Source organism: Parasteatoda tepidariorum, chromosome 5, assembly GCF_982258835.1.
Source record: "Parasteatoda tepidariorum strain Cologne lab strain chromosome 5, Ptep-v5.0, whole genome shotgun sequence".
Lineage (NCBI taxonomy): Eukaryota > Metazoa > Arthropoda > Arachnida > Araneae > Theridiidae > Parasteatoda > Parasteatoda tepidariorum.
The window spans coordinates 111,230,951-111,375,129 of record NC_141759.1 but is presented as its reverse complement, the minus strand read 5'-3'; the positions used below and the strand labels follow the sequence as shown (position 1 = coordinate 111,375,129).

General features: G+C 29.5%; 3 protein-coding genes across 5 annotated transcripts in view; 1 reads left to right on the top strand and 2 right to left on the bottom strand.

Moving 5' to 3' along the window:
• Positions 1-39,708: 39,708 nt before the first annotated feature.
• On the bottom strand, positions 39,709-76,338 carry LOC107449329 (WD repeat domain phosphoinositide-interacting protein 2). Of its 2 annotated transcripts, XM_043054053.3 has the most exons (11): positions 76,117-76,338; positions 73,464-73,546; positions 70,528-70,715; positions 66,187-66,387; positions 59,621-59,713; positions 56,779-56,849; positions 55,493-55,603; positions 52,498-52,665; positions 49,368-49,475; positions 44,366-44,481; positions 39,709-40,248 (listed from the first exon to the last, which is right to left on the bottom strand). In XM_043054053.3, the coding sequence occupies exons 1-11, from the start codon at positions 76,179-76,181 to the stop codon at positions 40,022-40,024; spliced, it is 1,431 nt and encodes a 476-aa protein (XP_042909987.2). In that variant the 5' UTR covers positions 76,182-76,338; the 3' UTR covers positions 39,709-40,021. The 2 variants fall into 2 exon arrangements, with proteins under 2 accessions (XP_042909987.2, XP_042909988.2); XM_043054054.3 differs by lacking the exon at positions 55,493-55,603 and having other exon boundaries at positions 39,873-40,248.
• A 78-nt stretch (positions 76,339-76,416) lies between these two features.
• On the top strand, positions 76,417-124,324 carry Cul5 (cullin 5). Its single transcript, XM_087164806.1, has 18 exons — positions 76,417-76,592; positions 81,198-81,307; positions 83,283-83,382; positions 85,048-85,227; positions 88,367-88,508; positions 93,746-93,966; positions 99,101-99,194; positions 101,476-101,606; positions 103,610-103,717; positions 103,797-103,861; positions 106,973-107,105; positions 108,320-108,451; positions 112,231-112,351; positions 113,389-113,561; positions 115,759-115,920; positions 117,465-117,595; positions 119,033-119,156; positions 123,914-124,324. Exons 1-18 carry the CDS (start codon positions 76,575-76,577, stop codon positions 124,106-124,108), a joined length of 2,340 nt encoding a protein of 779 aa, XP_087020932.1. The 5' UTR covers positions 76,417-76,574; the 3' UTR covers positions 124,109-124,324.
• Positions 124,325-140,106: 15,782 nt separating this feature from the next.
• Positions 140,107-144,179, bottom strand: part of LOC147810000 (uncharacterized) — an 11,047-nt gene continuing 6,974 nt past the window's right edge. The window contains exons 5-7 of one of the 2 annotated variants that reach the window (XM_087164790.1): positions 142,878-142,926; positions 141,050-141,123; positions 140,107-140,958 (exon numbers count right to left, since the gene is read on the bottom strand). In XM_087164790.1, coding sequence (XP_087020916.1) covers positions 140,908-140,958; positions 141,050-141,123; positions 142,878-142,926 — 174 coding nt within the window. In that variant the 3' untranslated portion in view covers positions 140,107-140,907. Of the gene's footprint in view, positions 140,959-141,049; positions 141,124-142,877; positions 142,927-144,179 lie in introns of those variants that run through there. The other variant, XR_015434025.1, reaches the window with a different exon arrangement.

Genomic DNA, 144,179 nt, shown 5'->3' with positions numbered 1-144,179 from the left:
CTACAAATAATTTGTATTAATCGAGCATTCAAATTAAATAACTAACCGTCAAGAACATTTCATTTCGAGTTCAAAAAAATCTAAATCAATTAAGCAAATGAATCTATTTTGAAAGAATAAACTTTCGTAATTTGTATTTCCTGTTATTCATTTTTAATCAATTAAGAAGTTAAAGAAAATCCTGTCCTGTTCTGTATTGCAATTTAAATTTTTAATACCTCTTAAAAATTTAATGTTATATATTTACTTAATTAATTAGAAAATTTCACAAATAAAACATAAATTATTTTAGATCAAAAATGATTTTAAAAAAAATATATGATTAATTATAAAGTTAAAAAAAAGTTTAATCCCCGGGTAACGTTCACACTTCATTCACACACTACACACATACATCATTAAACTGCCCTTTCATTCAGACTTGCGGGCCTTTAGAGGCCGCGCCAGCGGTCTAGATTCAGTCGACTTACGGGCCTTTCGGCCGCGCCAGCGGCGCCATTCAATCATTGATGGGTCTTTTCGAAACAATAAAAAAAATCCATATGAAAAAAAAAAATATTTTTATGTTTAGAAATCTAAAAAAAAGTTTTTTTTTAAAAAAATAGAAAAAACTAAATACATATATGGAGCGTTTAGAGTGATATTAGATCTTAATTTTAATAGAAAATAGTTAATGTTTAATTTATCTTAGCAATAAAAATGTAAATAATTTATGAAATCGAATCTATTTTTCTTGATTAATATTCCCTTATAAATTAAAGCTATCGGATAGCTATTTTTTTTTTTTGTGCAGGTTATTGAAATTTTACTATTTTTCAATATTTTTAAAGAGTAATTCTCAAACACGCAACTGGAAAAATTTTGGGAGTGAAACATACTGTTTAACAACTAGATAACTTTCTTCATATACTTTCGAAATTATTTCCGTAATTTTTAGATCTCTATAAAAAAAAAAAAAAAAAGCTTTATTTTGCATGAAAAGGAAGATGGACGGTAAGTTGTCTTTTTAAGGCAAAGTAAGATAAAAAATTTTGTTAAGTTAAATTTTATTAAGAAAAAATTGGATTACAAAAAATGACAGTCGCATTCCTGAAAGTAACTGGGCAATTCTATGAAAAAGGGGAAAAGCATTGGAAAATTAAAATAAGAATAATGTTATTATTTAGGATGTTTTCTCAATTAAAAAGTTTTGAAGTTTGATAATTTATAAAAATTTTTTTTGAGAATTTAGATTTTTAGTGTTGGTAACAAATTGAACATTGGCATTTGCTTGTTCTGATTTGAGTGAAGAACATGATCAGATTTTGAAAATCAGTAAGTTAACATTATTTTCATTTCAAAATGTTCTAAAGAATAAATATTGTTTATTACACTTAATAGAAATATTGTGCAGTGTTAAAACAAGTTTTTGCTGTTAAATTTCTTAATTACATAAATTTCAACTAAACATTAATGCATGTAACGTAAATTACCAAAAACTAGGAAAAGTTTTTATGTGTAAAAAATAACAAGTGATACAAAAGTAAGAATAATATTTTTCTTTCTTAGAGGCTAATACTAAATAAGCAGCAATAGTTTTTTTTTCAAATATTACTTATTTATTGTTTTGTGCACTATTCAATAGGTGTAACGTAAGTTACTGATATGCATGCAATGTAAGTTACCAATGTGAAATGAGTCTATTTCTCTTGAAAATTGGGATATAAACTAAATAAGATTTATCCAGTTACAATACCAAAGTTTAAATAAATTATCACTGGCTTAAGATTTTAATTTTAATGAAAATCTTTGCATTAAGTTATTAATTTGGGTGTTGGCATTCATATGTTTTAAAAATTGGACTAAATCTCTCTACAAGCACCGGGAGTTTAGCATCTCTAATTATAACTACATCCTTATGGTAGCAAAAAAAAAAAAAAAAAAATACAAGAACGGCATTTTCTACATTCAGTTCGAGAAATGCGCCAAATGTTTATGGAAGAAAATCTAGAATGCAAAATTGGAAAAACTAAATTCTTTGAGCTCCGTCCAAAGCATGTCTTGCTTGCTTAGTAGCAAAGTTCCAAGAAATGCTTATCTTTGTAAGTGTCATGAAAAGTTCGGACTGACTAAGGAAACCTTCAGCAAAATTCATCATGGTCCATCTTTTGAAATTCTTTAGAAATTTATTTTATGTTTAGAAGAAACAGATGAGTGCGAATCTCTAGAACAGATGAGGGGAGTGTCTAGTCTATTCTCAAAAGCTTCACAGATTAAAAACGTTAAGCAGATCCACACCATTTAAGAGTACAAGAAGGCATACCAGAAGAGTATTTTTAGTGAAAGATGTTGAAAAATAAAATGATGAATCCAAGATAAAAGCTGAGGGTTGATATATGGTTAGAAACGAGGACACGTTATATCCTGGTGTGGTAATGTCTGTTGAAGAGCAAGAATTTAAAGTTAATGTAATGGCTGCTGTGGGAATCTATTGTAAATGGTCAGAAAAACGTGATGAAATATTCTACCAGAAGGAAAACATGGTGAAAAGAAATGAGCCACCTGTACTAGTTTATAACAGAGGAGACCAACTGCATCAATTAAATGGAAAAAAAATTGTTATACAACTGTTGTATTGTTATTAAAATAAGGGTATGGAAAAGATTTAAAAATTGAACTGAGCTATTGGGAAAAAATAAGTGAAAAAACTCACCTCCTACCCCGCCGGGGACGGAGTCGGGCCTCTCGGTAGCACAAATTGGGGTTTACAGCCCGTAGCCGTTTTGCGATCGGTTCTGGATCATTTATTTCGCTATCAGTCAGTTTGGCAGCAAAGGATGCGTCGACCAGCATCTCCAGTCTTGTACTCCTTTGCTTCCCTACAAAAAAAAAATTTTATGTTTTTTTTTAGAAACAAATGTATACAAATAATATTAAACGTGGAAAATATAAATTAAAAGCCATAATATATTCTCTCTCCTCCTTTTTTTTTAAATTTGGATTTTTGACTAACAAAATATGGGTGTAGCCACAATTTGAAAAATATAATCCCGTTAAATTAGTCAGGAAAGCGCTCGAAAGTTTCGATTATGAATTTTATTTAAACGGTATTTTGTAAAAATTCGTGAATTTTTTAAGCGAATCAAAAACTATTTAATCACAATTATAAATTGTAGAAAATCATTTTTAAAAGCTTTTTGCTATTTTTTATTTTATTTGTGTCGAAAAATGTTTTTAGTTTCAGGTAAGAAAAAATGTAAATTATTTTGATTTATTAAATTTTAAATGACCAAATACGGAAATGGAACGACTTTGATCAAATACTTCGTAAATAATAGATTTTTCATAACTCAAAACTATTCAACCGATTTGACTCAAATTTTGTTCAGTTTAAATGAATAGTTTAGAAGGTTGTAAGCATTTGTATATCTTACAATTTTGTATTTTTTTTAAACATTAAATAGAATGATGAACAAATGACGGCCGTCGACCCGGAGAACGCTACGAACCAGCCCATTATGCCGAGCGTCACAACGGTCTTACACCGGGCATCATGGTTTGGGGTGGTATAATGTTTGATCGCGGAACGCCCCTGGTACACATTCACGGCAGTTTGACAGCGGACCGCTACGTCACACAAGTTGTGTATCCCGTTGTTTTGCCCTTGTTGCAGGGCGCACCCAACACGGTATTCCAGCAAGACAATGCCAGGTCGCATGTCGCACGGCGAACTCTTAACAGCCTGTCTGGATTTGACATCTTTCCCTGGCCGGCAGCCTCTCCAGATCAGAATCCCATAGAACACCTCTGGGATCTCATTGAACGTGGCATGAACAGAGGACCAATGGCGCAAACCATCGATGATCTGCGCACAGCAGTGGATGTGGCTTGGCAAAGGTTAGCTCAGGCAACCATCAATGGAGTCATTGATAACATGCCTCGCCGGATTGAGGCCTGTATAGCTGCCCGAGGTGGCCACATTAGATATTGAATAAATTGCTTTATAATGATTTTATTAGTCTGTTTTTTTTTAATCATTTGCATATCAATCTCACTACTATCGCTCCTGAAATTTGCATGACGCTGCGTGCATTATTTCTTGGTGTTGCAATTTCACTTTTGAGGAGTGTATATATATTAAAACATAATTAATGAGATAAAATAAAAAAAGAAAGAAAGAATTTGCTTTTCTATGCTACAGAAGAATACCTTATAAAATTTATAAACTATTTTATTGTAAAGACGCTCTTACATTTAGTTGAACACTGAATAGTGGTGAAAGTAATGGCTTAAAATTGAAAAATAGAAATTAAACAAACTTGTGAAAACAGTTTTTAAAAAAAAATTGGAATGAGAGAATGTCTTAGAAATAAATAAATATCTTACTTTTGCGAGCAGCACCTTGAGGTTGAACTACCACGGCAGCTGGGGCAACAGCTTGGACAGCCGGAATGATGGCAGGAGCCACTGGTATGACTGCAGGAGCCACTGGTATGACGGGAGCCGGAACGATGTCAGGTGTTGAATCATCATCACTGCTTAACAACTGTAAACACAGAGAGAGAAACTATTTAGCAGACTTACTATGGGTTGTTTTTCTGGTTGTTACGTATGAAAACAATACATGTTTTCAGCATATGTACAATAATGTAAAAAATAACTATGTTGTTAGAGACTTACATCAATAAGTGGAGGGGCGTTGTTATCAGGCTCTTCCTCATCAACCTGTAGTAAAAAACGAGAATATGTAACTACAAAATATAAAAGTTTTCCAGAAGTCATGAGAGATAAATTTGAGGTACGTATGAGGTATGTACATAACATAAATTAAATTACAAAGGGGAATGAATGTAATGGGCTTATCAGATTATATTATATATATATATATATATACAGGGTGTTTATAAAGTCCCGGACCCATTTTGATGTTTAATAACTCATAAAATAAAGATAGATTAAAATTAATATCATAAATGGTTAGATAAACTCAAAAAGTTTCATGACCCTAGACAATGAACTTCCACGTGTGCCCCCTTCGTCGCACGGAGAATATCAAGTCGATAGTCAATTTCACGCCAGGTAGCGGCAAGCATGTCGGCATCCACAAAGGCTATTCCGGTTGTAATTCTGGCTTTTAGGTCATCAATGTTCGACACGATCCTCCTGTAAACATTGTCCTTTATAAATCCCCAAAGAAAAAAGTCCATCGGCGTCATATCAGGTGATCTGGGTGGCCAAGGAATTGGAACTCCTTGCCCAATCCATCTTCCTATAAAATGGTCATTCAAAGAACTAAGAACGATGATACCCCAATGAGGTGGTGCACCATCTTGTTGCAAAAAGACATGTGGCTGAAGATCTTCTAGTTGTGGAAATACGAAGTTTTCCAACATGTCTAAGTATACGACTGATGAGACCGTCTTTTCGGTAAAAAAGAAAGGCCCAATGACTCAGTCGTGCATTAGTCCACACCACACATTAACCTTTGGGGAATCCCTTTGTGTCTCACGGTATTCATGGGGATTTTCAAATCCCCATATGTGCACATTATGGCGATTCACAATGTCAGAAACATGAAAGGATGCTTCATCGGAGAGCATTATGAGCTTCAGAAAATCAGCATCATCTTCTATCCTTCCTATCATATCTGTTGCAAACGCCATCCTCCTAGGCCCATCGCCCGGTTCCAAACCATGAACAATTTGAACTTAGTATGCATGCAGTCTTAATAACCTTGTACACCGTCGAAATTGGCATATCCAATTCTCTTGCCGCTGATCTCACAGATCTTCTAGGATTGTCTAAAAATGTCTGTCTGACACGCTCAACGTCAAAATCACTTGTACAGGGACGTCCGGGTCAAGGGTCATGAAACTTTTTGAGTGTATCTAACCATTTATGTTACTAATTTAAATCTATCTTTATTATTTTATGAGTTATTAAACATCAAAAGGGGTCCGGGACTTTATAAACACCCTGTATATATATGCACTCATTTTTCAACTTTGAGCAATGTGCAATTCAATAATCTTTTCACATGGGGACTCAAACCGGAAAATAATATTTTTCATCGCTATTGAATTTCATCTTTGTTCTAAATTGAGCATGGTTAGTAGCACATTCTTGCTCCTTGGATTACTTTCTACAAATCAAATAGGACATTTTATTTCTAAAATGTTCAAAGCAAAAAAAGGAAGAGCTTTTAAAATTTGCTACTGAACTGAATATTCAAGAGTCGAAAAATGTTACTCTCATGGAAAGTGAAACTGATAGAAAATTCCGATGCATATAAGAATAATTTTAAATTTGTGCTGGAAAAGTTAGAATATGAAGGGAAATTAGCACCGGAGGGAACAAAAACAATTGAACTTAAGAGAAATTAAAAATTACCAGATTAGAAAAAGAATTGCAACTCAAACAAATACAAATTCAAAATTTAGAGGATCTCAGCTTAGTAGAGGACTACAACCCATCGTGAATCAAGATTCAGAAAGTGCAATACGTAGTGTGAAAACATTACCAGTTCCCACCAAAGCTGAAAACATTTTCTCAATCCCTAGAAAGATCTTTTAAGGCTAAAAATGTAACTGAAAATTTAAAATCGGAATTCAGGGTTCTGTCCAGACATTTTGTGAAAGGTCCGTTTTTGTAAAAAAATGACTCGTAATTTGTAAATATAAAATAAACGTTAAGTCTCATTCTTTCAACCAGGGTCCTGTCTTTGTTAATGTGTGCAAATAGGGTCCGTTATTGCAAAAAAACTTTTTCAAGGAGCTTTTAAATTGTAAAAACATACAAGATTATGCTCAACACTGTAAAATTATAATTAAAAAAATTAAATTTTAAGAAATAAACAGCAATTGCTGCTACTAAATTAGAGATGCAACATACAAATATTTGGTATTTAGCCTATATTGCTAAACGCAGAATATTCATTTCGTACGAATAAAGGAAGAAGCTTCTGCCGAAGGGAAAATTTAGTTCGTTTGCATTTGTCTTTCTCCCCCCCCCCACTCCTTCCTGGGAAGGGTTTACTCGATTAAAAAAGCAATAACAAAGATAAACAAAATTTTGAAGGTTCCGTTTTTATGAAAAGATATTTTGTGAAGGGTCCGTTAACGGACCCAAATTTCTTCTAAACAGACCCCTGTAATTGTTCTACTCAAAGAAAAAGCAGATAATTCTCTTTTATACATCGCCGAGGAAGAATTAAAAGATTATGTTAAATTGAAATATTTAATTCAAAGAGAAAATCTCCCTCGACCACAAAATTTTTAAAATAATTTTCGCCCCACTCGAACAAATTCTGATGAAATTCACATTCAATATTCCACAAGACAGAGATCTATTTTTTAGTATTATCTACGAATGAGTTAGGTTAATGACTTTAAACCATTGTGCGATTTAATTATAAGTTTCATAAATCTTTAAATAAAGCGTTAATCATATGGATGGGTAAACCTCCCAGAACTTGCATTTCAGATAAGCAATTCAATGATATTCAGATTATTTAAATTCTACAGAATTACAAATATAGTTTTACACACCCTATAAAGGCACATCAGAAAAAAATAACGCACACCAAATTGCAAAAATTATAAACCAATTGGAAATCGTAATTGCCTATATATGAGGATCTCATTTCACGCGTAACTGTAGAATGCATTTTAAAATAGATAATCTAAATTCTCAGAATCAGATAGATTAAATTCTCTAATCTGATAAATTAAATTGCAAGTAAAAATAATCATTTAGAGAAGAAATATGTTAAGGAATATATAGATTTGAATATTGATGGTCGTAAAATTAAATGCCTGATAGATAACAGATCAAAGATATAAAAGATTCTTTCATAAATTTTAAAAATAAATTACCATTTTCAATTAGCCAGTTGTTTTGGGGGAAAAAAATAAATGCGAAAGTGTTTCCGAAATCTTTGATTGACTCTTCTCTTGAACTGCAAATACCATTTGCCATGTGCAGCAATCAATTAACTTCAACCGCAACTATCAATATTAAGCGATATCTTCTTGAAGGTGTGGTTTCAAACGAAAATGAATTCTCGAGGTTCAGGAAGTTAACAAAAATGACTTCTTTTTTTGTCAAAGCATAACAATTTTGAGAGCGAAAATAAACCTAGGTCAAAGTTGGGATATCAATTGACTTATCGTTAGTCAAAGATGGCACAAAAGACAAGCATCCAAGCAAAAGAAACTAATTGAAAATTGAGTAAAAAACGAAGCTTGCAGTAGAAGTAAAAATCATTGACTAAGCTGTATGATTTGCTGTTGTTACCATTTCAGTTGAAAAATATAGTAATATAATATGGTTAACTTAAATATTCAGCAAAAACTAATATGTTATAGTTTATTTAAAAAAAAAATCCATGCTATCAATTAATGGGGATAAAGGAGGATTTTAACTACTCATAAAATAGAAATATTTTAAATAGAGTACAAAAAATATAATTTTTCTTCAATCTATGATTAAATCTATTAAAGTTGCGCATTAATAACACTGAAGTCAAAAATATTTATTCGATTGAGTGAGGGAAAAGATACTCATTACCAGAGAAAAAAATAAAAAACTATAAAAAGATTCATTCCGATATACACAAGGTAAAGATCTTAAAGAGGTTAAGGATCGCATTTTTTTTGTACCACGTTTATATCAAATTGCTTTCGTGTATGTCTGTTCAGGTGGAATTTTGTAATCGATTTTAAACTAACTTCCCGACTAGCTACAGACTTCAAATTTGGCACATAGTTCAGAATTGGGTGACAATACATGAAAATGAAGAGAAAAAAGACATAAAGTGAAATAAAATTAAAATTAAAGAAAAATTAATATTTTCGCGATTGTCTTTTGTTGTCGATTCGATTATTTCAAATGAGTGTCGCATGTCAGTTGAAAAGTTTTGTGTACAGTGAGGGAAAAAATTTAGATTTTGGAAGTGAGTACAAAAAAAAAAAGAATCAAAATAATATTTTTAAAAACCACGTTTTTGTTGTGGAGAATAATAATTAAAAAACAAAAATTTAAAAAATTAAAAACGTGGGGCGCATGAAATACATAACAGTACATATACACATTTTCTTACTCATACACATGCACAACCACATCCACATACAATTACAGTTACAATTACATGCACATATTCTCATGAGCACACATACTGTTACTGTTATGTATTTCCTGCTCCCCACGTTTTTCGTTTTTCAAATTTTTCGTTTTTTAATTATTATTTTCCACTACAAAAACGTGGTTTTTAAAAATATTATTTTGATTTTTTTTAAATGCTATATATTTGTTATCATGTTTAAATAGTGTTAAAACAGAGGTGAACTTACTTGGTTAGCAGGATTCCTTCCCGCATCTAGAGCTTCCAACATTTCCTCGGCTTCGGCCCTGCGTTCTTGGTGCAGGGCGACAAGGTCCTCCATCTCTTCATTTTGTTGAACAAGCCGATCATTTTCTTGATGGGCATTGTTCAACCTCTCCACAAGGTGTTGCTATATGACATAAGAAGAGAAAACAATTAAATTAGAATAAAAATGAGTAGTAAGCAATTTTAAAAATTACAACAAGAGATGCTGTATCGTGTTCACTAGCAAGCAAATTATTTAACAGCGAGGATAAGTAGTCGAACCTGTTTATCTCGAATCTCACTGGAGAGGCGAAAAATTCGAGTTAAAGAGGTTTCGAGTCATACAGGCAGTATAAAAAAAATTAAATTTAATTAAGAAATTTTATTAAAAGTGCTTTGTTTTTAGTAGAAAAATATAGACATTTCTTTAAATTAATTACACATAACAGTTTTTTAACATGCATTTAACACTGAAAATAATTCTTCCAAGATTTTTGAATGATGACTTTATTTGTTTGGATTATTCTTTTGAGGTTAGAAAGATCGTAAGTTCTTCATAGATCGTTTTCTATAGTTCACTTTAAAACTCTTAATTATCCTTTGATCTATTGGCTGCAATTTTGAGGTCAAAATGAATTTCTATTCTTAGCTTTCTTATCAATGTTGAAAAGCTAACCCTTGATGGTCACTACTCATTAACCCCTCACTTACTGCCAGTGTATTCCTTTCTAGTTAAGGAAGTACAGGGGTAGTAGTTGAAATTCCAAGAAACACCCCCAACCTGTCAATCCTGTGGATTCACGAAATTCATCTCTGTCTACGAATTCTACTGAAAAGGAAAGTTTTGACATTTGTGCTCTATTATTAGAAATTCGAGAAACGGAGGTTTTGAGGAGAAAAAAATTAATTTCGACATAAGCATGGAAAATGCATTGATTTCAGGCAGTAAATGTAGGGAATTTTAAAAATTTCTAGATATAGAGGTTTTCGAGTGGTTCAACTGATATTCCGCATTTAGTTCAATAGTGTATGATATGGGACAGTATGTTGTAATAGTTGACAGGCAAGATGGTCGGTGTAAACACATATCAGGCACATATATAGTTTGTCTAAAAACTCCCCTAGCCATTCGTCTGGACCAGTGGTGGTGACTATGGTAACGAGGTACAGTCAAACCCCGCTATAGTGAACACTGTTTAATAGTGAACTCTCGGATATAATGAACGAAATGTTTGGTCCCGTGCCTTGCTATACAGGTATAATATTATTTCTTGTGGATATATGAACTAAAAAAAAGTGATAAAGTTGGATATTATGAATTTTTTTCTGTCTTCGACTGATTTTTTTTTCATTTTTTTTGAATAATTTTGAAATGTCTGCTTCAAAATAAATATTTATACTGATTTTTAAAACCATCTATAGATAAGCATTTTTTCTTGTTTGCTTCTTTTATCACACTTTTCATCCCTAAACAAAGGCTTACACACGCAGATGTATGGACAAATTTTTCTCTGCATCAGCTAAAGATAACTAATTTTTTTTCTTTTTTTTTTGTACACAAGACGAAGAGTAATAAAAAAAAAGCAAGTTCACACTATTTTTGTTACACTATGTGTTATTTTTCATTCATTTTTGTATTTCATTTTGTGGGTCATTTATTTAAATAGTGTATAATGAAAAGGAGTTCAGAATCATTAGATAAAATTGTTTGCGGAACGGATATAGTGAATCAAAATTTCGGTCCCTTGAATGTTCAATATAGCGGGGTTTGACTGTATAACTATTTCAAGTAGGGGTGTGTGGGTCACTATTTAGAGCAGATTTTGGCCTGTGCCGGTCAGAGAAAGGGAATCTTTTTCTTCGGTCTGACATGTTAACTTTAGAGTAAAGAAAAACTACCCTCACTGAAATGTGCTATTCTTGTTTCCATGGCAGCAAACGGCTTCGGACTTTGTGGCGGGGGAGGGAGTTATTACCGTTGACTAACTATAGTAACTAATCCAAAATCTCGAATTCGATGGTAGAAGCTACCAAGATGGATAGGAAAGCAGTCAACAGAAGTCATTTGAAATATGGGTAATAATAAAAATGTAGAATTTTTTTCTTTCTTTCGTATTCACAAAGAATAACTTAACTGGAGGCTGCCGATAAATGTTTGCTTTATAAGTAGAAATATTTTAAGAAGAAAATTAGAATTAGTAATGTTCGCAATTCAATTTTCTGTAATACTAGTTCTGTGAGCCGTGATATAGCTCAGCGGATAGAGCGTTCGCCATCCAATGCGGCGAACCGGGCTCGAATCCCAGTCGATACGAATCCCGCATTCGGCTTGCACCGACCACAGTGCTAACGTGAAATATCCGCAGTGGTAGACTGATCATGGGTTAGAGTCCCCTTGCCGTCAGGCTAACCGTGGTAGGTTCTCGTGGTCTTCCTCTCCATGTGACACAAATGCCTGGCTAGTTCCATCAAAAAGTCCTCCACGAAGGCAAATTTCTCCCAATCCAGGAGTTCCCTTGTGTTTTGGATTGGTTTCAAAATGACAAGGCTACGGAGTTGAACATTAAACCCAAAAATTGTGTCGGCTGTTCAACGACGGTTATAAAATATAAAATACAAGTTCTGTATTATTAACAGACTTAAAGAAAATTAACATTCTTTGTTTAATATTGCTAATTAAAAGGGCTTAAATATTAACTTTCCTCAAAAGAATTTCCCAATGGGGGGGGGGAGAAGCAGTTTTTTTTTCACGTTAGATTTTTGTATCTTTCATATCAGCCTTTTGATGGTGTTTTGAAAAGTTTGTCATAATAACGGAAATTTTAGCAATATGCCGTTACACAAAGTTTTTATAAATGCATTTTGTTTTGTGTCTAATCAATTTGTAAATCTTATTACATAGCAAATACAAAATGTAAAATATTAAAATTATTCCGATGGCTAAGAGGTAGGGAATATTATTTAAATAAAATTTATCATTCTAATTTTTACAAGTTACTCAAGGCAAATCGTTCTTAAAGCAATGAACGAGAAAACGGTTCGCAAATCGATTTCCCCAAATTTTTGTGGCGGCAGGAATTATGAGTAATAAAACAGGTCACAATGTTTAAATAGTACATTATAAGTGAGTAATTTTAGCTTTTAAAGTTTTACAAAAAGTAATTTTTTAAAGAACTGTAACTGATTTCATTTAAATTTCGGATCTTGTTATTCAAGAGAAAATTATACCTTACCTTTTTTTAATACAAATAAAGTAACAAATGCGTATAATTTCACATTGCATGGAATTATTTTTAAATAAAAAGTTTTCATAGCTATAGGTTTATTTGATTCACTCTTAATTGTTTTAGTGACAAAGATTAAAGAATTTTTGACCCTTTTCTCTACAGGAACTCTCACATTTTGCGGAATAAAGTGTTCATTCAAATAAAATGAGTTTTTGTGTCTTAAAATAGAGAGCAATGCTTTTTCACCGCATCTAAACTAGGTATTTAAAAATAAACTTTGAGGTTAAAAAACATAAGTGTCACGAAATCCATGACAGTGGCTAAGATAGTTACAAATAAATTATGGAAAAAATGTTTTTAAAATTTTCCTTAATAATTTAATAGATAAATTGCTGTTAGCTAGAAGTGTATTATAATATGAAGCTGTGAGTGATTACCTTAAGGGACACAACACAGCGATTGAAAATTTCCTCATAATGACAAAAAAAAATTTAATAGATCACTTCAAAAAAAAACTTTTTCAAAACAATATATCTTTCAAGATATTATAAGAAATAAATGGCTTTTTTTAAATATGTCGGGCCAAAAGTATCCAAACAATCTAAGACAGTTAGTCAAACAGAAAACAATTTTTGAACACCCATTCCGTTAAACCGTAAGTTTTGATGTGGAAGAGCCTAACATTGTGCTGGAAAAGATCGTTCACGCACATTTAGACGTCCCAAGAGAAGGCAACCACGAAATCGTCTACCACTAATAATAGCCTTGTTGGTAGGGCGTTGGACACATGCCGAAGAAATCAAGAGTTCGAACACAGCCGGTCGAAGATTCCTGTGGAGTAAATTATGACTGGTGCACGTTAAATCTGTTGGGTCACAAGGACCTCCGAGTTAATGAGTACGACTGGGGGTACTGAATTGATAATTTTTCTAATTCAGGTAAAAATTACGATCTGTGAGTGAATAAACGGATGTATGTACGGGTTCGCCTTCTAACCCGGGCTGTGACGTGTGTGTCTGTAAGCGTATTCTTGACCGGCGACACTGAAAAACAAGAAGCGTCCCCCCCTGCTTTAAATTCGCTTGCTTTCAACAAGTAGGTTTGCTTGTATTGGCATGAGAAACCACGTCTTAGGGTGTCCGAATACTTTTGTCCTCATTATTTTAACAAAAGTTTCAAGAAATATAATAAAAAATTCTTACGTTGTGGAGTTGCAAGCGAGTCAGCGCATCTTCCAGGCCTGCCACTTGCTGCCTCAATGACTGAAAGAGAAAACAAAATAAAATATATTTACTTACAGGAAGTCATGTGTACAATTCGCGCGCATAAAAAAAAAATACTATAATTTTTTTGTACCTTTGGCAAATAAAGTCATATTTGTTATTCTAAGTGTAATTGAATTTTGATCTAAGATAATGCGAAAATGATTTGTAATAGAGGTAAGCACATCAAAGGGTTCCATAAACTGTCTGAAAAACTGATTCAGTGACAAGTTTTGTGAAAATTTTCGCGTGTTATTTAGGAATTAGACAACTCACTTCTTTCTCTCGGTTTTTTCAGTCATTCGCCTTTTTCTATTGCCTCGATTGTTATAAATCTACTTGACTAACCCATTTCCATTTAAGTTCCTAATAAGTTAATTAAGCTAAGTTTTAATTAAGTTAATTTCTTTTCTAATTTTAAGATTTTTGCATATTTTTTTCAAAATTAGACAATTTTAAGTTAATGAAAAATATCTGCTACGTATCTATTTTGTATGTTGTAATAATGAGAACAGTTTACTGAAACTTTGGTATAAGGATCTTTTAAAAAAAAAAATGATATAAAAATTGGAGCAGCATTTTATCTAGATTAGAGACATTATCATCCCGCTACGATATTTTTCCGGAAAAATGGTTAAACACAAACAAAATAACCGCATCTGATTTCCTCGTACTTTTTCAAAAAAATAAATAAACATTCATCGTTTCTACTGAGATGAATTCTTTGTTTCCTTGATTAGACTCCCTTTCATCTATTGCCAGGGTGGGGGTTTGAACCTAACACGTTTTGAAACCAGGGGTCTGTCCAGACATTTTGCGAAAGGTCCGTTTTTCGTGAAATTGTGAAAAAATTACTCTCATTCTTTCAACCAGGGTCCGCTTTTATGCATTTGTGCAAATAGGGTCCGTTATTGCAAAAAAAAACTTTTTCAAGGAGTTTTTAAATTGTAAAGACATACAAGATTATGCTCAACACTGTAAAATTATAATTAAAAAAATTAAATTTTAAAAAATAAACAGCAATTGCTTCTTCTAAATTAGAGATGCAACATACAATTATTTGGTATTTAGCCTATACTGCTGAACGCAGAATATTAATTTCGGACGAATAATGGAAGAATCGTCTGCCGAAGACAAAACTTAATTCGTTTACATCAATCTTTCTTGTTTTCTGCCCTGGAAAGGGTTTATTCGATTAACAAACTAATAATGAAGATAAACAAATTTGTGAAGGGTCCGATTAAAAGAAAAATCCTTTTGAGAAGGGTCCGTTTTTAAGTTAAAATATTTTGTGAAGGGTCCGTTTTTAAGTTAAAATATTTTGTGAAGGGTCCGTTTTTATGAAAAGATATTTTGTGAAGGGTCCGTTAACGGACCCAAATTTCTTCTAAACAGACCCCTGGAAACGCTTTATATGATGTGCAGCAGATAACATTTATTGAATTTCTTTGAAATAAATAACAGTTCAGAATTCAGTGCTTCAAAAAATATTGGGTGCTAGTAAAATTTAATCTTAAACTTGCTGCACCCTTTAACATGGTTATTCGAAGCACCGAAAGGAAAGCCACAGTTTCAGTTATTTGAAGTAAAGCTATGCATTCCATCTAGCTGTGAAGAATTATCTGGGCACTGAAAAATAACTTAAATATTCTTTTAAAAAATTCAACTTTGCTTAAAAGAAATCGCCAATTTGACGACATTCTTCCACGAAGATGAAAATTATCGAAATCGATGCCTTTTTTTATGTTTTTTAAAAAACATTTATGAGCCTAGATAAGGCAGATTTTTAATAAGTTTTCAAATATAACGAAATTAGATTACAAACGCTTATCATTTTATGAAAACAGTGGTTCTGCTCGCAACTGTGATTTCGCACGATTTACAGAACGAGGTTAAAAGCTAAAGAAAGGCCAAACATTCATGAGTTACAAAATCGCAAGAGTTATAAAAATTATTCGCAAAAATGTATCATTTCATGCGACAAAACCTTTTATTCTTTCTTCAACTTTAAGTAAAAAGGTTTTTAAAAAAATTATAATAAAATTATATTAATAACTTAATATTATAATAACTCTAATGTTAGATAACTCATTCTCATATTACTTTTGTTTACAATTTTTGAAGGGAATCTGAAAACGAGAAAGTGTCAAACTTTTTAAATTAAGAAAAACTATTTTAAGCTGACAGTCGAAGTATAAAAATTTCTTTCCCGTTCCATTTCATTAAAAACTAAACTGTAAAGACAGATTTGAGTTCTGAAATATTTTGAAAAATTTTGCATCGAATTAATGCTTACTGTATGCCTGTAAATGTTGATGCGACTGTAAGAAATTTATCTGTGAATGTTTTTTTTTCAACATTTGATTAACTTTGTGAGGGAAAAACATTTATTAAAACATTACATATTGTGAGGGAAAACACGTATTTAAATTTGTCATAAACTGCTTTTGAATTATTTCAAAAGTAGCATAGTTCTGCTAGCAGATAGTTCAGTTTAATCAAAAATTAGTTTTAATTAGAGTTTACGCACACTTTTTATAATTTAAAATATTTGATTGCTAATGTCAGGTGAGCAAAAAAAGGACCACAATGAATAACTTTTGTTCTAATTATCAGATTTTAAAGTTTTGGGACTCAATCTTGATGGTTCGATTCTTATGGGTGATTTCAGATATGCTAATTAATTATTGATATTTTGAAGTACGAAATCAGACAAAAAATCGCACTTTCTCTGAATAAATTTGAAGGTATCGGGAATCCTTTGAAGGAATCGGATTTTTGATCCCCAAAGTTTTGGGGCAGACGCCATTTGAGAAATATAGTCTCAATAGTTTGGTCAAGAGAATTGTCGAACGTTTGGTCTCCTTAATGTTAGTTTTACTTTCTGATAACTTTTTTAACTGAATTGAAACTTCTTTGCAAGCAAGTATAAAATCAATCCAATATCCGCAGTGTTCGGTCGATAATCTCTGCTTTCAGGGTAAGACTGAGTAATAACTGGCCCACGAAAGCTGCAGTGCAGCGGAGTAAGCATGTAAGTACATACAAGAAAACAACTATACGAATTTTACGGGAATACGTTTAGACACTGATTTTCACAGAAGTTTACCTTACAGTGTAGTATAATAAGAAATAATCATAGAATTAAGTAATAATTGAGAAACTCTTTCAGTTTTAAACAGATTTTAAAAGGAAATCAAAATTGAAAACGTAATAACAACATAGTAGAATAAGAAAAAATAAATGTTACAAGTAAATTTGTAACGCGAACACATTATACAGGAAAGCTTTTTGACTTTCATTAATTTTACGCTTATGCCAATGAAAACAATATTGAAATTAATGAGTAAAAACTGATTTATACTATAGCTCGCAAAAAATTAAAAACAAAAATCCTAAAAATTTAATTAAAAACGAAACACTTCTGAAATTTTTTAGACAGCGAAACAAAATAGAATGAATTATTGAAGGTACCTCGCGTTAATCTTTGATAAAAATTATTATTTAAGATTACATATTATTCTATTATTTAATAAAATATACAATAATGTATGATAATTGTTTAATCATTTTTCGGCCGGTAAAAATGTACCAAGATCAATGGAAAACTGGGAATATCATTTATTGATTTTTGTATATGGTTAAATAAAATAGATACAATGTTTTTAAAGGACTTTGATTGTATAACATGAAATATAATAAATGTTGAAGCGCTCAGTTTTTTTCAGGAAAGGGGATAATGGCATGATAAGAAGTATAACAAGACAGTTATAACAGCATTACATTTACTCTTATCAAGGCTTGATGACTTTTATATATATATATAAGTTCAAAATGAAGAATAAAACAAAGAAAAATTATAGACATATGAAAAAAAAGGGGGGGGGAATAATAAGTAAAAAATAACAAACAGTTTATATATATATATATATATATATATATATATATATATATATATATATATATATATATATATATATATATATATGTATATATATATATATATATATATATATATATATATATATATATATATATATATATATATATATATATATATATATATATATATATATAAAATGAATGAAATTTTATTTAAAAAAGCGGAAAAAAAAGCCGGAAAAAAAAGATATTATCTTTTCTTCAGCCCACACGATTATATCCGCAAAACAACAAAACAATTGTTAACTGAAACTTATTGTTTTTCTTAACTTTCTTCGTGTTTTCTTGTATTTATTTATATATATATATATATATATATATATATATATATATATATATATATATATATATATATATATATATATATATATATATATATATATATATATACAGTCAAACCCCGCTATAGTGAACCTTCAAGGGACCGAAATTTTGGTTCACAATAACCGGGAGTTCACTATATCCGTTATGCGGGCAATTTAACTAATGGTTCCCAAATTCTTCTCTTTTCTTACACGTTATTCAAATAATGACTGAAAAATATTACGTAGTAGCAAAAGAAATTTTTTTTTTACTCTTCGTTCTGCGTACAAAAAAAAAAAAAAAATAGTAATCTTTAGCTGTTGAGCAGTCCTCAACATCAGATATGGAAACATTTCCCGACTCTCAGATAATTTTTCCTGAATTTCAGTTAGCCCACTTTTTAAACTTGTCTAACCTGCCATTCGAGCACATAAAAGTAATCTCATAAAATCGCTTAGCAAATTCATCGACATTTGTCCAGATATTGGAAGATTGCGGCTTCTTTGAATGCTGAACCACTTAAGTAATGCTTCTTTAATATTCTTGTGATCTGCTTTTCTCTACTTTTTCCTGCCATTTAAATTTTTTTCATGAGCAGAAATTGTTAATTGCCTATTTTTCCATATGTTACAAACTGTAGATTTGGATAGTTTAAATTCCCTGAAAATATCAGCTTGACACCTTACAGGTGCATTATCTGCCTGTGTTGGAAGCATCTACTTGATTTGTTTAGGGATGGGAAAGTAAGAAAAAAGAAGCAAATAAGAAAAAAATGCTTATCGCTGCCTTCTCCACTATAGATGGTTTTAAAAATCGGTATATGTATTTATTTTGAAATAGAAATTTCAAAATTATTACAAAAAAAATGAAGAAAAAAATCAGTCGAAGACAGAAAAAAGTTCATTATATCCAACTTCATCACTTTTTTGGTTCACTATATCCACAAAAAATAACATTGTACGGGTATAGCAAGGCACGGGACCGAACATTTCGTTCACTATATCCGGGAGTTCACTATAAACCGTGTTCACTATAGCGGGGTTTGACTGTATATATATATTTCTATTTAGCGAACTTTTCTTTGAGATGCACTTTTCCTATATCCCAAAATATATCAGAACATTGAAAACTTATCAACGCATTTTATGGGGGAAATGATTTTCAAAGCCTATTAACTTTTAGCGAAAGCAGTAAAATCCTTTTTTGTTTGAATTTCAAACGAAAAACTCAGTCCAAATTTACGGATAGCAACTTCAGATCGCATGTATGTTTAAAATTACTTTTATAATAAATGCAGCTATAATCTATATTATATAAAACGCTAATGCGTATGTATCAATAAAACCGATGATATTTCTTTTCTCGCGTTGGCAACAGTTTTCATTTTTAATTGATGGGCTTCGGCGCACAAGAGCACGTAGTGAGCATCATATGGCTAATATTTTTTTATCAAACGCTAATACGTTTTAATTGATAGGCTTCGGCGCGCAAGAGCACGTAGTGAGCATCATATGTCTAATCGGGTGAATTCTCACCGAATTATCAAAAAAAATTCTCACAAAATAATCTTCATAAAAGCCGATGCTTTACATCCGGCTTTCAGTACTATTTCATATTGTTTTACAACACATGGTTTTAGCCCTCTGGTGGGAAAGACTTTAAAACAAAACTTACAACAGTTACTTTTCTCAACAACTGAAATTTAGAATAGTGTGATTAAGAAAAATATGTGAACTGTTTGCAATTTCAAATTAATATTGAAATGCACAGGTTTAGAATTTTCCACAGTGAAAAGTTTTCGGAACTTCAGTGTTCAAAAAAGTATACGAAAGCTAGACGTTAAGAACGTATCCAATGAGCGAGCAAAGCGAGCATCGGATTGCGAAGCAATCCGAAATGAACTGCGAAAGCATTTCCGGGGGTTGGCGAGCGAGCAGGGGGCGAAGCCTCCTAGTTTTATACATAAATTTGGTTTTTTTTTTTTTTTAGTTGTGTGTATCATGTCCGGGATAATGTTTTGCTCTATTCTTGCTTTCGATGGAGATTTCTTTTATGGTTAAGATTTATAAAATAAATAGTTGATACTAGTTTACAATTGCTATTTTAATTATGCGTAGTGTTTATTAATTTAAAACCTGTTTTGTGTTGTTTAGATATTTTCTTTTAAACGAATTTTTCCTATAACGAACTTATTATCGGGATTTAACGACTTCGTTAAATAGAGGTCAGACTTAAACATACACACACAGAGTGGAAACCTAATTTTACGTTTTCCGTCGGACTAGTGTAATGTAAAATCGACTTAAAAATTAAATATAATTTTTGACTGAGAAAAGAAAAACAGGCATAAATTGAGGAATTAAAATAGACATAGATTGATAAGAAATGGATAAAAAAAATATAACAAGAGAGTTAAAACACTTACTCTTATGAGGGCAAGGTTGGGATCTGCCTGAGCTGGTTGAGCTGGTCTTCGTGCTCCAACCTGAGCATCCCTCGCTCGCCGCTGCCGTCTTTCTCTGTAAGAGAGTCAATAACAAATGATTTTTATTACAGATAAATTATAGAATGTGTCTCAATTTAACTTGAAACCAAACTCAAATGAGAAAAAAATAAATAAAACAGTGTCATGGAGTGATGACGTCACCGCTCAAAACTAGATATGCTGAGAATTAAATGAATTAATAACTTACTTTAATGCTTAATAACAAATAACTATTTATAAAAGAAATAAATATTGATCAGTATTTAACTTATTAATCAGTAATTTATTATTCAGTAATTAACTAGTAGTTAATTATGTGCTCATTATTTAATTAATAATTATAAACTTATTAACGACTCGTTTATGAACTGTTCATTATTTTTCAATGAAACATTTATAACTAAATGACTAATTAAAAATAATTATTAATCGAAAATGATTATTACCAAAAGATTGACCATTTAAAAATTATCCAATCTCTAAATTTGAATTTAATTATTAATCAAATATTTATTTATAGATACTTTTTTGTCGGTTTTGCCCAAGTGGAAAAAAATTTATTGTTTAACTTATTTTGTGAAAATTTTATATGAAACTAAATTACAGATAAGCATCAATGCAGTGAGATTATTATTATAGCTCGTTCACCAGTCTTCATCACGTGGTATATACAATGATACTATTTCGCTATTTTTGGGAGAAGGTTGTGAGCAAATCCTGAATAAGGTTGTTATTTGGCGATCGTATGGCAAATATATATATATATATATTTCTTTTTTCTTAACGGCAGGCACTGAACTTTCGTTCTTCGCCAAGGAAGATGCCGGAGTTGTTACTCATTTAACGTTACCCAGTGGGCACCTGTGAACCTAAGTCACGGAGGCGAGCAACGTTACCCACGCCACACTGCCACATACCCGTTTATAGGGTGGGCCACATTCACACAATAGAGAACACACACAGAGAGAAACATCCATGCCCTGAGCGGGATTCGAACCCGCAACCATTGGCTTCTCAGTCAGGTACGCTGACCGCTCGGCCACCTGGCCGGCATGGCAAAAATATTTACTTCACAAATTTTATCTGCATTCTTTTAACATTAAATATTTCCTAAATTTGATGATATTTCGTGAAATTTTTTACTATAGTTCCCTCTTTTGAGTGAGTTTGTCTTTTTTGAGACATTTTACTGGGAAAACAGCAGTTTCTAAATTTAAGATATGTTTCATTAGCTAGAGAAACGAAAGGTATAATAGCAGATGATAAAGCAAAGTAAGTGGCTGAAAAATAATTAACTGTTTGTGTTTGGCGTGCATTAAGGGTTGTATCCATTTCAAGCTCGGAGATGTTTCCCTTCTTACTCCCGAGCTGAAATGAACTCTGCGTCCAAGGAGGTGGACCCAAGTCCCAACTCCTGGTGAATGAACTGTAAGAAGATTGTCAGATGCAAATCAAATAAATAATATTCCTGGGCTCAAATGCAACTAATAATGGGACCATTCACCATAATTAAATTATATTTGTTTGACCATTTTTTTTTTCAAAATGAATAATAAAAAAATCTACTAACCTCTCGGCACGTACATCTCTTCTTCTATCATCACCATCGTTTCGTTGACGGTCCATACTTAATATCAAAATTCTTAAAAATAAGAGAAGTAAAACAATTAGCAACTGTTCTTAATAAAATCGTCAAATAGCATTGATTATATACATACTAATTTACATTGAAACAGTATCTAATATAATTTTATAAATTGAGCACTGAACAACTCATAATAGATTAAGTAAATGCAGTCGGATCTCTATTAAAGAAAGTCGTTAAATCCCGATAATAAGTTCGTTATTTGGAAAATTCGTTAAATAGAAAATCACATTTTTAAATACTTAAACAACGCAAAACAGGTTTAAAATTCATAAACACTAGACATAATTAAAATAGCAAATAATACACATTTATCTTGTAAGCTAGTATCTATTTTATAAATCTTAACCATAACAGAAATCTCCATCGAAAGCAAGAATAGAGCAAAACGTTATCCAGTGTTACACTATCATGCTACATACATTTTCAACTAAAAAAAATCTCAATTTATGTATTAAATTACAGCCGCATTTATTATGAAAGTAATTTTAAACATACATTACCACACGCGTTCTCAAGTTTAATTGCTATTGATAAAATCCGTTATTAATTTTGTCTGAGTTTTTCGTTTGAAATGCAAACAAAAAAGGAAAGAAATTTTACTGCTTACTGGGAAATAGGGAAAATGGATCTCAAAGAAAAGTTTGTTAAATAGAAAATTCACTTCGCTATTTGAAATTTCCAAAATGTTCTTAGTTCCTAGAAAAAAATCGCAAAATGGCGCAATTCGCAAAATGGAAGTTCGTTGAATAGAAGTCCGATAAAATATACTTGATTTGAAAATAAAAAATAAAACTTCATTACCTTCAAAAATATGCAGATATAAAAATCGACATGACATATTTATTAGGCCAATGAATATATTCAATTGTTATTTGCTCATATTCAAACAAAATAGTCAAATAACCATAACTAAGATAGTATTCAAACTGTTAATAGTGTGAAAAACAGTTTATTAACTGCTTTCACCCAAATGCGGTTTAACGACCAGAATTTTATCACTCAAACTAGATCCCCCAAATGAAGTCCAACAGCTGGTTTTATAGCTGGAAGGACAAATATGTCAATCTCTCGACCGACAGGAAGTTCTACTTTACACTACAATATTTGTTCTTGATAAAACACAATTGAACCTCAACCTAATTCCAATGCCCATCACCTAACGAAAAGCCTAGCTCCAATGTCCTAATAAATTTTTCTTTTTTTTTTTTTTGGTTTTGAAACCATGCTAGTTGTAAATGGCTAAAGAAACCGTATAGTTTTGTATTCATGGTTTTGTTAACCGTACTAGCTGTAGATGATTTCAAAACCGTAAAGGTAGAAAATGTCCTTTGCGTGAACTCCACGATTAATTGGGTGGATATGCTGCTGCCAGTTATTTTACCGTAACTTTAGAATGGAAATTCTAACAGTGTTCAAAGTATAGCTGAAGGTGTTTTTTTTTTTTAAAATGTAGACGAAGTTCGAAAAGAAGGTTTACGAAAATGGACAGCTGAAAATACGTTACTTTGAAAATGGATGAAGTTAAAAATTCGAGATTTCGAAAATGGACGAAGTTGAAAATTTGTGTTTAAGAAAATGGACCCTAACATCATAAACAAAGGAAATCATAATTAAATATTTTAAATCGAAATAATCAAGAAAGAAGGTGAAATTACTAATGACGATGGTTTCTATAAAAATTATTTTATTTAAATTTAAGATTATATTATAAAAATATTTTTATTTGTAAATTGAAAACTTTAAACCCCTATGGGTTAAAAAATGAAGGGTTTTTGGTTTACACTGTTTCCTTATTTATTTAAAACTAAAAAAAAAAAAAAAAAAAAGAAAGAACGATATTGTCACGAATTTGAAATAATTATTCCATTAAAGATATTTCAGATAAATATATTTTAATTATTAATTAATGTTTTCACTAAAGAGTACAAAGTATTCACTTTCCTTGAATAAAATTGTTATCAAAGTACTAAAAAAGAAGAATCGAATTATGAGTATTTACAGTTTATTATAGTCTTTTATTTCTACCTTGAGTATCAATGATTGTATGGGGCCGCTCAAAAAATGCGTACATCCCAAAGGGGGGGGGGGGGATTTGCTATTTTGTACGGTTTTGTACGATGGGGAGGGGGGAGGTATTATACAAAGTACGTACATGATAAGCATACACCAATTTTAAATTTGACTTTTTCCTACACATGTATTATACATATGTAGCTCAGTTATCCTCCAGCTCAGTTTAGAATCAAAAACGGTTCCGAGAATCAAAGTGAAGGAATCAACATTTTCAAGTGTAGTGCCAGAAAAAGAGAGATTTGGTATAATTAGGTCGATGCATTAGTGAGAAAGTTTGAGTGGCACATCTATTCAGATTTACTACCATATTAGTTTCCTTACACCAACGACTGAGGGATTCCAGTGCAAAATTGAGTGTAGTCTCAACAATTGATTTAGAGACATTTAATAGTTAATTTACCTCCATATGTTACAAAAGAAGTCGAAAAAGAGCATAAAAACTGATTTTCCTGGATTTTCCCAGTTTTTTCCCATTTTCCCAATAAAAAAAAATTAATTCCTACATGCAGGACCCTCCAGAATATCGAAAAACACATAAAAAAATAATATGATTTTAAATAAATAAAAAAAAAAAACACACAGAGGGCCCTCTGTGACTGAGTGTGGGGGCCACAGAGGGCCCCTAAAGGTATATAGCGAAGATGAGAGGAGAGAGCTTTTGAAGCGAAACTGTGGTAACCTTAACGTATCACCGTGGACTGGAAGGTTGGCTACCAGACAAGAAAGTTCACTGCTGGAGGGAGGGGTCCTGAGTTCGAATCCCAGGGACGGTCGAATTTTAAAAAAATTTTCTTTTTTTTTTCTTTGTTTAATTTAAATTATATTATTTTTTTTATGTGTTTTTCAATATTCTGGAGGTTCCAGCATGTAGGGGAAAAAAATTTATCGGGAAAATGGGAAAAATTCAGGAGAATCAGTTTATTTGCTCTTTTTCGACTTCTATTGTAACATTTTGGATATTCTAGCATGCATGGGGTGTTTTCTGTGTGTGAAGTTCAGCAAAGAAAGCGCAATGGAATAATAAAAAAAAGAATTAAAAAATAAAATGGCTCATGAAAGGTTCATAATTTATCCAGGCGACTGCATACTATATTTCTTGTAAATCTGTATTTCTATAATTTCAGTTAAATGTTTCGTCGCAAAAAAAAAACAGGTGGTTCTATTTATTATTTGCTGAATATACGTTCTGGCTGAATAATAATCAATTAATAAATATTTATACAAAACTGAAACGAATCTATTTTAACAACCGTAGACAAGTTAACCAAAGAAATCTTTCAAACAAAAGAGAAAGATTATCCCATGAATTAAGTCGATCCAATGTTTATTATCAACAGATTTTATTTCAAATTAAATAAAACAAAAATTCAAAACTTAAGTGAATGAACAATCATTCGAAACTACGAGTTATTGTTGAAAGGGAGTGGCAAGTTCTCGAAAAATTGCTGATAAGGAAATAACGGATCAACTTAAAGCATTGCGTGTGTTTGACTTTTTCGATTTTATTAGACCTTGAGATTATTTTGGGATTGAGTTTTCGAACGCAAAAAATATATATATATATATATATATATATATATATATATATATATATATGTGTGTGTGTTTTTAGACCAAAATGGATTGTCGTTGGATAAATTGTGAAAACGTTGAATAGAAAAATTTGAAAAACACCGCTTTTGCATAATACTAGGAGAAAATCGACATGGTAAGGAAAAAATCTTTATTTCGAAAAGGGAACATCAAGCATTTTTTTAAAAACACCCACAATAAAAAAAAAGCACCTTTGCGCAAATGTGATCGATGATTTCGTGAAACTTTTAAACCTTGGAAAAAGCGAAAAATTTGGAAACCCGGATTTTTTCCCGAGCACAATCATCTCTGAACTCATTCCAGAAACCAACTGTAATTATAAAGTTCCAAAATGGCGCTTTTATTCCTTAGAAAATAAATTAAATAAAAAATACCGAAATTTTAGATCAGTATAAACGAATTGTTTCATAACAAATAAAATGTAACATTTTATACTATAACAGTGATCGCCAAATATTTCAATAAGCACAAAAAATATTTTCAAGCACTACATACATTATCAAAATGTAAAATAATTTTCAAAGACACTACAAGATCATGATAAAATAACTAGTTTCTGAACTCTTTTTCGTGATTATATTATAGCCATTATAAAAAGATTTTTGGGATATCGGAGGTATGGAAAATGAAGCCCGACAAGTAATCTCACGGAATGCACGAGTATTTCATCAAACATATATAAAATGATTGGCACTTTCATACGCCAACGGTACCCCTAAATGGATTGTGGTTGAATGAATTGTGAATAGAACAATGAATAGAACAATGCGAAAAACACCGCTTTTGCATAATACGTCTCGAAAATAGACATGGTAAAGAAAAAAATAAAAGGAAAAAAAAATCGAAAAGGGAAAACGAAGCACTTTTTAAAACACCCAATGAAAAAAGCAACTTTAAAGGCTGTTAAAACACGAAAATTGAAAATAAGCACCTTTAAGCACTTTTTAAAAACGCTACGCACCACGTGTAACCCTCATTGAACAGCTGACCCATTTAAAATTGATTAATATTGTTCAACTCCGTAGTTTTGAACTCAATTCAAAAGGCAATGAACTCCCGTATTAAGTATTGGGAAAATTTGCCTTCATGGAGGACTTTTGATGGAACTCTCATGCATTTAAGTTACATGGAGAGGAAAACCGCGAAAATCTCCCACGGTTAGTTTGACGGTAAGGGGACTCAAACCGTCTACCACTGAGATTTCACGTCAACACTGTGGTCTATGCGAGCCGGATGCGGAATTTGGTTCGAGCAGCCATCCCAATTTACGTCATTGGGACGCGAGAGTTCTATCTCCTGAGCCACCATGACTAAAAAGTGTAATCAGGGGTCTGTCCCAAAATTTTGTGAAAGGTCTTGTTTTTGTAAAATTGCGAAAAAACTACTCATAATTTGTAAATATAAATAAGCGTTAAGTCACATTCTTTCAACCAAGGTCCTGCTTTTGTGAATTTGTGCAAATAGGGTTATTGCTGAAAACCTTTTAAAGAAGTTTTAAAAAAATTGCAAACAGATACAAGATTCTGCTCAACAATTGCTGCTACTAAATTAGATATGCAACATACAAATATTTGGTATTTAGCCTATACTGCTCAATGCAGAATATTCATTTCGGACAAATAATGGAAACAAGTCATTCATATTTTGAATAATTACAATTGATATATTTTAAGGAACACAACTTAGTCATGTATCACTTCTAATGTGTTACGCATTAAGTAAGCTTAAACAATTCTTAAATTTATAAAATTTTATTTAAAAAATTGCCAGAAATTAATTTTTATTTACATAATATTCTATTCATTAATTTCATGAATAAATATAAATTCATCAATTATTTATTTACAAAAAAGCAAAATAATCATTTAATATCAATAAGATTGAGCACACGATGTTTGTAAAAGTAGAAATATTTTCTTAGAATACTACATTTGGAATTTAAACTTAGGGAAACTTGGAAAACTTTTCCCGGGAAGGGTTTATTCTATTAACAAAACAATAATTAAGATTAACAAACTTGTGAAGGGTCCGTTAACGGACCCAAATTTCTTCTAAACAGACCCCTGATTAATATATAAAAATTAAGAACAATAAGATAAATAATATTAATACACTAATTAGCATAAATTCGAATGTGAAACCAAGACTTAATGTCTTTTCAAATCTGAAATGAAAATTATGAGAAATAAATACAGTTGGACCTCTATTTAAAAATTTCTCTTATACAATCCTTCAATTTTTTCTAAATTTTTCATTTGAAATGCACACAAAAAGTCAAAGGGATTTTACTGCTTTCGTTCGAAAATCAATTATATTTCATTTCCCTCATAAAATGCATTAACAAGTTCTATGATATTTTGGGAAAGTGGACCCGAAGGAAAAGTTTGTTAAGTAGAAAATTCACTTCGCTATTAGGAAGTTATTTTACGAAGAAATTTCTTTAATTTTCTTGGTTCTTCGATAAAAAAATCGCAAAACAGTGAAATAAGCAAAATGGAAGTTCGTTTAATAGAAGTCCGACTGATATCAATAATTAAATTAAAATTAGTATAAATGCAGAGATTTAATTACTTGAATGAAAATTTTTCTTTACTTACCAAAATTTTAGATAAGGTTTGGATAAAGCTTAAATGCTGAAAGGTTTGTATAAAACTTCAATGCTGAAAGGTTTGGATGAAATCGAGTAATACTCTAGTGATCCACAAACTATAAAATAGTGAGAAGAAATCGAATATAAAAATATTATTATATTCAATATTGGCGATCGTTTGGCGACGAATTAATAGACAATTTTCTTATAACCAATCAAAAGATAAAATGACTTGAAGGCGCGAAATCGGAGTTTCAGCTGTCTTTAATGATGTAACCTGATTAGTTGATTACTAAAACAGTAAAACACAAGGCTTAATTACACCTGCAAAGAAATTTCATCAGCGGGCAGAAAAAAATATGCATAGCTAAAAACGAAAATAAAATTTACTTATATTCTTTTATAGTTAATTCGAATTAATTATTAATTTCTAGTTAATAATATATTAGTTAATTTCTTTTAGAAGGTTTAGTTCGATGATTTTATAGCAGATGTTACAAAAATGGTTGCAATCTTTTCATGGCCTATAAAAAAATGAATAATTTAATAAAAAAAGTTAAAAATAATTTTTGCACAAAATTGTTTTTTTTTTCCATACATAATATTATATTCACAAGCTAAACTAATCTTGATTAAAAATCATTATTTTTCATATCGTAACGAATGAAATTAGATAAATTTTTTTACCAAATTTTCAAAACCTTATTTGTTTCTAAAATTAGCAAATTGAACTAATTTAGCTGGTTAACTTGTGAAAAATATTGCAGGAAAGAACAGATCTAGCAGCAAACAACATAAACATCTTTATTATCAGGTATTTATATCAGCTTTATTACAGCTTTACTGTTTTTGCGCGATTAAAACCAGTTAGCACTTGTTTGCGTTCGTGTATCAATTGGTTAAATTATAGACACTTATATATAATATAAATTATAGAATATATAATATAAATTCGACGATAATGTGACGATAATCGTCTAGTAATGTGGACAGGGACTAAATATGATGTTAAAACCAACAAAACGTTTCATCAATATCGATTGAAATGCAGTTGCCTATCCTTTATACAGAGCCGGGATGGTTCAGGGGATAGAGCGATCACCATCCACGGAGGTGAACCGGATTCGAATCCTAGTCTGGTCGATTCAAATTCCGCATCCGGCTTGCACCGACCACAGTGCTGACGTGAAATATCCTCAGTGGTAGACGGATCATGGGTTGTAGTCCCCTTGCCGTCAGGCTAACCACGGGAGGTTCTCGTGGTCTCCTCTCCATGTAACGCAAATGCGAGTAAGTTCCATCAAAAAGTCCTCCACGAAAACAAATTTCTCCCACTACTTGATCCAGGAGTTCCCTTGTCTTCTGGATTGGGTTTAAAATGACAAGGATACGGACATTGGTAGACGTAAACTGAAATTTCGGTCAGCTGTTCAACGACGGTAATAAACATTATCCTTTATAAAGTGAAATTTAAGATTTGAAAAAATTAAGTATTTAAAAATAAATGGGGCTTTACTTGATATAATGATGTCCATCCACTTAGTATAATAGTGATACTTTTCAATGCTACGAAAAGGTACTATACTATTATTATTTATAATTATAATTAGTATTAAAGCTATTATTAATAATAAGGTGAATACGCCAAGTGGCTCGTTTTTCTATATTCACCCTATTATTAAGATTTTTCACTGATAACGTGGCTTAAAAGACTAATATTTTCAGAATCGTCGTATAAGAAATTAATTAATTTTTAAGGAATTTAAAACAAAAATGATACATTACTTTTCTTTTAAAAAAAAAAAAGTAGCACTCTACACTGCAGACTACGAAAAAGTAACGACTACAGTACTTTCATTACTTCCGACCACTAAGTTCGACGTTCAAAGGATGATTTTTTTGCAGGCTATTATTTAAGTTAATATATTGTTCGCGTTGGATTGAGGAGGGAGCAGCGTTCGAACTTGTTTCGCTACTAAAGTTTTACAAGTAAGATTTACGATAAAAATTGTAATCGTATCTACGTATAAGTCAGAATATCATATTAATTTTATTATATGTTCGGGGTTGAAAAGCCGACCCATGTATGGGTTTACTGCTATCAATGTTCAATTCTTGGTTTTGTACGATCGAAATCAGCACAGAAGACTAGGAGACTCCCAGATTTAGCATTGGGGTAAACGAGAAGAAATTTTAGATAAAGAAAGTTAACATTTGCGTTATATGGAGAGGGAAACCATGAAGATCCCCCATGGAGTCTAAGGACAAATTAATTCTTTTGATCATTTGATTTAATTATAATAGCAGGTGATAATATTTATTTTTTTATAACCATCGTCGAACAGCCGACCCAAATTTTGGGTGAACTACTACTACTACTTGGTTCAACTCCGTAGCCTTGTCTTTTGAACCCAATCCAGAAGACGAGAGAACTCCTGGATCCAGGGACTGTATATGGACCTTTTATGGAGCTAACCCTCATTTGTGTTGCGTGGAGAGACCACGAGAACCTCCCACGGTTAGCTTAACGACGAGGGGACTCTAACCCATGACCCGTCTACCACTGAGGATATTTCACGTCAGCATTGTGGTTGGTGCAAGCCGGATGCGCAATTTGTATTGACCAGCCATCGCCGGGATCGAACCCCGGATCACTTCATTGGAAGGCGAACGCTCTATCCCAGGGGTTTCCAACTGCCTGCCCGCGAAGCCTTTTTTTGTGGCCCGCGAATTAAAATATATTAGTTGTCATTTTTTTGCGGACAATTTTCGTAAAAAATCTATATGCGTTTAAAATACTTTTCTTTCGTTAAAAAAATCCTAATCTCTCCGTTTCTGTGAAGTTTAACATACCAACGGTGCTAAAAATTATACTCAGAAAAATTATTTATGATGCATTTTATTTCGTTTCTAATGCAACAAAAATTCTATTTAAAAGCAGCCAGTGCAGCTTGAGTGTACAGGCGCTAATGTTTCTGAAAATTTGTCTTTCTTTCGTGGCGAATGAAGCAAATTTTTCCATTGTTATTTTTTGGTAGAAAATATATTTTTCTTAAAATAAGTTTTCTAATTATTTTTATTTTATGCTAAATAATTGTAGGAAAGATTTGTTTGTTGTTAATTTACGTCGCACTAGAGCTGCACAATGGGCTATTGGCGACGGTCTCCCGGAGGATGATCCGAAGACATGCCATCACAATTTTGATTCTCTGCGTAGGGGATGGCCCCCCCGCTTCGGTAGCCCGACGACCTGCGCGCGAAGTCGAGCCCTTTACGGTAGCACAGTTTAACGAGGACCAACACCGCACACCCTCGGTCCCTATGCAGACTGATCCAAGTGGTCACCCACCCGCACACTGACCGCAACCAGTGATGCTTGACTTCGGTAATCTGCTGGGAACCGTGTCTTAACGATCAGTCCGCTGCGGGACTATAGGAAAGAAACGCAAGATTGAAAATCGAGCTTTCAATGATCGTTGGGAAAGGGGTTATTTAATGGGTCAAAATAACGTTTCAATGCTGCATGCAAATGATATCAGTGCCTAAAGACATGAAGAGACATTATTTCACGCTGCATGAAAAAAAAAAGTATCAAAACTGTAGAGGAGAATCCAGAAGTATTTTGATCAATGCTTTAAAGAAGAAACAGCAAACAGGAATTTTTACCAAATTTTCCCATGATCAATCATCTTCTCTGCATATGCCGTTTCTCTTGCGCTTGCTAAAGCATAAAATTTTGATAAAGTTGTGGCCCGCCATTTGACTGGTGTTTTTAATTGTGGCCCCTGGCCTCATGTAAGTTGGTAAGTTCAGTAAAGAAAGCGTATTGGAATAATAAAAAAAAAGAATACAAAAATAAAATGGCTCGAGAAAGGTTCAAATTTCAAGACCCCCTAGCTCCCTTTAATATCAAGGTATAATTTTCAAACTCGGACCCTAGGGGTAGGGGTCTATGGTCCAAACAAGGCTGCTGAAGAGAATTTTTATAGGCCAATTAGGGGGGTCACAGTGGGCCCCTGAAGGTATATTGCGAAGATGAGAGGAGAGAGCCTTTGAAGCGAAACTGTGGTAGGCTTTACGTATCACCGTGGACTGGAAGGTAGGCCACCAGACAAGCAAGCTCACTGCAGGAGGGAGAGGTCCTGGGTTCGAATCCCAGGGAGGGTCAAATTTTCAAAAAATTTTCTTTTTTTTGTTTTGTTTATTTTAAATTGTAATATTTTTTTTATGTGTTTTTCGATATTCTGGAGGTTCCTGCATGTAGGAAAAAAAAATTTTATTGGGAAAATGGGAAAAAACTGGAAAAATTCAGGAAAATCAGTTTATTTGCTCTTTTTCGACTTCTATTGTAACATTTTGGATATTCTAGCATGCATGGGGTGTTTTCTGTGTGTGAAGTTCAGCAAAGAAAGCGTAATTGAATAATAAAAAGAAAGAATAAAAAAATGAAATGGCTCGAGAAAGGTTCAAATTTCAAGACCCCTAGCTCCCTTCAATATCAAGGTATAATTTTTAAACTCTGACCCAAAGTAAGGGTTTATTGTCCAAACAAGGCTGCCGAAGAGAATTTTTTTAGGCCAATTAGGGGGGTCACAGTGGGTCCCTAAAGGTATATTGCGAAGATGAGAGGAGAGAGCTTTAGAAGCGAAACTGTGGTAGGCTTCACGTATCACCGTGGACTGGAAGGTAGGCCACCAGACAAGCAGGTTCATTGCTGGAGGGAGGGGTCCTGGGTTCGAATCCCAGGGACGGACAAATTTTCAAAATTTTCCTTTTTTTTTTGTTGTTTATTTTAAATTATATTATTTTTTTCCTCATTTTAAAGCTTTTCGTAATTCTATTTTAGATATACATACATAGTAAACCAGGTTCACGTTGTGTACCTCCTATCGGGTCTATAATTATTTCCTCTGGTAGGGTACACTACACCTAGGTAATATAATAAGTGGCCCAATTAAAATATTATAGGTTAATGTTAAGGGCATATGTAGTGCCGTTTGTTAACATTGAAAAGTGTCTTCGAATTTCCTTGTTTTAATGCACTATTTTAAATATACATAGTGTACCTCCTAGTGCAGGGGTGGCGAACCTTTATACACCAACGTGTCATTTTTTCTAAAAAATTGTTTAATGAGATCATAGACGTGCCGTTAAATAATTTTGACCTCGTGATTATAGGGAAAATAATAATACTAAACACTATCAACTCAAAATTCATTATTTACATTGGAAAACAAAACATTATGCCATGTCTTAAAACAACTTAAAGTAACATCAGTGTGACTTCTGTTGTTGCAGATTAGATAACAAACAATTTATATTAGGTTGTAAGATGTTAGTTCAAGCAGGACTGTTAATTTTTTTGCTACTTATTTCATGTTAGCTGGGTTTTTTATGGTTATTAGTTGTTTTTTATCATTAATTGTTAATTTTTTTTATTACTAATTGTTTATTATTTTGTTTCTTTTTTGTGAATTTTAATTTAATTGTTACATATGATTCATAATGCGATAACATTTGTGTAATAACAATTCATAGCGCAATAACAATTGTGATCGGTGGCGTGCTCAAAATATTGCGACTCGTGCCTTAAATGGCACGCGTGCCATTGGTTCGCCATCCCTGTCCTAGTGGGTCTATAATTATTTGCTTTGGTAGGGTACACTATTCTTAAGTAATATAATACGTGACCTAATTAAAATATTATAGTTTAATATTAAGGGCCGATATCGGGCCGTTTGTTAACATTGAAAAGTGTCTTCGAATTTCCTTGTTTTAATGCATTATTTTAAATATACATAGTGTACCCCCTATTAAGTTAACATTGAAAAATTCAATTTCCGGCATTAAGTTAACATTGAAAAATGACTTCGTGCTTCCTAATTTTAAAGGGTTTTAGATGGCGAATTTCTTCGTTTTAAAGCTTTACGAAACTCTATTTTAGATATACATACATAGTAAACTTTAGGTTCACGTTGTTTACCTTTTTATGAATCGTAAAATTACGCGTTAATTTTACAATTTTCAATAATAAAACTTCCATGAAGTCATCGGAAGTTTTCTTCACGTTTTAGGAAGCTTCTTATTGTTTACATTCATGCACCCATCCATAGTATTGAAACAAGCCTCATTTTTCTTCTTCTTTTGAAAAACATTTTTTTATTCCTTAAAACGAACAGCTTAATCTTTTTTTTCCTTCGAGTTTTTATCATTGCTTCATTTTTATATTTTATCTACATTACAAAAGTGGCTCATAATCATTCACAGATATTTTTTTAAAAAAATTCTTATTTATACATTCAGGGGTCTGTTTAGAAGAAATTTGGTTCCGTTAACAAAATATTTTAACTTAAAAACGGACCCTTCACAAAGTAATTTATCTTTTAATCTGACACTTCACAAATTTGTTTATCTTCATTATTGTTTTCTTTATCGAATAAACCCTTCCCAGGAAGGGGGGGGGGAGAAAGACAGATGTAAACGAACTAAGTTTTGTCTTTGGCAGACGTTTCTTCCTGTATTCGTCCGAAATTAATATCCTGCGTTCAGCAGTATAGGCTAAATACCAAATATTTGTATGTTGCATCTCTAATTTAATAGCAGCAATTGCTGTTTATTTTTTAAATTTAATTTTTTTTAATTATAATTTTACAGTGTTTAGTATAATCTTGTATGTCTTTATAATTTAAAAACTCATTGAAAAAGATTTTTGCAATAACAAGATCCTATTTGCACAATTTCACAAAAACAGGACCCTGGTTGAAAGAATGTGACTTAACGTTTACTTTATATTCACAAATTACGAGTCATTTGTCCACAATTTTACAAAAAACGGACCTTTCACAAAATGGCTGGACAGATCCCTGACATTATAATCCGACAATTTTGATATAAAAAAAAATTTCTCAGTTAAAGCCGGATTTTTGATGCAAGATTCTTATATAATTCTGCAATTTCGATACAAATTTTTTTTTTCTCAGTTCAGGCCGAATTTTTGATGCAGGATTCAATAGTAAAAAAGCTGAAAAAAAAGTGACGAAAAGCAAAAAAGTTAAAATGCAAGATGTAGTTAAAAATTTCATCCTTTATTTGGGCACAAAATATTTTACAAAATTGGAAAAAAAAGTGATCTGTGAATAAACAGAATAGCAACACAATCAGATAAAACAAATTGAAAAAGAAATCATATATTCAAAGCATTAGCACCTTTGCAAATAAAAACATCGAGAAAAAAAAAAACAGTTCCAACACAAAATACATATGGATTTCAATCACTCTACCAAGTAGCTTGAATTATTTACTTTTGAATGCTATCTGTTTTTATTTATCTGTATTCATAGAATAATTAATTTTAATAATAATTTATATAAATAGCAAGTCATGTAATTAATTAATGATAAATCATAATAATAATTCATAGAAATAATAAAAATAATTCATGTAATAATATGTATAATAATTCATATAATTGGTGAGAAAAAATTAATTTTTAATATTGTAAATTTATTTGAAACATAAATAAAAAACAGAACCTCTTTGCTGTATAATTATTATTATTTCTTTTGTAAAGATAGTTTCTAAAATTATGCATTTTTTAATGACATATTTCAAATCTACTCATGCTTCTGAGTTAAAATATAAAACAAACAAAAAATTTACATGTACTTTTTTTCCCATAATAAAATAAAAAAAGTTGTCAGAAACTTAAAATTGAAAAACAATCATAAAAAAGAAAAATTTTGAAAATTAATCTTCGTTAATTAAGATTTATTTTGCAAAAGGCAAATCGTATGTATTAATAAAAATATGGAAAATACTAAGGAATCTGAGATCATTGGTTTCAATCTACAGTCAAACCCCGCTATAGTGAACAAAATGTATACTCCTGTGCCTTGCTACACACGTATAATTTTATTTTTTGCAGATATAGTGAACCAAAAAAAGCGAGATAGTTGGATATTGTTAACTTTATTCTGTCTTCGACTGATTTATTTTCTTCATATTTTGAAATTTCTACTTCAAAATAAATACATAAACCGATTTTTAAAACTATTTATAGCATGGAATGTAGCAATAAGCATTTTTTCTTGTTTGCTTCATTATTGAATGGGTTCAGCATTCAAAGAAGCCGCCCTCTTCCAATGTCTGGCCACAAGTGATTCAAGTCAAAGTCGATGAATTTGCTAAGCGATTGGGTGAGACTACTTTTATGTGCTCGAATGGCTGGTTAGACAGGTTTAAAAAAAGCGGAATAACATAAATTCAGGAAAAATTATCGGAGAGTAGGGAAGTGTTTCCCTATCTGATGTTGAGGACTGCTCATCAGCTAGAAATTATTAGATTTTTTTAAAAATAAAATATACAAGAATTTTTATACATAAATGTGATTAATGATTTCTTGAAACTTCAGAACCGTGGTTAGCGAAAAATCCAGATGTTTTCCGGAGCACAATCATCTCTGACTATAGTGATACTGAAAAATTAAGGACTTTTAAAAACCTTGCACCAAAACTAAGTACATTTTCTCATTTTTCAAAAAAAAAAAAAAAAAAAAAAAAAAAATAGAAGTTTTTAACGATTGTGGGAACCCTGTCAAATTTCATCCAATGATAAATGTTGTTTTATTGAAATAGTCAATTGAAAATTAAATATGAGCCGTTAAAAATAACAATTATTTTTGAACAGATTTTATTTTGCAACTTGGGTTAGACACAACACATTATTGAAAAGTAGGCACTGCAATCTGTTTTAAAAAATTCAATTATTCAGAAGAATTGAGATTCAAGAGATTCAGATTTATAAAAAATGTGAACAACCACCACAACCTCAAAAATATAACACATTTATTTAAAAAAAAATTTAAAATAGAAATTGCAATTTTATAGATTCTGGGATCTGAGACTAAACAAAAAACAGAAGCATTTTAAACAACTAAAATCAACTCATATTTTGTTACAAAAGAATATAATTTTGCATAATATAGTTTTACAATATAGTCCCTAGCCAAATTATTAGACGCATTGTATAGTATCGCCTGATAATTAAGATTTTACATAGAATCTTATAGTGCGTCTAATAATTTGTCAAGGGACTGTAGATATAATTTATTTTGTTATTAAAGAAAAATAGTCATAAATTTCATCTTTATTTGACATTAAAATAAATTTCCCTTCAATCATTGCATACTATACTCAGTTGTTAATATTTTAAGTTCATCCAAAAATATCTGAGTTCTGAATAGAATACAAAATACTATACTTTAAATAATAATTAAATAATCGAAAAAAAACAAACAAACAAATAAGTAATGAAAGAACAAATGGCTTATAGTCTAAGCATTGGGTGACAGAGAATACAGTGAATGAAAACAATCAGCAATTATTACAACACTCAATTAAAAAAAGAAACATAGACATAAGAGTGTATCATGAAAAACATTTTTTTTTTTTCGATATTCAAAAATTTGAGACCAAAAAAAGTTTTCACTGTAGTTACATACTCTCAAAAAATATTTAGGTCTTTTAGAATGAAACTAAATTTAAATTCTTTTTTAAGCTCAAAAACATAGATTAAAAATTTTTTCCCCTTCAAATCACAATACGAATTTTAGTTTTTAAGTTAACAAATGTACACAGGGGTGATTGTGAGCGCAATTAAAAAATCCTGAACACTTCTTGAGTAAAATCAATAATGATGCATTTCAAAAAATTATTGTCTTTTTTAAATTTAAACCATTGATATTTTCACAACATAAAATTCTAAATAAATTACATGCAGCGTAATTTAAATTAATAATTATGTTTATTTTTATTTCTTATCACTTTTATTATTCTACCAGAAAAAATAGTTTCAAACATAAATTCCAGTTCTAATATTTTTAAATAAAATATATTTTTATACATAAATGTGATCAATAATTTCTTGAAACTTTTGGATTTCTGGAAAATTCTGGATTGCGGTTAGTGAAAAGTCCAGATTTTTTCTGGAGCACAATCATCTCTGTGTACAGTAAGAGTCAGGCATGAGATCAGAAAATACTTATCAACCCAAATCATGAAAAATAAAAAAGCATGTGAAACTATTTTGCCCAAAATGTAACCATTTAAATTATTTACATATTTATTTAAAGTTTTTTTTTTTACTGCATAAGTATTGTTCGTTTACCAGGAATCAGCACTTGGTTCCCTTTTTGTCACCTGACTTTATTACGCCACTTTTGGGAGAAGGATGGGAACAATTCTGAGAAAGGTTGCCAATTGGCGATCATATGACGAAAATACCGATATTAAATATGTAATAAATTCGATGGAGTCAAGTTTTACTTATTATATTTTAAACTTATTATTGTGAGTATTTATAGTAATAATTAGGCTATGTAACAACATTATGCATAATGATTCTTTTTATATGACCATAAACACCTGCTATTGAAGAACTTCTTCCCAGTTTCATTATAAATTCACTATTCCAAATAGGGGGAAGCAGTTAAGAAAAAAAAAATACTCAATACAGCATTTTCTTTCATTACATTAAAGTTTAGGAAATAAGTAAGAAGAGTCTCATGTAAAAATATTATATTTAAACCCTCTGTAATCTACTTAAATATCTGGAATCTGCATAGTAACCTAACCTATAGATGGAGTTGAAAATTGAAAATACAGTTAAACCTGAAAAACAATTATTTCTAATTTAGATTCCAGGTGACCTAAATAATAAATTTCATACATAACTTTTTAAAAAAATTAATTTTCTTTCTAAATCTTAAATTTTTTAACTTAAAAACTAAAAATTTGTATCATGCTTTTGCTTGGAAAAAATATTTAAATTTTAAACTAGGGGTGCACAAGCTTTTTAAGTGAAGGGTCACTTGCACAGCAGGTAGATTAACAAAGGGCCGCACTCATATTTATTCATGTTCGCGGCAAATATGATAATTTTTAGAAAAACATTAACATTCTAAGCATTAGATATTTTTGTCAGGGAACTTAATAACACATTTCAGAAAATTAAATACTTTTAATTATTTTAAAACTAAAACAACCAATACTTTTTTAAAAAAAAAACTTTTCCCATCTTTCTCAATAATTAGTTTATTTACTAATATATATAGGGGAGATATAAATTCTTACAGAATGAAAGTGCAAAAAATATACAAATTTATAGAGTAATATAAATTTGAATTAAATATTTTAATTAAATAAAATTCATAATATTTAAAAGAAACTAAATTAAAAGGAAATTTTTTATACATTCAGAAGCTCCTACGGGCCGCAGAACATGTGCATTCCTATTTTAACCAAACTTTTTCACCTAAATAAAAAAAAACTTTTCACCTAATAATAAATAAAATTTTAGGCCCGTTGTACATAATCAAAATACTTTTTTTAATAAGACTAAATTTTTTTCTCCAAATAGTGAGAACTATTACATTGTCAATGAAAACTTTTTACAGTCTTGAAATTTTTATATGATTACATAACATATATTTTCCATTTTTGTACACAAATGATGAGCTGATACATAGATGATATCTGATGAAAAATATACATATTTCATTCAACAGATGAGAATGTCTGTTCTGTATCACAAGAAGATATTTCATATCTAACAGGAACATCATTAGTACACAACTGGTTTCCGTTACTTACACCCAAATTAGGATGATTTTCCTGTTCAGTGTATTTTTCATTCAATTTCAGGCCAAGGTAAGGAGGATTCAGTTCAACTTCAGGCCAGGCATAGCCCAGTTTAAGATTATGGACAGGACTGGACTTGATATCTGTGAAAACAATTCAGAACAATTAATCTAAAATCTTATTCAGGGTGTGTAGTCGAATTTTTCAACAACAACAAAAACACCTTTTAAGCACTATATACATTAACAACTTTACATGATTATGATAAAATAACTAGTTTCTGACAAATAACTCTTTTCTTGATTCTATTAGCCACCATAAAAAGATTTCGGTTTGATGTCAGAGGGTGGAAAATGAAGCTTGAAATTAAGAATATCTTGCACAATGCAGCAGAATTGCCCAGGAGATCGCAATAATATCACTGATCCCAGCTCACATGCGGACTTCCAAGTATTCATTAAACATGTAAAAACAGGGTTCCCACTCTTTTAACAAAGCAAAAATTAAGCACTTTTAAGTACTTTTTTGAAAATTAAGAACTTTAAAAATAGTATAATTGTTTATCATCAAATATACATATGCCACCAGTGACAGTGCAAAAGTATTACCTTTTCTAAAACAAATCAATAAATAAAAAAAAATAATAACAATTTTATTATAATATAAGCACTGATATAATTGTACTAATTAACAGGGCTCGCCAACGAAGTACCAAGTAATTTTAGAAAATCCGGGTCAGATTTTTTAAAAACATTTTCAGATTATTAAAAGTTAACGCCATTCAGATTGTAAAAGTTAACGTATGAAACTAATCTGTATTCCATTTTCAATGATTTCATTGAAATTGAATTGTAAAATTAAGCGCAGAAATTAAGATTTGCTATTTTTTAATGCATATTAAAATTGAAAAAAATTAAAAACAGTATATTAAAATGCAATGTTAACTGCATAAAATGATTATTAAAATCTAAGGATCTTCTAGTTGAGTAGATTTAAATTTTTATGTGACAATCTGGTCATCCTTAGGAAATAAAAATAATAGAGTAACAATCTATAACTTTAAAAAAAAAAATTGCATTGCAATAAAACAAATTATAAATGGATACCAAATATTTCCAAATACTTAACTTTCTTGTTAGAAGCAAATTATGCTTTCTCATATTAGTATTTTTGAAGGAAAAAAATTGAGGTTTTATCAAAAACCTAATAAACCCAAGGTTTTTTTAAAAAAAAAACCTAGGTTGGCTTGGATTTTTCAAACCCTGTTTCTTACAGATCTGCTTAATTTTTAGTACAATCATGAATTTTAAAAAATGATATGCTTTCTATAAATTTTCAGTTACTTATTACACATCGAAATATTATACAAATTTATTGAATTCTTCAAGATTTTAGGAAATATTTTTTGTTTCAGATTGTCAAATATAAGATATAGATAAATATATTAATGAAAGGACATGCTTTCTTCCTCTTGCCAGTAAAGCGCCCCCCCCCCAAAAAAAAAAAACACACATTAATTGTTGTTTCTCTAGAATGCTTTACCCCCAATGCATGGTCTAATTCTGAGTGATAAAAGAGCAATATTTCGTTTTAAAAAATTGGGCTGAAAAATTGTTCCTATCAACTAAAGCGATGCTAAAAAATTAAGGACTTTTAAAAACCTTGTAACAAAATTAAGTACTTTTAAGGGCCCTTATTTTCTAAAATGAAAATAAAGCAGTTTTTAAGGTCTTTTAATGGGAACCCTGAAAAAGATTGGAGCTTTCATACCCTATGAAATTACGGTTTGCCGAAGTAGCCTGTGGTTGAATAAATTGTGAAAACGTTAAATAGAACAATGTGAAAAGTGCGCTTTTGCATAATTTGTGTCGAGAATTAGCATGGTAAAGAAAAAAAACTCCATTTTCAAAAATGGAAAATTAAGCACTTTTTAAAAGCACTCAATGAAAAAAGCACCTTTAAGGGCTCTTAAAAAATGAAAATCGAAAATAAGCAATTTTTAAAAACGCTACGCATGATGTGAATGATACTTATTTAAAAAGAATCGAAAACAAAAAACATATTTTTAACAACAAACCATCTTAAAAAGAAACTAACAAACATATAAATAATCCATATCTTGTTAAATTTATTCCATATTTGTTAAGTTAAATCAAATAGAATAAATATCCAAAAAAATATAGCTTCTAATTAAACAACATAAATAAATAAATGAAAAATATATAACATTTCATTAAAAATAAATAAGTAAATTATCCTAAAATAAGAAGTAATGCTGCGGGAAAAAGAAAAATAAAGGAAGAACTTATTAATCAATAAAATAGAAGATCAAACTTTTAACAACTAAGTCACACTAAAAAAAAAAAAAAAAAAATACATCACCCTAAATTAATAAAATATTATACAAAAATATGTTAATTAATTGAAATTAAATCATATTTAATCAATTTCAAAGTTTTTAAGAACAGAAGAAAAATTTAAAAAAATTCAATATGCTAAAATTTTCTATTTTAAAAACAAATGAATTGAATAAAGATGGAACCAAATCAACGGGTTGAAAAGGCTCAGAAGTTGAACTGGGCAATATATCGATGAATAGCGAAATATTGATAAAGCACATATATCAGCAGGCCGATATAATGACTTTCGTTTCAGAAGATGCATCAGAAACCCGATTTATGACACCGGTATAAAACAACATACGCGGTTTAACCTGCGGGGATCCTTATGTACGCTAACGCTGTCACTGAGCTGACGAAGACGATTTTTATTTTGTCTAACTGCGACGATGTTGTAGTGTCTAGCTACAAAACAATGTTAGTCTTGTGATATTAAACGACAAAGAGTGAATTGAATCAGAAATATAGAACGCTATGCATAGTTTCTTTATGAACTATGCATAGCGTTACTTGAAGATTATTTTCAGCAGGACTTAAGTTATTTTACAATCGCTGCACATTTTATTACGCTGGGGTTAAACGTTTCTTGTAAATTATTTTCAGTCACACTTTAGCTATTTAGCCACTGTTTTGTTGTGCATTATTTCGTCACTTTTTTTCCTTTGTCTGTTGGGATTTAAGGATTCTTGTCAATTACTATTACTTTGCGATCCTTGTGCAATCGCTAATATCTTAAATTTTCATTCTGAACTCAATTTACTGATGATAAGAAAATATTAATAAAAAAATATTCTTTATTGATTTTTTTAATTATTATTTTTCATTTTAAGCAAAATAATAAAATCAGGGTATTTTATATTTAACTTGCAATGAAAAATAAATTTTTTTAAATTTATTTAATGCACGTAAGTATAATAATCTGATTATTTTTAAACCAATAAATTTTCAGTCATATTTAATTATGAAAAAATTAAAACAAAGCCTACATTTATTTAATTTGCATTTAGTTTTGAAAAAATTAAAGCAAATTGTATGTTTTTTTTAAATTTTTTATTTTCTTTTCTTATTTTATAAGAATTTGGGCATTAGTTAAAATAAATAATTTTTTTTGTTGATTAAATTAGAAGTTAAGAAACTTTTTGACGCTTTTTAATAATTTAACAATACTTGTTTGTTTCATAATTTGTTAGATAGTATCATTTTATAAATCTCTAGCCAATTATAAATCTCTAATCAATTTTATTTTCAAAAAAAGAAAACATTTATTTAAAAGAATTTATTTTTACATTTTTTAAGTATAGAATTTGACCATTAGTTAATACACCTAAATAATAAGTACTTTGAATAAACAAATAAAAAAAGGTCTACCAATGTTTCAAAAGCAAATTTTTTTTCCAACAAATAATTTAAAAAATATTTTTACTGAAGTGAACATTTCTTGGTTTGTTTCTTACTTTCATTTTTCTTCCTTTTAATTTTTAATGCATGTATGTAAAATATTTTGTTACAGTTTTTTTATTATTTTTAAACACATAAATCTTAAGTCATTTTTAATTTAAAAAAAATTAAAATAAAAGCTTGGGTTTGTTTTTACTTTAAGACATCTTTATTATTTTAATTGAAAAAATTAAGCAATGCTCTTGATGTTATAGAATCACTTTTTAAGAATTAACATTTTCCTTTGTAATAGATTTATTCTTTTTATTTATTTTTAATGGATTTAAAGATTTATGATAGATAATTTTTGAACATAAGCTATATCGTGATGTCTAACAGACAATGTATCACAATATAAAATTTCTTACATCGTGCAATAATACTCAGGAGAAAACATCAAGAATAAACAATAAGAAAGAATTACTTGAGATAGGTGACTCTTTTTCCACAGATTCAACAGGATGACTCGTTGAATGAGGTTCAAATTTCGACAAAGCAGGATTTGAATTTTTTGTAGTAGGTTTAACTGGTCCTTCCAACCTAAAATCATGTACATTTTGTTATTTTGCGAGCATTTAAGGATTTTTTTAAAAACAAAATATAACTTATTCCAAGCAAAAAAAAAAAAAAAAAAAAAAAAAAAAAAAAAAGCTTACAAAAAGTGGGTATTAAATGAAAAGATATAAAAAGTTAATTTCACCTGAGTCGGTGACCTACCAATATCGGTCAATGACACATTATGTTTGAGGAATAAGTGGTCACTAAGTTATTTGACACTACTGGCCACTAACATTTATGACAATTACAGGGTATCTGCTACATTTTAGATTTTCAAATTCATTAATTTTTATGACTTTCCATGACTAATTCCAAAATTTTTCATGCCTTAACAAAGTAGCTATTTTCTCTGACAAAAACACAACAATAAATTAAAAAAGTACTATAATAACATTAATTGAAATGATTGGCATAACCAAAACTGTTATACTCTGCCTCTTCATATTTATAGATTTTAAATTTAAAAAACAGAGTAAAGAAAGAGTTGAAGCAATAAAATAGCTGAAAAAAATACAAAAGCAAATAATTTTCTTGTTTTGTTCAGCTAGAATTTTAAATTGATAAAATAAAAAAATAACAAAATTTCTGAAATCACAGAAGTTTAAAAGATAATTAGCTCTAGAAATGATGTTTTTATTCTTATTTTTTAAAAGAACACCATAATTTTTAAAGAAAATGATGAAAAAAATTTTATTTTAATAAAATATGACTATGAGTGGGGATTTTGTTACAAATTAAGATATTCGAAACACCGTGAAATTGGGGGAGGGAGTCCATTTTAAAAATGAGATTTTTCAGCGACCAACTGAGTTATAAATGTTAAAATATGGCATGTTTGCTGTATATTTCACTTGAGAGGAAGAGAATTAAAAATTTCAATCACTTAAAAAAAAAATCAATAAGGGACAGTTTTGTTGTTTACTAAAGATATCTAAAAAGTCGTAACATCTTTTGTTGCTGAAATTTCAATTAAAAAAATGGTTATCAGCTTAATTAATAGAAGCTAATTTTTAATTTCAGCTTAAATTTCCAATTTCTTAAATTTTCAACCAAAGTAGAAGAAACCCTTTTTCAAAAAGAAATATCAAATATCTAAACAGTTTAAAATAGCAATCTAGTTTAAAAAATAATATAAATTTTTTAGCTATTTAATGTCATTCTCAAATAAGAGAAAACAAGAAAAAAAATTATGAATTTCTTAAAAAAATTAAAATAAGTCATTTTTCAATATTTTATGTAAAGAATTTAGGCTATGATTTCAATATTTTATGTAAAACTTTATTTTAAGTTACTTAAAAGTACATGATCAGTTTATCAATACCACTAAATAAACAAATCACATATTAAACATAGATACTACGAAAATCATATATTGAATTCACAATTACAAATACAGTGGAAAGTCGCGTATCCGGAATCGGCGGGACTTTCCGAAGTCCGGATAATCGATTTTTCCGTATAATAGACCCCCAAGGTAAACAGAGATTAAAATGATCTGAATCTAAGAAGCAGAAATTAAATAACATTATTTTTCGGGCAATAATGTTTTAGTATTAGAATGATATCTAATCAATCAAAAACAAAATAATTAAAAAAAAATAATTATTGCTATTATAAAAATAAATATAGGAAACTAAAAAAATTTACAGTTATGAAAATATTAATTGCTCTCTCCGCCATTTTGAACTAGAACGTTTCAAGCAAGAAGGGGAAATTCCTGTCATTCATTCATTAAGGTGGGTAGGTGAAGAAGCAAAATTCATTTCCTTCTTACTTGTCATTTAAGTTGAAGGGGGGGGGGGGGAAATGACAAGTTCTAATTTTCTCTCCTGTCATTGGCTATCAATCAAGCATAAAGGCGTGGCATGCTGATTGGGTTCTCTTTATTTTTTCTTGTGTGACTAAAGGGGATTCCCCCTCCACTTTAACGTTTGCTGTGTTTACCCTTTTTCACAGTACTTCTTTCCCTAACACTTTATCAAAAAGGTTCCAGGAAATGCCTCTTTTACTAGCCAGCTGCACAGGAAAGAAGGGGGGAGGGGACTCAATTGTGCTCTTTTGAAAACAAATCCCCCCCCTTTCCTGCATTCCAGAGGAGGCATTCCTCTTTTCTGTTGATTTATGGGTTTAATGCATAGATCACTAGAAGCTAAGAAAGGAAGAAACCTGTCAAAATATTTTTTTTTTTTTTTTAAGAGAGTGGGGAAGATGAAGAAATGTTTGTTTATTTTGATTGTTAAAAAGTGTCCCGGAAATTGACCCTTCCGGAAAAGGGACGTCCGGATATGGGACGTTACACTGTACTATAATAATTTGCATTATCAAATAATATTAAGTATGAATACTATGATACAGTAAAACCTCACTACAACAATATTTTGGGGACCCAATAAATATATTGTTGTAGAGGGATGTTATATCGAGGGTCTACATACTTTAGGGACACAATAAGAATTTTTTTTTAATGTTATGTATGTAATAACTATAAATGTATTTATATATTAAGCAAGAAATTAATTTACAGAGTGTTAATTATAGTTAAATATAAAAAACAATTGAAATAAATTCGAAAAATAAGATAGTAAACAAATTAGTAACAAATAGATAGTAAACAAATTAATAAAATTGCTAGAAAATTTTATTAAAAAAAGTATCATTTATGAATGAATCACTCACTGCCTTATTTTGGAAACAAGACATCAATGAATGCATCAGCTCATAAATTAAATAAAATAGTGTGACTCTATCTTTACCACACCTCAATATTAAACACTTAGACATGCGAACTATTTATATTAGCTGCTAAAAAACATTGCTCTATATAGTTTGTCTAAAGCAAGAATTCCCCTAGCCATTTGTCTGGGCCCGTGGAACTGACTATGGCAACGAGGTCTAATCAAATAATGAAAATAATTTACAAATTCATAAAAAGACAAAATAAGTGAGTAGCATTTAAAATAATACATCAAAATAGAAAAGTGCTTAAAGCAGCTAAATCCAAATTTGTTTCATTTTAATTTATTAAGTCAGAAGTACAATTCCAGCAGAAAACAACAAAAATTTTAGGATATGTGTGTCAGCAGGACAGCACTTCATCAGGGGACACACTGCCTGCTAACACACAGGAGTCTTTCTGTTGTCAGTGGTGAAAGCAAAAACTGACAGTGCCCTCGAGGCCCCATAATGGAAAATCAGATAAGAAAAAGCAATTAGAAAAATTGAAATGTAACTGCAAAAAAAAAAAAAAATTAATGACAAACAATCAGAATTTAAAAGTTCACAGAGTAAGTCTTAATAATGATTTAAAAATACATAGACTATGATCCAATAAAGAGACGGCCATATATAAGAAAAATAAATAAAGATAAAGCTAGCATTAGAAAAGCCACATCAAAATAAAATAGGAATTGTCAAATCATTAAGAAAAATTTAGAAATAAATCAAGTGTTGACCCCTTTTTTGAAAATCTTGAAAAAATAAAACAGAAAAACATTCAAAGAGTAAAAATTGAAAAAAATTGCTGCCTTCCATATGGTAAAGAAGTATAACTATTTCAAGTAAGGGTTTGGGGGCGTTGTTCAGGAAAGGTTTTGGCTCAAGTTGACGAAACAAAGGGAATCTTTTCCTTCGCCCTAGAATGAAGAAGATTCTTGGTTCCATAGCAGCAAACGGCCTCACACTTTGTAGCGGGAGGAGTTCTTACCGTAGACAAACTATACCCATGCTTATTGTATTAACCAATGTTCATAACAAGTACAAACTGGTTTTACAATTAAAACTTATTTAAAATAAAGTTTAAAATAATGGCCACTTATTTATCCAAACAATTCAACATATTATAAAATAAAATAATGAACATGTCGCATTAACTTTTATAACAAAAAATTAAATCTTTAACAACTAGTATGAATGAGAATTAGAAATGTGATAGGACACACTAAACATCAAGAACACTTATTGTACTCAAAAAATTTAAAAACTAAATAAATAAATATCTAACTATACTTTTCACACACAATTTAAAATATTTGCTCAATACCAATTGAAATCCTGAAATTTTAAGATTATTTTAATAAGTTTTAAAATGCATGAGCAAATAGAAAATGAATTGCATAAACTCAAAGAATAACTTCATCCTTAAATCTCACAACAGTTTTGAGTAATTTGTAAAAAGCAGCTATTTCTTTTAAATATATCTTAGAAAATTCCAGAAATTACAGCTTGATTAACTGCCATTGTCTTAGTTGTTTAACACAAAACTACCTTGCAATGCCTAGTTTTAGACTAACTAAAACAGAAAGGATAAAACCAACAATTTTTAAAAACTTCGATCAGCATTTAATAACAATTTAAATAATGCATGGTTAATTTTGAGTTACAGTTTATTGCTACTCAATAATTATGTAATGCTTAACTTTTATAAAGTCCAACTATGAGGCTGGGATAGCCTGGTTGGTAGGGCACTGGGCCCATGCCTAAGAGTTTCGCTGGTCGAAGACTCCCCGTGTAGTAAATGGTGACTGATGTGCGTTAAATCTGTCGAGTCGAAAAGTTCTCCATGCTCCCATAACAAATCAATACCTCTGGGGGTACTGGAGTTTTCCCTGTCTTCTTGATTAGTTCAAAATTAAAAGGCTATGGAGCTGAACATAAGTAGTCATAAATCCAAAGTTGGGTCAGCTGTTCAACAATGGTTAGGAAAGTCTAACTATGAACAAAAGAATTTTGAGACAGTATTGATGTTTTTAAATCCAAGAAACCACAGGTTTTATGGCAAATTTTACTATCCAAAAAATTCCAAACTCTAAAGATAATAATACACAATTCATACTTATTGTTATCATTTTTAAGAAGCAAATATTTTCTACCTGTGCTGTTTTATTAAAACACAAGCTCCTCCCATTTCAACGTTCAGTTCATAGATATAAAGAAACCCTTCTAAAGAAGCAACCATCACATACGGAACATTTTGTATCCTGAAATAATTCAATAAAATTAAATAATGCAATATGTAATACAAAACTGAACAGTCACAATATTTATTTCAAATTTTGAAAGTTTTATTACTTTATTAAGCAGAAAAATGTTAAAACAAATGTTGAGTACAAAATGTTTAAAGAAAGAAAAAAAAACCAAAAAAAAAACCAAGAGCTTTATTTATTTCCAAAAAAGTAAGAAGAAAAAAAAATATGTAAAATTAAAATTTGTAGATATCTATTTTACTCCCAGACGACAGCCTCAAAGTCGTAAAAAACTTGTTTTTTATGATTATTTCATGGCAGTAAGTTTTAAAAAAATAAAATAGCAAGAGATTTGTACAGTTCTCATTTTTCAAGCGCTCACTTTCAGTGACATAAGTGATTTTAATATATCATCAAATATTAGTCTTTTACCCAGCAGTATTTTTCTTTTCACTTAAGACTTTTCTTTCCGCACTTTAGTGTTTTGAAAATAAAAACTCATCACACCCTCATCAAAGAGAGATTGTGATACAAGACTGAAAAACAATGAAAATTTCATGAGTAAAAACTCGTTAGATAACATTTTATATACTATTCATAGTTAATCTAATTTTTTATAATGAAAAAACTTAGTTCTTACAAGAGTCGTGATATTGGATTTAATATTGGATTTTAAGAACGCAGAAATATAAATATCAAACATGTAAAATGATTGACGCATTCCTACGCTCCGGACAGATGGTCCGCCGAAATAGATTGTGGTTGAATGAATTAGGAAAACGTTGAATAGAACAATGTAAAAAGCATGCTTTTGCATAATAAAACGCGAAAATCGACACGGTAAAGTGTCTCATTTTCGAAACGGGAAAATTAAGCACTTTTTAAAAACACCCAGTGAACAAAAACACCTTTAAGGTTTTTTAAAAAACGAAAATAAGCACCTTTAAAAAATGCGATGCAACATGTTTATTCATTTGACTCAGTTAAGGTTGGAATTCTTATGAAATAAATATATGGTAGAAATACTGGCAAGTAATTTGTTCACACTTACAAAAGTTTACTTCTTAAGATATAAATGGCCCTACCACCAGTTATTATTAGGAATGGCAAAAATCCCAATTCTTTTTTTGTTTTTTTTAATACAAAAAAAAAAAAAAAAAAAACTCGGATTTATTTTATTTAAATCAAATTCCTTTAGATCTAATTCAGATTTTTTTAAATAAAAATTTACTCGTTCAAAACCACCTATAAAATGCATTATAAAACTTAATATAATTTTTCAAAAATAGCTTCTAATAAAAAATATACTGAAACATTTAAAACTCTTATTTAATTTATTTATAACCAAAAGAATTTAATAAATGTGATGGCAATTCGCTAGAATAAATGAATAAATAAAATAATGAACATGTCATATTAAATTTTATAACAAAAAATTAAATCTTTAACAACTAGTATGAATAAGAATTAGAATTGTGATAGGACACACTAAAAACTAAGTGTTTTAACACTTATTGCACTCAAATTTAAAAACTAAATAAATAAATATCTAACTATACTTTTCACTCACATTTAATTTAAAATATTTGCTCAATACCAATTGAAATCCTGAAATTTTAAGATTATTTTAATAAGTTTTAAAATGCATGGATTAATGCATGAGCAAATTTGTTTAGATTAGAATTCATTATTGAAAATTACTCTGAGCAGAGCAAGCCTTCCTTCATTATTGATAGATATTAACTTCATATTTCATAAGTTTCAAAATCACTTGCATCTAAATAAGCATAAAACTAAATGGGTATAACTGCAATACGTTTATTACCAGCAAATTATTTTATTTGCAGCTAATGGAAAAGCATTTTTTAAAAGTTTCACACCACTCTTATCCTTTGCTAATCAATCATTTTTTTTATTTATATTTTGAAATATAATAATTTATATGCATCTCACTTTCCTTATTATTGTTATTTATTATTATTTTGAACAAAACCTTCATTATCAATGAAATTCATCATCATCATAGTTGGTCAGACAGACCAATGTGGACCAATGCCTTCATCTGAATATTGCTCCATAATGAATTCCGGTTTATCTTTGATCTCTAATTCTTTTCCTTAATTGCAAGAAAATTAGACTCCATCGAGTCAGCCCATCTGAACAGCAGCCTTCCCTGTTTTCTTGCTCCAATGGGTTTAAGAAGCAGCATCTTTTTTACTGTATTGTCACCATTCATTCGAATCACGAAGGCAATCCAGTTAATTCTATTCATTTTTATGTATTTAATAATATCGGGATTTTTATAAATCTTGTACAGTTCAAATTTAAATCTCCTACTCCAGTTATTGTTTTAATTTACACCACCAAGTATACTCCGCAAAATCTTTCTCTCAAATATTGCGATACAATTTCCCTCCAGTTTTGTCCTTGTCCAAGCTTCAGAAGCATATGTCAAAGACTGGCCTGACAAGAGTTTTGTAGATTAAGAACTTTGTTTTTCTAGAAGAAAACCTAGATTTAATAAATCTTCTCAACCCATATACAGCCCTATTTTCCAGATAGAGTTGGTACCTATTTTCCAGATATGGTTGTCAATAGTAATAACTGATTCTAATTAAGTAAAACTCTTTACTGTTTCAAATATATAACAATCTATATCAAAATAGTGGTCTGAGACTCTGTTTCTTGAGAATAACATGCATTTTGCTTTCTCTACATTTATGACTAAGCCCATTTGTCTTGCAGCCACCTCAAGGGCAAGAATTATTAATAAAATCAGGTTTTAAAAAAAAATCACAAGCAAAAGAATATATTCATGAATAATTTTTTTATAAAAATATTACCGACTTAATTATTTATTTTTTTAAAAATATCAAATAGTTTAAACATAAATAATTTTATTTTTTTGAAGAAAAATCACAGTTGATTTAAATAATTAATTTCTGTTAAAAAAAAAAGTGATTTCAATTCTGCTTCACAGTGGTTGGATATAAAATTTCAAAAGACTGGTTTAAAGTATTGAATTGTAATTACTTACGTAGATATAGCACTTATTGTCTTCTGAGTGACAAATGGAAGGTGAACATAAGCGAATGACCTTTGCTGCGTGAGGACATCTGACATCTGTGTAGGCAGGTACTTGGCTGATTGAGTGAGAACTCTACCAAACATCTCCATCCAACCCTCAGCTTCCTCTTCAACCTGCCTTCAATAGATTTATTCAACATTATCAACAATCTATTACTTTACAATTATAACATCACATCTTTTTCTCTCCTTGTTCCTATGTATTCTAAATGTTATTTTTAAATCATTTTACTCAAATTTCTTTCTATGCTGAACGTGTTGTCACCAAATATCAATTATTCCAGCAAAATTTGAAATACTACACTATTTTATATTTCCCATGGCAGAAACACAGCAACACGGTGACATTGTCGCAGAACGTTGCATAGTTTTTGCAGAAAGATTCTTGCCGAAAAGCAAAAAAAACAACAAAAAAAAACATTTAGTTTTTTTTTCCTACAGAAATTTACACTTAAAATTTGAATCATGCATTTAAATAATAACTTTTTGGTGCGCTCAAATTGCACCGATAGTACCGTAAATTGATATAATGTTTTGAATGTATTTTCGGCAATTATTGATGTGTGACGTAGCACACAATTCTCATGTAGTTTTCAATTTTATCTATCGGTATTTTATTATCGGTAAATTTATTATCGGTATTTTTTTAACAATATGGAAAACTCGAATTGTGCATTTGAGAATTAAGGCAATGATTCTATCGATTTTTAGGATGTTATTGCATATTGATTTAGCTTTTTAAATCCGATATTATTTATTACAACTACCTAACCTCGAAACAAAACACACATTTGAGTAATCAATTTTTGAGGAGTCCGATTAGCGTGATTTAAGATTTAACACATTGCTAAGCAACGAAGATGAGAATTTTTATGCACTGCTTTCTGGGAGAAAAAAAACATATAGTTTTCTTTTTAATTTCCTTTGAAAATAAAAATTGAATTGATTAATAAATTATCTATGATTTTCCAAGATTTTAGAATCTGAACATTGCACTTTTTATCTGATATTATTAATTTTTTTAAAAGCTGTTTTAACGCCATTGGTATGAAAATTTTGTACTAAAACCTAATTTACGTAAGTTATTATAAATTTATTGGGTTTAAAAATCTATACGGAAGTTAAAAACAATAATTGAAGAAGAAAAATGATAAAATCGTTGCCTTAAAAAGTAAATACTCAAATACATTATTCGAATTCCCCATATCGTCTGAAATATATCGGGATAATTTAAAAACTATGTGAAAATCAATAGCTGCCGAAAATACAATCCAAACTCTACATGGATTTACGATACTGTCAGCATAAATTGAATGCAAAAAAAGTGATTATTTAAATGAGCAATTCAAATTTTACATGAAAACCCTAATTTTTTTCTTCCCAAGAGAAAAATCTTTCTGCAAGATCTCTGTAACGTTCTGAGACAATGTGTCCGCGATTCTGCCACAGGGCCTCCAGGAACCATTAAGACTAACACTTAGTACTTGAAAATCCAATCATTAGAACAAAAATTATTCAGTGTGTAATCCTTTTTCTTTTTTTTTGCTGATTGTATATTTAGGGTGCGTAGCCAAATCTTTCAACAAAAACTAAGCACCTCTTAAGTACTTTTTAAGCACTCAAAAAATATTTTTAAGCACTATACACATTGATAAAATGAAAAATAATTTCCAAAGACTTCAGATGATCATGAGAAAATAACTAGTTTCTGACAAATAACTCTTTTTCCTGTTATATAAGCCATTATAAAATGATTGAGAGATTCAGTTTAATATCAGAGGGTGGAAAAGGAAGTCTGAAATTGAGAATATCTTGCAAAATGCAGAAGAGTTGCACATGAGAATGCAAGAATCTCACCGAACTCAGCTCAGTAGACGCACATGCGGACTAAGTATTTCATAAAACGCACAAAATGATTGGCGCTTTCGTACGGTATGGACCGACGGTAAGCCGAAATGGATTGTGGTTGAATGAATTGTGAAAACGTTGAACAGAACAGTGTGAAAAGCACACTTTTGCATAAAATGTGGCAAAAATCAACATGGTAAAGAAAAAAATCTCACTTTCAAAAAGGGAATATTAAGCACTTTTTAAAAACACCCCATGAAAAAAGCACTCCAAAGGGCTTTTAAATAACGAAAATCAAAAATAAGCACCTTTAAGCACTTTTTAAAAACGCTACGCACCGTGTTTTTGATATATAGTTAATGCCTCTGAATGAGGTGAACCCGGGTTTGAATCCGGTCAGATGATTGATTCACATTCCGTATCCCACTCACACCGACCACAGTGCTGACGAGCAATATTCTCAGTTGTAGACGGTTCATGGCTCTTGCCATCAGACGAACTGTGGAGGATTTTGTGGTTTTCCTCTCCATGTAAGGCAAATGCAGGTTAGTTCCAGCAGTCTTAAAAGATACCCTAATAGAGCAAAACTCAGTATTTTTACACATCAACAGTGTTGAGATATAAAGGCACTATTGAATTAATCATTGCATTAGTAGATTAAAAGAATTTAAAGCTTTTAAATTTAAAGGTTATTTAGAAAATCTAATAGAAATGGTTATTTTCTAAAAAGAGGATAGAAATATAAAAACTTTTAATATTAAAAAAAATTGGTAGAAATTTTTAGTTTAAAAGAAAATCATTAGCTCTTCAAAACTGAAGGAAAGTTTCCTAACAATGCCATTTCCTAAAAATATTGAACTTTTGAGAATTGGAGGAAAATGTCAAATTCATTAGCCCAATAGAAATCATAAATTCTTAAAAATTTGCAGGAGGTATAAAATTTAAATGACAATAATAATCAGTAATTCATTAAAAATACTGAACTTTAGGCTAAAGTTAGTAGAGTATCATACTTTTAAAGCTTTCAAAGCTTCCTTTAATAGAGGATTAGAGGAAGCTTTGAAAGCTTTAAAAGTAGAATAAAGGAAAAAACTTACTCTGCAGGTTCAGTGTTCTGAAGTTTAAAGATGTGAACTGTCTCTGTATTGCTTGAGGCACACAAAAACTCACCATCTTTGTTAAATGACAAGGAGTGAATCTCAACACACCTGAATTTGAAAATTGAGTTATTAATAAGATTACGCATTAAGTTAAATTCAGTAGATACACAACCCTTATTGAGAGCCAAAGGAAAACAAAAGACGTTCTTTGTGAAACAGTATGCAGAAACCAAACTAATCCCACAGTGGATTAAAGACATGGTTCTCAATAAAACACATAAGTCAAGCATCAAGAACCACTTTAATCAGCCTACATAGGGACACCAAAGGTGTGCTGTATCAGTCCTCATTAAATTGTTTTACAACAAAGTACTCTACTTTGTGCAGGTTGTTGGGCCACCGAAGTGGGGGAGCTACACCTTCTGTAGAGGATGTTTACTTGATAGCGGCCAATAGCCCACTGTGCAACTCTATTACTACTACTATTACTATAAGCTAGACTACATAGAAATAGGACAAACTACAGGGTGGCTACAAAATACTGTTACAAATCATTTTATAGCGAATATCGAATCATTTTATTGCACAGATATTACACAGAAATGATAAATGCACAAATATGAGAAACACTATGAATGGAAGTTTACTTAAAATTTTTTTATTCAAATCGACCACCATCTTCATCGATTACTAAAAATAATCTCTTACGCCATTGTCCAATGCCGGCACGATTCATTTTAAGACGTAATTTGTCCCATTTGAGTAATTAAGACGCTCTGAGAATGTTCAAACTTCTGTGCTGCTTAGCATTAACTATAGATTCTAGAATCCCCCAAACACAATAGTCTAAAGGGCTTAGATTCGGTCCACAGACAGTGTGGAAATGGGGTTCAACTGTAATATAATTGGGTTTTTTAAAAATATCCGTCATTGAACAGCTGACGCAATTTTTCGGCTTACGACTGCTAATGTTCAACTCCGTAGCCTTGTAATTTTGAACCTAATCCAGAAGACAAGGAAACTCCTGGATCAGTACTACCAGAGGTATTGATTAGTTATGGGAACATGGAGGACTTGGCAATGATACAGATTTAACGTGCACCAGTCACCATTTGCTACACGGGGAGTCTTTGGCTGGCGGGGATTGAACCCACGAACTCTTGGACAAGGGCCCAGTGCCCTACCGACCAGGCTATCCTGGTCCAATATAATTCATTGTAATATATTTCAATTGCTCATTAATAGATAATACATTTCAACTATGTATAAAATTAAAGAAATACCTCTTCATGCCTCGTCTAAATTCAAATAGAGCTTTACCACTCACTACATCAAACACTCGGATGACTGTCCCCTAATAAAATAAAAGAAATTTCCCTTTCATTTACAGAAATTAAAAGAGAAAGTGGATAAAATTCTATTGTATGAAAAATTTTAATATTGTTCAAATGTTAATGTTTGTTTAGTACACTTTTTTTCAGCCGGTATCTGTTTATCATTTAACCCGAATAGGGTCATTTTTTTCCTAGTGATATTATGTTCCCTGGGGCAGAATTTTTTCGAGCTATCTGCGACAAAACTCCCTATCACTAATATCTTTCTACAAGATACTTTTAATAATAACAAACATGTATGTTACAAATTTAAAATAACAAAAGAGCTGTGTTTACAAAGAAAAACTATAATTTTTTTAAAAATAAAACATGTAATAATTTTTTATTCTAATATTATGGGTGATATTTTTACATTTGGGGGGGGGGGACCAAAATTATTTCCTTCTTCGCATTTTGTTAATAATTATCAAGATAAAAAATAAGATTAAAAGTCATAACATACATCCGTAATAGTTATTGCTGAAAAAAAGATTGGTGACGAAATCATGCAAACCGGGCTCCTCAAATGCCTGTTTCGCTTCGAGATTATGTTGTTGTAATATCGCATAAAACATATCGGATTTAAAAACTATGGAGAAATCAATAGCAATAACTGCCAAAAATTCGGCAGAATTATTGCCTTAAAGAGTAAATACTCAAATTCACAATTAAAATTTTCCATATTGTTTGAAATAATGTCGCCGTCTTGCTATGATTCTGGAACGGGGATTATGTTAAAATACTTTAGGGATTAAAATTGATTTAAAAAATAATACCCATTTAGCTTATTACCGAAAATTAATTTTATTTCTAGGACCAAATTTCATAATAATTGTTGCAAAAATTCTAAATATATTACATATTATAATAATTTTAGGGATTTTTATAGTCATCAAAAAAGAAAAACTGCAATATTTTCCAGTAATGATTTCACATTAAATGATCTTGAAATGTTATGTATTATGTTTATTCATAATTATGAATAGTAATAGGCATTCAATTCATCAAAGATAGTCAACTGAATTTTACAAATGAGGCTCGCTTTATTATGTATTAGCGACACTTATTCAAGCAATAACACAAAAATTCTACTTCAATAGGGATTTTTTAAAGAAACTTACTCAATTTTAGGGAGATTTCTAAAATTTTAGGGAACTCACAAAAATCAGAATTACTATTAAACCAGCAGACCAGGAGAAACTGGCAAAATCCAATAGAGTTGTGAGCTATGTAAAAGCTATGATTTAATAAAGCAATTGTTACATTAAATTAATAAGCTATAAATTAATTTAATAGTATTTATATACTATATGATTTTCTGTTTAAACAAAAATCACAAGATTTACAATTTTTTTTCTCCAGATTTATTTAATGTGACTCAATGACAGAAGCTGATTATTAAATCAAAATAAATAAAAATAATAGCATTTTGTACACAGAGGAAGAAAAAATATCAAAATAAAACTATATTACAAATAAAAAATTTTGAGTGACCATTCAATAAAAAACAACTGCAATTAAACATATCAGAAGTGATTATTTTCTTACACAAAATCAAAAGTTTTGAATTTCTTTTTTTATGGATTTATTTAATGTGGCCTAATGATGGAGGCTGATTGTTTAATATGTATGTTGTATGCTTATTCTTTACGGAATTATCGATATACAATACTAAAAGAAACTGAGATATTTTTTAAAAAAAATAATAACTAGGTATTTATTTTATGAAACTATCAAATGCTGTATTGTTACTTCATGTTTTTTCTTCATATTTTAAAAATGTCAAATTAGGTGTCATTAATTTAATATATCTCACAAAAAAATATATATATTTTATATGCTGCCATGTTGATTTCCTCTTCATCATAGTACTGCAAGTTAATATATTATTATTCTTTCCCAGGAATACACAAACAATGGATTGCAGACCAGAAGTGTTTTGATCTCCAATTATTTTAGGTATTAATAAAAATATGTTGTAAATAGAGGCGGAAAAGAAAACTTAAATAAAACCATATTACAAATAAAAATCTGTGAATGGTTCTTCTATTAGCCTTTTTAAAATGGTATTATTTATTAACGCTTTCAATTGCAAAAAGTCAATCTTAAGATTTAATATTTCGTTAAAATTTTTAATTAGTTTTAAAATTTTTTAATCAAAACTTAAACTAAATTTTTAATTAAACTGTAATTACTTAGTGGCTCTCTTTCCTTTAGTAAATTTGTCATAATAATCTGTTTTTTAATTTGTAACAATATTTGTTTTACTTAAATATTTTAATGAGCTATGCCGAATAAAAAACTAGACATGTTTTAGTTATCCACATTATTTCAAAATAGATTCTGAATTCATTATTTATGATTACTGTTTTATGCAGTTTTTATACTTTTTTTGTGCTTCAGTCACATTTATTTACGCTTTGTTGGATACAAACTTAACTTTTCTAAAAATATTTTGAAAAATTTGTTGTAACTGAAAAAAAAAAAATTATAACATAACATATGAAAAATAATAATTTAGGGAGAAATTTCAAGCCAAAAAAAACTGCGTTTGGGGAAATATGATTATTTTTTGCACCCCTGTTGTGATGTTTTATTAAATAACAGATGGCAAAGATTAAGATGCTTTCGCAAGAATATGGCAGGGAGCTGGTGTGAAATGGGCACACAGTTGAGATGGCTATTACGTAGAAAAGTATTCAACTTTAAAAATATAATACAAGTCCTTATTTCTAAAATTTTTGATGCTCACCTTAATAGAAGCAGTAGCTAGCTTATCTCCTGTCTCATCAAATGCAAGGGCTGCCAATTCACTGTCATGAGCAGGGATTGTAATTTTGGCATGCTGAAAAAGAAAAGAAGAATTACTGAGACAGGCTGTGGCAGAATTTTTTTTAGTCTCTCTGCGACAAACCTCTCTAATATCTTCCTAATGTAAAATATATCTTCCTATAATAAAAATGAATTCGTCTAATGGATAAATTAGACGATATATTATATAAATACAGAATATTAGTAAGAAAAAATTAAAATTATTAAGGAAAGCGGTCAAGAGGGGAGAAAAGGAATAAAAACCGATAATTTATCAATAACTAAAGGCCATAGCGAAAATTTGTTCAATTCAACCATCAACTCAACCCCAACTTCAACTCCCAAGATAACCCCATCCGAAAACATAGGTGTGCTATACTTATCCGAGTTGGAACAACTGCTGTTCAACTCTTTCGCATCTCTTCGAAAGTGTTGAAGCAACTTCACAATTCAACCAATCAGGTGGCAGCAACCGCATGGGGTTATGGGATAGCACAAGTCAAAACAATATGGCGGCAAAGTTTGTTACGAAGCAGCGTGTCTAATTTGTTATATATTAATTCAGGTGAGCTTTTAATTGAGTATTGATTTTAAAGTTATTTTATAAGAAGTATAAATCTGTTTCTAACCATTAAAGAAGTTTATCTTATAAATGTGTTTTGTTTTATATTTTGACATTACTTTAAATGATAAACAAATTTTATGAATTGCATTTAATCTTTTTTGTACGTAACTGTATATTTGTTAGTATTCGCCGAATTAAAATATAGTTTTTTTTTTTCAATTACTTTGCTCTGTCTATAGTTCCAATAAGATTATACCAGCAATTATTCTAGAGTTGGTACTGAATTCAGTGATTTTGAATATTTTTTTACAAAGGAAAAAATTTTGTTATAAAAAGAAAACTTTTCTGAAAACTTACTCATACCTAAACAATATGCTGACAGAATTAATTTCTTTGTATTATTTTATTTTTAAACTGTATATTTGTCAGCATTAGCGGAATAAAAATTTGTTTTTTTCCCAATTACTTTGCTCTTTCTATCAGGGTTCGACAAGTGGGCCCACCTTGAAAAAACCCACTGCTAAGTGAGTTTTAATAAAAAAAATAAAAATAATGTTTTTATTAAAACTTATTTACTCACATTTAATTTTATGTAATTTATTGTGTAGCATAAGTTTGTCAAATAGATTTGCATGCTTTATATGATTAAGTTTTTAATATTTATAAAGTTGAAGAAACTTGAATCAGTAATTTTATATTACTATTAAAAACTTTAAGAGGGTTTTTTCAAAAAGTAATATTTAATGAAATTAAATTAGATGGAAATTTAAATAACATAGTCTGTAAGGAACAATTTTTCAAATGCAGTTGCAGGCTTTATATTATTAATAAGCAGGTTTTGAATAAATTATGAAGGAAGTTGAAAATAATTTTTTTATCCGTTAAAGCACTTAACAGGTTTTTTCAAGGTAATAATTTTTAATAAAAAAATATTAACACACGTTAAACTTTAAATATACTAATATGTAGATACTTTTTATATCTGCTTTTTTCATAATTTAATAGATTAATTTATTTTTTATTATGGTAATATTTTTAATAAAAAAATATTAACACACATTAATATACTAATATGTAGATACTTTTTATATCTGCTTTTTTCATAATTTAATAGATTAAATTTTTTGAAATTAAAGATAAAAATAAAATTATTTATCAAAAAAATTATTTATCTTTTTCTTAAGGTAAAATATTTGAAAAAATGGGACAAGTAACTGATACTCCTTGTACATACATAATTTTAATTTATCTTTCTATTAATCTTATTATAAAAGCATGGAAGACCATTAAAAATTTATTTCAGTTTTTACTGATAATAAAAAACATACTCATACCATAACAATATGCTGACAGAATTAATTGGTTGGTATTATTTTATTTTTAATGACTGTTCCTTATTGTCTGTTGCCTTAAATACACTTGCTTCACCTTTCTTAATAAAATTTTTTACTTATATTGCAGCAAAGAGGAGTCAAAGTTTTGAACAAGCTCTCTATGGAGAAACTATTAAATGGAGCATCAAAATGGAGAACACATTTATTGAACTCTTGAAGAAAAAAGAGAGCATTTGGAATGTAACATCCTGTCACCACAGGAAATATCATTTAAGAGCTCATAAAAAATTCACTAAATTGTTCACTTTTATCAGTTCTTGTTTTTCCTAATTTTTAAATAGTTTGTGTTTATTCATGTTGAACCTTTAACAAAACGATAGCTTTCTTTTTTTTAAAATTCAGTTTCGCATAAACTTTTAATTTTCTATAAATAGCACAATTTTTTTCAAACTAGAGTACTTCACTAAACATATATATATAATAATACTTATCGAACTCTTAAAAAACTATTTTAATAATTTTTCAAAAACTTCAAAGTCAACATTAAAAAAATTAATTGCATTAATTTGGTGCAAAAAATTATCAAACTCCTGAATTTTGTTCTTACTGTTTATTTTTACTTTTATATTGGATTTTGTTTTCTCCGTTGTAAAATATACATAGTAAATATAAGTTGCAAAAAGCTATATTATGTAATTAAATATATGAAAAACTTAAAGGTAATTTATTTGAATAATTTAAAATAAGTACTATATAACTAAAGGTAAAGAATAATCTAAAAATATATTTATTAACTAAAGATAAAAATCCATTGCGACTTATGTGTTTAATTTATGGTAATAAGTGAAATTAATACAGCGTGCAACGAACATATTTATAACAAAATGGGGATTCTTATTTTCCTAATTTACTTTTCCAATATTAAAACTAATTACATATTTTTAACTCTTATGTCAAAGATTGCACAAATGAAAACAAACAGTTCTCTCAATAAATTTTCATAACAGCCTAATCTCTGTCTTCGTAAGCGCCATGCTTTATTCCAAAGTGTCCTTCTCTTCTCTTTTTTTTTCTTTAGCAAACTGTAAATGATCAAACTTGAAATTGCTAAGGAAGGATCCATTGCCGTCGATTAAATTAAATTTAACTACCACACGCACTGAAAGAGTTGAACACGAGTAGTCTTACATGAGTAGTCTTACATGAGTAGTCAGAGTTGAACATGAGTAGTCGTAAACCCAAAATTGGGTCGGCTGTTCAATGACGGATATAATAATTACAGGGAGCAGCATTAATTGTGAATTCTTATCTGCGTGTATCACACACACTACCCTATAAATGGAAGAAACGCTTTCAGTTTTTGTCATTTTTTTTAACTTTCTCAAGAAATACTTCATTATTTTAAAACTTTAACAGTGTTTAGATCATGGGATTTCTCATAGTTATCAATAAATGAATTAGGAATAATAAAAATAAATTACGAACGAAATTAATTGCAAATTTGAAAACCACATGACAACCAGAAATAAGCTTATAACTCGTTTTGATAATTGCATGAAATTTTCCAAACTTCATACATTCATGAAATTTCATATATATATATATATATATATATATATATATATAAATACAAGAAAACACTAAGAAAGTTAAGAAAAACAATAAGTTTCATGTTAAGTTTTATTCTTCATTTTGAACTTATATATATACTTGATATATATATATATATATATATATATATATATATATATATATATATATATATATAGCACAATAAATAAATACAAAAAGGACGGACAAAAAGAAAAAGAGAAAAACGAAGAAAATTAAGAAAAACAATAAGTTTTATTTACTGAGCATAAGCTGCAAGTATATAGAACTCATAAAATAAGTTCAAAATGTACACAAAACATGGAGAAAATTACAGAATAATAAATAAAAAAAAGAAAATTTAAAATTAAGAAAAAAAATAATAAAAATCTAGAAAAGAAAAATATATACTCTCTTTATCAGCTCACACGAATTATATCCGCAATTCTATTTTGTTTCAAAAAAATTTTTTTTTAGTGCACCTCACACTATTGTGTTGATATATTTTGCCTTAGCTATATTGATACAATATTAGAAAACAACCCTTTTTGTGGACATAATTCTGTGAGCTCATGAAGAGATTATACCTTTTTTCTTTTTTTCCCCAGATTTTTATTTATTTTTTAAATAAATTTTTCCTTCTCCTTTCTTATTATTCTGTAATTTTTTCCATGTTTTCTCTACATTTCAAACTATAGATATATACAGTATAGCGCCGATTATCCGAACTCTTATTATCCGAATGCCCAATTGTCCGAATTTTTTTTTTAAAGTTTAGAATAATTTTTAACTTATCGACAATTTTTCTAAATTTAGAAGAATAAAGAATATCCGCTACATCTGAAGACCATATTTAATTTACAACCTTTTTTAGTAGTTTTCTTATAGTGGCCAATACGTACACGTATTGTTATACAGTTAAACCTACATACCCCTTTAGCCTTCTTCAACTGAAAATTATCTTCCAAGAATGCGAGCTTCAATGGTTGAAATTAGGAAGGAGTTTATGAATAGATATGTGCTGAAGTTCTACTATTGGGGGATGGGTATATGTCACTTATGGTTAATGATTAGTGATTAGAGTGCCTGGAAGCAGAAATCTTGGAGTCTTAACAAAAAAATAAACGAAACTGAAGTTTTAGAACTAGTAGATCTTCCCGATGAAAAGATGCCAGGTTATACAGCAGAAGAAATAGAACACTGGTGTCGAGACACAGAAAACAATCCAGGATTTCAAATTTTAAATGATGATGAAATTGTTGCTGAAATTTTGAATGAAAATCAGAACTCCACAGACGAAGAGGAAGAAGTAGGTGATCAAATTCAAGATAGTGGACCTTCTCATACAGAAGCATGCAATTCATTAGATATTGCAATGAATAGGTTAAAACGTCAAAATGACGCTGATCCAGTTCAGTTGATTTATTTAAAAAGAATAAGGGACATGGCTGCTCAAAAAAGAGCATGTTCTTTGAAACAAAAGTCTTTGCTGGATTTCTTTTGCAATGGAACATAAAGAAAAATGTTGTAAAATCCGTAATTGATTAAAAAAAAAATTATAAAAAGCTGAAATATGATGAAAATAATTCAAAATGAAAAAAAAGTTTAAAAAAATAAATGAAAAAATATTTAAAAATAGGAAGAAAAAAATTTTAAACACGCCAGAGCTATTTTAGATAGTACTACCAATCCTAAGCCTAGAAAAAGTGTGAAGGGAAGTTAGTGCATAAATAATAATCATTTAAACTAGATTTTAAACAACTTTCCAATGATCCGAACTTTTCATTATCCGCACCACGTTCGTTCCCGAGCAGTTCGGATAATCGGCACTCTACTGTATAGATATATATATATAAAACAATAATTATAATTAAGTACAACAGAAGTTACTGATTGTCAGTTGATAAAATTTATCAACACACAATTAGCAACTTATTTAAAATATTCCAGTAACAAGGAATTTTAGATAATTTAAAAACTATATTACAATAGTAAATTTAAAAAGAGAAAATTACTGTAATTTTTTTTCTACTGAAAGACTCACATAAAAAAGTTTTTATTATTATTGTGAAAATAATATTCTAAAACTCATAACTATAAACAGGGTATCTGCTACATTTCAGATTTTCAAATTCATGATTCTCCATGATTAATTCCAAGAATTTTTCATGACTTAACGGAGTTACAATTTTCTCCAACAAAAACACAACAATAAATTTAAGAAAGCATTATAATAACAATCTTGAAATGATAGATATAACCAAAACTGTTATACTCTGCACCTTTATATTTATAGATTTTAAATTTAAAAAACAGAATAAAGAATGAGTTGAAGCAATAAAATAGCCGAAAAAAAATACAAAAGCAATTAATTTTTCTGCAGAATTACATTCTAAAGATACTTTTCTTGTTTATCGGAAAGGAAAGAAATACTCCTGATTTTTCTGATCTCATTTTGGAATAAAAACTTTCGCCAATGACTGGCTTGCTTCAACTAGCCATAATTTTTAAGGAACATGATAAAAACATTTTATATTTTAATAAAATCTGACTGTGAGTGGGGATTTTGTTACAAATTCAGATATTCAGAACACCATAAAATTGTGGGAGGAGTGAATTCCATTTTAAAAATTAGATTTTTTGGCTACCTAAATCCATAACTTTTCATGATTTTTTTTAAAAAATAGTTAAAATCATGACGTTTCATGAAAAATTTTGTTCTATACCGAAATTCATGACTATCCATGATTTTTCACTACTTTCCAGGTGAGCGGATACCCTGTATAAATTAGAAATTTTTTAATAAAAAGTCTTATTATTTTTTTTAATCTCTTTTTTTTTCTCAATACAGATTAACTTAATTAAATGTCATTTTTTTTAAAAACTTACTTCCTAATTTAAAAGTGCAAATTACATACTTAGCAAACAGATTTTTTTTACAATACTCTCTTCAAATTTAGTAAGCATTCCCATGCTGTGCAAATAATGCTGCATTATTATAGTACATAAAAATCTTACCTTAGATGTGGCATCAAATATTTGCACATCCCCTTTCACAGAGCTAGCTGGATATGCCAATAATGAATTACCATAACCATAGGTGAGGGCAATCAAACCTTTTACATTGGTTGCAGTGCCTGTAATTGCATGCATATTGTCCTCTTTCAAGTTCATAACATCTAGTATAAATATACTGTCTTCTAGGCACACAACAACATTCTGGAAGACATTAAGATTATTTTAAGAATTTTGTTGTGAAATAAATAGAAAACATAATAATCTTTTCAACTCCACATGCAAACATGAAAGTAAGTTAAGATACGTAATAAGATAAGTAATTGAGAATTGCATGGTCAGCCATAATCGGAAATTTTGTGGTCAACTCAAATCAGGAAAAAAAATTAACTGTGTTTTCCCTATTTATAGTATACACAATATATTAAGAGGAAACACCAATTACTGTGCTCTTGTGTGAGATATAGTGGGCTAACTATATTTATTAGTTTTAATTGCTGGAAAAACATCTGAACATATTTAAATAATGCAATAGTTTAGTATAGCTGAAATATCATGGTTAAATATCCCATAGATCACTCTTTGAGTGGTCATCATTTTTTAAAAGATAAAAATAAGAAACAAAATTCCATGTATTTTCCCAGTTTGTAAAGAAAAAAATCAAAATTCCCAGCATTTTTCTTGTTATTTTAGGTGATTTTTTAAATTCCCTGTATTTTCTAGATTTTCCCTGTTTTCCATGTGCAGGGATGAGAGTAGTCAGAAAGTAAAAAAGAGGAAATCCAAAAAACAAAAAAAAGAAAAAAAAAGAATATATATATATATATATATATATATATATATATATATATATATATATATATATATATATATATATATATATATATATATATATATATATAAACAAAAATTTGACAAAAAAGTGCGATTTTTAAACTTGTAAACCATGTGAATATAAATCCCGATATGAGACTTTTAAATCACGTAAATATGAAACTCTACATCGAATTTAAAAAATGCGAAAATACAAATCATGATTTTTTAATTTTTTGATCACGATGCATAATTTTTAAATCGCACGATATTACAACCACAAAAACGAATCACGATATTGGATTTTAAGCTCACGTGAATACGAATTGCTACATAGGGCTTTAAAAGCTCGTAAATACAAATCGCGATATTGATTTTTTAAATCTCGTAAGTAAGAATCGCACTGTACAATATTTAAATCGCCTGAATAAGAATCGCAACGTTCAACTTTAAAATCAGGTAAATACGAAAATCGAGATTTGATAATAAAATCGAGATTTTAAAAATGCATAAGTACAAAACGCGATATTGGATTTTAAATGTCGTAAATAAGAATCATAATATACGATATTTAAATAGCGTAAATAAGAATCGCAATGTGCAGCTTTTAAATCAGGTAAATACGAAAATCGATGATGGATATTAAAATCGCGTGAATAAAAATCGAGATCTGAATTACGAAAATACGAGCTATCCAGCCGACGGATAAAAAATACGGAAAATCTTATTTTCTGTGCGTGAAATCGGAGAAAATAACTAAAATAAGTAAAAATGCGGAAGGGTTAGCAGCTAGGGCGAAGATTGAATTTTCTGTTTATCTTTGAAAATCGTAAATAAATATAATTATTTTACTTCAATGACTGAATTTAAAAAAAACGGGATATTTATTTAAAAAAAACGAAACTTTTAGAGAATCGGAGTTTTTGATAAAAAGGCTGAAATTCGAGAGACAAAACAAATCTCATCCCTGTATAAAGGTCAACCAGTTTTATCCCAAGGAAATGATTTTTAGAGAAACTTCAGAGGGAGGAAAAGGGACTTCAACAATTTCCCTCCGCGGAAAATTAAATTCCTCATAAAACATTTTAACTTGGGCAAAAAAAATTTCAGCGGAAATTAGCGGGAAAAATGGAAAAATCTGAAAAAAAGCGGAAATCCGCGAATCCGCGGAAGAATCTCATCCCTGCATGTGGAGCGGCAACCTTGAGCTAGGGTCACCTCCCCATTATGAAACGGTTGACCGATCTCATTTGGAGCTTTACTTTTATCTATTTTGTATTAATAATTGTCGAAACTTGAATTTAAATACGCCAATAGTTGCAATAGCTTTTGGGATAGAATGCTCATCTCCCAAATTTGAATTCCATTAATGATGGCCAATATGAATTCTGCTGACCGTTCACAATGACCATAGCATTATCCCCAGTGGCAGACGCATCAGGAGTTATAATCCCCTTGCCTTCGGACCGTGGGTGGTTTTTATAGTTCTTCTCTCCATACATAATGCGAATAAGTAAACTCCTCCATAAAGCTTACTTTGTTCTAATGCTTAATATAGGAGTTCTCTTGTTTTCTGAGTTGAGTGCAAAATAACAAGGCTACTAGAGATAAGTTAGAGCTTTTTTGAAGGTCCGACCCTGCCAAACCCCCAGATCAATAGCGTTACTTAGAGCTCGAGATATATATGTAGGATGAAAGCTAAATTTTTCAGCCTTGCTACTCAAAGTCTAATCACTTGCCACTTTGATGTTTCATCGAGTGAATTAGTCATTAAAACCTTTTATATCACTAACTGTGAGAAGAAAAAAAAATACAGAAAAAAGAAAAATCTATAATTGAATGTGAAATTATATCATGAGTCCAAGCTCACCAGAAAAATTTTCAGTAAACAAGCCGGAATCTTATGTCCCAGTCTGGGCTTATTTTGTCTTATCTCTAAAGACTACATAAATAGTTGATAGTTCAATACAGTTCCCAAAAATAAGTTGGTTGTTCAATGATGGTTATAAAAATAAAAAGAAATAGGCCAAGAAATCAATTAATTTAGCTCTTCACTTACAGCACTTACCTATGAAGCCAGTCATTTTTGGTTCACTTGTTGTACCAGCCGTAATCAAAAATTAAATAATTTTGCAATCAATTTAGCAAACTCAGCAAGTTGGTTTTAGGTTAGTTAACGAGCACATTTTTCAAAATGAAATTAGTGTGGACAGTAATTTTGAAGTTATTTAGTGCTCAAGTGGAAGTTTTTTTTCTCTTTCCCCCACAGCATAACACAGTCTATCAAAAACTAGACAAGAGAATTTTGAAAACTTCATACTTCAAATCTAATAATGTAATCAATGTCTCCTTTTTTTAAAAAAAAATTTAAATAATTTTTTTGTGTTATAAATTAAATTTCAAATATTTCCAATTTTGCTGGTTTGTCAACGTAAATAAATGAATAAAATGCAGTAGAATTATAAATTTTTAAAGTCTAAAAAGTTCTTTTACCAGATAAGGATGAGCAAAAACTAAAAAGAATGCCCCCTAGTTCCTTGAAATAGAGAAAAGAAATAGCTTCCAAACAGTTCCAAAGAACCAGTTATGCTTACACAAACTATTAGTATCATAGGTTCATATTAAAGAAAGTATTATTAAAATAGGAAGGAAAAAAAATTGTACCTAAGAAGAAATACTCAAACCAGTGATTTGAAAAATTAAATTTTTTTGTAGTAAACTACAAGTACTTTATTACAACCACGAATTTAACCATGTAGTTAAACACGAATACAACTAGTTTACTTTAAATGCAGAGATTACAAGCTACTTTCTTAATGCAGTCTCTACTTAACTAATGTTAGGAAATGATTCAATTCACAATCATATTATAAAATTAAAAAAAATTTAAAATGAAAGAAAAAATTTGAAAAAAAAAATGGTTTAGAATAATTAATTGGCTTATTTCAAACATCGGAAATTATTAAGAGATATCTGTTCATGTTTATGTAAGCCAATTTATTATTCTAAACTACTTTTTATAATTTTCTTCTGCCCAACCTTCAACTTCTTATACTGTTCTTAAATTAATTTATAAATACCACAATATTAGAATACAAGGTAACCGATAAAGTTCTTGACGTTTTTAATGGCCAAAAAGAAAATGAATCATAGAAAATGTATTTATCATCAACACATCTTAATACGTAATAACTCATATATTAATCTATAATTTGCTCATATTAATGTGTAATATGCTCATAACCCTCCTTCCTTGTCAGAAAAATAAGCAAATTTCCTTCCGCCCTTAGATGTTATTTGAATGGGCCTGTGGGGAGAGTCGTTATCGACAATGTCGACCATTATCTATGAAAAGGTACCCCAACATAGAATCGAGTAAACATGTCTCATATTCAAGTGAATTGGAATTGTATTTTTGTAGTGGTAGGCACACTACAGGCTACAGGGTCCTAATTCCTTTCCAGTGCCTGCTTTACCGAGGTTTCACTATATTTTGCTTTTAAAAACATTTATAAAACCTGACATTCTCACCTTCCTATTCAGCTTGACAGATAGAACTGTATTAGGAAACAGTCTGTCTATGAGGATAGTTCCTTTATTGTAATTGTAGAGTATAAGACTTCGGGGGGAATTTAATGTTACATAGGCAATCAAACTTGTGAGGAAATTTCTCTCTATAATGCACACATCAGTCACCTGACCTTTAGCGGGTGTCAAATCTAGTAAAAAAAAATTATTATAGAAGACAAATTTTATGAAATTAACATTTCAATTTAATGCAAACAGAAGGCGAAAATGACAATTTTTGCATGAAATCCTAAACATTCCTCAAAAATTTTAATTTCCCTGTTTCCAGGTGTAATTGTGAGCCTAACTCAAAATTCCGGAAAATGATTAGAGTAAAGTCATTAACGACGCATTTCAAAAAATTAATGTCATTGTAAACTTAAATCACCGATATCTTCGAAACATGAAATTCTAAATAAATTATATGCGGTGTAATTTAAATGAATAACTATTTATATATCCCTAATCACATTTATTATTCTACCAGAAAAAAAATATTTACAAATGAAAGAGATGCCAACTATAAATTCCAGTTCTAATATTTTTAAATAAAATATAGAAGAATTGCTATTTATAAATGTGATCGAGCAATAGTAGTTCACGTCACACTAGACTTGCGCACTTTGGGCTGTTTGGGATGATCTGGGAGGAGACATACCTGAGGATGATTCAAAGACATGTTTTTACAAATTTAATCCTCCTCAGAAAGGATGGCCCCCCTGCTTTGGTAGCCCGATGACCTGCGCAAAGATGAGCACTTTAAAGTAAGACAATTTAATGGTCAATACCACACATTCTTGGTCTTTTCGTGAAACAGGGCTTTGAGTTCCAGACATTGTGAAAATTTATCAGATGCCTTTTGTTATATATGTGGTGAATAGTGTTGTCAAAAACTGCACGAGAAGCTTTACAGACTATGTCAGACAACTTTATCTTGCATATTTTGGCATGAAACTCTGAGACCAGGACAAATCGTGGGCTCCTCGTAAAGCTTGTGTGCAGTGTCTCAATGATCTACGCTTATGACACCAAGGAAAGAAGACTGCTTTACAATTGCCCAAAAACAACTTTGATGATTATTTTTGTTCCTGCCATATTCGTGGGTATAACCGAAAATAATCAAAGGCTAATATCTTATCCTGATAACATTCCATCTGCCATACGGCCCGTTCCTCATGGACCTGATGTGCCTGTGCCTCCAACTGAATTGCGGATCATCTCTTCAGAGTCTTCAGACTAGAAACATCCAGAAGTTCAAGGCTCCGATATTGAATATAAGCCATCTGTAGCCAGTTGATAAAGGCAGCTGAATTGTTAGGCTCCAGACTCAAAGAAAAAAACTTATTAGCCAAAGGAACATCTTTTTATTAGTCAGGAAATCTAGAAAAGAAATTTGTTAAGTACTTTGATGAAGAGGAGAACTTGGTCTGTTGTTTCAACGAAGACGACAGTTACCAGATAGTACATGAAAAATTGTTTGAGAGAATTCCTCTCCAAATAGGATTTTAGTAAAAACATTAATATCGATTTTACAAAAAATCCTGAAGTGATTGGGGAAAATGAAGATCATTTTCGAAATCAGCACATCAAATAACATACAAATCACCAATAACTTCTCTTGTATTTTTCAGAAACTTCAATTTCGCAGGCTTGTGTTATTTAACCACTAAATGCTTTCAGCTAATATTTAAATTATTTGTATACATAATTAAGATATAATTTGAATAAGAAATACAACTTTTTATTCAGACCTGACCTAAAGATGGTGTCTTGAAACTATATTTATGGCACTCATTAAAGCATAAGAAAGGATAAACAAAAACAAAAAAAATATTGAAGTAATAATTTTAAAAAATTGATAATTGATCGATAGTACAGTACAGAACTCGTTACTCGGAAATCAGAAAACCGGAAAACCTAAAAACCGGATCGAAATTCGATACATTTTCCCGCCATTTAAAAAAAAAAAAAAATTCCCTCATAAGATTTTAGGATTTTTCTTTCTTTTTTGAAAGGTGTTTATCTTACCATCATTTTGGAAATAATCATTAGTGTATTACTTCACCGTTTTTTCTTCTTTTAAAGATTATTTCCAAAAATTTTCCTTTTAGTTGGGTTTAACAATAAAAAAAATTTCTTTTTGTAGCGATTCAGAAAACCGGAAAAATCAGTTATCCGGAATAGCGATGGCCCCGATCATTCCGGATAATCGGTTCCCTACTGTATAAGATAAGTAATTAACTACTTATCATGTAGTAAAAGCATAGCAACCAGCAAGCTCAATGGGGAAAAAAAAAAAGAAATATAGCAGATTGTATAATAAATAAATTTTAAGAAAATTATTGCTCAATGAACTATAAAATAATCCAACTGTAGCGGATTTCAGGGTGTAATGCACTATGTCCTGTGACAGAATTTTTTCGGGATTTCTGCGACAAACTTCCCTAGCATTAATAATATATTTTTCTTTAAGATACTTTTAATTATAACAATTGCTAATTTAAAGTAACAGAAACATTGTGTTTACGGAAGAAAGTATAGAATAAAAACGTATAAAAAAATTTTATTGTAAAAGTAATATTTTTTAAAATTCTAATATTAAAAAGGCATTTCTCGCATTTTGTAGGTCGAAAAATGCCCTAATTATTTCCCCCTTCTAATTTTGTAAATTATTACAAAATTTAAAATTCATAAATAAATTATACGACAATAAATTAAAATTTGTACATAAATTAAAAATCATAAAATCTAAATTGTTAAATCGTAATTCCAAAATTAAGATCGACTACAAAATCACACAAATAGGATTAAAATCTTTCTACAAAAACTGTAACATTCTGCGACAATGTCGCCACAGTTCTGCCACGGGGGCACTATGCATGAAGAAATATGATGCTTACTTGTGTCATAGGTGGGAACGCATTCATAAACTTGGTTTAAATCATACAACATGTATCCATTCTTAGTTCCAACAGAAAGAGCACTAAAAATTAAAGAAAATCACAATATTACAAAGAATAAATATCTAGGATACAGTCAGCCTTTCATTAAGTTGAGCTTCAATATCAAATTTCTTTTCATGCCTTGAAAAAAATTTGATTCCTCTATCAGAATGAATACATTTATATATATATATATGTATATGTATGTATGTATATATATATATATATATTCAAAAATTTGACAAATAAGTGCAATTTTTAAACTTGTAAACCATGTGATTATAAATCCCGATGATTAATTTTAAAATTGCATCAATATATAAATATGAATTACATGCATGATTTTAAATTAAGAGAATATGAATCCCCAAATGAGGCTTTTAAATCATGTGAATATGAAACTCTATATCGAATTTAAAAAATGCGAAAATACAAATCATGATGCGTAATTTTTAGATCACGTAAATACGAATCACGATGCGTAATTTTAAAACAGCGCGAATACCAATCCCACTGTCTAATTTTTAAAGCACACTTAAATAGGAAAATCGATGTTTGATATTACAACCACAAAAACGAATCATGACATTGGATTTTAAGCTCGCGTGAATACGAAACGCTACATAGGGTTTTAAAAGCGCGTAATTACAAATCGCGATAATGGATTTTTAAATCTCGTAAATAAGAATCGCAATGTACGACATTTAAATCGCCTGGTTAAGAATCGCAACGTTTAACTTTTAAATCAGGTAAATACGAAAATCAATGTTTGAGGGAGGAATGAGGACTTCAATACTTTCGCTTCGCGGAAAATTTAATTCCTCATAAAATATTTTAACTTGTGCAAAAAAAAATTTCTGCGGAAATTAGCGGGAAAATCTGGAAAAAAAAAAACGGAAATCCGCGAATTTGCGGAAGAGTCACATCCTTGCTCTATGCATTTCTTCAAAATATAGCTGTACGTACAGCACGCAAAATTAGAACAAACACCCTAACTTTTGATCTAATGATTGGATTTTCACAAACTCCAATGATTAACAGCCAGTATAGTCTGGTTGGTAGGGCACTATCAATAAAAAAATTTTTTTTTAAAAATTGATTTGAAGGTCTAACCATAAAGGGACTTTCAAAATATGGGGGTAGGCTGCAATCTGGAAAATAACAACACAAATATGGCATATGGGTAGAAATTCCTAAATTAAGTCTCAAGTCAAAGGAACTAATAACTAAAAGATTTCACTAGTCTGTAGTATCTTCGCTTGTTTCATTTAGATATTAATAAAATCAAAAATGGAGTAATTAATTAACATAGAAAATATACTTTTTATATTGTCAATTAATTAGAAAAATGGAAAACAGAATTTTTATAGGCTTTAAACGGGTTAATTGTTAGGTACAATATTAAACATTGGTTAAACATTATAACAGAAAAAAATATTTTTAAAGTGAAATTAATTGAAGAATCATGTGTAATCTCAATTAACTATTTTGTGAAAAGCTAATAGACCAGGGTTGGGGTTTTGGACGTCCTAAACTGGTTTTGAATAGGACACATGGGTTTTACTGCCATAAACTACTTAAAACTGTCCTAAAGTGTCCAAAACCTTGCACATTTTTAAAAGGTAAAAATTTTACATGTGTCACCATTGTACACATAATAGTTAAAAATAAATATTCGATACTTTTACTTTAGTTTACTTTAAATTACTAACGGAAAATAATATAATGTAATATATTAGGAAAAGATTTTTTAAATAACTTTTGAAGCTTCACAATTCACCAAATAATAAAAGTGAATACCTTATCCTTTAAATACTGCTTATAATTATGCTTTTGCATAAGGATGAATAATGCAATATTAAAAATATTAATAAACTTTTTTAATAAAACATGAACTTGTCTTCATTTTTTTCCTTGTTTAAAAAATTAAACTTTTATTTTTCACATTTTTATTAAAATTGTGACATAATTTGAACAAAAGGTTTTTTTGGACAGGACGGTTTAAACCATGGATTAATCTATTCTGTCCTAAACCTTGCCCTAATTAACCATTCTGTCCTAAACTCTGATTAATACTAAGTAAAATTATTTTGTGGTTGTCCCTGATGGATTAAGTGGTCTTGAATCATTGTTAAATTCAATCCCTGTGCAATTTAATTCACAAATATAACATTCAAAATTACAACTCTTCAATTTCCACTTCAATATGAAATTGAATATTTTTAATTCAATGCTAAAATATTTAGTCCAGTTCCTTAATAGTTTTTTAAAAAAAAAAATTATAAATAGCACAAAAATTCGTAATATTTGGATTCGATGTTGGCGACAAAAATAGGGGAAGCACCCTTTTGTAATGTATTCCATTACCTAACAATGTTTTATATCAGATACTACGAATTTTACAATTAATAACCTCAGCATGCAACTAAGATCAAACTAGGAGGAATCTAAGTTTAGATATATACAATGACGGCAATAGATTGCTGCATAATACGTGCACATATCTCGACAAATAGTAGTTAATTAATGATTGGATAAGTCTGTCAAAATGTTACTAATGTAACATTAAATGAAAATGACAATATATGTCAATAAGTGAAACAAAACATACGTTGCTATCTGATTAAAATTCAGGTATAAGATGTCACGAGCTGATTCACTGTCTGAAATATTCATTTTACTCCAAATTTTTATACTTTAAGCATTTAAATATAAACGTCTAATTTTAACGATATTAGAGCATTTTCCTTCGCACGCCACAGATTTTTCCTTATTTTTCAAGTTGATGTTAATTACTTTTTTGACTAGGGCTTCGAATCATACGTTTCCGACTGTTTGATTTTGTGCAGTTTAAGACTAGCTTAAATATGAAATGCAAACAGATTTTTTATTAAGATTAAAGGTTATAAGCAGATGTTTAAACCACTCTTCATACTGCTACAACTTCTACTTTTACTTTTATAAAGCTAAGTTTACTTGTTATTGAAAAAACATGTTTTATTTTAGAATTTTGTTTGATTTATGATGTATTTCATAAATAAATTAGAAATATAGCTACACTCTCTTGAAATGGCTGTCCTTTTAAAGGTATCTTAAGATTTTAATTTGTCCCAATAACCTGCAAACGACTATTTGGAAGTTAATGCTTTTGCAATCTCATTGAATAAAGTTGTTGCTTTGACAACCAACTTTTAATTATTTTTATTTTATTGCATAACATTTGTTGTTTTATAAAAGCCATAACTATCCTTTCATCGAAGATTAAGGGAATATTTTTTTGTCTTTCTTCTCCAGTGTAATTGAGAATCTAAATTTCTCGATACGTCATCAACATAATCTTATTGTTCTAATAATCTGCTATGTTATATGAGGTATTGATTTTAAAAATTTCATAAATATCAGTTTAGTTTTGTTACATGATTATGAGATGGAAATCAATGATTGGAGCGTTGAAAAGGTTGCCCCTTGGATAGGGCACTTTAATTTGGAGCTTTTACTGTTTATGAAAGTACGAAACGTATCTTATCGTTATCGAGAAAAAAATGCAAATTTTGAAGTCTGTAGCAAATCTGCTGTATCAATACATAGAAACATACTGATGAATAAAGAATAAGAATGATATATGTCAAGTATTTAAGGCCATAAATACTTGCAGAAGAATCTGCAAGTCTTAGCAACTTCTGGGCAGCGAGAACTAAACATCACGGAATGGGACTAGTTCGAAAAGTATAAGTGGTAGCCACCTTTGAGCAAACCTCTACTTTTGTTTTATTTTTTAAATTTTCCTGTTTAAAATCCATTTGGCTCTGTGGCATAACTACCACTATAAATATTGAATACCAATTCCTTTCTATGTAAGATAAGACATGTTAACTTGATTCTATCGTAAGGTACCTTTTGATAGATGAAGATTGATATGGTCTATAGTTAATTTTCCTCAATGGTGACCTGCGGACGTGATATGAACTCGTCAACATCGATGGATGGTCCATATTAAGCAGTTGATTTGCTTAAAAGTATACTACTCAAAAGAAGTAAATCGGGTAAAGTAAACAAAGTCTCCCAATCAATAAACAATGTTGAGGAAAAAAATAATAATAATGAGCTCAATGCTATAAACAAAAAATGAAAAAGATATAATGAGCAAAAATTATATCAATAGAAAATTCAGTATAAATCAACTAGTGGTATTCGTTCATCGAATTCTATCACAGATAAAATTCTGGAAGGCGAGTAATGAGGCATAACTACCACTATAAATTTATTAAATACCAATTCCCTAGTATATAAGATATGTTAACTTGATTCTATCATGAGGTACCTTTTGATAGGTGAAGGTTGACATAATCGATAATCAAATCCGTTTAGATCCTTGTGATTATTGCAGTTTTCGCCACAGTCCATAATAAAAAAATGAACCCAAATGTCCTGATATTTTCTAACAAAGTATGCATACATTAATAAAAATAGCTATATTAGCATGATTATTTTTAATGTTCAACTAAAAGTTATATGGATAACTTGAGTTACAATATTATGATGGATTAGGAATGATGGATTAGGTATCTCAGCTTATTAGTTACTTATTTCCAACAACTGGACTAAATATTTTCATACAAGATCTTTACAATTTGTATTTATATAATATTTGCTGATGTTCATAATTTTAAAATTTGATGCTTATATATTGCTTTGTTTATAAGATTTAATTAGTAGAATTACAATGGATTCTTATTGTAAAATAAATTGCAGCAATTTTGAGATGACATGCGATTATGTAATTATTAAATTTGATTGAGATTTATGCAATTATTAAATATGAATTGGTTAAGTTTAATATAAATCAAAAATAGAAATAGATTTGTGTATTTAGAACTGCTAAAAACACAAATCAAATTTTTTTTCTCTAATAATTTTAACTTTAATAAAATTAATTTTGTTTTCTACGTAAAATGCATTGAATCATATTTTTGCTTATATCAAACAGTGACTAATACAGAAACATTGTTTGAAATTTCTAAGATAAGACTATTTCCATTGTAATTATTTTTATAAAATTTATTTTGCTGTAAATTGAAGAAAAAAATCTGATCTAAATCAAATAAGAATTTTTTTTATAATTTTTTTTACAAAAAATCACTAATTTTGTTTTTTATGAATCTTAAACCATGGTGTTCCCCATTTAGGATTAATTTCTGATAATTCTTAATTTAAAATGTTTTAAATTTTATTGTATCTTGAATAGTTTTTTTCACGAAGTGCATGTTTGCAAGTTTTGATTTTAAGAATTATCCAGCCCTTAAAATTTTTTTATAGTAAATCATACTAATAAACTCTCATCATATTATATTAATATGCCTTTAAAATCATCTGATTTCTGTATTTTGTCTGTCACCAGTTAATTTCTGCTGAGGCAGTTTACCAATATTTTTTCCACCTAATATATCAACTTTGATTTAATCTTTTTTAAACAAGTTTTAGGTAAACTTCCTATAATAAATATTTTATTTTTGTTAAATATTCTTTAAAAATATTTTAAACTTTTGCTGAAAACATCCCTATCATTTACTATATTGACAAACCTTGGCATTTTTATGTCTCTTTCAAGGTTTAAAGCTCATTTAAAACTTTTTACGCAAATATTTTTTATCCCTAGTGTAGATAAAACCGATTGGCGTTTATGTTTTAACAAATTTATGTTTTTTAATGGCTACTTCTATTCAGGGTTGGGCTTTTGTACATCCTAAACTTGTTTTGTACAGGACACATGGGTTTTACTGTCCTAAACTGAAAACTGTCTTAAAGTGTCCGAAACCTTGTAACCATTGCACATATTAATAAATATTTGATACTTTTTATACAATTTGCTTTAACTTACTGAAGAAAAATAATACAAGGAAAATATTTATAGCTTTTGGGGCTCGACAATTCAATGAACAGCAAAAGTGAATACTCTGTCCTTTAAATACGAATAAATGTGCTTTTAATACTGATAAATTATGTTTTTGCTAAAGGAAGAATAATGCAATTTTTAAAAAAATAGGATGACACAGGATAATTCACGATCACTCTGTTTTTGGGGTAAATAATGATCACCTAAGTTTTATTTTTAAAAAAAATTTCTTTTTTAAATTTAAGACATTTTAATAAACTAAGTATAACTACATTTACTTAATAATAATTACTTAATAATAAGTTACTAAAGTATAACTACATTTACTTAATAATAATTTTTTGTTTAATCTAACAAAATAAGTATCTTTTAAACTGCTTTCTGTATTTTCCATTTCAAAGATGAGTTTCAAAATGTGCACATTTTTGCAAAGATCCCCCTCCTTCTCTTAATAATAAATATTTTGCGTCACTTTAGTTTTCTTTGATATAAAAGTGGTGTAAACTTTTGTTTATTTGTTTCACATCTATTGTAAACATTATAATTGATTATAGGAAACTATATCAAATGTTGCCCCCTACAGATGGGGTAATTATTGATCACAGGGGTAATTCCTGATCATTGTCATTTCTTCTTATAAATGGTATATGAAATAGCTTATAAATACCTAATTGTCTTTTCTTAAATAGCAGTTCATATTTATTAAGTGGAACAACTATAAAATGTATTTTAACTGTCAAAAATTTTTTTAACTGTACACAAGACTGTATTCTGATTTGCACCATTTCTGATTTGTTTTACCTTGCTTCTATCTTAATTTTATGTGTGTACATCGTTAGAATAAGTTTTAAGTTTATAAATTAGCCTAGTATAAATATGGCGGGAAATTATGAGCCTAAAAAGGATACTAAGCTTCTAGAAAACAAAATTAGTGAATTTCTTTTAATGATTGAAAATGGAAATTTCAGTGTGAGAGCTGCTGCCAGAGCTGTTGACATACCTTACTTAACTTTACACTTTCCCTTAATGAAGTTAAAAAATCCAGCAAAAGTAACCCATGTGGGAACTCTCTTATATTTCAGAAGAACATGAGAATAAGTTGGCTGATTGCCTAAAATGTCCGGCACGATGCAAAGATTTTTGAAAATTTAAAGTGTTAATCGTTCTTCTTGCTTTTAAATAAATCATTTTATTAGCTGCTTAAACATATCTTTTTGGTTTATTTGTTTGATCTTGATGTCTTATTTGTTAATTACCATTATATAATTATTTTTAAACAGCCCCTTTACAATAAATACTGGTGATCAGTAATTACCCCAGAAGTGATCAGGAATTACCCCAGAAATGATCAAGACCAGGCGTAATTCCTGATCACTGAAAATTTAAAATCTTTTAAATTCTAATTAGATTTTCAAACAAAAGAAGGTGACATTGGACTCATCTCATATAGCCTCAAACTTCCAGTAAATATTAAAATTCTATTTTGAATAGTTTTTTCATAAAATAGATGTTTGCATTTTTTGATCAGGAATTACCCCAGGTCACCCTAATTATTGCCTTCATTTTGTTTCTTGTTTTTATTTTTTCCACTACATATTTCTTTTAAAAAAAATTGACATAATTTGAATAAAACGGTTTTGGACAGTTTTAGACAAAAGGGTTTTGGACAGAACAATTCAAACCAAGGATTAATCCATTCTGTCTTAAACCTTGGCTACTCTGCTTCTCTTATTTTCACAGTATTTATTATTTAATTAATAAATGAAATCAGATATTACTAACATAGTTTTTCTTCTTAGGATAAAAATGTTTTGTCGTTTGATGAGCATTGGCCAACAATGCGTCCCATTATTTTAAAATTACTTCATCAAGAGGATGTGACTCGTGCAGAATGGCAAGACTTATTTTGGTAGGAAAATTTCAATGGTTTTTTTAATTGTTTATTACAGTTGACTTGTATTTTTATTATACAGTTGACTTATCTTGTCGCTGGCCGACCTATTTGTATTCACAGTATCTAAAAATCATGATTCGTATTTACTCTTTTCAAAAATCTGCTATTGCTATTTGCATCATCACCTCTCTAAATCCAATATCGCGATTCACATTCACACGATTTTAAAACCCAATATCGTAGTTTTTGATTCCGCGTTCTTAAAATCCGATATCCTGATTCTTGTAAGAACTAAATTGTTTCTTAAATTTGTTGCCATAAAAGGGTGCTTTATTGAAAAGTTATTTAATTATAAATCTTAGTTCAAAAAATTATATTAAATTTGAATAGTTTATAAATTGATATCTTGTTATCGAATTTTTGCTCATAAAATTTTCAGGGTTTTTCACTTCATGTCACAATCAGCCTTGTTTATCAGTTATGATGATTTGCTACTGGACAAAATCGCTTACTGGTTAGCATTATTTAGTTTTGGATAAACTCATTCCTTTCGCAGCGCTGGAAGTAACTAAAAGTAACCAATACAATTGTTTAGCAATAACTTTAATATAGTACAAGATGTCAGAGCTCATTCTAGGCAGAAAAAAGGGCAGGGTGCAGAAGTTTAAAAAAAGGGCATTATTATTCTAAAAAGGCAATAATTCCTTTCTATGGGCTTTACACGTTCTATTAAAAGACATTGTCAATTAGTAAAAGAATTTTTTTTTTTACTTTACTAAAAGTAGCAAAGCGGTAGCGCTTCGCGCTGTCGTGCCACAGGTCCTTGGTTCGATCCTTGGGCCGGGCAAGGCCGACTCAGCCTTTCATCCCTTCAGTGGGTCGATAAAATGAGTACCAAGCATGCTTGGGAACTAACACTGGGGGTTCCGCGTTCGGCTGACCACCTGACCGGAACATATGCTCCCGCACCCCAGAGCCCAAGGTCAAGAAAACTGAGATGGGCACAGTCGGCCTTGGCCCTCTTAATGGGCTGTCGCGCCACTGAGTTAGAGTTAGTTAAAAGTAGCAAAGCAATCACATTAATTACTCATTTTTATTAATAAATTAAAATATTGAGTTAATGAGCTAATTAGCTTAGTAATTTATTTAAAATGCATGCATACATTAATAAAATAATAAATGTATTTTTTAAGTGTCTGTAGTTATGATTTACTAATTAAAATGATTAATAATAATTAAGATTTAATGATAGTGGAAGTAACTGCAAACTTTCAAAGAGAAGTGCAACAAGGGGGTGTGATGGCTATTTTTCCTTTCCCATATAAATCTAGGTATTGACAGCAATGACAAATCAAAAAAAAAAGAGAGTTGAAAATAGCAAAAGTTAAAGAAATCCATTTTAGAGTTTAGGGGGAAAATAAAGAAGGGTTGAGGAAAGAAAGGGCAAAAAGGGTATGGAGTATTTTATATCAGGGCACTAATTTACTTCAGGGGCAACAGGGTGGATTCTTTTGACTAAAAGGGCAGCAGGGTGCTGCACCCTGTTTACTAGCCTAGAATGAGCTGTGCAAGATGTTTAGTTAAAAGTTTTTTACTTTAAAAAAAAAAGTTTTTTTTATAAAAACAACTCATTTTATTTTCCAAATTTAAATTATCTATGAATTTGTTTAAGTATTCATAAACAGAATTTAGAATTTGTGTATAAAAATAATTGTATGCTATTTGTAGTTATTTTAATATTTGGTATTTCTTTATGGAAAAAAAATATATTTCTGTATGAAATTTTTTTATGGTAGTTTTTTCCATGGTTTTAGTGCAGTTTTTTCAATTTAGGGAGAAACTTGCCACTCCTATTTTTAATTAAACCTTTCCTCCTGTTATATTAAATACCAGGATACTATTGTTTCAGGAGCAGCTTATATTGAACTAATTATATAGTTTGCCTAACTATATTTAACTTGTTCATTGATTGCTGTGTGTTTTATTTCAGGCTTGTCCACACAGTTTGTCTCTGGGATGATAAAGGACCCCCTAAAGTTTACAGCCATCTCCAAGATAATATTCTGGACTTCATTCGTCAAGCTCAATCTGTATGTCTTCCTCTTTTTTTTTTTCACTCAACACGTAGGATATCCCGGCCTTTTAACCAAATATTCATATAAAAAATAACTAACACGAGACATTTTTTGAAGCTTGTGTCAGTTTTAGTCAGTCGATTGTCAAACATACTGAAATTAAAATTTCAAAATATTGTAATATAATAGAGGTATCAAACAATTTAAATTTTTTAACTTCTCTACTTTCTTTTTTTCTTTCTTTAAGTTTCTTTTAAGAGAAGGTACCTTGAGTCTATTAACCCCCTGTACCGGATTTATTTTTTTAAATATTAATGTAAAAAAAGAAGAAAAAGAATTCGAACAGAATATTTTTATCAAGCATAATATTTAAAAATTATAAATGGTGAGAAGTAATTTGTCTTGTAAGATCAAACTATACAGATAATTTTCTTATGAGATATAAAATATAAATTTAGAAATAAACATACTAATTCCGAACTACCCAACACACTACAAAAGACATATAGTTTGTCTAAAATAAGAACTCCCCCAGACGTTCGTCTGGACTATTTCAAGTGAAGGAGCAGGGTCAATGTTTCAAACAAACATCAACAAACCATCGCTAACAAACATCATATATCAACTTACAAAAGTTTTGCATAATGTTCTGTCTTAGACTTCCAAACTTTCCCTTTAAGCATAATTCATGGACTTCTGATTTGTAAGCATTAATTTCACTCATCCTCAACTTTTGGGATATTCTTAAAAATTGATCTATTCTCTAAAAGTTTTATCAGTTATTAATTTACTATAAATATTAAAAGTTACAGAAAAAATACTAGCACTATCTAGATTTTTTTGAGAGGTACCTAGTTTGTGAAAATTCAGACATAGCTTGTGAAAATTAAAAATTATATTAAAAAATGAACACAAAAAATATGGTAAAATAAGACAATGTTTTCAAAAGTTGTCACTGCAAATAAAAGTAATTTATGACTGGTGAATTTCTGTATATTTTTCCTCTGATATTCAGAAACAATTTTGTAAAATTTTTGCCATAAAATTGTATCCAAATGTGGAAATTATCGTCCATAGTTAAAGTTCAACTTTAATAAAAACACGCATTTAGCAGTACTACCACTAAAAGTTATTTTCATTATGAGAACATTTTCGACTAAGTCATATGGAAAGAAAAAAAATTCCATTGAGTAAGAAATGTTTCATAAAAAAATAAAGGTCTGTTAGAAAAAGTTTACAATAGTGCTTAAGATTGTGTTCGAATGTTTAGAATTATGTTTGAATTTCGACTTCCTGTACAGCTTATAGAGGGAGAGACTGATCATTGTAATTTTTTTTTTAAAAAAAACTTGCTTTGATATTGCGTAAACGACCTGGTAGGCTTACCACATTGCACTATCTGACGAAACTCGTGTTACCTTTTCTTATAAGACAGCTGGCGGAAAAGCCCCTCTTTTCCATAGGTTGCAATGAGAAAGGGGTTGGCATGAGAACTTGCTTTTTTAAAAGTATTTTGTGGAACTACCGTTTTTCCTCAAGTTGAATTCGCGAAGGTACTGCTAAATTCTAGTATTATAAAAAATGTATAGGTCTTAGAAATGAAACTAAATTATTACAGAAATTGTAGTAAATAATAGCGACAAACCTGCAACCCTAATCATATGTGTTATTTCTTGTTAGAATGTCTTAGCTCACCAGGAAGATCAAGCTCTACTGAAAGCTTATATTGCTGAATGGCGAAAGTTCTTCACTCAGTGTAACTATCTGCCAATGCCATTTGGTCAGTTAGAAACAACTTTGGCGGGAAAATCTGCCTCCATACAAAAAAAGGCAAGAAGTGAAGAAAGTGCTGTTCGTAAAGTATGTTTAAAAAGAGAATTTATTGATTTTTGTGATTAGAATTAATTGAATATTTTTAATAAATTTAATTCACGCTTTTTAATTTCACTCATATTATCATGTCTAACAGGCAGGGTTGCCACTCCACAGGGAAAACCTGGAAAATACAGGGAATTTAACAATCACTTGAAATAACAGAGAAAATGCTGTGAATTTTTATTCTTTCTTTACGAACTGGGAAATTGCAAGGAATTTTGTTTCTTATTTTCGTCTTATAAATAATGTGACCACTCAAAGCGTAATCTATGGGATGTTTAACCATGATATTTCAGCTATACTAAAGCACTATTTAAGTATGTTTAGCTGTTCCTTTTTCTTTCTCTGAGAATTTCAAGTATATTAAAACTAACAAATATAGTTGGCCCACTATAGTTCACACAAGAGCACAGTAATTGTTGTTTCCTTTTAATGTATTGTGTATAATATATACATGGAAAACACAGGGAACTTTTTTTTTTTCCAGATTTGAGTGGCAACCCTAAAAGGGAATAATGGGATAAATATTTATTGGAATGTTATTAAAGCGGGCTTTCGGAATTGGGTGTTTCGCGTTAGGTCAGTGTCAATGGTGATTAGTAAGAGTTTAATGTGCTCAGTTTCTGCAGTGTTAAAAAAATTGTTTTTTTTTTTTTGGTGTTTTAATATGTAATGTATTTCCATAAAGTGAAAGTTTCAAGAACATATTAAAAAAATATTGGTCAATTTTTTAGAATATAATGAAGATTACTTGTTTAAAACTGATAAAATGATTTGAGAAAAATATTCAAGAATGTGTAATATTTTAATAATTGCAGTAATGACAGAAAAAAAAATTTGGCAAACTACTTTGTCATTAACACCTAGTTTGTTTGGGTAGGGCAGGTGGGTGGGTAAACAGCCTTGCACTTAACTCTCTTTCTTCTACCCTTCTATTTCAGGTGTTAGGAAGTTCTGCAGTTAAAACTATGCCTTAACTTTTACAAATAATAAATAAAATAAAAAATTTTTAGAAAATTAACTTAATTCTGCTTTGATTTTTAAAGATATCAACACTTCTTTTGGATCAAAATTTCCAATTATTTATCAATTTTACTTACTTGTTTTAACATTCGCTGTGAGAATATTATGAATTGTGATTTAGTCTTCTTCCTCTCATAGCCTAAAAACTTGAGATAAAAAAATATGAAATTTTGAACAATTTTAGAGAAATATTGCAACAAATTCCTGATATGAAAATGTTATTGATGTGAGACCTTAATTAATGATTTATTTTATGCAAAAGTTTCAAAACAAAATTATCTCTTTAAAACTATAAGCAGTGCAAAACAAAGCCACATATTCTTATTATTGAGCGTGGCCATTATACCGCATGCCTTTTTATCTACACAAAAAAAAAAAGCTACACAGTCAGTTACGGGGGTGCAATGAGCAATGGATAGAACTGCCTTCTCATTGAAACTACCTGTAATAATAAGTGTAAAAACATCTAAATAAGACAACTCTGAAACAGCGTTTTATTGACAGGCCAGGGAACTTTGAAGACAATAATTTTGGCCAATTCTCTTTTGGCATCTTTTTTATTGTATTTTTGCTAGTTTTTTGTATGACTATTTGTATATTTGCCTTACCATTTAAAATATTTAAAAAAATGTATGGCTAAAGATGTTAGCATATGTAGTAGTATGAAGAAATTTCAGTGACCAAAAAGAATGTGATTCCAAACATTGCAGTATAATAATATTAAATCAAAAAAAGGTTGGCTCAGAATTGAATTCAACAATATAAAGAATATACTCTCTAGTCTTAAATGATCGCTGACTGGCATGTGGAAATTTCCCTCTGTATTAAGCAGTTTGTTAAAGCCTACTTGCAGTTTGAACAATCATTTATTATAAACTAAATATGAAGATGACAAATGATTGTTAAAGTAGACAAACAGATATGTGCCAAAGCTCAGAGTTCCTAGAACTCTCCACGCATTTAACTGCAGCATACATTATACAGGGTTGCTACTCCACAGGGAAAACCTGGAAAATACTGGGAATTTAAAAATCACCTAAAATAACAGGAAAAATACAGAGAATTTTATTTCTTATTTCCGTCTTTTAAAAAATGGTAACGACTCAAAGTGCAATCTATGGGACATTTATGGATGATATTTCAGCCATATTAAACAAGTTCATTTACTATAGCATTATTTATTTTATGTATATTCAGCTGTTCCATTTTTCTCCAAGTTTTTTCAGCAATTATAACTGTTATAGTTGACCCAATGCAACGCATGCAAGAGCACAGTGATTGTGTTTTTCCTCTTAATATAGTGTGTATAATATGTGCAGGGGAAACACCAGGAATATTTTGTTTTCTAGATTTGAGTGAAAACTCTGTACGCACCCACCTGCTGACATCAAAACTTTGATAATTCTATTCATTTAAGTACTCTACCTATAATTTGGTCCTCTACCTGTTAGTTCGTTCGTAAAAATTTGCTTGAAAATGCTAAAATATTTTTATATTTAACTGTAAAAAATAAAAAGTTTCGAAGAGAAGTTATTTGTTATTTTTTTTTTTGTATATATACAGTCCCTAGTCATATTATTAGACACACTGTAAGATTCTATGTAAAATCTTAATTATCAGGTGATACTATACAGCATTATTGTTTTTACGAGGCTGATACCGGTTTGTACTCGTTTATGTTCGTGTATCAATTAGTTAACATTGTAATGCGATACGTTAAAAAGTATATAAAAAATCTTCTAAATAAAAACCCATTACATGTGGGTTTAAATATAAAAGTATGGCATATAAACTCGGGCAAAATGTGTAATTATTAAAAGAAAACTACAGTGCGTCTAAAAATTTGGTCTAATTATTATATTATACTAATATAATACCTGATATAAAAAGTATTCCTTATTTATCTAATATATCGTCTAATTTTACCCATTGATGCACGAACGTAAACAAGTGCAAGCAGTCGTATGAAAGCAATAAAGCTGTTTAGTATCACTTGATAATTAAAATCTTACATAGAATCTTATAGTGTGTCTAATATTTTTGCAAGGGGCTGCAAAATGTGTGTTTGTAGTACAGTTAAATAATTCTCTTTTATTTTCAGCTAATGCTTGACAGTTGGAATCAGAGTATATTTTCCAACATAAAGCATAGACTGCAAAATAGTGCGATGAAGCTTGTACATGCGGAACGGAATGGGGAAGCCTTTGACTCCCAACTAGTAATTGGTGTTAGAGAGTCTTATGGTAAGTATATTGTTATTCTGAATAAGAGTTTTGCTTTCATCAGAACCAATAATATTCTCCAATTTGGTAACAGTTCAACATATTAACAGTTTAACTTCAATTTTATTTTTTGAAAATAAAAAAACTCTTTAAAAACAGTGTGTTTTTAATATACTTTCATAGGCAATGATTTTTCTGAACTTCTGCGAAATTTAAAAATATCGAACAAAACGCAGGGTTTTTAGATGACCTAAAAAAGTGATGGGAAATCTCAAATTTCTGAGTGCAGGATCATTTTTCTGTTCAAACATTTATGATTATAGTGTCGGGGGGGGGGGGTTGTCATACTCTCATACAATGTCTTTTTTTATGCATATCATTAAATATATATTAATATAGTTCATCTATGAAGCTATATTCAAATTTTGTTGTGTGAGAAATTTTATGGTAAATATGTTTATAAGTTTTTATTTCATCATTATTAGTTAAATCTCCATAAACTATAACGGGGCTGTTCGAGACCATTAAAAGCTGGCTCAGACTACCGTAACATAATCAAAAGTGATCCCCTAAACTAGTGTAAAATAAGATTAATTTAAAATAAGATTATTGTAAAATAAGATTAATCAAATGCAATATTCAAATGGGATTTGATAATGAAAGAATCTGAAACTGCTTATATGTATTCTATAAATCTATGACAAATATTGTGTACAAAATATACCGTTTTATATTTTCTAATATTATTTTCATGAAAAAATCTTAACAGTCTTATGCTTGGAAATTTTATGTTTGTATGGAAATGTGGAGGGAAAAACATAGTGAAATTTGTGGCAGATCTGGAATTGATATTTGATTTAAGGTATAAATTAAAACTGTTAAAGAACCGCATTATGACAATCTTACATTAGGTGATTGTGAAATAGTCATATCATGGTGCGTAGTGGTTTTAAAAAGTGCTTAATTTTCCCTTTTCAAAAATGAGATTTTTTTCTTTACCATGTTCCCATGTATTGTGCAAAAGGGTGCTCTTCACATTGTTCTATTCAGCATTCATTATTCATTTAATAATCTATTTCAGCTTACCGCCGGTCCATAGCGTATGAAAGCGCCAATCATTTTTCATGTTTGCTGAAAAAATTTGCAAGTCTGCAGGTGCGTGGACTGAGCTGGGTTTGGTGATTGTTGCACTCTCGTGTGCAACGCTGTTACATTTTGCAAAATATTCTCAATTTCAGGTTTCCACCCTCTGATATCGAACCTAAAAACCTCCACATATTTTTATAATGGCTAATATAATCAAGAAAGTATTTTTTTTTTTTTTTTCGTCAGAAACTAGTTATTTTATCATGATCATGTTAAGCCTTTGAAAATTATTTTGCAGGGTATCCGCGCATCTGGAAAGTCATGGAAAATCATGAATTTTGGTATTGGGCAAAATTTGTCATGAAATGTCATGATTTTAAATATTTTTTAAAAAAAGATCATGGAAAGTCATGGATTTAGGTCACCAAAAAATTTTATTTTTAAAATGGAATCCCCCCCCCCCCCAATTTCATGGTGTTGTGAATATCTGAATTAGTAACAAAATCCTCACTCAGAGTCATGTTTCATTAAATTATAAAAAGTTTTTATCATGTTCTTTAAAAATTATGGCATTCTTTCAAAAAAAGGAAAGAAAAAACATCATTTCTAGAGCGAAGTATCTTTAAAACTTCTATGATTTCAGAATTATTTTTATTTTATCAATTTAAAATTCTAGCTGAAGCAAGCCAGTCATTGGCAAGTTTTTTTTAATTCCGAAATGAGAACAGAAAAATTAGAAGTATCTTTAGAATATCATTCTGCAGGGGGGGGGGAATTATTTGCTCATCTATTTTATTGCTTCAACTCTTTCTTCACTTTTTTTTTTTTTAAATTTAAAATCAATAAATATGAAGATGCAGAGTATAACAGTTTTGGTTATACAGTAAGACCCCGCTTAACACATAGGATATGTTCCATCAAAGTAGAGCATGATGGGAAACAGTTAGGGGAAGAGGGATGGAAAATTGTTTAGGTATTATATTTAATAATTATGTTTTATTTAATGAAACTAAAACCAAACATTTATTTCTTACAAAAATAAAAACAGTATAAACGAATATATGTACTTATAAAAACAAATAAAATTCTGAGTCAGTCAGATCATTCAGTCTATTTTGTGTTTCGAATTTTCTGCCTTTTTGTCAAGAATGCATCTAATGTAGTTTGTGTTTTCCGTTTGCATTCTGTTAGAAGTTGTAGATAAGTGGATAAAGCATCTATAACACTCCGTCTTGCTTTTGAACTCCTGTCAAAATTTGGATCATTTTCAACAAATTGATCCATAATTTCAGTTGTAGTGGTCAAACTCCTTTTTACAAACGCCATCGAAAGTTCTTTTTGCTCTTCTTCGAAATCACTACTATCAATATTTTTGTTTTCTTGCTCAGTTAATTCCTTGAGCTCATCATTAGAAAGAATAGCTGCTGTTTCTTGAACTATTTCTTCTACGTCTTCCACATTTACCTCATCTAAGCCGGTTTGTTTTGCTGATTCCACTATTTCATCCATATCGACAGAGTGTCCGATGTCTTCGCTCTTTCTTAAATCTGGCCAAATGCTCTTCCATATTCCTTTCAAAGATCTTTCTGTTATCTCATTCCAAGAAAGGTTTATATTTTCTACAGCATTCGTGATATTGTGGTTTTTCCAAAATTCTCTTATTGATTGCTTCTCTTCTCTGCCTATTTTGTCAAACATCTGCTTTAATGTTCTTCGCAAGTAATAAGCCTTAAAATTGGATATAATGCCTTGGTCCATTGGTTGGATTAAGGCAGTTGTGTTAAAGGGCAAGAAAAAAAAACACTTTGACTGGAATGCATATTAAGTCTGATAAATTTGTTGGGTGGCTTGGAGCATTATCAATTAATAGTAGTGCTCTTTGTTCAAGTTTTTTAATTTCGCAATAACGTTTAACAGACAGGCAGAAATGTTCAGTGAACTAATCCTGGAAAATGTTCATAGTTATCTATGATTTTTTATTAGACTCCCAAATTACAGGTAAAATTGATTTAGATATGCCTTTCATTACTCTTGGTTTTTTGGAGTGGTAAACTAGTAGTGGTTTTAATTGGAAATCTCCGTTTGCGTTACCACCCAGTAGAAGTGTTCAGCAATCTTTTGCGGCTTTAAATCCTGGTGCTCGTTTCTCTTCACAGGATAGCAATGTTCGTTTTGGCATGCTTTTCCAAAACAGGCCTATTTCAGCAACATTAAAAACCAATTCTGGAGGATAGTTTCCTTGTTCAATTATTGTTTTTAATGTCGCTGGGAATTCAGCCGCCGCTTTTGTTTCACCACTTGCTGCTTCTCCTGTAATCTTCATATTGTGAAGATTATTTCGATGCTTAAATCTATTAAACCATCCTCGATTAGCAACGAAAGTTTCAGTAATGTCACTTGCCTCAACCTGAATATAATTAAAAATTCTTCTAGCTTTTTGGCTTATTAACTTAATGGCATATTGCTTTCAATTTCGTGGTAGTTGCAGTTGCTGATGACAGTATTTTTTCTTTATTCTTAAGAATTGTTGAAGTTGCCAAATTCAATGCAGCACTAATTTGAGATTGACGTTCACCAGAATCTTATCTTCTAATCACTTGCATTTTAGTTTCCAGTGAAATGCTTTTTCTGGTTGCTTTCTTTTCTTGTTTTTCATTATCACCCATGATAAAAACTAAAGATCATAATATTTGTCACTGTATTAATCGTTATAGTATTATATAAATTTATATGTACTTACAATAAGGTCAACAAATGTTTCAAGTGCTAAAAATGCATCCGTACAGCACCGCACCAAACAAGAAACACAACTACACTGTTTCGGATATGTTATGTACATATTTGGTGGAGTCCCCACCCACAATTTCGGGAAATCCCCGGGTTGAAATAAAGGAACGCTAGGCCGAGCTCTTAGCCGAGCTTAGCCGAACTCTAGGCCGAGCTAAGCGGGGTCTTACTGTTCCTATCATTTCAATTAATGTTATTATAATGCTTTATAAATTTATTGTTCTGTTTTTGTCGGAGAAAATAGTAACTTCGTTAAGTCATGAAAAGTTCTTGGAATTAGTCATGAATTTGAAAATCTAAAATGTAGCAGATACCCTGATTTTGTTAATGTATAAAGTGCTTTAAAATTACTTAAAAGGTGCTTATTCTTTGTTGAAAGATTTGGCTACGCACCTTGTCATATAGATTGTAAATGCATCACTTCTGTCAGTGCAGTTTCATACACAACATTCTGTCCGGAATGTCTGTGTATGAAAAGAGGATTGTTTCTGAAAGACCCTGATGTTATCACTAATTTTGCATTAATTGTAAGCTGTATTTTCTTTATGAAATTTTATTTTGATGAAAGGAAAACTATTCCCTTTATGCACGCCAAAAGAACTTACTAAATAATAAGCTCTAAAGAAATTAAGATTTCAAAAGAAAAAAAATTGAGAGAGAAATTTATTTAAAATTTTTATTAAATGATTTCTGCTCAATCTAGCTCTTATTATAGATAAAAGTAATGACAATTTCTATATATTAAGGGTTAAAAAATCCAAATTTCTGACAATGTTGGTTTATTAACTCTTCCCTGACTATCCCGAGTTAACTCGGGTATGTATATATTGCAAATATTTATTATCCCGAGTAAACTCGGGCATAGCATAATGCATCAATACATTTTGTTTTATCACGTTTTTACTCGGCCAGGGGCAAAACAAAGAATAATAATAATCTTTTGTAATTGGAAGTTTGCTAATTTTGTTGGGGAGTTTTGCTATTTGTGGGACTGCAGATCTGTTTTGTACAATCGTATGTACGGGGATTGATGAATTTACATAGAAAAAAAAAAGAGTTAAAAAAAATGGCGTTCACGAGCAAATGTAAAAGTAATGTAGATGATTTTTCCGATTATGAAAATGCAAACGTATGCAAAGACTGATATTTAACTTTTTTTAATTTTCCCGAGATAATTTGGGATAGTAAACTGATGGTGAATTAGACATTTTTTTACGCATAAAAAAATTAAAATTTCAATTCAGAACTTCTGTATTATTTTTCGTTTCATAATTTATTTATGAAATTAAAAAAAAACTGTTTATTAGTCACTTATGGCCAGTTAAGAATAGTGCTTCTAGTTCTATCTACTTTGAAATAAATGTTTTAATTGTTTGTATTTGCAGTCAATTTGTGTTCCAATCCTGAGGATAAACTGCAGATTTATCGAGAGAACTTTGAACAAGCATACATTGATGCAACTGAGGCGTTTTATCGTGAAAAAGCACCTGAATATTTGGAATCAAACGGTGTACAGAATTACATGAGGTATGCAGACCAAAAACTGAAAGAAGAAGAACAGCGTGCTGCTAAATATCTGGAATCCTACTCTGGATCTATACAAGCCGTACGTGTTAAACTTCTTCTTGTTAATTCCTAGTAATTAATGAAGATATAAAGTAAAATCTTTCATATCTGACTGGGTGAAACTGTCATGCTTTTGTATTGCAAAGTAGAAAATAAGGTTTAGATAATAATTGAAACTAAAAAGTTCAAAAATTGTAGATCAATTTTAAGTCTCTTAACTTGAACTTGTCTTGCAATGTTTTGGACACAACTATGTTACAACTCTTGTTTTTTAACGGAGACTCCTGTATTTTACCATTAGCTCCTGTTTACCCATATATTCTCAAATTTCTCTGTATTTGTAGAAAAAATTAAGAAATGAAATAGGCAGGAAAATATCCTCTGATGACAAAAATACTTCTCTTATTCCTCAACAGATAGTACTATTGCCGGTACTGCAGTATGTTGAGTGTTAATAGTTTAAGTACCCCTTGCAGTCAGGCTAATCTTGTTCAGGATTGTTCACATCCTTCTCCCCAAAATGGCGAAATAGTATCGTCGGATACCGTGTGATGAAGGCAGAGCCAAGTGCCAACTCCTGGTGAACAAACTATGACTGTAAACCCAAATTGGGCCGTCTGTTTAACAGCGGTTATAAAATAATTTAAGTGATTATTAAATAATAGTTTGAAAAATCTTCTTTAGATTAAGATTTATATACATATTTTTTCCTAAATGTTAGGGCTTATATCATTTCCAATTTTGAATTTTTCTTTTTGACTTTCTCTTTTTTTTTTATGCATAATATGTTAAAACACTTTACTCATAGCCTAAAGAATGTCGCTGGTAAAATCTCCGTTATTTTATTTATATAATGTTGGTAGGTATGGCTTTCCACCCAGAAACTGCTTTACATGTTCCGTTAATCTTCTGTTCTATAAAGCTAGATTTTGTGAGATATCTAAAAATTATAAAAGAACATGAATAGGCTTTAAGAAATTTATTTCATTAATTGTTATACCATCATCACATTAAAATACTCCATGTCTTTTTTTTTCTCATCAGGTTGTTTTTACCTATTTTATTTATCTAATTCGGTATTAAAGTTATCCAATCAAACTCAGAACTAATGAGGTTTAGTTTGTTTAAATTTTAAGTGAAAACATACTGCAGTAAAACCTTATTAAGTCGTCACTCAAGGGACCGAACATTTTCGACAACTTAAGCGGATTTAGAAATTTCTTTAAAAAATAAAAAAAAAAACACCGAAGTTTTTAATGAACTGCAGTAGGATTCGTTGAGAAAAATTAGATTTTTAGAATGTAATTCACATGCAAATAAATGTGTAGAAAAGGAATACAAATACTTTTGTATAATTACCACTTTTTCTTTTATTTCTGAGCATTCAAATAGCTTAACATAGTGGATTGATGCAGGATTTGTTGATTGCTATTAACCTTCTTTTCCAATATCATCAGCGCCTTGAATTCTTCCTCTGTTGTGCCTTCAATTGATGTTAAATATTGTCTAACTTTCTCTAAGGCTTCTAATGTTTCATCTTGCTGGGCGGAATTCCACCCGAATTCTCATCACCTGGAACTGTGTTGTTTTTCATCTAAAAATTCTGAAGTTAAATCTTTTACAGTCGCTTGTGAACAAATAGCGATGACATTGTCAATATCGACAAATCCATTTACGTCATTGACACTGCAACCTTTTTCGTTAACGACTTGCAGCAAATTTTCTAAGGGCTCAGGGGCGACTTCTTCATAGAGGATATCTTCAGATTCTGCATTGGCTCCAAATTCAAATGCCAATTAAATGAATATTTAATTGGCTGAAGCAATTAAAAACAGTTTGCGAATAAACTGAGCTCCAACTTTTATGCACATAATTGATCACGTCTAAAACGGAAACTTCAAACTTTTCATTTTTATCCAATACTTTTATCAGGTCCTTTACTATAATTTTTTTTTGTACTTTCTTTTGAAGTCCCGAATTATCCCTTGATCTAATGTCTGAAGAAGTACCGTGACATTTGGAGGAAGGAAAACGATTTCAATAGCTTTTTAGCTTTCGGGCTGACTATGGGTTGTGCAATTAACAACAATAAGGGCAACTTTTCTCTTTTGGCACGAAAACTGGAAATCCAATTTACTAATCCGTTCCCAAATTGCTGTAGTCATCCATGCATTTGAATTTGCTTCATATTCAACTGGCAGAGATTTAACGTTTTTAAAACAGCGTGGCCTTTTGCTCTTGCCTATCACTAGTGGTTTAAGCTTTTCATTTCCATTCATATTCGCTTCCAGCAAAAGTGTTAGATGTTGCTTGCTGGCTTTTCCAGTGGTGCATTTTTCGCCCTTAAACGGTAGAGTTTTATCAGGCAAAAGATGATAAAATAAGCCCGTTTTATCTAGATTAAAAACAGTTGAGGCATCAAACCTGGATAAAATGTCCTTGAGAACACTATTCCTCTAATTTTCTATAGCATCAACAGCTGCGGGCGGCTCCCCCACAAATCGTTTTAAAAGAAAGACAATTTCTGCCTTTGAAACGCTCCAGCCAACCATTGCTGCAATGGAAATCTTCTATGTTCAACTCCTTAGCAATTTCCATCGCCTTTTCTTTAAGAATGACAGAAGAAATAGGCACAATTTGCGATCTTGCATGCTTTAACCATCGAACTAAAATCTCCTCGATCTCGTCAAATTTTGATTTCCTCATTCTCTTTCCTTGCAGTCTGCTTCTTCAATGGTTTGCTTTGATGATAGAATATCACTTAAAGTAGTTCTCGGAATATTGTGTTCTTTGGCAAAAGCTGTTTTCGAAACATTTGACTTTTCAAAAAGTGCAATTAAGTTCTTTTTTTCTTTAAGAGATAACGAGGTAAGTTTTCGTTTTCCTGGCATTTTGAAACATAATCAAATCACAACTTTGAAAGAAAAACATGGCCCTTATACCGGGGCTTACTATGAAAGTACGTCCTACTGAAGTACGTACAATAAAGAAAAACGACTACACTCGACTGAGTCAGAGCAGGAAGTGAGAACTTTGAACAATTGGCATGCAAAATTCCCAGAATCCAAATCCCCTAAAAGGAAAGGAATGCTCACAGCTATAGAGCAAACTTCGTGGGTGGTCAGAAATTCCCCGAGATACTTAAAGTGAAAGGGGCGAGTCTGAAAAGATAACAGAATGGTATACAAAAGTGCAAAAAAAGATAGGTTTGCCATTTTTTGGGGTGACGAGTTATCCGGAGTAGAATTAAATCCGATGATGGGTAAAAGAGGGTTATTTTACATTATTGTCAATGAGGCTTAGTCGGTACCATAGAAAAACGGCGACTTAATGAGGTTTTACTGTATAATTATTACACCTGCACTTGAATGTGTTAGGATCTCGATCTCATGTGTTCTGAAAGGGGTTCCTGTGTTTAGGAGGTGAGATTTTCCCTCTGAACCTTCTGAGCGATACTCAAGGTGAGAGAAACGAGATCCCTGTAGCGGATTTTTTTTTCTGACTTTCTGCTGCATACCTCTCTAATGCTAACATCTTTCTGCTAGATACTTAAAAATAACAAATGTACATGTTACTAATTTAAAGTAACAGAAGCATTAACTTCTAAAAAAAAAATAATTTTTTGATTGAATGTTTTTTTAATTTTTTTTTTTTTTAATTCTAATATTATGGGTGATATTCTCGCATTTTGTTTGAAGATAACACACTAACTTCCTTTTTTTTGCATTTTGTAATTCATCATCACATTAAAAAATTGCATTTTGTATTTAATGCATTTTGTAATTCATCATCACATTAGAAATTTGTAGCAGTAACTACCAAAAAAAAAAAAAAGGTTAACAGAGAAATCACGCGGGTCAGACTCTTCAAGAAGGGGTTACTAAATGCATGTTTTAATTTCAAGGTTCAGTTTTTGTGATAAATAATATTGTATTAAAAAAATTGGATTTTAAAAGCTATGTTGAAATCAGTAGTAATAACTGTATGAAAAAATAGAATGAAAGAGACAGAAAAGAAAACCAAATTTTTTATTTCATTATTCTCAAATTGAAACAGAAAAACCACTAGCCTTTTTTTCCCACTCTGATGTGGGAGAAAGGCATCTTTTTAATATAAATCTGGAAAAAATATATAATCTTTCTAAAATTTCTGCAGAAAAGAAAAGTAATTTTTTTTATTTTACAAAGGAAAATTCTTTCTGCGAGACCTCAGTAACGTTCTGTGGCAATGATTCTCCCCCGGTGGGAGGAATAAAGATTGAAGAGACTAGAAAATCGATAAAAAATAGTGGAATTTGAAATTTTTTTCAAAAATACAGGATGTTTGCTTATTTTAAAGTTGGTTTAGAGGTTGCACAAATTTGCTACAGTAACAATTATATAATGTTTATTGCGCCATAGTAAAAACACTAAACTATTGTTAAATGTGGATTCTAAAATATAGTTAAAAAAAAAAAAAGACTTATTTTAAGAATAGTTATATCTGTTCTGTCTAATCTTGATTGTCATTAGTTGTAACTAAAGCAACGTGCATATTTTATCTGATGGAGTCTAGTAGAGCCTAATTCTTTGTAATATATTATAATTGAATACAATTCAGCTAACAAATGAAATATATTAAGTAATTTAATATATGTGATTCGTTAATTGTAAGAAATTTCAGTCCATGCCCTAAACTTGGTGTTGTTATCCAGTTTAATGTGTACTATGAGAAACACTTTAAAAAGTGAATGAATAATTAAAAAAAATACTGAGTAAACTGATTTTAATTATGTATTATGTTTTTAAAGCATGTAAAAATATACAAAAATAGTTGCTTTTGATTTAATTACTCAATGCTGTCATTTGCTTTGAATAAAAAATGAACTTCTTTTTTCAATTTTCTGAAAATTTTACTGTTACTGAATCTTTTCCATTTATTCTGAATATAAATTAGAATTTTCCTACAACTTAATTTGTATTTACCGATGCAAAAAATGAAATTTGTTAGCTCAAAACCTCTTGCAAAATTTAATTTTGTCTGTTATATAAAATATTTGATGAATACCACCCCTTTAATTATTGTTGTTTAAAGAAGATATTAAATTCTATCACGATTATTTTTCGTTGTTGTTGGTACAGAATATTGAGTACACTTTTTAGGAAGTGTGTTTGATTAGTTTATTTTCATTGCAGTTAAATGAATGCTGCGTCCAGTTTCTTGTTACCTGTTTTAAGGAGGTGATTCTTGCTGAATGCCCAACCATGATCAAAAATAATGAGACAGAAAGTAAGATGTTGCTTAAAATTTATCCTGTGTTATTTGTTGTTTTTAGAAGTTACATTATTGTGAATATCGTTGTTTGCACTTCTCAAAAGTTGAGAACAATAGTGTTCACTGCTGCCATTTTTACATTCTAATACTTGTCTTATATTCTTTACTACGAATTTAAATTTCTTTTTATTCAAAAATCAATTGCTTAACAACTTTTTTATTGTTGAATTTTCGGAAATCAGATTATCCTTATCCAAAGATTATTTTGAAGAACGGTTATTTTGAGAAATATGTATAACACATGCATGTATAACATGTGTACAACAAATAGAAGAGGAGCAAATGGATACAAAATAATCTCTAACTTAGATAAAAACTCAATTGTCGCTAAGAAATTATCCGTCAGACAGATTTTTGATGTGCACGAAAAAACACAAAACTTTCCTAGCAGCGAAATAACTTTGGAAATCATTGGGCGAATATTCACCAATCTTGGCTCAAAGAGGTTTTAAAGGGCCGATATAGAAATGCTCGATTCACCCGATATTTTATAGCCGCAATTCAGCCAAAGTTTAACCTCTTATAAAATTGTCAAATTCACCCGATATTTTATTTCCCTTATTTGCCCAATATCGGTCCCGTGCTGATTTGTTAAGTTCACCCGCTATTTTATAGCCATTATTCAACCTATGTTGGTTCAATATAGAAGTGCTCAACTCAACCAATGTTTTATAGCCGTTATTTATCTAATATAAACCCTACTTGAAATTGTCTAATTGTCCCAATATTTAATAGCCATTACTCAACCAATATAGGCCGTATATTTAATTGTAAGATTTACCCGATATTTTAAAGACATTATTCATGCAATGTAGACTCTATTTAAAATTCTCTGATTAATCCGATATTTTAAAGACGTTATTCATCCAATGTAAACCAGGGTTCGTGATTTTTTTATTTTAATCGGATTGTTTTGATTTAAATCAGATATTTTTTTTATTCAAATACACTGTAAGAAATTTAGTTTATGATAAAAAATAATTTATAAATGTTTAGTCAAAATTAAATTAACATTAAAACTATATTATAACAATATTTTAGGAGCTCTAACTTACTAAAATAATTTTTCGTTATAATACATAGTGTTGAATGCATGGCAACCATTTTGGAACAAATGCATGATTGAAATTATTAAGACTAGATGAAATAGAGAATTTAAGGAAATCTTCAGGGGTCTGTTTAGGTTTTTCTATTTTGTGAAAATTTAGACATAATTTGTGAAAATAAAAAATTATATTAAAAAATCAACACAAAAATATTGTAAAAATAAGGATTTATCGTTTCTTACGAGACACAAAAATAAAATTTAAAAAAAAAGTATTTTGTGAAATTATTCAACAGTTTTTCCTAAAGTTGAATTTGTGATGGAACCGCTAAACAGTTGTAAATTTGGCTTGGACAGACCCCTGTACTTTAACTATTAAAGCAAAGTTTCAATTAGCAAACCATAATTTTGATTTGAAATTGTGATTTCTTTTTTTTCCTCTTGATTTTTAAAATGACAAAATAAATGTAACAGATTGTGTTTGACTGTTTATAAATGTAGTCATTCATCAAAAAATAAATAAATATTTAATCTATATATTTTTATATTAAAATATTTATTTTTAGTCCTATGTAGATTTTAATTCCATGCTTTTTCAATCAAAAGGTAGAATTTTAATTAGCATTATTTGCATTTTTTTTAAAAATTCATGTTTATTAATTGCTTTCTACAGCTATGCAAGTCTATATTAAGACAGCATTAAATGTGTACTTCAATCTGTACACATTTAATGCTATCAATCAATCTCAAGAATCAATAGATTTTTAAAAATGTAATTTCAAATGTGTTGGAATTAAACGCGCATCAAGAAAGAAAGTAATTTCGTTAACTAAAACTAATTAATGTAACAATTTATTTGAAATAAATTTTAAAACTAAGAAAGGAAAATAATAAAATTATCAATAATTGAAACACTGTTTTTCAACTTTTAAAATCAATATATATAAAAAATCAGTTGATTTAAATCAATGATTTTTTTTTTTAAAAAATCATTTGATTTAAATCAACAAACCCTGATGTAGACCCTATTTAAAATTCTCCGATTAACCTGATATTGTCTGCAATAAGAAATTCTATTAGTTGTAAACGTTGAGAAGTTTGTGGTAAATAGCTTATACTCATGTGCAGTACATTTTGTTGGTCAAGTGTTCATCTATTTTCTCATATAATAATCCTTGTGATTTTCCTTAGAATTGCAATTGATGTTCAAGCTGATGGATAGAGTAGCTGATGGTATAACTCCCATGCTCAAAGACCTTGAGCATCATATCATCAATCAAGGCTTAGCCGACATGGTGGCATCTGCTGATATTATTACACAAGTGAGTTATTTTATTCCATTATATTTCCCTTGTAATACACTTTTTCCTAACTCACCCTAATATAGATTTGGAATGTGTTATGTCATCTTTTTAGTAACCTACCTTTTGTTTAACTCATTGAGTGTTAATTAAGGATCTATACAACTAAATTTGTTACTGTTCCTTTATTTCAATGATGTGCAGAATGCCCTGGGTACTGCAAATCGGTTTTTCTCCTATCTAAAAGATAGGAGAAAAAGAAAATCGATAAAATATGCTTAATATTTTATTCTTCGCTTTTTCTTTCTTTTTTTTTCATCTTTTCAAGTTAATAACTAATTTTTTTACCAACTCTGCACTTATTCATTGTTAATATAACAATTCATTGTAACCTTACATTTAATTTATGTTATACAATGAAAGTCCTGTAACCAATTAACCGCCAAACAGCATTTTTATTTTTCGGGCCTATATAAGTGAGGAGTTATATCGCCGCTGCCGATAATGCCTCAAAACCAATGATAACGGACAACATTGTCTTCGCCTCTTGCCGTTAACGTTCCGAAAATGCCATCTTATGGCCTTACGTTTACTGTGAGGAGTGTGCTTACTGGGCAGTTTTCGGTATTGAATAAATTTTGTCAACCAAAATTTCTAATTTTTAAAATTAAATTTTCTCCCCCCCAATTTCGCAGTGTTCTGATGTTCAGAATATCTGAATTTGTAGCAAAATCCTCACTCATAGTCATATTTTATTAAGATGTAAAAGGTTTTTATCGTGTTCTTTAAAAATTATGGTGTTCTTTCAAAAAATGAAAGAAAAGCATCATTTCTAGTGCTAATTATCTTTTAAACTTCCATGGTTTCAGAATTTTTTTATGTATTTATTCTTTATTTTTTTGTTTTATCAATTTAAAATTCTAGTTTAGGCTTTTTATATTACACTTACTTGTAAGAAATAAGCAGGTTTTAATAACTAAATATATCTTACTGTATTAAGTAATTTGCTTTTGAATTTTTTTTTATTTAAAGCTATTTTATTGTTTCAACTCTTTCCTTACTCTGTTTTTTAAGTTTAAAATCAATAAATATGAAGATGTAGAGTATAACTGTTTTGTTTATACCTATCATTTCAATTAATTTCTAACTTTCTTGAAATGTCAAAATTTCGTACAAGTCACGAAATTATAATTTTTAAAGAAGTCATAATTGCCCCCAATGAGTCTATTTAAAAAATGTTTTTATTTCATTTTAAGGTGAAGGATTGAACTCAAACTGTTCTGGTTGTCTTAACTTTCAAAAAAAAAAATAATAATAATAATCCAAACGATGGATTACTTTAAATTTAAGCCCAGAATATTGCTTTGATTCGTGTCATATAGTTTCTAATTTTTGAAACTTTTTGTGCTCTTTTTTGAATTTTGAAACTTATTTTTTCAAGAATTTCAAAAAAGGGCACTTGATTGATTTCTAAAGTTTTCTTATTGAAATTTATTGCTTTTTATTGCAATCTATATTTTATTTTGATGTGGTTATTTTAACTGTAACTTTATCTTTATTTATTTTTCCTATTTGTGTGCATCTCTTTATTATGTTTGTGTACTTAAGTCATTATTAAGACTTACTTTGTGATTGTTTGTCATAAATTTTTCTTTACATTTCAATTTTTCTAATTGCTTCTTCCTTTTTGATTTTACATTATGGGGCCTCGGGACACTGTCAGTTTTTGGTTTCACCACTGACAGCAGAAAGGCTCCTGTGTGTTAGCAGGCAGTGTGTCCCCTGATGAAGTGCTGTCCTGCTAATACACACATCTTAAGATTTTTATAATTTTCTTTTTTCAGCTGGAATTGTTTTTCTGACTTTATAAATTAAAGCTTTAAGCGCTTTTCTATTTTGATGTATTATTTTGAATATTACTTACTTATTTTGTCTTTTCGTGAATTTATAAATTAGTTTCATTCTTTGACTAAATATAAATCTGTCACTTATTTTGGTTTTAAAAAAATTATGTATTTTTATAGGATTCTGAAAAATATGTCGAACAACTTTTAGAGTTGTTTACAAAATTTAGCAAACTAGTCAAGGAAGCTTTTCATGATGACCCGAGATTCCTAACATCTAGAGATAAGGTAATATTTTTTGTAGTTTAACATTTCTTCTTTCTTTTATAAATTACACGCACATAATAATAATAAATTATTATTTTAGGCTTTTAAACAAGTTGTTAACGATATTTCTGTATTCAAACTAGACCTACCTTCGAAACAAAAGGGGTAAGTGGCTTCATTCTCGCAAATATTATTTCTTATTAGAGTTAATATGGAAATAAAAGTTGATAAATGACAATTGAAAATCAAGGAGAAAGTATGGTTTATGTTCATTTTTCTGGAAAATGACTATTGAATTGCCATCTATGACATTTTGAGGATTATTTAGTTTGGACAGATCAATAATGTGAAAAATTTATATGCCCTGAGAGTTATAACGCAGTGAAAGTGTACTTTATTGGGAATAAATGGTTCCTGTTCTCATGCAATATTTGTTTTTTCTTGAAATCAGCTTTCAGTGACGTAAACAGTTTTTCCCTTTTGACCTTCAATTATGCACAGTCTCTGAACTGTCAGTAACTGAAAATTTGCTCATATGTTTTGTTTGAATTTTTATTTTTCCATTTTCACCCTTTTTTAGTGGTTGTATTGTGTTTTTAATTGTTGCACATTTTTCATACTTGTATGTATTATGTATGCAGATGAGGTAAGGGCTCAGGGAATTAAGAAAATCATTCAAAGAAAAAACATACCGCAGCAAAAACAAACATTTAAATAAGACGGAACCCGATGTAATTAAAGTAATTTTTGTTTAAATGAAAATATTTAAAATTGTATTATTGCTTCTATTTCAACTGCATTCATTAATTAAAATGAAAATAGTTCTAAACTACTACCTGTTAGCTATTTTATAAATTTACGAATACAGGATGTCATTATTAAAAGAACAGTTATAATAGTCAATTATAATAATCACCAAAAACGGTGCAAACAAAATGATCCGAAGATGTTTGTATTATTACACAAATGTTATATCTCATGTTGGGTGTCATTCGAGCATCGAAATCAGTTATTGTCGCTCATTAATATCCCACTATTCATTGCTCTATTGAATTGGGTTGAGTTGTTCATTACAAGAAGAAATTCCATACAAAATGCTCTTTGTAGTCAAACCCTCAAAGTTAACCAAATAAAGCTTTGGATGTTGGCATCTCTGGGTGTATAATATGGTTATAACCAAACCTTTTTAAAAAAAATTATTATTATATATGCAAATAAAAAAATTGTTGTTACATAGACAGGGTTGACACTCTAAAGGGAGAATAGGGAAAACCTAAAAAATACAGAAAATTTAAAAATTATCTACAATAACAAGGAAAATGCAGGGAATTTTCATTCTTTCTTTAGGAATTGGGAAAATACAGGGAATTTTAATTCTTATTTCTGTGTTGTAAAATATGGTAACCACTCAAAGAGTAATCTATGGGATATTTCAGAACGATATTTCAAATATAATAAACTAATTCGTTTACTATAGCAATGTTTTAAGTATGTTCAGCTGTTCTTTTTTTCTCCAAGTTTTTTCAGCAATTATAACTGTTATAGTTGGCCCGGCTCAACTCATACAAGAGCTCAGTAATTGTGTTTTTCTTCTTAATATCTTGTGTAATCTCTAATATATCTCTAGATTACTAAACTTTGCCAGTTTTTCCTGGTTTAATGAAAATTCTCCTAAAATTAAGTAAGTTTCCTAAAAACATCCCTTTTGAAATAGATTGTTACTTAAATAAGTATTACTAATACATAATGAAGTGAGCCTCATTTATAGAAATCAGTTTTTATTCAAAACTCCGTTTTAAATTAATTAAAAAAAACTTTCTTAACTCTATCTTTGATGAATTAAATGCCTTTTACTATTCAAAATTATGAGTATACATGATACTTAACAGTACCAGTATATTTAATGTCAATCATAACTGGAAATATTGCAGTTTTTCTATTTTGATTGCTATAAAATTCCCTAAAATTCCTTACGTGTAAAATATTTAGTACATTCTGCAACAATGATCATGAAATTTCTAATATTTCGTAAAATCTGCTGGATTTTTTTCCCATCTTATGCTGGCAGCTTAGCAAATAAAATACCGTAAAATTTGGATGACATAGTCTTTAATATAATTTTTATTAAATTAATTGTGATTATATTTTAAGAATTTGGATGTCTAATTAATCCACACACAAACAATCTGGGAAGTGCTGAACTGACCTCTTCTATCTTTCTAGGTATACAATTGATCGGTCTTTCTTAGTTTTAAAATTTTAAGTAATCTCTGTTTGGGAACTGCCAAAAATACCTGATTAAATCCTAGTTGTGATTATTCTAAGGAATTACTTGTTTTTTAATTAAATTTCGTAATTCTGCCAGATTTAATTTATAAATGTTCCAAAATTACTGCTACATGTTTAGAAATTCCACCCCAGGTAAACTTTTTCAAAATAAAATAAATCCTGATCTCTGATTTATTGAATTGTATAAATATCTCAGGGCTCCCATGGTCCTTAAAAGTGCTTAACTGCTTGATTTTTATTTTGGAAAATAAGGGCCCTTAAGTACTTAATTTTGGTACAACGTTTTTAAAAGTCCTTAATTTTCCAGCATCATTATACTTGATTGGAACAATTTTTTCAGTCTTAGAAAAATATTTTTAAAAGACTGACATTATTTTATCACCTGAATGAAATCATGAATTGAGGGTAGAGCATTTCAGAGAGACAAACTTTTTTGCTTTTTCTTTTTGGCATAACTGAATGTATGATGCATGTCTAGCAGCGAAATATAAAAACTTTTTTTTATTAATTTTTTTTAATGTTTTTCCCAAATTTCTTTATTTTTTTATTATTTATTTATGAAAAAAATTTCAAATCTTTATTTCTGCACTTAATTTTGCAACTCAATTTCAATAAAATCGTTAAAGATGGAATACAAATTAGTTTCATAAATATTGTTAACATTTAACAATGAATAATAATATTTATTAGAAAAACTCAACCTGGGTTGACAAAAATTGCCTGGTCCTACTTTGGTGAATCTTCTTAATTAATACAATTATATCTGTATTAACATTATAATAAAAAAAAAACTTTTATTATTTTTTTTTATTTATTTATTTTGTTTAAGAAAAGTAAATAATTGGCACTGTCACTGGTGCTATATTCGATGATAAGGTCCTTAATTTTTCGAAAAAGTGCTTTAAAGGTCCTTAATTTTTTTCTTTGTTTAAAGAGTTGGAACTATGTATTTTTGCATGTAATTTTTTAAAAAGTTATCTTTTTCAGGGTGGGTAATAAAACTCAGCCGGAATCTCGTTGTCCTGAGCTTTTGGCAAACTACTGTGATATGCTGCTTAGGAAAACTCCTCTGAGCAGAAAACTCGCCTCTGATGAGATTGAGACTAAACTGAAAGAAGTGGTAAGTATTGTTCTCGTCTTAGCCATTTCTATTAAGTCGCAGAATCTTCATCCATACCCTCCAACTTATGAAATAATTTTGAAAATAATTCTTTCTAGTGGTAGCAAACCGAAGTAGAAATTTTTAAAGCAAATGGATCTCTCATAAAACTTTTATCAGAACTTAAGAATCTAGCTATATGGCCTGCACTTTTTTAAGTAATAGTGGACAAGTTATGCTAAAATTAATTTTTTTTAAATATTAAGACATTAATTTTGCTACCGTATGAAAAGAAGATTTCTGAAACTACGGAAATAGCAGTTGGAGGGTATGTTCATCAAATATAGAAAAATCCAATTTCATTATTTATTGACATTGTTGTTATTTTTATTTATTTATTTATTTTTACTTGCCAGCAGCTTTTTATTTTTAATGCAGTACAGTAGTAGATTTGTCCAAAAAGCTCTTTATTCATTTGTTTCTTATTCAAATTGTTCCCAAATTGTTATAATTTTTTGCTGTTCTCTAGTATTATTTAAACAGATTAAAGTGTTATGCAACAGTTTGTTAAATCAAATGTTGCAATATTACAGGACAAAGCCGGGATAGTCTGGTTGGTAGGGCACTGGGCCAGCCAAAGACTCCCCGTGTAGTAAATGGTGACTGATGCACATTAAATCTGTTGAGTCGCAAAAGTCCTCCATGTTCCCATAACAAATCAATACCTCTGGGAGTACTGATTCAGGAGTTTCCTTGTCTTCTGGATTGGTTCAAAATTACAAGGGTATGGAGTTGAACATTAGTGGTCGTAAACCAAAATTTGTTCAGCGTAAACCAACTATTCAACGACGGATATAAAATAAAATTTTACAGGATATATTATTTTTAAAAAATAATTCTTTAAAAATAAACTTGTTTTGTAATGAGTTTATTACTCAAAATAACTTTTAAAAAAAGAATAGGTATAAAAAAAAGTGTGAGCAATTCTTATATATTTCTTTTAATTAATTTTTTTCTCTAAAAAAGGGGTTTTTTTTCTTTATCTCAACTAGGTACAGATACCCACTTGTTGTCAAAACACAGAATAAGACATTTTGTGTTTAAGAATGTGTTTCACTATAGTATAAAAATGTCTGTTTATATCACATTGTATTCATACACCATGTAAAGTAATGATCATCACAATCTGTTTGGATTATTGTGTACTTAATTTAGTTTATTTATGTGTGTTGCAGCTATTAGTATTAAAGTATGTACAGAATAAAGATGTCTTCATGAGGTACCACAAAGCTCACTTGACGAGGAGACTTATTCTCGAGTCTTCTGCCGACAGTGAAAAGGAAGAAAATATGGTAGAATGGTTACGGGTATGTTTATTGTTCTTTCTACTTTGGTGCTTTTATGTAGTACTCTCAAATGATATTGACTATTAACTTAAAGTACCCTCAATCTGATTCCTAAAAATATTTTTTTTCTTTCTGATTTTTCCACATACCTAAAAACTCTTAAGAAAAAAATTTCACATTAAAATTCTTCTAGTGAAAAAGCTTAACCTTTAAATTTGTTTAACTTAAAATATTTTCGAAAAAGTACTCTATTTTTTTTAGCTTTATTTGATTTTGCGGAAAATGAATATTTACTGCAAAAAGGAACAAAAATTATTTAGTTAAAAAAATAACTTTCATTCAAGGATTAGCTGAATGATTGCAGCATTCATTATCGAACATAATTTTCTGATCAGTTGTTCCTATCGTGCTGGGCTATATGTTTCCTGACTCAAAAGTTAGTGGTGAAAAAGAACATCAGCAATAGGCAATTACAGTCAATTTTTTTAAAAATCTTAATCCATTCAGAATCCCTTAAAAACTCCACAAAATATATTACTTTCTTAAAAAGGCTATTTATTAAATTATTTGAAGCAAAATAACCCTTGGTTTCGTTTTCACCTGAAATGGGGAGTCACATGATTATTCACGAACTGATGTCCCTAATGTCCTCTGCGATTCATTTACAATCGTTGTGCTGTGAAAGCCAATTTGTTCTTCAAGGCTCCCACTGGTGAGGGAGAACGGAGGAAACCTGGAATAGTCAGGAAATTTTATTTTTAATTCCAAAAATCAGAGAATAGCCGGGGAAAGTTGGAATTTTTTTACACAAACCTGGAATATTCCTGTATCATACGTGGAAAATAACCAGTCTTAAAATTGTCAGTAACAGTAATCAGTTATTGAGATTCAAGTTAAATGATTCGAACGTCTTTTACAATTATTTGTTTTGAAAATTTCACATTTTAGTCAAACTGAAATGTTCCCTTCCTTTAATAATATTTCTTTACCCAGAAAATCTAATATTTCACATCAAAAATAAAAGAATCAGAGTTTTCTGATGAAAGTAAGGTCTTAGTTTTCATTGAAATTTACCTGGTATAGCTTTTTTTCTGAAATTGAGTGTGAACCCTGGTTCTTGCTTTCGTTTGAATTTTCTTAATCCAACTATTTCAGGTAGTTAATAACTATCTGTATAATAAATTGTGGCTTAGTGAAATTTTGGGTTTAATATTGTTAAATTTCATTAAATTTAACATTAACATTATAAAAACTATTTTATAATGTTAAATTTCAATGGTACCCACTGAAACGCTATTAGTAGTTGGTAAAATTTTCTAATTCTGAATATTAAAGATTTTTTAGTTCAGTAAAAAAGGTGTTAGAATGAGTTATGTATGTCTGGTATTACTTATTAAAATTTTGCATTATAAATACCAAAAAAAAAAAAAAATTGGTTCTTTCATTATTTTTTTCAACCATATTAATCTTAAATTAAAGTGTATATCAATTCATTTTGAAGATTTATGTAGAATAGTTATGGATTTTAAAATGTAGAATAGCTTAAGCTATTGATGTTTTTTTTAATTTTTTATTATTATTTATTTATTCTAGCATGAATTCAAAGCATGTAATTGTCTTCAGCATAGCAGTAACCTTTTGAAAAACTTGGGATCCCAGCAAAACTTTTAAATTCATTCTTTCAAATAAAATTTCATAGTTAAATATATATATATATATATATATATATATATATATATATATATATATATATAATATACAGTGGTGGCCAAAAGTGTGGACACTTTTTGAAAGTTTCATGTTTTTCTGCTTTGTGTGTTTGTAGAATATATTAATTTTCACTTAAATACAAACGTTTATATATCAAATTGAAGGTAATTTAATGTAGAATTTAATAATAAATACGGTATTACAATATCTATATTACAAAAAAAGTTATGCAACTAATAGTAAGATCTATCTTAGATTTGCATTTTTTTAAAGTGATACTTACACAATCAATACTTAGTAGGATAACCCTTATTTTTTAAGACAGCTTCACAGCGTCTTTTCATCGAGTGAACGAATGTTTGGAGTTTATCTTTCGTAACCACATGGTGCCAAGAATCAATTATAGCTTCAATAAGTTGTCTTTTATTGGATGGACGTTTTTTTCGTTCAAGAATTTTCAAACGTCGCCACAAATTTTCAATTGGATTGAGATCAGGGCTGTTTCCTGGCCATGGTAATATATCTAAGCCTTTATTTTGAAACCATGCTTTGCATACTTTTGCTGTGTGGCATGGAGCTGAATCCTGCTGAAAAATAAATGGTGCGTTGTTTGGGAAGACATCCCTGATGAAAGGTATTAATTTTGGTTTCAGGACAGTTTCGATGTATTTTTTGGCATTCAGTGTGCCATCAATCACTTGAATTCGGCCTACACCATCTGCAGACATACATGCCCAAATCATGACATTTGTTGAGTTTTTTGTAATTGCTTCAATGCAATCAGGATGAAGTGCTTCACCTACTCTACGTCTCACGTATTTTCTACCATTACTACCAAAGAGCGATATTTTACTCTCATCGCTCCAGATTACTTGCTTCCATTAATTTTCTGACCATTTAATGTGTTCTTTTGCCCACTTAACTCGTTTCTCGCGTTGCTTTTGATTTAAATATGGTTTTTTCCTTGGAATTCTAGCTTATAGTCCAAATCTTGATAACCTTCTTCTTATAGTTCTTGAACTTACTGCAATACCCGCTGCATTCATTTCACATCTAATGGCATCTGATGAAATTTTTCTATCTTGTAGGCATAGCCGTATAATTTTTCTATCGGCAGTAGCACTTGTGAATTTTTTTCGGCCTGATTTGGCTTTATTTTCCACTGATTTCGTTTTTTCATAACGTAAACAGAACTTTTGTACACCAGAACTTCCCCAACAACGCACCATTTATTTTTCAGCAGGATTCAGCTCCATGCCACACAGCAAAAGTATGCAAAGCATGGTTTCAAAATAATGGCATAGATATATTACCATGGCCAGGAAACAGCCCTGATCTCAATCCAATTGAAAATTTGCGGCGACGTTTGAAAATTCTTGTACGAAAAAAACGTCCATCCAATAAAAGACAACTTATTGAAGCTATAATTGATTCTTGGCACCATGTGGTTACGAAAGATAAACTCCAAACACTCGTTCACTCGATGAAAAGACGCTGTGAAGCTGTCTTAAAAAATAAGGGTTATCCTACTAAGTATTGATTGTGTAAGTATCACTTTAAAAAAATGCAAATCTAAGATAGATCTTACTATTAGTTGCATAACTTTTTTTGTAATGCAGATATTGTAATACTGTACTTATTATTAAATTCTACATTAAATTACCTTCAATTTGATATATAAACATTTGTATTTAAGTAAAAATTAATATATTCTACAAGCACACAAAGTTGAAAAACATGAAACTTTCAAAATGTGTCCACACTTTTGGCCACCACTGTATATATATATATATATATATATATATATTCCAGTAGATTTAATTAACTTTATTTTAATTGTGTTAATCTATGTTATAAGAGTATTTGTAATCAAGCATATGCATTTATTTAGTTTTGCATTATAAAAACAGGAGTTAAATTTTATCAATACCTGTCATTATAAAACCAGGAATTAATATAATTCCTGGTTAAAGTTCAAAATGTTTAATTGTAACATTTTGCGTATGATTATTTTTGTTGCATTGATAATAATCAACTTTAGAAATTTATTTGTTTTATTCTTCATGGTGTTTTTGTTATTTTTTGTATAGGATGTCGGAATGCCTGCTGATTATGTAAACAAATTAGCCAGAATGTTTCAAGACATTAAAGTAAGCGACGATCTAAATCAAAATTTCAAAGTAACTCACATGCATAAAGGGAGTTTAGCAGGTTAGTAAATATACATTTGTATTTAATTTTTTCTTTAAAATAATTTTAAAAAATCTCCTCTTAAAGTTTTCACAGATTTTTGGTATTGTCATTACCCTGACTTTTAGTCTAGTGAAATTTTCCAATTAGATGTAATATTTATGTAGTTCTAGTTTTTTTCCTAGCATATTTCCTCACATATTTTCTTAACCTATTTTGGTTAATTTTAGATAATAATTTTTTTTTGTTATTTATTATAATAATAGGGATGAAAAAAAATTTCAGTTATGTGGTGTACAATTGTTTAAATAATTTTTAACTGGATAATTTAAATGATGAAATCTTACCTGCCTAGTCTGCCGTATATTCTCAAATTTTTCCGTATTTGTTGAAGAAATTTTTAAAAAAAAAACAATTTGTGGTAAAATATTCACTAGTGGCAAAAATATTTCTCTTATTCCACAACGGCTGGTGGTATTACCAGTACTGCAGTATCTTGAGTGTTAATAGTTTAGGTCGAGTTGTGATGGCTCAGGGGATCAGATTATGATTTATATACATATTTTTTTATAAATGTAAGTGCTTATATTATTAAAAATTTTGAAATTCTCTTTTTGACTTACATGATTATGCATGATGTATCAAAACTTTACTCATAGCCTAAAAATTGCCACCAGTAAAATCTCTGGGGTGTTTTTTCACCAATACTGGTTGGTATGAGAGGGAAAAAGCAAAATTAACATTAGGGGACTAAAGCTTTCCATAAATATTAATTGCCTAAAATATTAGCTTCTTATTTTCAAGATTGCACTCTCGCCCATTGAATCCAAATCTGAGTCAATAAAAAATGGAAGAGAAAAGAAAAATATTTATTTAACAAAAGAATGTTTTGTGCCCATTTTTGTAACTTAAAATATCATCTATTCAAACTTGGCATTAGCTTGAATGAGATCGAAAGTTATTGTCTCTCCCACTACAGAATAATTTATAATTGAACTTATAATTAATTTATAATTAATAATTGAACAGTTTAAATTTATTTATTTATTTTCATTTAGATTCCATAAACATAAAGATTCTAAATGCTGGTGCGTGGGCAAGGGGCAGTGAGAGGGTTCAAGTATCGTTGCCTCTTGAATTAGAAGATTTTATTCCTGAAGTAGAAGATTTCTATCGTCAAAAGCACAGTGGTCGGAAACTACAATGGTACCACCACATGTCTAATGGAGCGGTAATGTTTTTAATTTTTATCTTGTATCGTGACACATCTTTTGTTCTTCTCATCTACTGTATTTTACCAGTGTATCCTGTCTACTGATTTAATTAAAGTTCTCCTGGGTTTTGTACATTTTAGAAAATTCCCTAAAATTAAATAAGTTTCCTAAAAAAAAATCCATTTAAATAAAATTTTTGTACAAATTATTGCTTGCTTAAATATTTAAATAAGTATTAATACATAATAAAGTGAACTTCATTTATAGAAATCAGTTCAGAACTGTCTAATTTATTTTAAAAAATTCTTTTAACTATACTTGATGATTTAAATGTCTTTTAATATTCGAAATTATGAGTATACATGATACATGACATTTCAAGTATGTTTAATGTCAATCATAACTGGAAAATATTGAATTTTTTTTATTTTGACGACTTAAAATTCCCTATGTGTGAAATATTGCACACTATGCAACAATTATCATGATACTTATATTTCATAATATCTTCTGGATTTTTTCCTATCCTTGTTGGCAACTATGCATATATCTTCTTAAATCTTTTAATATCTTCGGTAATTTGGCTCCGAATAATCTTAATCACAAGACTGAATTAACTATCATTGTGAGATTTTAAATTCAAGTTTCTGTGCAAAAATTTCATCTGTTATACTTGTGTATCAGGAAATCTACATGTTTTGTCTATACCCTTGGAAATTTTGATTTGTACCTGGCGAATATCTGTGTGTGTGTGTGTGTGTGTGATCTTATTTTATGAGTTCTATTTACTTGCAGCTAGTAAATAGAACTCATAAAATAAGTTCAAAATGTAGAGAAAACATGTAAAAATTACAGAATAATGAAAAAAGGGAAAAAGAAAAATAATAACAATGAAAATCCGGAAAATAAACGCAATAATCTTTTCATCAGCTCACACGATTATATCCGCATATAGGAATGCTTTCTAATATTGCATCAATATAGCCAAAGCAAAATATATCAATACAATAGTGTGAGGAGCACTCACAAAAAATATAATGTATTTAAATACCATTTTTAATCAAATGAATAGAATTAAAAGAATATGTAGTAATGTTTATTTATCCAAAAAACAAATAGACAAACTCTTTCAAAATTTGATTTAAAATTTTTTTTAAAGAAAACAATGGATACCCAACTGAAGTAATTAAATTCTATATTAAATCATTGAGTTAAATATATATTATTGTAAATACATTTATTAAAAAAACTTCTTTGTTAATTTATATAATTTTTACCATGTGCAAATCTGTGGCTAAAATTATGTGTAAAACAGGCAATTCGTGTTTCTTTCTCTTTTCTATTTTTTTCCCCTTAAATAAAAGTTACTTTTCTAAAATTATTAATGGTCAACTTCTTTAAATTGTCCAGTATAATATTGCCTTGCAGACATCCATTATCAGGCCCGTCCTTGGTAACTAACAAATCAAACGCACTTTAGTACTGCAGTAAGAACGCACTATAAAACAATTCCCCTCAACTTGCGCTTCTATTTTCATATTTTGTAATCTGGCAATCTTGTTATAAAAATATTTTAAATCATTCTTGAAAAAATTTCCTTTCATTTAGTTCATTTGAATTCGCCACTCGCTTTGTAGATTTTGTTTTATGTTTTATTCTGTTTTTTTTTCTGTTTTTACATGATATTTTTACTTATTGTGTTCTGTTTTATTTGATGTGGAAAAAATTTTTTGAGTGCTCCTTACACACTATTACATTGATATATTTTGCTTTATCTATATTGTTACAATATTAGAAAGCACTCCTTTTTGCAGATATAATCATGTGAGCTGATGAAAAGATTATATTTTTTAATTTCGAGTTTTTTTCCTTAGTTTTTTCTTATTTTTTTTAATTTTTATTATTATTTTTCTTTTTCCCTTTTTTTGATTGTTCTGTAATTTTTTCCATGTTTTCTCTAAATTTTGAACATTTTTCAAAACTCTTTTAGTTTTTTTAAGTCTACTTTTAAGTGCAGACAAACTTTGTATTGGTCTACATATATTTTTCTAAGAAAATATTCTAATTATTATAAGATTGTATTAGTAATTAATCTGTAGAATTGTGTCTCTTGGAATACCTGATTCTGTTATTTCTTGTGGCTCTAGCAGCAAATTTATCTGTTTCTACATTTCATTATCTATGTATTAGAATATATTTCTTTTTCTCTCTTAGATAACGTTTAGTAATATGTCTGGAAAGTTTGATCTAGATGTAACAACTTTTCAAATGGCAGTTCTCTTTGCGTGGAATCAAAGGCCTTTGGACAAAATTTCATTTGAAAATCTAAGACTTGCAACAGAATTACCAGATGCAGAATTGAGAAGAACACTATGGGTACACTTTCAATACTCTCCTGAAAAATGAAACACTATTTCTATAATATTTGTTTAAAAAGACTTTTATTTCTTTCTTTTGCGAAATAAAAAGATTTTGACTGTTACTAAATTATTTCCAACACATTAGCATAATATTATAATTTCCAATTACAACTTCAGGTATCAGGATTGCCATAAAACAGGAAATGTGACTCAAAAAGTCAAGGAAAATAAATTAATTTGAGTTTGAGGTAACAAAAAGTCCTAATTGTTAATTTTCAACTAGATAAGCACTATGTAATATATTTTAAGATATAACTGCTAATTTAACATGCAACTGACTCCAGAGGGTCGTGGAATTATTAAGAGTTGTTTATTTCTCCAAACTGCTTTAATTACTACTTCAAATCTCCGAAACATCTATTTGTATTTTGCAATTACAACTAATGTTTACCTTTGCGTGTATGAATGAATCTCAATAAACAACAACAGATACATTCAACTACAGCCAAAGTGAATGTGACAGAAGCTAGCGTTAAGAGGATGCAGTATCGAGAAAAGAAATCCGATCAGTTAACTCTGGCACTTGAGGCGTTGCTTTTAGGGAGGGATGATTGGTAGATTAATCTCTAGAGCTTCAGATTCTCAATCACTCTGCCATGACACTTTTTTGTGCCCCCAAATTTTAGAGATGATATAGTAAAAATTATAATCTTTTTTTTTTTTTTATGAGTGAAGTTTAAATGAAAGAAAAGTATTTATATATTTTTTCCACGCTTTAACGGCGTGAACATCTTTGACAGTGACACCTTTCTTTTTGTTTCAAGTATAAAATTATATTAAACAGAGTTACAAAATTAAACAAAAATCATAGTCTTCTGCGATAGCTACTAAGTGAGGCAATTTGTTATCATTTTTAAAATGATAACAAATTTATTAAAATTATTTACTTGATATATATTATTACTCTTTTATGTGATATATTTCTTTTGTCTTTACTTAATTTTTTTCTTTGTATATTATATTTTTAAATTGAAATAAAATATGCAATATAATATGTAAATTATAACTATTAATTTTTTGGGGTTCACTGTCTATTTTAACCATGGCACTGCTAGTTACTGCAATATTAGACTGGAATTTTTTTTTAAATATGTCTGAAAAATCTGGAAAAGTCAAGGAATTTTGTTCTTTTATTTGAATGGCAAACCTGTTTTAAATTCTCTGTTTCGTCTATCGATAGATAGTATTATTATAAATGTACGTAGATGTATTAATAGGTGGATAAAAGGGTAAAAGAATTCATGTTTTTAATAGAGACCCTGCTTTTAGTGAAAAGAGATCCAGAATTCTAAGGACCTGTTGTTTTCAAAATCTAGCAGAGTCACTATTATTGTTTTCTTTCCTTTTTTTTTTACTTCAAAAAAATTCCCTATTATTATTCTGCTTTTATTACTTTTGATGTCTATTAAATTTATTTTCAATATTATTGCTCTATTAAATTTATTTTCAATCTAAGTTCAGTGACATTATATTTTATGCTTTTTTTCTTTCTTAAAACAGTCATTGGTTGCCTTTCCAAAATTAAAACTACAAGTCTTACTGAATGTGACCAGCACAGGGTCTGAAGCCAGGTCACCCAAAGATTTTGACGACAGCACTTTATTTTGGGTCAATCAAGAATTTTCACTCATGTAAGCACATTTACTTTTTACACTTCCATTTAAATGTGATATTTCTCTTAATAGTGCACCCCGTGGCAGAATCGCTGTGACATTGTCCAGAATATTACAGAGTTCTTACATAAAGAATTTTCCTTCAGGAAGTAGAGAATTTTGGGTTCTCAGATGTAGTAAAGGATTATGGTTTTCTGCAGAAATATTTTTATCTCTAAAATTATAATTAAAAGATGCCTTTTTTGCACATCGGAGGGGAAAGAAATGATCGTGATTTATCTATTCTTATTTGAGAAGAATGAAAAATATAAAATAATAAAATTTAAAAAAAATTCTGTAGAAATGTGGAAAGATTATTTATTTTTCTCCAGAAATCATTATTTGACACTCTCATTTTTCTCCGATGTTCTCGTTATTCCATGTGGTATATTTAATTCGCACAATTTAGCGATCAATCTTTTTTTCAGTAGTCACTGCTACAAATTACAAGATTTTTTTTTTTGATATGATGATGTGCGAAAAAGGAAATAATTAGTGTGTTTTCGTGTTTAGTAAAATGTGAGAATCTCGCCCAAGATATTAGAATTTCAAAAAAATTGCATATTCATTTTAAAATTAAATGCAATTTTATTTTATTCTTATAGGTTTTTTTTGTAAACACAATCAGGGTTGCCACTCCACAGGGAAAACCTGGAAAATGCAGGGAACTTGGATTTTTTCTTTATAAACTGGGAAAATACAGGGATTTTTGTTTCTTATTTTTGTCTTTTAAAAAATGGTGACCACTCAAAGCGACCACTATGGGATATTTAACCATAATATTTCAGCTCTACTAAACTATTTCATTTACTATAGCATTATTTAAATATGTTCAGCTGTTTTTCCAGCAATTAAATTTAATAAATATAGTTAGCCCAATATAGCTGACACAAGAACACAGTAATTGTTATTTCCTCTTAATATATTGTCTGTATTATGTACAGGGAATTTTTTTTCCAGATTTGAGTGGCAACCCTGACAATTACTTTAAATTTAGTTAATACCATGTATATTAGTTATTACTAAAAGCATCTTGCAGAAATATATTAGTGCTAGAGAGGTTCGTCGTAGAAAGCCCAAATAAATTCTGCCATAGTGGTAGTGCAGCTTTTTTCCCCCATCAATCAGTAAAATGCTCAAATTATTTTTAGTGTGTTTTTTTTTTAAAAATCATGCATTTTTATGTATTTTAAAATTACATGGCAGTGCATTCTGGAAAAAAATGACGAAAACATAGGGAAATGAAACGAACTGCCTTATGAAGATGGATGCTGCAATGTAACAATATTTTTAAGCATTTAAACTGTTGTAAATATATGTTAAAACACTGTGCTATATTTTGTTAGTTTTTAATCTTAAAACCCTACATAGGGTTTATTTGCTTTTGTTGTTCAATTTTATTTATTTTTATTTTAGAAAAAATAACAAACCTCAGAAAAGAGGGAAAGTAAACCTAATTGGTAGGCTTCAACTCTCTACAGAAAAAAGCAAAGAAGAAGATAACGAAAGCATTGTTCAGCTGCGAATACTTAGAACTCAGGTTTGTAAAATTTCATCTTTTAATTTAATTTATTTCTTCCTTTGCTTTTAAGAGGTCATATAGTCCAAAGAAAAAACAATAACTATACCCCCATTGGAGAAACAAGGCGACATTGTCGCAGAACATTACATGGTTATTGCAGAAAGATTTTTCTCTTGAAAATTAAAAAAAAAATCCTTTTCTTTTCTACAAAAATTTACACATAATATTTGAATCATGCATTAATCACTTTTTTTACATGCTCAATTTATGACGATAGTATCGTAAATCAATGTAATGTTTCGATTGTATTTTTGGCACGTGACATTTCAAGCAATATGAAAAATTCTAATTGTGCATTTCATTATTTACTTTGAATCAATAATTCTATAGAATTTTTCGCATTTATTGCTATTGATTTCACCGTTGCTTTTAAATTCGATATTCTATATGCGATATTATTTATTGCAACAACCTAATCTTGAAATGAAAAACTCATTTGGAGTCCGATTCACATGATTTCGTCGTCGATCTTTATTTTGGCAATTTCATGATTTTTTATTATTTTTTTATTGTGGTGATTATTTACAAAATGGGAAGAAGGAAATAATCCCCCCCCCCATCGAACAAAATTCTAGAATATCACCCATAATATTAGAATAAAAAATTATTACATGTTCAATTTTAAAAAATTATACAGCTTTTTTGTAAACACAGCACTAATAAAGGTAGCTAAAATAATAAAAGTAGCTAAACTACAAAGCTGAGCAAGAATAAATAAACAGGGCTCTGACAGGCGAGAGAAAATTTGGAATTGTCAGAGAATTTCACTCTAAAAAGCAGTGAACGTTTAAAGTTTTTACAAAAATATTTTTTTAAAATTCCCTATATTCATACCCGTAAAACAACCAGTCTTAAATGTGTCAATAACAGTAATTAATTATTGAAATTCAAGTAAAGTAATTATAACATCTATTACATTTATTTTATAAAATTCCACTTTTTAGTGAAACTTTTCCATGTTCCCATTCTCATACTATAATATGTTTTTGCTCTCAAAATCTAGTATCTGACATTGCAAAATTTTCTGGTGAAAAATTGCATGGTATATATAAATATGGTATGGATTTTCATTGAAATTTACCTTCTAAATAATTTCATGACAGCCAATACAACAAAGAATTCATAACAAATGCAATAGATTTATATCTGGTATCGAAAAAATGGGCTAAAAACAAGTGCGAGATTTTTATTTTACCGTAAATGAAAGAAAAAAAAAATCAAAAGCTAAGTTAATGTTTATATAGGCATAATAAATAACACAAGGGTAATTATCGGCGTCTTGTAGGGGTTAATATTTTTCTTTCATTTTTAACAGCCATCGAAATTTTATTGCAAGATACAAAACAAAAAATTTTTCTCAGCATAAAGTAGGCACCTTTGGAAAATAAATAATTTGGAAAATATTATTATTATTTTATTTATTTGATTATTTATTTATTTTTTGCTCCATTCTTCTACATGCAACTTCATTTGCTCTGTTTTCGCCCTCCTTACTGCAGAACATCAGCAACTGTGCCCTCCTTAATCTTCAGCAGAGCTTTTTAACTGCTAATCATGCTAACCATCTTTCCGAAAAGATTTACCTTCCAAATCTCTTGAGACTTGATTTAGATAATCTGAATAAATTGTGCATTATTAAATTTATTATTTTTGTTATTTGGATGCAGTTTTACATTAAATTTATTAAATGTAATTTTAGCAATGATGACCCAAACATTTTTAAAGTTATCACTTTTGTTTGTAAATGTGTCTAATTTCTATACCTAATTATTTTGTCAGGATGATCATTCTGATTCATTAATTCAGTTTTGAAAACATTATGAAATTAAGAAATAGTGATAATAAAAAAAAACAGTCTAAAATATAAAGCTGAGCAAGAATTATTTTTTTTTAAAAATGTACTAGCAACTAGGCATTACAACAAATGTGAAAATATTTATATCTGATGGCATTGTGAAAGAAACAGCTTATTGCGATTACGCATGAAGCTTAACAGGTGTGAAAATTTGCATGTTGTGCAAATAAAATATAAGTTCTGTTATCGACTACACAGGAAGTGCAATGACCGTGCTGACTCAGCAGTAAAGGACGAACAGAAAGTTAATGTTCTTTTTGAAGAGAAAAATGAAATTTTTGCCAGACAAAATATATCCAATTTATTTATGTTAAAATTGAGAAAAAAAAATCCTTTAATTTAAGAAAAATCACTTAAACATAAATTAACATAATCACTTTAACATAAATTAAACTCAAACAGTTATAAAATTTAAAAAAAAGGCTATAAAGAAAATATCCAAATAAAAGACATTACACAAAGTGTAACTATGGCAGTGAGCTCAGGGGCAAAATTTTTTCGGGCTTTTTGCGACAAAACTCTAGCACTAATATCTTTCTGCAATTTACTTTCAATAATAACAAAGATATACTATGTTACGAATTTAAAGTAACAAAATACTGTGCTTACAAAAAGATAAAAACATGGAAATTATTTTTATTCAATATGCAATATTTTTTTATTCTAAGATTATGGGTGATGATGTTCTCACATTTTGTTGAAAAACGTACTAATATCCTGTATCGCATTTTGTAAATTGTCGTCAAATTAAAAATCCTGAAATCCGCAGGGTTCATACAGGCTCCTTATACTCCTTGGAAATAAAAAAGTCTCCAAGGAGTACTTGGAACTACTTAGATTTCTAAATTAGTCCTTAGAAACTTAGATTATTGCGTTGCATAGATAAACTTACTAAGTCCGCTGATGAATTTGCTGTCAAAATCTAATAATTTAAGAAAAATTTTAAAAGAAGAAAAAAAAATTAATTGCAAGAGTTAGATTAAAAAAAATAACTGCAAATAATTTTAATTCTGCATGTTACAAGCAAACTTAATTAATGATTTACTATGACTTTTTTTTTGTATAAAATGCCCTAAATTTTCTTATGTATTAAAATTTAAAAATATAAGATTGGTAGGTTTTTATGTTAATCTTTAACATCTATACTTTAACAAGGTTTATTAAAATATTTGAAACTGGAAAATGTATTTAGGTGGGAAAGTGATAACTTTATTTTTCTTGATGAAGTTTCACAAAGTCAAAATTTATATCAAAAGGGTTAGAAAAAAATATCTTATGCAAAATATATATTTTTGCAAGTTCTTTATAATAATTGCTTTTTAATTTGAAAAAAAACTGTCTCGTTATCTTTTACACAAAGTTTTTAAATTTTGGACTCCTTGGATTTCTTCTTCTGACCTCTGTATGAACCATGAATCCGTCACAGTAATTACCAAAAAACAGGTCGACTACGAAGTCCTGCGATTCTGCGAAAAGGGGTTACTCAAATGTGTGTTTCATTTCAAAAATTGATTGTTGTGATAAATAATATCGGATTTTAAGAATTATATGGCAATCAAAAGCAATAATTGCTATAAAAAAATGGTAGAATCGCTGCCTTAAAAAGTATATATTCCAATGCACAATTTGAATTTCCCATTTCGTCAAAAGTATATTAGGATAATTAAAAATCATGTAAAAATCAATAAATGGCGAAAATACAATAGAAACACTACATGTATTTACGACATAAATTGAATGCGACAGAAGTTATTTAAATGCGCAATTCAAGTTTTACTTGTAAATTTCTGCAGAAAAGATAGCCAAATATTTTCTTCCCAAAAGAAAAATCTTTCTGCAAGAACTCTGTAGCGTTCTGCGACAATATCGCCTCGATTCTGCCCTAGGCACAGTGAGATATCTTTGCTTAGGTTGCTGATAAAAATTCAGTTTTTATAAGAAAAATTATTTTGGAACTGAAGTCATTATATACTTCAGCCATTTTTAGTGAATATATCCAAGAAAAGGTCCTGAATGCAGGTCTACCTGAATGCAACAAATCTTGTCGCTTTTAGGCACTCTGACATTAAGTACATGATTTGAAAAATGAAAATCAGCTTTACAGCAAATAATATAAAATGATTGTATTTCCATAATTGATAATAATAAATATTTAGAATAATAGTAGGTTTTTTCTCAATAATTTATAGTTACCATATATTTTAAATATATACTATTAAATTGCAGAAATATTCTTTCAGTAATTTGTAGTGAAAATTTTTTATCCAAGAAGACGCATAATTTTTTTCCGCTTGCCCTCCGTATTTTTGCCGTGCTTGAGATGTTTAATTGAAATTATTAAACCCTTTATATTAGAGTGAGAAATATTTAATAAAATGAAAACAATTTCTTAAATACTTAAATTTAAAAAGAAAAAAGATGTCTGACTGAAAGTATTGTGGTTTTTGTCTTCAATATTTTTGTTCCTTTTTCCCATTTTTCAGTATAGCTCTTTACAAGGGACATGTAATATACCATTACATGTCCCTTGTAATGCTATATTACATAAACATATACTTGCTGTTTAGAAATGAAGCACTCATTTGTAGTTCGCAGTTTAAATATTATTTTTAAACTGCTGTGTTTTAATAGCATTTGTGAGCATAATAATAATTATATGTGCACTCATTTTATATGAACTAAGATTAAGTTTTGTACTAAAAAGCATTTTTAATATGCAATAGTATAAAAATATTAGCAGTTTAAATCTGTAAAATTTCAGTATTTGATTTATTATGCTTTAAATCCTAATTTTGTTTAAAATATATTTTCTTTTTTTTTTCATAAATATGCTGTTAAATTAATTTCCTTGTGTTTGCAGGAAGCCATTGTGAAAATCATGAAGATGCGTAAGAGGATTACTAATGCTCAATTACAGACAGAACTTGTTGAAATTCTTAAGAATATGTTTTTACCTTCCAAAAAGATGATAAAAGAACAAATTGAGTGGTTAATAGAACACAAATATATGAAAAGGGACGAAGAAAATATTAATGTTTTCATTTATCAAGCATAATTCTGTTGTAGAAATATTTATATTTATAAACAATTTTTATTAGGATTTCATCTTTTGGCTGAAGCAAACTGATTAGTTAAAACATCCAAAAACTTTTTTCATTTTGTGTGTCTGAAGCCTCTTCTCTTCATCTTTAGGTTTGTTTTCTCCTTCAGAAATATTTGTAATAAAAGAAAAAAATTTGAAAATATTTTTAAATAAATGGCAAAAAATAAATTCTAGCCTAACTCATACTTTTTAACTTTCTCAAACAGAAGTATTTTAAGGCGATATTGTTATTTCTCTTGTGTTCCTCTGATTGTTCGACTGATTCATTCAAACACATCTGTTGACTCCCATTCTTTCTCAATATTGCACAGTCATGATTTGGCTCAAACCTTTTTCATTAACCGCTTCCATTACCGATTTTTTTGAATTAAAAAAAAAAAATGCAAAAAATCAACATTTTTTTATTTATTTCATTGATAAATACAAGGAACTTAAATGAAACCTAATACACAAGTCTTAAGTTGAAATTTTAATTTTTTTATGTATAACAAAAGCATTTAATTTACCATCAGTTTACTATCCTGAGTTATTGAGGGGAAAAAAATTTAAATATGAGTCTTTGTAAGATAGTTTTTAAAACAAGGAACAACACAAAGTGACAGTTTCCAAACACCAGTGAAATGATACGCCATTATTTTATCCTTTTTTCTATGTAAATTCAGCAACCATGCGTGTATAAAATAGCACAAAACACGTGTGCAGTCCCACAATCCAACAGCAAAACTCGGCAAACTTCCAATCACAGAATATTATTATTATTATAGATTGCACGGCAGGTTATTATTTGCTTCCTGCCGAGTAAAAAGGTGATAAAACAAACGGTAGTGACATATTCTGCTACGCCCGAGTTATCTCGGGATGATAAATATTTGCAATATATACATACCCGGGTTAACTCGGGATTATCAGTGAAGCGGTTAAGAAATGTAAATATGTATTTTATAATTAACTTTGACCTTCTCTCAGTTTCTTCATGCAATCAAACAGGTTTTGATATAATTAATCTCAACTTTCACTTGAATCATTTTTCAAACTTTAAAAAAAAAAATTTGTATTTCTCTCAAAATGTTTATTAAGGAACAATTACATTATATACTTTATTTTTGACTTGAAATAATTTATTTTTAGACTATGTAGATGATGAATTTCTATAAAATACGGAGTTTGATTATCCTATCTAAGTTTGCTTCTAATTACTTCGTCATTATTCTATGCTTCAGAGATCTACTCTACCTGCTTTACATAGTTTAAAAAGTTGCCCTTTCAGATGTTTGTATTTCATTATTTGAGAGTTATGTTTAATGATGTGTTATATAAACTTATGTAGTTACGTTTATGCTAACTCAGTGTTTCCCAACCTTTTTTGTACCATGCCCCACCTAAGCCTTTCTAAAATTCTTATGCCCCCCTATGCAACATATACATAATTTTTAATATTAAAAAATCGAATTGTTCACTTAAGAAACTTAGGAAATTGTTAGCGAAACAAAGTAAGTAAATTTTCCGAACATATAATGAAAAACTAAAATTCAAATTCGAAATAATTTTAATAAAGATTTTTCTATAATAATTTAATATTTTAATTTAGTGAGATTCTTGCCCTTGATGCTTGCTGCACGTAGATTTTATTAAGGTTCCAATTTGGTTAGTCTCCCCGTTGTGTTATATCCAGACGATTTCTTTTTTTTACCAATAAAATCACTTACAGCACTAAATCCACATTCAGCTAAATATGAAGACGGAATCGGTAACAATATTTTTCTTGCACATTTGATTCAATTTGGATATTTGTTTTCTGTTTCCTCACGAAGCCATGCCATCACTCCTTTCATATTAAATAAAGTTCTAACTGACTCATCATTTAGCATTTCTGCAAGTTCTTCTTGATATATTTGATATATCAGACAAATCCACTAAAATGGACTGCTATGTCCATGTTGAAAAATAAATTTGTTTGAAATCAGAATATCTTTCTTTTAAATCAGCCGATAGAATTTTCAGATAATAGACAATAACAAGTAAAGCGGTATCATTTACTTCACATATTTGGAGCCAATGAAACTGTTCAAAGTTTTTGTTGTTAATATTTTTCTGACGTAACTCAATAAGGGTAATGAAGCCAAATATCTTCGCTTTTGTATCAACAAGAGTTTTATTTGTTCCTTGAAGTTTCTTATTTAATATATTCAGTTTTTCAAAGATATTGGCTAAATAACTCACAAATGCTTTACCATCAACTGTAAACAGATACTTAATTTCAGGTTTGTTGCTTAAAAAATCCCTAAGTCACATAATATTTATTGACTGCAATTATTTAAGAATTTGCTTTTTTCCTTCGATTTTGTCATCGAAATCACGCATTGCATTTAAATGGCACCGAGCAAAAGGTTTAAACTCATGTCGAGTTCATTTTTGAATTGCCCCCCTTTACAATCAAATTGCCCACCGGTGGGGCGTGGGCCCCACGTTGGGAAACACTGTGCTAACTTATACCTTAAGAAACAGTTGCCAACTATATTGGATTTTACTAGTAAAAAGTGTTCTCTTGGTGTGAAAATTCCCAATTATTAAGAAATTTTCTGAAAAAAGTATCAAAATAGATTTTATGTAGTTGAATGCTTGCTTAAATAAGCATTAATGCTAAATAATGAAGTAAGCCTTTTTTTATCTGGGATCTGTCTAGGTTTTTTTTTTAAGCAGTACCTATTTTGTGAAAATTTAAAATTATATTAAAAAATCAAAATAAAAATATGGTGAAGTAAGAAAATATTTTCAAAAATTTTCACTATAAAATAAAAATCATTTATGACTTGTAAATTTCTATATATATTTTCCCACATATTCAAAAACAGTTTTACTATTGTAAAATTCATAAAACTCTAATAATATTAAACATTCTAAAATTGTGAGTTTTTTTTTTTTAATGTAGAACTTTTATACTAATTTAAGAATGTTACGAATATCTAAAATGAAGTCAATATCTATTACTAGATATAACATAATAACAATTTATTGCAGTGCGTTTGATTTGATTCATAAATGAAAAATATTGCAGTCACGAATGAGTATGATTTTTATATTTTATTGATTATAAACTCCTGAAATTCCCTGTAAAATTTATATCTAATGAAATCTACTGAATTTCTTGTTCTTCTTATGTTGGCAGCTTTTTAACTTGCAAAATCAATGGTGATTTATATGTTTCAGTTTATTGTGTACCCAATCTATGTACTTTGTCCTCCCCAGGATGCATACATATTTTCTGTGTTTGTAAAAATGTACAGCATGCACAAAAAGCACTGCATGCTCTGAATCACTTTTGATCTAATTTTTGGATTCTTTTGTTTTAAGATACAATCCCCATGGCAGAATTGAGACGACATTGTTGCAGAATGTTACCGAGAATGTTTTTTTTTTCTGCAAAATTTTTTTCAGAAATTTATTTTTTTGTGTATCAAAGAGGAAGGAAATAATCGTGGTTTTTTGTTTTCATTTCGGATTTTTTTTTTAAAAAAGTCCGTAATGACTGGCTTCAGCTAGAATTTCATATTAATAATGTTAAAAAAAAAAAACTGCGAAAGTTTGAAAGATAGTTTGCTCTAGAAATGATTGTTCTTTCTTTCATTTTCTTTTTTTTTCTTTAACGAGTTCTCTCTCATTTATTTTTCTTATTTGAGTAACTTTTTTTTTAAAGAGTCTTATTCGATTGATTTTGTCGTCTATCTTTAGTTCGGAGTTACTGCATGAATTTTACGATTTTTAATTTATTTAAGAATTTTAATTTTTGTAATGATTAGTTAATTTTTTTCCCGAATAGAAAATGAGATAAAGTGCCTATAATATTAGAATTTAAATAATGTTACTCTTGCAATTAAAATTTTTACACGTTTTATTCTGTACTTTCTTCTGTAAACACAAATGTTACTTTAAATTAGTAATTGTTACAATTAAAAGTATCTAAATTTAAAATATTCATGCTAGGGAAGGTTGTCGCAGAAAACCTGAAAAATTCTGTCACAGGGGATGCAATCTACAGTATTTGGAAAAGTATGCTAGTGCAAGCAATAAATTAAGTTACATCAAAACACAATTTAACAGGAATAAACATATATGTATATATATATTACCCTTTTTGAGTTTTAATCCTCAAAATATTGAGGGTCGTTTCATACAGTACCGAAAGTTAAGTCAGGATAGGAGTTAAAAGTTTAAGCTCTTCAACGTTTATTCAATTTTTTTTTTCTTTTTGCCATATCTTAATGGTCTGATCAAAATACCTTTTCACCCATTTATAAAATTTGTTGAGATAATTTAATTTGGAGATTACTAAGCTGTTTATAATTTAATTTGCAATCTAATCATCTTTAGATTGTAAATTATAAATATTTTGTGAATTATTTAGGAATATTATGCTATGTTTTAAAAATTCAAGTTAAATTGGGTGATTAATTTTTGAATTGTAAAAATTTAAAAATAAAGGCTTTTTTCAATTTTTATTTCTCATTAACTATTTTTAAATCTTGCCATTTAGAATGAGGACAGTTCAAAAGTTGCTCTTTTTCATAATTAAAATCTTAATTTGTAAAATTTTCTAAGTTATGCATTGAGGTAACTTGGTGTTAAATATCTTATGTTTAGGCCAAAAAAAAAATTATCCTGTTTTGTGTCTGATTTTAAATCTTTCCTTCATTTATTGTACATAAATACTCAAGCATTTGGTTTAAAGCTATTCAGGAATGTTTTTTTTTTTTTTTCTATCCTTGCACGCTATTTATTAGCATTAATCAAAGCAGTCTGCATCAGTCATTCTTTTTAAATGTCACCTGGTACTGATGGATACGATACCTGACTCCAAGTCAATGAAATTCTACACTGTTATAAATAAAATTTAAAAAGAAATTTTAATGTTGTACACTGATTATGTATTTTTAAAACTATTTGCCTGTGCTTTCAAGTTTTCTAATTATAGTAGATTTCTTTTGATCATGGGAATTCTTAAGTTTGGCGTGAAACAATTTATTTTTGAAATCCTGCTACATTTTGTTTGTTTCTACTTAAAGTGCATAACTTTATCTTTTTATTGCTTATGAGTTAATGAATGATTCCATTGTCTGTATCAATTTTTTTTTAATGTTTTCATATTGTATTAAATATAGGATCCTTTAAATTAAACTGTACCTATGTCCTTGTGGAATATTGTGTACCTTAATTTACAAAATTAAAATTATTTTCTTTTCATTTGTTTAAACTATTAATGACATTGAAGTTCTTGTGTTTTAAAAAAAAAACTGTCCCATTCTACCTTAAGCATAATATTAGCTGTTTCTTTTCAAAGATTTTTATTCATGTAAATTTACTATATTTTTTATTTAAATTTTGCTGCTGAATTTTGGAGCTGTAAAATCTTGTATCTCTAACATACCTGTTTCAACAAAATATTACAATTTTAGAATTAAATAAACTACAAAGAAATATTGCAGTACATTTCAAATTATAATTCATTAAAAAAATCCATTTACTGCTCTTCCACTTTGGTATAACCCATTAAAAATTTTCATCTAAATTAAATGTGTGCATTGATTATGAAAAAAATTATTTCATTCATTTTTAGTTACATTTTTTTTTTCGTTGTCACTCAAGATATAGATAATTTTCAAGCTGAATCTGCTGATTTACTTGCAAATGTACATTACAGATTTTTTTTTTATGTGAAAATACAGATTTCAGCTTCTGTATAGGTCTGTTATTTGCTTTTGATGTGAGAGTACAAATTATATTTTGTTGTTTTGTTACACAGTTTTATTTCAACTTTTAACAGTATTACATTTTGCATACATGATGTCAATACCTGAAATTGTATACTAAATCTTATTAAAAATTACTTCTTCTTTCTTGCAAATATAAATATTTTTAATTTAAATTGTATTTCAGCATTGTCCATTTTTCAGAATAGTATTGCTTCTTTAGGTGGTGTTTGTAATTACCAAAGTTAATGTTTCCTGTTATTATTAAAATATAATTTATTGTTTTTAAGAACTAGCTCCACTTTTTTTTTATTTATTTTCATTCAAATTATATTACTAAACTTATAGTTGAGCTGTTCATTTTCAAAACCAGCATGATCTTTTTTTTTTTTTTTTTTTGCTTCTTTTTTTTAAAGTTTTTTTAAAAGGATGTTATACTTTGAAAGAAGCCTTTCATAGTTGCATTAGTAATTTAAGTATTGAATCAAATGAGTTGATATAACCCAAGAATTAACTATAAAGTCTCTAATGCTGACTTTTTTTTTAAATTATGACAAGATTCTCTCTATAATAGCAGCTAAACCTATTGTAATTTTTTTTTTTTCTTTTTTACAATTTGAAATTTTGAAGAAGAAAAAAAATTAGCATTTCATAGTTGACTCTTAGTTTTTATAGACTTAATTTATTCTATGCTTAAATTACTTATGTTGTAGCCATGAATGGTTTCTACTGCACTAATCAATTTTTGTGATTGCTTTTTATTTCCATTGCCTTAACCCAAATTAAAAAATAATTACTTTTTTGTCATTGGATCAATTTTAGATAATCTTATAATGGTTCAAAAGGAAAATTAATAAGTTATAATTTTTCTTATTACTTAATTGAATGTTCCCAAATATAGTTTTTACAATATAAAACAGGCATAACGTGTGTTGTCTTTATGGAATAAATACATAGCTGCCAACTCTATTGGATTTACCACTAGACTACTGGATTTTGCCAGTTTCTACTGGCTTAATAAAAATTCTCCTGGTTTTTCATATTTTAGAAAATTCCCTAAAACTGAGTAAATTTCTTAAAAAAATCCTTATTGAAATAAAAATTTTACACAATTTATTGCTTGCTTGATTATTTCAATAAATATTACAAATGAATAATGAAGCTAGCCTCATTTATCATCAGTTTAAAGCTTTTTTAATTTTTTTGGTTCTAAAATTTTTTGTTTATTTTTATTCAGAATTCTCTTAAACTAATTTTAAAAAAATCTTTCAACTATCAATAATAAATTACTTTTTATTAGTATTAGAAATTAACATAATTAAAAATAGTTAAAATTTAATGTCGATCATAAATGGAAATTGCACACCATTTATATTGTTTATTGTAATAAAATTTTTGCATTTTGATTGCAAATAAAATTCCTAAAATTTTCAATCTGTAAAATATTTATTATGTTATGCATCAGTACTCAGGAAATTTATATTTCTCAAAAATCTACTTGATTTTTTCCTGTTCATGTTAACAACTATGGGGGTAGTATTTTTTTTTTTTTTGTGCGTTGCAAATTAGCTGTAAAAATATCAAAATTTTTTTTTAAAAAAACTTGATACTGTTCTCCCTAACTGATACTGAAGCATCATTATTGCCAAGGCTGCAAACTTTCTATGTTTTCTGTCTCCATTGTCACAGAACGTTACGGAGTTCTTGCAGAAAGATTATTCTTTTGGGAAATAAAAAAATGTAAGTGTTTTTTTTTCTACTGAAATTTTCAAAATATTTTATCTTTTTTTTTTTTTTCAGAATTATATTTAAAAGATGCCTTTTTCGTACATCGGAGTGGGAAAAAATGCTAGAGATTTTTCTATTCTCATTTGAGAATAATGAAGTAAAAATATTCTTTTCTGTAGAAATGTTTGTTTTAATTTTTTATGCAGTTATTACTCTTAATTTCCACATATTATTTAGTTTTTACATAATATGTGGTTTAATAGTTCATTTATAGTTTTTAAAATCCGATATTTTTTTAATACAATATTATTTATTACAACAACTGAATCTTGAAATAAAAGCACACATTTAGTAACCCTTTTTTTAGAGAGTCCGATTTGCGTGATATCGTCGTCAATCCTTTTTTTTTTGGTAGTTACTACTACGGATTTCGCGATTTTTCTAGTATTTTTAAATGTGATGAGGATTTACGAAATGCAAAAAAGGAAATAATTAGTGCATTTTCCCCCTAAAAAAATTCGAGAATATGGCCCATAATATTAGAATTAAAAAATATTTATTTATTTGATCCGAAAAGTTTTTTTTTTTTAAATTTCACTTGTCTGTTTATTTAATTTAGTAACAGGTATATTTCTTATTTTTAAAAGCATCTTGCAGAAATATATTAGTATCAGACAGGTATGTCGTAGAAAGCCCGAAAAAATTCTGCCAAAAGGTTTTCTGGTATAATTCGTCGGGGCTGACAGTTCATCAGAGAAAAATTCATTGTATCACTTCTTTTGATGGAATACATTCGTTTACGACAGAGGTCGCCAAAGTGGTCTATATTGACCCCCAGGGGTCTATTTAACAAAGGCGGGGGTCACTCTGAGCTAGGGGGTCGATTGGGGGTCTATGAAAAAACAGTTCATAACACGCAAATAACACATAATTAAGTAGGTAAAATTTGTGAATTTTTTTATAACTGACTTAATATCAGTTTCTTTATAGAACATAAATTAATAAACGTATATTTATTAGGGTGAAACAAGTAATTACGTACCAGCGCGCAGTGGCACGAACTCTGCACTTCTGGTTTATAAGTCATATGCATATGTGTCATAAAACTGACCAATTTTGAACCCAATATAGCGAATCTTGCACCCATCTCATTGATTAAGAAGCAATAAATCTGTAGTTACTTTACTTATTATTTCTACTTATTCATAATTACTTATTATTTAATAAATATTAAGGTATTTAAATTTCAAAATTAATATATTTTTCATAAAACTACTGTTACACAATGTACTATTACTTTAATAAATGTTTAAAATCATAAAATAAATGTTCAAACACAGTATCTAATAGAGTTTTATGACAGAACAGTTTATTAACAGAAAACTACTTTTATGGGGGTCGATGGAGATTTCGAAAAATTATATAGGGGTCGATGATCAAAAAAGTTTGGCAACCCATGGTTTACGATGACAAAACTCTTGCTTTATCTACAAAAGTAAGCTAACTAAATGTTTCAGTGGCCATTCAAAAACTATGAAAGCTCTTAAAGATTAGAAGGTTTTGTTTATTGTACATTAAAGTGCTCGACTTTTCGAGCAGGTCTTCGGACTACCAAAGCAGGGAAGTCATCCCCTCTGCAGAGGACCAAAATTATTATGATATGTCTGCGGATCTTCCTTAGGGATAATTCCTAGACCATCGCCAATAGCCCATTATGCAGTTCTTAGTGCGACGTAAATGGATTTCTATTACAACTCCTGTTTATAATAGCTAATTATTTTTTGCAATAATTTTTCCGACGGTCTGAGAAACATCCCTGAGGATGACCCGAGGGCATGCAATTTTGATCCTCTACGGAAGGAATGGCACCCCTGCTTCGGCAGCGAAGTCGAGCACTTTACGATAGAGCAGTTTAACGAGGACCGATACCGCTCCCCCTCGGTCTCTATGCAGGCTGATCAAAGTGGTCACCCACTCGCTCACTGACCGTAGCGAGTGATGCTGGACTTCGACTGGGAATCGTGTCTTTGCGTAACATTAACTTTTTACGGTCGTTAATCAAACCCCCTATTCTTCACCATTATTCAAGCCTGCTGTCATTTGTTCAGCATGTAACTGTTCTATTAAGATACTTGGGACTCCAAAATAAATTGAATTAAGAGAAACGAACACAGCGTTTATTTCTTACGGACAGCATATCAGAGAATAAAAATATAAGAAATTATTGGCCTCAGCGCCATCTATGGATATTAATTTAAATCGTAGCCATTATTTAACAATCTGGTTTTTGAACTGTTTACCTGTGGAATGGTTTTCTAACTTACGTTACGTTTTTAGTACAGTAGGGAACCGATTATCCGGAACGATCGGGACCATCGCTATTCCGGATAACTGATTTTTCCGGTTTTCTGAATCACTACAAAAAGCAGTTTTTTTTATTGTTAAATCCAACTAAAAAAAAAAAAAAATTATGGAAATAATCTTAAAAAGAGGAAAAAACAATGAAGTAATACACTAATGATTATTTCCAAAGTGATGGTAAGGTAAACATCCTTCAAAAAAGAAAGAAAAATCCTAAAATCTTATGAGGAAAAAAAATATCTTTTAAAAAAAATGGCGGGAAAATTTCTCGAATTTCGTTCCGGTTTTTTGGTTTTCCGGTTTTCTGATTTCCGGATAACGGGTTCTGTACTGTATATGTTTTTAGAAACTTTGACGCCCATCCAATGACTTGATATTACAGCTCTCTAGCAAACCGAAAAATTATAAAAAAAATCATTAAAGTGTCCGTTAAATGACCCCCACAAAAGCAGTACATAATATTAATTATACTGCAGAGGATCACAATGCTTATGACCGAAGTAGACAATGGTTCACATTAAGTGTATGCCAAAAAGAATATTGTAAACCCGACTCATGCCATGTTTGCATCATTATCGATTATAGCGACACCTGTGCTAACAAAATAAAAAAGTATAGTTTTTTAGTACAGGTATATTTTTTTAGAAATCTATCTTCTATATTAATCTCTATCTATTGTTTATTTGGACTATGGGCATTCATTCCTCACCACTGCTTTATAATTATTTTTAATAGCTTGTTTTGAGGTGATTATTTGGTCGACACTTTAATATTTTTTTAATTTTTTGGTGCAATTGAATACTTTGTTACTGATACCAAGTCAAAGCCTAAGTGTCAACATTTTGAAATACATATATATATGCTAGGAAATATGTATAACATATTTTTTAAAAAAATATTACTGGTAGGCGTCACTGGAATCGATAATAATGCAAATATGATAATGGGTGGTTTAAAAAATGCTATGCCACCTACATTTAATGTATACTACTTCGGTGCATTGCTCTTCTTTGTTTTCTCATTTATTATTAATAGCTGCCTTTGAAATGGTCATTTGGCTAACACTTTAATATTTTATAATTATTTGGTTCAAATGAGAGCTTTGATGCTGATACGAAATCAAAGGAATTTTATACTGTTTCTGCAACAGATGTAGCATGTAATAAATTTCAACAAGTTTTGTATAATTTTTTGTTTTTTATGTCATGCCATATAATTAGCACAGCTGTCGCTATAATCTATAATAATGCAGATATTGATATAAGTTGGAGTAAAAAATTCTGTGTTGCCTACATTTAACTACCAGTTGCTTGGTTTCCGACATATAACAAGCTTTTCATGATATTTTTCCGCGAATTTTTAATGGAACCATACCTTCTACATCTAATTTGTAACTGTGTCACATTGTTGGACCCTTTTTTTTTTTGTCTAAATGAATTCCCTTTCGTATGGTATTGTATTACTTAATAATCTAATCCCTGATTGAGTTACTGAAAACTGGATCAATTAACTGGAAACTGAATCAATATTAAATTATCAAATATTGCCTAAATCACAATAAATTATATGTTCATAACCTTTATCCTATGGTTAACACATATCGTTATTTCTGCAAGAACACATAGTTTCAAAAAGAATGTGCTTATGTTAAAATTAAGTAAAATACACTTTTTAAAAACAAGAATTATGCATTTATTTACAAGTTTTAATGTTTCGAAATGAAACATCTATAACAACAATTCCAGTTCGGAATAACAAATAATATAGGAACATTTTATTTGATGTTTATAAATTTTATACTGTTTTTACAACAATCAATTTATATGATTTTACGAATATATATTATAGCAATAGTAATATATAAAGCATGATAGCAATAATAATCTGTACAAAAAAAATCAAGAAATGGATTTAAATTTTTTAGGTCTGCAGGCATTTAAATAAATACTGAAAAAATTTTCATTTAAAAAAGATTATTTCTTTCAAAAATTAGATATAATAAAGTAAAACGAAATTATTACATAGCATTTTAGTTTTATTTTTTCAAACAATTTTGTATTTTAATAAATACTTTTTTAAGAAATTTGTATTTTTATTTTAAATAAGAAGTTCAAACAATTTGAATATTTATGTTTTTTAAAAAAATGCACTTTTAATATTTCAAATAAAACAAAGAATTGGAATAGCAACAAGTTAGGGATTTAAATAAAATTGTTATAATTTCTTATTTACAGTATTTTTTTAAAAAATTTTATCCTAGTAAAGGTGGCCTAAATAATTGGATTATGCAACATCATTACATTCAACAACATTATTGCAAGATATCACTTTATTTTGAAAAATATTAAATTAAATATCAATTAAATCAAAATAAATTATATATTTATAGCTTTTATTCTACGTTTAACACATTTCTTCAAGCACCCACATAGTTTCAAAGAGAATGTGCTCATGTTAAGTAAAATACATTTTTTAAAAGCAAGAATTATGCATTTATTTACAAGTTTCAATGTTTCGAAATGAAACATCCATAACAACAATTCCAGTTCTGAATAACAAATATAGGAACAATTTATTTGATGTTTATAAATTATATACTGTTTCTGAAACAATCAATTTATATGATTTTATCATTATAGCAATAACAATCTGCACAAAAATGAAGAAATGATATTAAATTTTTCAGGTCTGCAGGCAATTAAATAAATACTGAAAAAATTTTGATTTTAAAGAAATTAATTCTTTCAAAACTTAGATATAATAAAATAAAACGAAATCATTAATTGTATTTTAGTTTTGTTTTTTCAAACAATTTTGTATTGTAATGATTATTTTTTTAAGAAATTTGTATTATTAATTTAATTAAAAATTCGACCATGTTAAATATTCATATATTTAAAAAAATACACGTTAAATACTTAATATGAAATAAAAAATTGGAATTACACGAGAAAACATTTAGAGAGATTTAAATTGAAATAATTATAATTTTTTATCTACAATATTTTAAAAAATTTACTATACTGAAAGTAACTTAAATAAATGGATTATGCAACATTTAAGTCATAACATCCAGCATATATTGCTGACAACAGATGAGATAAATTTATTTTTAACAAAATATTAAAGGGGGTAAATAATTTAAGTTTTGGTTATGTATTGGAAATACTTTAAATAATTAAAAAATCTTGTGGCAGGAAGTTGTTCATTCTCAATTTATTAAATAATCAAACTGTCTTCTAAATTAAACTTAACTAATCTTTCTAAATTAAACTTAATCGCATATAGGATAATTGAATAATCCTCTTATAAGAATAAAATTTAATGGAACAAAGCCATTTTGTATGAAACTGATGTTAAACTTCCCCGTTTAAACGATATTTGTTGTATTTTGTCCCCGCGCATAAAAAAAGTACTGAAAATAATTTTTTTTAATTTATGACCAGCTAAAATGGAATTTCGTTTTTAAGTTAAGATAAGGAAGCAATGAGTGATCATTTCAATAGAAGCTCCCTGTTCATCTAAAGAGTCGTTAGAGGGTAAAATTGAAAAATTAATCAAATCTCGCTGCTTGTTATACGTCGAAGTATCCTACTTATTTAACTCGCACATCATTTAGAAATGTAAAAAAAGAGGTGCAGAATATTTTGTGGTCAAGACTTGTGGTCTCCTCGTCGAGCTTTGAAACACACTAGTACAGGGATGGCGAACCAATGGCACGCGTGCCATTTATGGCACCCGACGCAATATTTTGGGCACGCCACCGATCACATTTGTTATTACACTACGAATTGTTATTACACAAATGTTATTACACTATGAAGCATATGTAACAATTAAATTAAAATTCACAAAAAACACACAAAATAATAAACAACTATTAATAGAAAAATCAACAATTAACGCTAAAAAAAACAATTGATTACCATAAAAAACAAGCTAACAATAAATATCTAGCAAAGGAAAATTAACAGTCCTACTTAAACTAACATCTTACTACTTAATCTAAGTTATTTGTCATCTAATCCATAACAACAGAAATCACACTGATGTTACTTTAAGTTGAATTACACGTATAACTGAGACATTGTAAAATATATTTATTTTCACTGTAAATAAAGAGTTTTGAGTTGATAGTATTTAGTATTATTATTTTCCCAATAATCACGAAGTCAAAATTATTTGACGGCACGTCTATGACCTCATTAAATAATTTTTTAGAAAAAATGGCACGTTGGTGTATAAAGGTTCGCCACCCCTGCACTAGTATATGTACATTGTGTCCTTCTCTTAAGTGGAATAATCATTGCTTAATCCAGTGAATAATGGTTCCAAGTTATGCGCGAAAAGGAATAATTTGAATTAATCGAAGAAATAAGCAATGAATTTTGGAAACAAAAAATCTCTTGACACTTAAAAAAAAGGGGGGGGGGGAGAAAGCCTCTAACAGCTCTATAGTTTCTAATAAAATTATTTTCTGTATAACTTTTAGTAAATTGCTTTTTTTTAGGCTTACTATCACTCCTTGGATTCAGAAATTTTAAAGAATCAGATCCCCCCAACCCCACAATTAATTTTTTCATAAAAAAAAATTTGTTTTTTAATATTTAAAAAAAAAAAAATTGTTTTCTTCAAGCTAGTCTTCTCATTTATTTTTTTTCATAATGAACAATTGAACAATACATAAATAATTCGAGTATTCAAAATCTTTAGATAAGAAATGTAATGCGTTTTCTTAGAAACTTTGGCAAATACACTCTTTGTTTAAACCAATTGAAGCACGCTTCAATATTATTAATGCTTACAGTCAAACTATGACGAATTTCGTTTTAATCTTTTGGATTATGATTCTTAAAACAGTAAAGAACATAATTAGATGGAAAAAAATCTATTTTTCCGACTAACCTAGGTGTATATGAGGTATTCCGACCTTGAATAATTTTTATACTTATTTTTTTTTTCAATTTTGGGTAAGGGAGGGCTCATGACCACTATGACCCCTCTGCTGGATTCGCCACTGGTTCCTTGCAGCGCATGTGACGCTTCGTGGTAATTAGAAAGTATCGAAACATCAAGAAAATATGCTGTAGTACATACAAATCTACTCAATATTTCCCACCATATGACCCTGCCAATCACCCAAATCATAGCGACTCGATACACCAAACAGAACACTGCTGGCCAACCTTCAAAAAGAAGAGAATACTTAAAAGAATCCTGAATAAGAAACTAATCCTTGTTCGGGAACTGAGGCGGATAGACACAGACAGAGACGGGTGGGACATTTTCCGACCCAAAAGTCAATAACAATTGACACGGCACCAGAATTTCCACATTCCAGTTTCTCGCGACAAATTAGACGACGTTTGTGGGTAAATACCTTATTGCAATATAAAAACATAAAAAAAAAAAAGACTTCATGACGGCCGTAAATAAAATTCTGCCTCTAAAAAAAAAAAATAATGAATATAAAAAAAAAAGAAAGCAAGTATACAGTGAATACAGCAAAATGGAGATTAACCATGAATTTTGATGGTCAATTACAGTGTTGCAAACGATCAGGAGTACGATAGACTTGTTCGTGTAGCACCAGTTAGGATAGAGCCGAGGTCTCTAACATCTGCAGTCGGATGCTCTAAACACCTTAGAAAAAAATCTGTAAACACTTTATTATGGTGTTTAGGACATACGGTTACAAACCAAAAATTCCCAGATTTTATCTCAACCAGCCTCTTACGAATATCTATCTTGTACTCCTCCACAAACCAATTACCTGAAATTTAGAGGGAAAAAATCTTCTAAAAACAAAATAATTTTTTCAAAGACGGTCAGAAAAATAGAGATTCACTCGTGTGTTTGATCCTAACATATGCATATACGTAAAATAACCTAACACGTGTATGCCTAAACAGGCATACGACAAACTCACAACAGGTGAACTCACAATGAATAAGTCATATTTAACTTACGCTTGACATGGCTGTTTTACAACAGTAGGAATAAAGTACTTAATGGAAAAATTCTTTATGTCACAGGCATTCAAAAAAGATTTTTTTTTCTGAGCGCTTAACATTTTACAGAGCAATTTGCAAAAAAAATTCCAAATATTTAAAAAAGAAAAAAAAAAAAAAAAAAAAAAAAAAAAATTGAGCTAAGAAATCACGTTATTTCAAAAGTTTTATCATTAGAAAAATAAAGTAAAATTATAATTTTTAACGTTCTTAATTATAGTTGTTAACATTTAACATTTTTTCAGACACTTGTGACATAAATATGCACTTTTAGATAGTAATAGGTTAAAAGAATATAAGCTTTTATGCATTTTCATCTGAACAGTTTATAATTTGCAGCGTGCATCATTAATAACTTCCGGCATTTCTTTGATTCGACTTGGATAGTTTTTTTAAGAGTTAACATTAATCTACAGACTAAATGTGCTCAATTTCTGTCTGAGCTGAAGTAAAGAGAGATTAACTTTAGAAAAGAAAATTATGAAAATAAAGAAAAATTAATAATGCGTTTTATTTACTGCGCATAAGTTGCATGTGCATCGAACCCATAAAAAAGGTTTAAAAAAACATGGAAAATAAATATTTTTAAATCCCATGATTCGTCTACCACTGAGAAAATTTCACGTCAACATAGTGGTTGGTGCAAACCGGATGCGGAATTCGTATCAACCAGCCGCCACAGGGATTTGAACCCTAATTGGAACACTCTCGACCCTGGGTCATCGTGGCTCTTTTAAAATATTAAAACTATTTTTAAAAAAATTTAAATGCCAAAAAAGGAAATAAGGAAAAGATATAATCTCGTCGTCAGCTCACACGATTATAACAGATAAATAGAGTGCTTTCTAATATAATATTAAAGGAATTGGAGCGACCTATGCAGTTACTACAGAAGGGGTTTGTAAATTTATATTTTCTGTTCATGACAATGATAAGCTTCTCGCTTGCTTTTTGTCTTCTGAAAGAAAAAAAAATGTATGCTCAATTTCGAGTTGACACGTTTATAACGTATTAAAGTACTTTTATAAAGATGTAATGAATTCTGTTACCTTATGCAGATTTTTTCTAACCAAGAAGTCTCGGGAAGAAAACGACGTGGAGGTGTCATACATCTGATGGGTCTCTGAAAAACATAATATAAGCACTTAATAAAGTCATAAAATGTTTTAAAAAGCCTTGTTCTGCCTGAAAGCTATAAAGTATTAAGTTTATAAATAGTTCTTACACTGATTGACATTATTTTTTAGATCTTTATTTCATAACCGTCGTTGAACAGCTGACCTAATTTTGATACTCTTTGTACCTTTAACTCTTTAGCCTTGCAATTTTGAGTCCAATCCGGAAGACATCCTGGATCCTTCGTGAAGGCGAGTTTCTCACAATACTTGATCCAGGTCATACAATGCTAAGTGGAACAACCCACGCTTGCATTACATGAAGATGAAAATCACGAAAATCTCCCACCGATAGCCTGACGCCAAAGAAATTCTAACCCATGATCCGTCTACCACTAGGGATAACTGATTAGAGATATTAATTAACAATGGCGTGAAAAACATGATGCACTTTCGGTTAATTTGTTTTAAGTAATTAACCCGTATCGGCCTACCGTCAGCCTTTGAAGCGTTTTATCTTTCAGAATGTTGTTCACTTAAATTGATAAACTAAGGAGAAAATTCAAAGTAGTATTTTACGACTTGTGCTTAGGTGACTTTAGGACCGGGTTTCTTAACCTGTGGTTCATGGACTCCTAAGAGGTCCATGAGTCATATTTCGGGGGTTCGCTGACTACTCCTAATTTTTAAAATGTTTGGCAGCCTACCCATTGCTTGTAAAGCGAGCTATGGCAGCTATAATTCCATTTGCTACAGTGAATCTTTGCGAAGCGGGATTTTCCACACTTGTGACAATAAAATCACAATATCGAAATCGATTGAATGTTGAACATGATATGCGAGTTGCTTTGTCGAATACCATCCTCCAATCCAATTTATTAATTAAGGAAAAGCAGCAGCAACCTTCACATTAAAAATTTTGTATACTATTCAAATAATAAAATTACATGTTTTCTGAAATTACATGTTTTCTGTGACTTCTTAATTATACCAAAAAGGTTAAGAAACACTGCTTTAGGAGAATGCTTTGGTGGAACTAAAATCTCAAAAATCTCCAATGCTTAGCCATATGGCAAGGATCAGTCCCATGATCACTCCACCACTGATATTTGACACGAGCACTAAAGTCGGTGTGACCCGGGTGCGGAATTCGCATCGAACAGCCATCGGTGGAATCGGAACCCTCATTGGGATGCGAGCTGTTGTTATTCTTGTTAATTTTTAATCTCATTTCTATAAAAACACATTAGAAACTTAAAATTAATTTATATTTACGACTACTAGGAATCATTTAACTAATATGTTGGATAGATTTTAAAAGGGCATTTATTCATAAATGTTTATGTTCTAGTAAAATAAAATCATTAAAGAAAATGATTAATTTTCAGTTCAAGTGTGATAAATCACATTATAGGTGGGTCAAATGTATACTTAATGAAAAATGGACACAAATTTCAGTGGTAGAAAATTAGTGTGAAACTTTTTCCTGCTTATGGCCAGACAGTAAGCAAACGATGTAAAAAGTACCAAAGGAAATCATTTATGTACTGGCTGAGTCTCAGAGCTATGTAGACATAGTATACAGTAGTAGTATACAGTAGTAGTAGTAGTATAGCAGACATGAAAATGCTCTCATGTAAACTAATCAGTTCCGCGAGGTGCTCTCTTATTACCGTCCTTAAAGATATGAATTGTATTACAATTATCCCCATGACACTTGTCCACTTTACATTAGGGCAAATAGTGCATTAAAGAAACTTACTTCTCTCACGGCTTCCAGACGTATGATGATCGGCGATCTCCTCCTGCAACTAAGAAATTTTTTTTCTTATTTTGGAATTCGTAAATTTATACACTGTTGTAGGAAATATGATACACTGTAAAAAAACTGTTGTAATATCTCTCCGAATATGATCTTTAATAACCCAAAACAAATTATGTGAAGGAGCATTTTATTTCAGGTAAATATCAAATCAAGCATTCATATACAATTGAAACGGTGTAATTTATATCCAAACGCTTTAAATGGAATAAGCTGACATTAAACTCCTGCACTATTACACCATACGAGAATTATTTTCATTTCCGAAAACACCAATATTGGCACTTTTTTAAACGTCGTCAGTTGTTTGTTAATCTAGAATAAGATGACGGAACTTTTGTAGATGTTTTCTCCGCTGCAATTCATTACATAAAAACAAAAGTTTGCCGTTAAAATATGTGTGTATGTATTTAGTTGGATAATAAGGATAATAATATTTCGATTATTAAATATTTGTGAACTTAATGATTTTATAATGCATACTTTCTATCTGTTAAGTTATATTCTTTTAATATTTATAATTCTTTTTAATATTTTCACCGAGATACAATGCATGTTAGATTTACGTACTTATTTTATTTTCAGAATTAGTGTAGGCAGGGTTAATGATTTTCAGTTTATATTTTATAGTAAAAATAACTTCACTGATTTTCATGTGTATCTTAACTTACTGTTGGTGTTTCTAATTATATATAAATGTTTACACTTTTATACAATTTTGAAAACATCTTATCAACTTTATACCATTTTAATTCCAGCTTTCTGCATGTACTTATACTTTTTGTCTGATTTTATGCATTCCTTTTATCTGATTCCATTCATCTACTTATAATGTTTTATCTGTTCAGGACAAGTGAAGCTTAGCATGCACTTTGCCTTTTGAACTGTTTTACGGTATTGTTCGGCGCAGCATGTTCTTTTACAGATTCTGTGCCACTAAACCTTACATTCAATTTAATTCAAATCTTGCTACATCAAAAACAATCCCAGAAGCTACTTAGCTCCAAATTGGGTAAAACAGGCGTTTCACTACCCTTTGTTCTACTCTAATTTAATCTAAAATAATCATCACCTTTTTTATGTGTTGAGATACACTAAAGGTTTTTACTGTGTATGAATTGAAACAATAGATGTCAACATCAAAATCACTAAAAATGTGAACATAATTACATAATTGAGAAAGCATTTTTTTAACATGGTCTAAATATTGAAAAATAAATAAATAAATGAAGGTCAGAATGT

Excerpts from the sequence above, each read along its gene's own strand:
- LOC107449329 (XM_043054053.3), bottom strand. The coding sequence starts at position 76,181 with ATGAATATTTCAGACAGTGAATCAGCTCGTGACATCTTATACCTGAAT. Across the intron at positions 56,850-59,620 it reads TAGCTACTGCTTCTATTAAG|GGGACAGTCATCCGAGTGTT; the intron begins GTGAGCATCAAA and ends TTATTTTATTAG. Across the intron at positions 44,482-49,367 it reads GTTTTAATAAAACAGCACAG|GTTGGAAGGACCAGTTAAAC; the intron begins GTAGAAAATATT and ends ACATGATTTTAG.
- Cul5 (XM_087164806.1), top strand. Across the intron at positions 99,195-101,475 it reads CAAAAATAATGAGACAGAAA|AATTGCAATTGATGTTCAAG; the intron begins GTAAGATGTTGC and ends GATTTTCCTTAG. Across the intron at positions 113,562-115,758 it reads ACCACATGTCTAATGGAGCG|ATAACGTTTAGTAATATGTC; the intron begins GTAATGTTTTTA and ends TTTCTCTCTTAG.